The sequence below is a fragment of the Amblyomma mixtum genome, chromosome 3, assembly GCF_055824585.1.
Source record: "Amblyomma mixtum isolate Tamu chromosome 3, ASM5582458v1, whole genome shotgun sequence".
NCBI lineage: Eukaryota > Metazoa > Arthropoda > Arachnida > Ixodida > Ixodidae > Amblyomma > Amblyomma mixtum.
In genome coordinates, this window is record NC_143014.1 from 242,367,730 (window position 1) to 242,511,908 (window position 144,179).

Consider the following 144,179-nt stretch of genomic DNA (forward strand, 5'->3'; position numbering starts at 1 on the left):
ACTGTATCCGCCAGTTTCGCAAGTTAAAACTTGGCGCTGGAAATTGAAGGCTAGCAAACTGCATAGTTTCAGGATTTTAGTACCCGCCATTTCGCGGACGAAAGTTTCTGTGCGTCTGCTGAAATAGTGCATTCCGACGCGTACACTTCGGTATTTTCAAGATGTTCGCTGAGCTGAAATTGGCTGTCAGCTTAAATTTATTTATCTAAGCTCAATTGCATTAGATACAATCGTGTTTCGATGAAGGACTTAGCAGAAGCTTATTTATCTACAAATCTATGTTCAAGTATTATTTCAGTGTCCTAGCTTTTGCGTTTGTTTTCTTATTTCTTGCCCTTTGCGTTCACTCTCCTTTGAAACGCCTGCCCAGAGTTGATGGTAAGTAAAGAAATAAAAAGTGGTTACCAGTTGAAACAGTGCGCATATTGTTTTAGGAACTCGCGATCTGCTCTTTAATTCTTACGTTTAATTCTTACGACATGGAATCTGTACTCGCCCAGCAATTCCTGCCGCTCTCAAAGTATTCGACACAATGCCTCCGGCCCCTTTCCATCTCGCTCCACATTGCATCCCTATCATGACAACTAAGTCAAAGTGCACTTCTGCTCTCCCCAGTCGGCTCTTCTAAGCTGTAAATGACACTGTGTATTATTTATAATAAGAACAACCGCAGATTAGATGTGGGACACAGCAGAATGTGGCCTGCCTGGCACGCAAAAGAATAGAAACAGTAAAAAGAAGCATGCATATAGGTTGACTGCATTTGCAACGTTTGCTGCATTTCCGACTTCTCTTCCTCTCTCCTCACTGGATTAAATCGAATTTTTCTGGTGTCAACTGAAATACTAGGGCGGTCGTAACATTTCCCCGGGCACGCGAAAGTTTGAAAGTTTAAAGTTTGAGCAAGACTGCGAACAGAATTACCACTTCTTGGCAATGACGTGCGACACAAGTTCAATAACGAGATGCCTTTTTTCACCTGAGGCAAGAACTACTAAGTCTTTTTACCTTCAGCAATGGGTGTCGTTTAATAGTGAATAGGTTGGTTGGTTGCGGTTTATCGTCCCAAAGCGACTGAGGCTATGAGAGACGCCGTAGTGAAGGGCTCCGGAAATTTCGACCACCTGGGGTTCTTTAACGTGCACTTAATCGTGAATAGTTTGAATATGGTCACCAAGGAAAGGTCGGATACGAGTCGAGCTTCGCAGCTCGTTTTTGCTAGTTGAGTTCGCGTGTCCTTTGGTTGTCGAGTACCGATAATATCTCTTCTGGGTATACGGTTGATTATAAATCGTTATTATTGTGGAAGCCCATTTTTCTAAATGATTAAGTAAAGTTGAGAGTTGGGCGAGTTGGGCGAGTTGCTGATTCCTCATGATGTAAAAAATAGCGCGAAGAAAATACGACAAACGGACCAGACAAGCGCTAATGAAGCCTCATTGTTACAAGCATCTGGAAATATTTGTACGCTTAAACATCAACACGTTCGCCTGTTCCAGTGCTAAGACGGTGTAACTGCAATCAGTTCAAAGAAAGCTCGGAGCGTATATTGGAAAAGAACTACGAGGATATTTTAAGCTTTGGAGCCCACTGGCCGATTGCCGTTCACCCCTGGAAATGTGGAGGGGCTATTAACGAAAGCAGAGGGATGAATCAATTTCGGTCGACAACCAGAAGAACGAGACCTGAAAAAACTTAGGGGATGCTTAAGCTTCACCTTTAAGAGTAGAACGCAGTAACGTTATCGGGTCCCGCTCACGCCGGCTACTCGACACTTGCACTTGCAATTCCTAATCAGCATACACATAATCACGAATGTACGCATCAGTAAGTGTCTAAGTCACGTAAGACCACAGCGCAATCACTAGGTTCCCCTTTATTCAAGTTGAACCAACGAGCCTTCGATACCCATTAGTAGCATGCTCTTCTCGAAATCCGAAGGTCCTGGTTTCGATTCTCGCACAAACCCAAATTAAAGCAATTTTCATTAACCTTTCAGAGAATTTCAGCGTCAACGCGAACATTCTTTGACCTGTTCCTGAATTTTTATTAATTCTTTGCTTCCAGCGGCATTGCTCACTACCAACGGTCTTACTTCAAGGTGTCATTATATTGAAGGTGTCCTGGCATCAGCGAAGCACAGGCTAATTTTAGAGCCATAGCTGTACTCAGCGTGAAGCTCGAGTTTCAGTCCGTTGTGCGTATATGACATCGAAGTGACCTTCAGACTTAGCGATTTCATAGCAACAGCCTTAGGTCAGATGCCGGAGCATACTTTGACTATGGCCAATACGATAGTGTCTCCAAAAATATTGCCCTCCCCCCTCCCAAATTTCGCCCACCTCACATCCGAAATTTGTCCTCCATTGATTTTGACCGTAATCGATGTTCAGGCTAATTTGAATGGGCTCGATGCGATGGTGGTCTCCAAAGCTGACCCGGGCACTCCCAAATAGTCCACCCCCGAAATTTGACCATCATCGATTTGGACCCAAATCAACGTCCACGCTAATTAGAACATGCTCGTTACGATGGTACTCTCCAAATTTTACTTAACCCGAGTCAAAACACACACATAGCAGCCGCAAGCAATAAGTCGAGCCTAGAGGTAAAAACAGCCAAATCATTGGGGAAGCAAGAACAGCTATTCGGTCTAAGATAGTTAAACCACTGCTAGTTTTATTTTTTAAACTGTTCGCGCGTTGCAGGGGAATGCAAATGGGTACCGTCATAGCTGTTGAGAGATGGGCTAGGGAAGAAGCGCAAAACAGTCACAGGGCTTTTCTGCGTGCGCATAGCTCTGAAAAATTTTCCATTCATTTGCTAATGCCTGATCTAGCTTCCATGACGCTGCTACGCTTCCGTGATACCAAGGACACATATCTGGGGTGAGGCGAGAACAACTTTAGACTGCCATTATGGGTTCCAAGAACCGGCACTTAGGGAACAAGTTTCAGCCGTGGGTCATTGTTACCCGGTTCGATAACGACGACGTATCACGTAGGAGACCGCACAACTCTCAGCAATCTCTTACTGCCTCTGTGGTGGAAACCCGGTAGTTCGCCATTTCACACTATTCGAGAGAATGTTTACTCTAAACCGAACCTCAAAGCGCTTAAGAAGTTGCGTAATAAGTGAACAAAACATTCTGAAATCACACTGCTCTGACTCAGGACCTCACCAAATTACAAAGCGGTACTGCGCGTACATTCTAAAACATATCAGCGTCACAAACCTGTGCCAACTTACACGCCTCCTGAGAAAGAATATCCTGTACGGTCTACTGCACTGATATCACACAGCCATGTCCCTCTTGCATATTACGCAACTCGTACATAACGCGTCCTTGCCAGGAGTGTTCAGAAATAAGCATAGCTTCGTGTTTTACCTCACTGATGTCACTATAAATGAATTTGACTACAACCAGAAGTTCTGTAGCATTCAATAGAGGCAACACTGGTGCTATGACAACATTTTCAGTGGTCTCACACCTGGACCGCCTTACTCGGGCTCATTTTAAGTGAAACCCACGTTTAAGTACAAATGTGTCACACATCTTGTGTCCAGCCGAAGTGGTTGGACATAGGAGGCAAGCAAATTGTGATGGTGCCACCAGTGCGTTTGAGCACCTGTTCAACACCAGCCCACTCGCCTTTGCGTGTTTGGTCTGCGGAACACTCTAATCAATACTTTTAATTTAAGTGGCATCTCTATGCTCAATCGCAAAGAACGTTAGTAACATCGCGGCGAGGCAGGGTTAGGGACCAGCTAGCCCTGAAATTTCATTTAATTTCATTTTAATACCTTAAAGACCCGCGGGGGGTATTACATAAGGGGTGGGTACAAACAGTCAAATGAACAAGTGCTATGTTGAAAAATGGTTGGTAACAGCTTCGGCGAATGTGGATGGGCATGAGATGGTAGCGATGTCATTGGAGAGGTCGTTCCAGTCTACAGAAACACGGTGAAAAAAAGAAGCGGCACAGGTAACAGTACGGGCACGGGGGCGAACCACTTGGAAAGGATGACGAATGTGGTGGGATATGCCGGCTGGTGGGCCAATGTAGGGAGCGCAGCGCAGCGAACTACGGAAAAATTTATGGTATAGGCAGAGGCTAGAAATACGACGACGAAGTGAAAGGGGCGCTAAACTGGATTCTGCTTTTAAAGATGTCACACTTATGTCATACGAATAGGAGGAATGAATGAATCTGGCTGCTCTGTTTTGAAGTGACTCGAGCGCATTGATAAGGTAAACTTGATGAGGGTTCCAAACTGGCGATGCGTAATCTAACTTTGACCTGACAAGAGATTTATATGCTAGTACTTATACCTCTTGTGGGGCGTGGCGAAGATGACGTCGTGGCGAAGATGACTTAGATATGCGAACAAAAATATTGGCGTGTTTGTCGCAAGCTGGCTGCCATTTCTCTTATGTTATCAAACGAGCTTCATGCCCTCACTGGCACAGTTAAGTAGCAAGTCATCCACATCTGCCAGGATATATCTTGGTCCAGACGTATTTTAATAGCTGCGCTAAGCGCACCTTTGGCTACACTTCTGCTGTAGTCAAGCCTTACAACCGCTTTCTCTATAGCGACTAGCATAGATAACACTTGTTATGCCCCAACTGGACTATGCTAGTTCTATTGTTATTCCTCACCAAGCAGACAATTTTTTTTCTAAACCATTGTAATGTCCTGGTTCTAGGTCCGTCTGTACAGCTACTCTTATCACACCTGTGTGCCCGAAATAAAGCTGCTGCTCGATTATTCCACTCTCATCCATTGTCGGACGCCGGGGTGGCTCAGTGGTTATGGCGCTCGGCTGCTGACCCGAAAGACGCGGGCCCGATCCCGGCCGCGGGGGTCGAATTTTATGGAGGCGAAATTCTAGAGACCCGTGTACTGTGCGATGTCAGTGCAGGTTAATGAACCTCAGGTGGTCGAAATTTCCAGAGCCCTTCACTACAGCGACACTCATAGCCTGAGTCGCTTTGGGAGGCTAAACCCTCCGAAACTAAATCATCCATTGCCGTGAACTACAATGTTTCAGGCAACCAGAGACTTCTTTTTAATACCGTGCCACCAGACAACTTCATCTGAACAGACAGTCACTTGTTCAGCAGCAGCCACGGTAAAGGGATTTACCCCAGTGTGCCTGGACGACAATATTTTCAAAGCCATTTTTTTTTACGTACAATCAAAGACTCAAATGACTTTACTGCAGAAATCACCATATTAGGGGATGGAAATGACTGAACAGCGTTAACAGAAGGGACGGGAGAAAAGAACACCGACACATGCGCTGTTGTTCTCTCCAACTAGCCCGACTAAGCTCTCTTCTTGAATATTAGGGCAGCCCCATTAATTCAAGTCCACCATTGAATAGAATTTTGAGCCGCTAAACGCCGTTCTAGTTCACCTCCTCCCCTTCTCGTAATGCCCCGTAGCAACTAAGCATTTCAGTTACCGCGACCAAAAGAACAACGATATAGCGATTGCGGTGTTCAAGGGAAGGTGCAGCAGCTGACACTCGGTCTGTGCTCATGCGTGTACCTTCAGCTTTCTTCGCTTGCAAAGTCAGCCATGAGGTGATGACGTGCCGATTTGTCGACGACCCACATGATTTGGGACGAATCAAAAACTGGGCGAGTTGGTGAACGTTGAACATTATGTACAGCGCGAAAAACGAAGACAGGGGAAGAAACACGCAAACAAACAAGCGCTGACTATCAATTGAAATTTTATTAGGAAATACTCGTGCTTATAAAGGCATCAACCCAGCACGCGCAGGCGCACAAAAGCATGAAACACGACAAAAACAACATAAACAGCAAACCAAACCACACGTGCGCATTAGCCTTATTACACTGCAGCAGTACTCTCAAGATAGTTCAGTTCAACCTGGTGTAACGCCACCGAAGGTTTTGCAACGCACGGGATGCGCGATGTGGCGATCAGATACGCCTCTACTATTTCCCGGCCCTTCTCATTCCTGCGCCTGAAGACAACGTCAGCACGCCCCTAATCAGGAACATACACGCTATCATTTTCTTTACTGTAGTCACGGCCATGTAGAACGAGATTTGATGAAGCGACAGATGTCCCCAGCGACCTCTCGTGCTCTCTCAGGCGGACGTTGAGGCACCTTCCAGTCTGCCCATAATAAATTTTCTCACACGATACGGGTATTTTGTACACAACGCCCGTGATGCACGGCACGTATCTGTCGGCGTGTCTGACAGCTCACGCGCTTGAAATGGGCCTCGACTCGTCCATTCTTTTCTTGACAGCGGCTCAAATCTTGCCAACCTTATTCTCAGCAGTAAAAACCTCGTCGTTGTTCTCAGTTATGCACTCTTTCACTGCCCTCAACAGGCTGTCATGTGGAAGCGAGTAGAAGAGGTCCTCTACGTCAATACTCAGCGCAGAGGAGGTCCCTAGATTCTGCTGCGTAAGGAACTCAATAATGCTAGTGGAACCTGGGATTAAGAACGGGTCCACAATTTTTAGAGACCTCACTTGCTTCTGTAAAAATCCCGACGCCTCATACTGCCACGTTGACTTTTCGTGACATGACATGAGAGTGACATGAGAACCTCAGTAGGCCTGTGGAAATTTTTTAAGGAAAAGGGAAGGCTTGAAATTTACCTTTGAGTTGCCAGATAGTCGGCATATCCAGTTCCTGGATATTAATCTGTTCTTTACCGAAGATCACGTGCGTTGGAAATATGCACCACGATCGCAGAAACCCTTTCTCAGCCACGAGTCTGGTCACTCGAGGCTTGTTAAAGATGGCATAGCAATGTCATGCCTCGGGTCATCATTGAATAAGTCCTGCCCACACTTGTTAGGGGACAGCCCCGCCGCGGTTGCTCAGTGGTTACTGCGTTCGGCTGCTGGCCCGAAAGACGCGAGCTCAGCCCCGGCCGCGGCGGCCGAATTTCGATGGAGGCGAAATTCTAGAGGCCCGTGTACTGTGCGATGTCAGTGCACGTTAAAGAACCCCAGGGGGTCGAAATTTCCGGAGCACTTCACTATGGCGTCCCTCATAGCCTGAGTCGCTTCGGGACGTTAAACCCCAATAAACCAAACCAAATTTGTTAGAGGGCAGCTTCTACGCACAGGTTTCAAGGCTCAAAGAGGCTGGATTTCCGGTAGAGAGCTTCGCGCGTCTGCCTGAGAGGCTTTTGGTGAAAATGAAAGAGGGTTACCAAAAAGCCCAGGAAAGTGCTGGTAACAACAAGATAGCTCCCATTCCATATCTACATGGTGCCTCCCATCTTCTCAAAAAAGGTGCAGGCATGTTCGGCATAGAGGTGGTTTTTTTTTTTTTTTTTTGCTGAGAATGAGGTTGGCAAGATATGTGCCGCGGTCAGGAAAAGAATGGACGAGTCGAGGCCCATTTCAGGAGCGTGCGCTGTCAGACACACCAGCAGATACGTGCCGTGCAACACGGGCGTTGTGTACAAAATACCCGTATCGTGTGGGAAAATTTATTATGGGCAGACTGGAAGGTGCCTCAATGTCCGCTTGAGAGAGCACGAGAGGTCGCTGGGGACATCTGCCGCTTCATAAAATCTTGTTCTACATGGCTGTGACTGCAGTAAAGAAAATGATAGCGTGTATGTTTCTGATTTAGGACGTGCCGACGTTGTCTGCAGGTACAGGAACGAGAAGTGCCGGGAAATAGTAGAGGCGTATCTGATCGCCACATCGCGCATCCCGTGCGTTGCAAAACCTTCGGTGGCGTTACACTAGATAGAACTGAACTATTTTGAGAGTACTGCTGCAGTGTAATGAGGCTAATGCGCACGTGTAGTTTGCTTTGCAGTTCCTGTTTTTGTTGTGTTTCATGCTTTGTGCGCCTGCGCGTGCTAGATTGAAGCCTTTGTAAGCACAAGTATTTCCTAATAAAATTTCAGTTGATAATCAGCGCTTGTTTGTTTGCGTGTTTCTTCCCCTGTCTTCGTTTTTCGCGCTGTACAATATTAAATATTTGGGATTCACCACCGAACCCAGCTTCGAATGCACAGGACTTATGTTTCGCATAAAGGTCGCTTCTCTACCATGCCGCAGGCATCCAGAGATCCCGCCCAATCCTAGCTAAAGCATTGGCGGGCTCATATAGTCACAGCGCAAATATCGTATGCAGGAACGCAGCAATATTATCCCACAAGACGGTTCGTGGCCGTAGTCGTAGATAACTGGGAAGGCCAAACAATAGTGACATACAACTGTGGTGGAAAACAATAGTGGAAACATACAACTGTTCGGAGGCGAAGATATGTGCGTTAGGGCTGGCAGTCAAGCAGGGGGGGGGGGGGGGGGGGTCTGGGTAGTCACGTAGCAGCATTACCCAAGAATTAATCTTCCCAGCAACCTTGTCCATCAAACACGAGAGGACCCCATCTCTGAAGTATGAGTAGCCTGGATGCCTTAACACGCGTCTCTCCCTGGTAATTACCGCGTTCATACGGCAACCCGAGGACTCAACAAACGGGCACCAGTGGAAGCGTGTCCCTACCAACTTGCGCCCGCATCCTAGAGCAGTACCGATTATAGACACTAACAGCTCCCCACCTGCACAGGCAGTCGAGCACACACGATTACATGAAAATTTCGCCAGCGCACGCTTTTTGTCAAGCATCCCTTTTGCCTCACCTGATAACTCCCCTATTACATCTCATGTAGCGCCCGACCCTATGTGTATCACTCCACATTGGACTGTCCTAACCCTTCCGACCTAGCACATCATCCAAGAACAGAAATCTTCACTGTGAGAAACCGCTCTCTCCAGCAGCGGCCCGGATGCACAAAGATGGGTAGTCGACCGGACGTGCGTCCTACCTGCGGTCACTCTAGCCTTGGGCTAGGGGCCCCAGCCAGATATTTTTTTTTGGTTTTGTGGGGATTTAATGTCCCAAATCGACTCAGGCTTTGAGGGTCGCCGTAGTGAAGGGCTCCGAAAATTTCGACTATCTGGGGTTCGTTAACGTGCACTGACCTCACGCAGTACACGGGCCTCTAGAATTTCGCCTCTATAAAAATTCGAACACCGCGGTCGCCCAACCAGAGAGGTCACCAACAAAATCTAGGAGGGTCTCCAGCCACGAGGGCCTTGAGGGCAATGTCAAGGCGGACACCTTAGATCGAGAATATACTCACCGAGCGGTGCCATCCCCTCCTGCCCTATACCCCTGTCCTCCATCTTCGCCCCTAGGCTCGAAACCCAGTGCCTTAATAGACGCCTCTACCCTCTTCCTCATCCTTCCCTCTCCTCTGAAGACTCCTGCCTCCTACGGCGCCTTCAAACGAACACCTGTCCCAAACTACGCTTTTTACGCAGCACTTTACGCAGACAAATGTCCATGGTGCGGCGACACCCCAATCCTAACACATGGACATGCTCCCAAAAACTCACGATCTGAAGCCGCGTAATGCGGCCCTGGAACTGTGGGAGGTGAAGCTGACCAGCGCACGTCTCGATGATCCGGCAGCGCTCCTTATCATCGCCAGAAGGTCGGCAGAATCTTCCGGAGCCTTGGACTGAGAGCCCACCCACGGGCGCTCCAGCCACCCTCTTCAATAAACGCTCGCTCACTCACTCACTCACTCACTCACTCACTCACTCACTCACTCACTCACTCACTCACTCACTCACTCACTCACTCACTCACTCACTCACTCACTCACTCACTCACTCACTCACTCACTCACTCACTCACTCACTCACTCACTCACTCACTCACTCACTCACTCACTCACTCACTCACTCACTCACTCACTCATTCACGATCCAGGAAATAGAAAATTTACTTCTGTAAATATTTCTTGGGATTCTTTGCACTTCCATTCTTTGGTTCTTGAAGCCACGCAATTTTGTCTGATATCTTTCTCAAAATACCGCATTTTATTCCACTTTAGACATCCGTGCTATCTTTTTTTTTTTTTGTGAATGCGCGGTGTCCAAAGGCTTCATCTGGACATTTCTATGGTGTTTCACTGCAGTTTTATCACTGGAACGGCCGCTGTCTGACTCGGAGCCATTAAAATAAGAAGTCCCATTAATGCACACCGACGTAGGCAGTGTTATGTATTACGTACGTACGTAATGAATTTCAGTAATGAGTCAACCGCTTTCCACATCTTTCCAACGCCTCGACGGGGTGGCTTTCTTTGTTATCAAATCAGGGCAGTACACACACTCGCAGTTTGTTTATATCACCGATCATCACTTTCTCGGTACTGCTAGTCACCAAAAGTGAAAGATCAAACAGCCGTCGAAGGTTCTTCTGAGGCCACGTGGCATGCTGCATTTTCCAGGAAAGACGACGTCTGTTGGCACATCTGCAAGCATTCCGGAAACGCAACACCGAATGAGAACAAGGGCATCGCTTCCAACAATCTGCAAAAGCGTTAATGACTGTTTTTTTTTGTTCTATTAGCAGGATAAGTATATGTAGCACGCTTTTCAATTGAAAAGGTATTCTGGAAACATTTCCTGCAATTGTGCAAGACAGTTGATTTGAAATTTTTTCCACCCTTGTAGCAGCTGGTTTGCACGATTGACATCCGGCGCCAGCTTCCACTTTCCGTGAAGCCCAGTGTTCGGGAAGAACTTGACGCGCCACCTGTCGCTAACATGGGAAGTCATCCGACAGCCCATGTTCTTTCTGTACATCCCGGAAACTGTGTCGCTGTGATTCATGCCGCGGATTTCGCGTGCGAACTAAATAAAATTAAGTACCCGGCACATGTATGCTTGGAAATCTGCATGAAATACTAGAATACGCTTTACCTGATTTATCTAGAATTATCTTTTAACCGACACAGGGCATGCGCTAAGCTAGAGGCACTTAGGCTGCTCCGAGAATGCCGCCACTAACGGACACGTTGTACGCAAGTGACGCGAAGACTGATTTTTTTCAACACGATGCATGCAGGCGTCGTTTCTTGGACAATCTAGTACATTTACACCTGTAATCTAAACCTGCCTCTACTAGACCACAGTTTTCATTATATTTACAGCGCGAAGCTTTCAGTCATGTGACTTTCTAGCTCAGAGTGCTTAGAATGCTCCCAGACACAATGGCATTTGTTTGGTATTCGAAAACGTATAAACTCTGTCACTAGTAAACGAGAGCGTTGCCGTGAGACCAGTAACTAAACTGATCTTATCTACTCAGTAGTCACCTAAAATTGGGAAATTAGAGATTTCTCGAGACTGCCAGTTTTTTATTCTCACAAGCAGTTCATATCTGAGGCGTTTTATTTTGCTATAAATCACTATAGAGCTGAAAACAAGTGTTAAACGTCACTTTACATTTTCGTTCTTTTTAGGCCCGCAAGAAGGCTGGAGTTGGGCCAAAAATATACACTGGCATCCCTGGTGAGGTACAGACGTGAAACTTCTGCTGTTCGCCAGGGGAATTGCAGGCCTTTTATATTATGAACCCGCGATAAAGCGACCCTCATATGGAAAAGCCTCTAGTGTGCTTTGACAGCACTGTTCGAAATGACGAGACCCTGAGGCGTACGGAAGAACGTAGTTCAATACTTCAAACCTAAAAACAAACTCATGCACTGTGCAAGCGTGAGACTGACGGTTACTTTTGAAGCGTATTTTATGCTGGTAAGAGGAATTACATCTTACGTTTTCAAACCTAGGTCAGGTGAGTTAAATGACTATCACAGAAGCTACAGCCGCTCGCTGGTACTCCAGCAGAATTTGACGCTCTAAACATCAACGGAAAGTAAACACCCAAGGGCGCGAAGGCGAACATGTGACGGAAAACACAGGAGCAACAACAAAAAGATAAGCAAGCAAATAAAACACTGCAGATTACGAATACGACGCTCACATGCATGAATTTTATAACTCGGACGCGGGTCAAGTGAACGGCAGATATTTTGTTTTGGCATTATTACGTGTTCAAACCCCTCTCTGAAATCTGCCGCGGCTGAGGAATAAACCCTACGAGCAACGGACGACCTTCCACAGCCATCACCTTGTCGCACACGTTTCGCTTCCGCTGTGTTTAAAGGCAATCAAAAGCACACGACCGACGTTCTCGTCTGGCTTGTGACGCATGCTGAATTGAGAGCTCCCACCAGTGATTTTTAAATATAAAACCTTGGGGGCCTTCTTAACCAAATTCTTAAAAAATAAAATGCGATAGGCTTAGGTTGCCTGCCATGGTGTCTACAGTGAACGTCTAATGTTGTTCTTGCGATTTTCCCAGCAAAACTTTGGTTAGGTTTCATTTCGCTAATATGGTGTGAATGAGTTGCCACCTTCTAGAATGTTCGAGTACCTTCATTGGATTATCACACAGGATTATACTAATCCTACATACTAATACACCTTAATGCACCTACTAATCCAGCTTAATTCATTTTCTGGGGTGGACCTACTTCCACAATTTCAGGGGTGCACTTGCAACTTGCCATAGTCGGCAGGTTGCTCACAATCAGGCGGCCAGATTGCCACCTGTCACGATGTTCAGGTTGTGATAATGTCACGCGGTCATGTGACCTCTGTCGACCAATCAGGATTACCCTTCAGGGCAGGTTACAATGACGTCACATGGTCACATGATCGCTCCATGAATCAGAGAGTTTCGTTACAACAAAACCTGAAAATGCACGATAATCTCAATGCAATTGCATCATGAAAGTTGTCTATGTGGCGCACCTCTCTGAAGGAGGTAACGCCGCCGCGATGGCTCAGCGGTTATGGTGCTCGGCTGCTGACCCGAAAGACGCGGGTTCGATCCCGGCCGCGGCGGTTGAATTTCTATGAAGGTGAAATTCTAGAGGCCCGTTGTACTGTACGATGTCAGTACACGTTAAAGAACCCCAGGTGGTCGAAATTTCCGGAGCCCTTAACTACGGCGTCCCTCATAGCCTGAGTTGCTTTGGGACGTTAAACCCCATAAACTAAACCAATCTTTGAAGGAGGCGAATGACAGTTATTAGACATCATCGTAGGCGACCAATTAGCTGCTTTCCGACATTTCGTTTGAACTGCCTCCCACGGAAGATTACAAAAATATTGATCTTGGATCAGTATCTATCGCGTCATAGGCAATTGAAATATTTTCTAATGATATGATCATTTTTACCTCCTTTACGGTCTGAAAAAGAAAAATTGCGAAACGCCCGCAGGGCACTTTTGACCGCAGTGCAGGAAATATAACTTTCACGCTCAGTTAATTTGTTCGCACAAGCTACACGCGCCGGCTACAGCATATGCAGACTGGCCTGCTCGCATATCGTTATGATAGCGCTTGACAAAAAAAAAAAAAACGTCTACCTCCATGCAGTAATCAAAAACCTAACAAGAAAAAAAGAAGTGGTTATAATGTCATTCTTAAGACAGGTTGCTTGCTTGGGAAAAACTCCAGAAGCATTGGGATCAGAGCAGGCGCAGAGGAAGAGAAGCCGCTTGTGTATGACGACAAAAATATTTCACGCACAGTGGAGAATACAAAGTTCGAACAGCAGCGCTGTTCCTGTTGATATCAGTTGATACATTTGGCCTGACTTTGTTATGATGGCACCATCAGATAGGTAACGTCGATTAGCCCTAAGCTGCAAGTGAATTGTTGTCAATGTAATACTTACAGAATCGCTCTTCAGGAGCCCAAGCTTACTCCACAGAGAAATAAAAAAGCTCGACGTCAAAGGTAAATTCTGTTTATAACGCTTGCAGCCACCTGAAACGAAGCAACAAGCAATCGGTTTATGATTGGTAGCTCATTAATATATATTTCTATTGAGACGTTTAATTACAGAGTGGGTAGAGTGGACGCAAATTTGTGTGCGCCTCTTTGTTCTGCAAAATCAGGTCCTCCAATAAAATGTCCAGGGCGTTTGTAGGTCTCAACGAAAATGCATTAAAAATCGTTTTCAGCACGTACACGTCAAATGAATGAATGAATGAATGAATGAATGAATGAATGAATGAATGAATGAATGAATGAATGAATGAATGAATGAATGAATGAATGAATGAATGAATGAATGAATGAATGAATGAGCCGCCGCGGTGGCTCAGTGGTTATGGTGCTCGGCTGCTGACCCGAAAGACGCGGGTTCGATCCCGGCCGCGGCGGTTGAATTTCTTTGGGGGAGAAATTCTAGAGGCCCGTGTACTGTGCGATGTCAGTGCACGTTAAAGAACCCCAGGTGGTAGAAATTTCCGGAGCCCTCCACTACGGCGTCTCTCATAGCCTTAGTCGCTTTGGGACGTTAAACCCCATAAACCAACCAATGAATGAATGGCTATAAAGCCGAAATTTTACGCTGTTATACTGCAGGACAAATCACTGAAGTTTCTTGAACACAACACTCTAAGGTAGTACAGCGCACTCTTAGGTTCTTGAGATCGCCCTTTTGTATCAAGTAGACTTATGGGATGGCTTATAACCAGCGTGATGAGCTCAAAGCGAAACATGAACGCATGCAAGAAATTGAAGATCTCAAACAATACTACTCAAAACGGATCAGCGTAATCTGTACTCGCTGATACGAAACAATTTATACGTTATCTCCAGGGGTCCTGGCGAGGTAGCCGTGACTGCATTTATTAGCCAGACATCGCGACAGACACCCGTGCCACGAACTAATCAACAATCGAACCCTGATGACTACGACATCGACCAGTGACGCCCTTTATAAAGCTTTCATTTCTTTTCCCCACAACAGGAGAGACCTCTGCACGTCATCGAGCATCTCGCGTCAAGGATGCACATTTTCGCGTGCCAAGATAGTGTCCAGCGCCTACTCACACTAGGCAGTGATAGGGCCCATTCCGAGGTCTCGATAGTGTGGGAAAGACGCACGCTCGACATCAACGGCAGGCGCGACGGACGTCGTAGCAGCGGTATGCGTCAAGACAATCTACGGCGCCGCAGTGGTTACCTATCCTACAATACCCTTTTACTCAGATATTCGGCTCCAGTCTCCTCGCTACCAACAGCCTTAGCCTCACGACAGGGCTTCACTCAACAGGGGGGGGGGGGGGGGGGGGGGGGGGGGGTTGAGGGGTCAAGAACTCTCTCGCAAGAAGGCAAGAAGTGTGCCCTAACGAAACTCTGCCGTCGACTCAAGGAGCAAATAGAAGAAGGAAAAAAAGATTCTGACTGGCTTGAAAGCGCGAACGCCTCCAGGAATACATCCACTTTTATTCCAGATGCTCTCAGGCCTAGCCTCTCCCGACACGAGTTTCTCGACCTCCTCTGAGTCCGCGAGCACTCGACACCTTCTGTGCCAACGTTAGGTGACGTAACTGACACTATTTTGTAGCAACGTGGTGCCTATCATTGCAGCAACCGACTGTGCGAACGTGCGTTTGCGTTGGCCGTTCATCGCACATTAAATACCGAGTTTACGTCAGAAAAATAGCGCGTTTACTAGTTACATGTTGTACTGGAAAACGTGAGAATTTCACAGAAACTGAAAAGTTGATTAGCTCAACAATGCCCTACTTACCTGTTAATAAGCTGATTGCCAGGCCAAGGCATATTGTAAAGGAGGCGCTGAGAAAGCCACTCCAGTATGACGAGAATTTATACAAAGGAAAGAGATCGTCAAAGTTCCTGCAACACAGACAAGATGAACTCGTCAAAAGCAAAATCCAACCTCAGAAACATCATCACGTGGATATGGCGCAGGATATACCTGCACCACAAGTCAGCTAAAATCTTTGTCATGTGGACATGACTCGGGTAAATGTGCCGCATTCCATCAGATAAATCAGACCGTCATAAAACAACTGAAATGCAGCTAACTCAACATGCAACATTGCTTGTGAAATAATAAATAAGTGGATTGATCAGACACGAATCATTCCCATTAGTTGAGCCTCTCGAGTAACATCACGAGTGTCGTAGCTCCACAAGACGAAAAAGAACAATTTGATTCCCGCTGAAAGAGCGTGGTAATGTGAGCACGTTTCATGATAGTGCGGCGCTACTGGACAACGCGCATTTTTCGTTTTTCCATGTGTTAGGGTATTTTTATGTGCTTATTTCTTATGACACTGCATCAGCTGTAGCTGGGACGTCGTCAGGGTTAACACTTAGTCAGATATGTGGATCCCCGGCTTCAGTATCAAAAACGAAATGACCCAACACTGAAGGGTTGCATCCAATAAGCGCCTATAATAGTGCCATTTTGGTGGTGAACGTACACACTGCTCTCTTCACTGGTGTACGCACTGGTCAGCGTCATGTTGAGTGGGCAGCGCTCCGTCGTGACAGGCATCTTGGGAAAGCGCACCCCGCTGAAGGTCTTCCCAACTGCCTGCCATATCACCAGGCAGCTGGACAAGGTTGTAGCAATTGAGGCGCCCTGTAAATATTCAGTTCGTATTGATAGCAGGAAATTTTGCTGACGGCATGACGTGGTCATAGGGATGTACACTCTTGATTGCATCAAACAGTACCGATATACACGCAGCCGCTCCGGGTTGGTTGAAAGGTGACTTAAACATCGATTGACGAGACCTGCATCCACTTTTAGTTTTTTTACCTTTGCTGGGGTCCATTCGGCAGCAGAAGACGCACTTATCCGCGAAATAAAACGCTTTCCTGACTCACCGTTATATGAGAAAATGGCGCGCACACCGATTCAGACAGCGTATTTAGACCGTTCGGTGCAGATGAGACGAGAAAAATCTGTCTGCCCTTTACAGGGAAGAAAACAGAAGTGCGCCAATAGCCTATGCTGCTTTCAAATCGGAACATGGAGTGACATGGATAAGGACGCAGAGAAGAGGGAGGCCTGGAAAAAAACTGTAGTGGGATGAAAGGGGCAGATTTGCTACACTTGTAGTGGGATGAACGCTCACATGCGGGAGTGGACGGGTTTATTCGACGTCACACGACACGAATAGCTCTGGGATGACTGCATTAGAGCGCTGATAGGGCTGGCTTGTAAAAACTGCGTAAGCTTACTCAGCCACTGTGATGAGTGCAGACACTCTGAACAATACTGTAGATCATGTGTGGATAAGGTGACTTAGTAATGCTAAAGTTTGACGAGGCGATTGAACTTCTTTGGTAGGAGCACGAAAAAAATATGTGGACGAGAACAGAAAAAGGGCCACGTGAAGCATTGCTTTGAACTCGAACGTCAATATACGGCAGTGTGGACATGACTGGCCTGCATTATTCTTTTCCAGATAACACGTGGAAGGAATGTGTAAAATCAGGCGCATCGGACGTTAATGATCAACCGCATTTCATGAACACCGACAGCGGAATATCAGCGGATAGTTTCTTGGGAAACTGTCCCTGTACTTGCTTTTTCCCCTGTAGGTTGGGATGGCGGCGTACATAGGCGAAAAAATCTAGCAAGGACAAGGGCAAGTGTTCACCGCCGAGGTTCCACACGGTGCACAGACGCAGTTTCTAAATACCATCAAAACATGAAGCCTGAGCATGCTTGTTGGGTGCGCGTTTTGTGCTCAGCCTTGCCTCTGCTGAATTTCATGTCTAGCCATATCAAGCTCGTCAAGAGGTTAATGTTCTATTGTCTATCCTCAGGTCTACGGTCGCGAAGTTCTTTGAGCATCGAGTCCGCCCTAGCTTGCAGACTCAAGTCGTCACAGTAACAGACGCTGGCCATTCGGTTATTACTGTTGGCAGGCTGCATGAGAGGCTAGCCAAAAAGAAGGCTGATCAGAGCAAGGTGCCCCAATAGGATATCCGCCCTGAACTTGACGCGTACGTTCCCTTTCGCACTGTTTCAAAGTGAGATTCAAGTAAAATCTTAATGATGCGTTTTCGGCTGAGGGGAAGCTGGGAAGTATTGGTGCCCCTGCGCAGGTTATCCTAGATGAAGCAGGTGCATGACATACGTGTCGAGAAGTGTGTAAAACGCGGCGCGTGAACAGAATGGCTGAATGGCGCGAAGACGCTGTATACTCCCTTTTCCTGCCGACGCGCGTGCGCGGAGCAGACAAGCTTTTTTAGAAGGACTGTCTTAGAGAATTGAATTAGTTATGCAAGGTGCCTCCATCAAACCTCTATTTGCACTGCTCGTAACTCTCGATGCGCATCGTTCAATGAGTGGTCACTGTTATGAAGCCGCAAAGATCAAATGATTGCAGATTGAATCGAGGGCGTATCATATCGAAGAGAGTTGCGCTGCGTTAATGGGCAAGCAGTCGAATGATATACTGGAATGCGATGTGGCTTTTTGTATGGGCTTTTCAATTCCTTGCGGTAGACGTCAATTCTTTGCGGTAGTCCTCGCTATGGGCGAGGACTGTAAATTGTGCATAATATTCATTTCTTGAATGAATCTCATGCAGAAACTAAACCCTCGTGGCACCCGTTTTTCTCTCCTTGCCGACATTTAAAAAAAAATTGTTAGCAATCTAGAGGGTGCAGTTCGGCTCAGCATCTTTGTCGCCTTGCAATTAAGGTCACTGCTTCACGCTCTTAATGGCCAATTTCGTGCGGAGCTTCTCAGACACTCATATTTCTTCGGACACTGCAATAAACGAGTGTCAGCTGTTAGACATACTTATTTATGTGCACATATTCACGCATACATACACTGTAAATACCACAGCGGTGTTCAAGTGGCGTTAGTGGCGTTGCTGCCGATTATAAGCTCCCGTGGTCCCCCATGGTAGCCTGGCCGGTCAGGAATCTTCAGTCGATTAAGCCAGGATGACTGTTTTCCCTCAACTGGATTTTCTATCATTTAGAATTGCGCTAAGTACAGATGTCTGCTATACCGGAACATTTCAAAAAGCCAGGATGTGCTGGATAACCTTTTTGTTGAGTGCCTCTACAGTCTCTCACTGAAGATTTGAGATGTGGAATAAATTGTAGCCGCAGGTTACTTTTTAGCAGCCTGTTTTAGCATAAGCTAGTTGTTGCCTTGGTGGCATGGCACATACCCACGACGGGGGATATTTATTTATTTATTTATTTATTTATATACCCTAAAGGCCCAAGTGGGCATTAGAGGGGGCGGGGGGGGGGCATGAAAACAACACAATACAGAATACTTGCACACAGTAGTTAACAAATACAAAAATAAATATACATACAAATTATACGTACACAGCATTGCAGTCGCTGAAGGATACATACGTTGAGCCTATAAGACAATAAATATTTCGACAATGCTGAAAATATCACGGTGAGGTTTGTAGACCAAGGTGCGCTCAAAGTTTTCTTTGGAAACGTGATAACTCAGTTTCAGCAACTATGTCAGCCGGTAGCGAGTTCCACTCTGCCATAGATAATAGTAAGGGTGGTGTTTGATACTTCAGTGTTGGTGCGAAGATGGGTTGCACTTTGTGGGAATGATCAGACCGGGATGAAATATGGTGGGCAGGGGCGATGCGATCAGCTGTGAACGGGCAGTCATCGTAGTACAAAGAATGAAAGAACGATAAACGAGATAACTTTCGTCGAGTGATAAGGTCGGGAATATTGATACTTTGCTTCAGTAATGACACGCTTTGATACGGTGAATATGAAGAAAGGATGAACCTCACAGCTTTATTTTGCACAGACTCAAGACGGTTAATTAATGAAACGCTGCTTGGACTGAATATTAAAGACGTATTCTAAAGCTGACCTTATGAGAGTAGTGTATGCGCGAAGCTTTGTCTCGGAGTTGGCAAGATATAGACGACGTTTGATGAGTCCCAGCTTCTGAAATGCTTTGTTTGTGATGTGATTTATGTGGGCGTCCCAGCTTGAATCAGCACTGATATAAACACCAAGGTACTTAAAACAATCCGTTCTTTCAACTATATTCTCACTAATTGCGTAGACATTACGAGGTGTATTAGTGCGCGTGGAAAAGGTCATCAACTTTGTTTTTTTAATATTAATTTCCATCTGCCATAGCTGGCACCATTCATTTAGGCGCACTAAGTTGCTCTGTAGAATAACTGCATCAAGGGGGGCGACTATTCTTCTATAGATTACACAATCGTCAGCGAATAGTCGTACGTTCGATGATATATTAGATGCTATGTCATTAATGTAAATTAAAAATAGTAATGACCCTAAGACGGATCCCTGAGGGACTCCCGATATCACTCGTGAACTGTTAGATGAATACTTTTTGACTTTGACACTTTGTGAGCGATTGCTTATGAATTCTTCGATCCAACGGGGGATGCCGAGGTGCAGCGGAAGGTTGTTAACTTTCTTCATTAGTTTGATATGGGGGACGCGATCGAAAGCTTTTGAAAAATCTATAAATATGGCGTCAGTATATATTAATTCGTGTACCGATTCATGAAGATCTGTTAAGAGCTCAAATAGCTGTGTCTGACAGGATTTCTTTTGCCTAAAGCCATGCTGGTTAGCAATAAGCAAGTTATTGGCGTTCAGGTGGGTCATTATGTGCGAGTAAAGGATATGTTCAAGCAGCTTGCAACAAATCGATGTTAGTGATATGGGGCGATATTTTGCGGTGACGTGCTATCACCGGATTTAAAAACTGGGCTGACGTTTGCTGTTTTCCAGTCATCGGGAATGCATCCTGTATCTAAAGACTGTTGAAATATTGAAGTTAGTAAGGCAACCGACACGTGTGCGGTAAGTTTTAAAAGTTTGGTATTGATACCGTCTGGACCAGGGCTACAATTAAGGGGAAGTCGCTCAAAAGCTCGTGCAGCACCAGCTGCGCTAATGATGATCGGTTCTGATGTATGAAGGACTAATGGTTCTAGAGGTTCACGGTAATTAAAAGGCACTGATTCGATTGTAAATGTGTCTGTGAAATGCTTGTTGAATAGGACAGGCATTGGCTCTGGAGGTGCCACACGTCCGCTCACATTTTCGATACTGGTATCTCATGGCTGCCCTTAGGGTTTATCACTAGCCAGAATTTTACAGGGTTGGTTCTTAACAAGTAAGGGTAAAGTGTGATTAAAAAAATTGTTTTTAGACTCCTTTATGGCGATTTCGGTCGTAGCATATACGTCTTTAGACTGTTGCCAGGCGCTGTAAGAGTTAACTTCCTTAGCTTTGCGGTACACTCTTTTCTTTTTGTTAAGACACTGTTTAACATCTTTTGTGAACCATGGGGCATCATTTCTTGTTTTGACGTGTAATTTTGGGATGCAGGCATGTTCGATTTCCTTCAACCTATCGCGAAATAACAACCAATTTTCGTTTGTCGTGCGAGTCTCAAAGGTGGTTTTAAAAATATGCGCAAAGTCTCTTAGCATGCGGTTCATTTTTTAATGGTCGCATTTCGGGTAGTTTAGGATGTATTTGGTTGTAATCTGCTTGACAGGACCGTACATGGGTACTAAACTGTGGACGAATCTGTGATCGCTTATCTCTTTGAGTACGTATGTGCGGGAATGAGTAGGAAGGTTAGTAAATAACAGATCTAGAACGTGATCACCTCGGGTGGGCTCCTGTACCAGCTGAGTTAAATGAAACGCCGCCATTGTATCAAGCAGGCGGGAACATTCGTGGCGATTCGATCCGGAAGTGACATATGACGTTTTCCCGTTAATAGCAGAAAAAATTGAAGTCGCCGCCTAATAGTACAATGCTTTGGGGGTACGTAGCGAAAATGTGTTCTAGTGCATCCTGGAAATGATCGATAAAATCGGGACGACTGTTTGGAGGACGATAGCATGCACCTATGATATATGTGACACCTTTGAGCCGAACCATGACTCATAACAGCTCAAGACACGTGTCAAAGGCGGCGAGACATGGCTGATAATCGCTCCGTATGGCGACCATTACGCCTCCTCCCCTTCCCTCTTTCCTGTCTTTACGAAAAACAGTTAGGTCATCAGGAAGTGATAGTTCGCGGTTGGAAACGTTGGGCGTTAACCATGTCTCGGTGCCAAGAATGATGTCTGGAGAGCAGGTAAAAATTATGCCTTCCACGGTGTCAAGTTTGGGAACTATACTGCGGAAGTTTGCAAGAAGCACGGAAATTTCTCGAAGCTTGCGGGATGACAACCTGCTTTGAGTTTTCGGTCATTTAGGACTGCGCCCATTTTGTTCGAATACCTTCACAACTTGTTCCAAAACGGGGTCATATTTGTAAGTTGCACCGCGGAACTGCAGCTTATTAAACCGAAGAGTGAATCCCTTCTTTTCCTCCCGAATGCTTTTTACATAATCCCTCAATTTTTTTCGTTGTAGTTGGATTTTAGATGAAAAGTCTCCTTCCAACCACACTTTGGGCTCGACGTCTTTTAGGTTGAATGCATTCCGTAGTACTTCCTTTACCTTGAAATTAAGGAACTTGATAATTATTGGACGCTTGTAATCATCGCGACGCCGGCCGATGCGGTGGGCTCGTTCAATGTCGTTTACATCTAGTTTAACTTTTAGGTGGGTGAAAATGAATTCCAGCATTTTGCTTTCAGTATTTTCATACTCTTCGCCTTCTGTCTCAGGCATGCCCTTTATCAACAGGTTGTTTCGCCTCATTCTATTGTTAAGATCATCAACTACGTTTCCAAGGTCATTGCTTGTGCTTGCAACCACAGATTTGACTTCAGTAATCGCCCCATGAACAGAACATACATTTGCCTTAATGCCGGACGCTCCACTCATATTCTGTTCAATGACATCAATCCGCGATTTAATGTCAAAAACATTGCGCTTTATTTCTTCCAACGTGGCTGTCGTGGCCTTGAAATTTTGGTCGTTTTCAGCAATGAAGTCTTTCAGCAAGGTCAGAACGCCCTCTACCTTTCCAGGTCCAGGATTGGCCTCAATGTCACCAGCAGAGAGGAGAAGCAGCGCTAAGCATACAGATGCTAGTACATAAGAAGGTCGTGGTAAAAGAGTGCGAAGTAGAGCGGAAACGGCATTTGCTTGAACAGTTAATGCACTGCAGCGATGTGAAGATGGTTGAAAGGTGCCAATACGAGCACGGTACGTGTTCACATCAATGCCCCTTTTGCAAGGTGCGCTTACATGTTGCAAACAGCCAACATACCAAAACGGGATCAGCGGTCACAAAGTACTAACAAATATAGCTACAAAGGAAAAAAACAGAACCATACCTACAACAAAGCATGAACAACTTAGTCAAATGTTTTAGGGGAATCCCCCAAGGTGGAGTAGATTTTGTAATAAGGGAGTAATTACTCATTGGCATCCACCCGAACGCAGTCATACGGCTACAAAGGAAAGCTATACAGCCTTATTACAAAAGCTATACTCCCTTATTACAAAATCTACTCCACCTTGGGGGATTCCCCTAAAACATTTGACCAACACAGTTCCGACTTTGAGTTATTGATCAATTCGCTCTCGTCCTACCATAAGCTTGCCGTCCTGGTTAGCTCAATTGGTAGAGCGACTGCTCCGGTGTAGCGGTGGTCCTGGGTTCGAACCCCGGACCAGGACGAATTTTTCTTTAACTACGAAGTTTCTGAGAAAGCTGTATAGCTTTCCTTTGTAGCCGTATGGCTGCGTTCTGGTGGATGCCAATGAGTAATTACTCCCTTATTACAAAATCTACTCCACCTTGGGGGATTCCCCTAAAACATTTGACCAACACAGTTCCGACTTCGAGTAATTGATCAATTCGCTCTCGTCCTACCATAAGCTTGCCGTCCTGGTTAGCTCAATTGGTAGAGCGACTGCTCCGGTGTAGCGGTGGTCCTGGGTTCGAACCCCGGACCAGGACGAATTTTTCTTTAACTACGAAGTTTCTGAGAAAGCTGTATAGCTTTCCTTTGTAGCCGTATGGCTGCGTTCGGGTGGATGCCAATGAGTAATTACTCCCTTATTACAAAATCTACTCCACCTTGGGGGATTCCCCTAAAACATTTGACCAACACAGTTCCGACTTCGAGTTATTGATCAATTCGCTCTCGTCCTACCATAAGCTTGCCGTCCTGGTTAGCTCAATTGGTAGAGCGACTGCTCCGGTGTAGCGGTGGTCCTGGGTTCGAACCCCGGACCAGGACGAATTTTTCTTTAACTACGAAGTTTCTGAGAAAGCTGTATAGCTTTGCTTTGTAGCCGTATGGCTGCGTTCGGGTGGATGCCAATGAGTAATTACTCCCTTATTACATGAACAACTTAACACGTGTCACCAGTGGCGGCAAATCCCAAGGGTTCGGCGGCTGTCCGTTCCTTTTATATGTCTATGTGGCGCGGCAAGCAGCGTTGACGTCACGAAGACGATGGCAGCGGCGCTGTCACCACCAAGGGCTTGCTTGCAGGTCGATAAGGTGCAGATACCAGAACTGATGTGCTGCTGACTGGCAGCGACAAAGGTGACGACGTTCTCGGCAGGAGCTGGATACCTACAACAAAGCAGGAACAACTTAACACGTGTCACCAGTGGCCGCAAATCCCAAAGGTCCGGCGGCTGTCCGTTCCTTTTGTATGTCCAGGTGGCGCAGCAAGCAGCGATGACGTCACGAAGACGATGGCAGCGCCACTGTCACCACCAAGGGCTTGCTTGCAGGTCGATAAGGTGCAGATAGCAGAAATGATGTGCTGCTGACTGGCAGCGACAAAGGCGACGACGTACTTGGCAGGAGCTGGATACCTACAACAAAGCAGGAACAACTTAACACGTGTCACCAGTGGCCGCAAATCCCAGGAACAACTTAAGACGTGTCACCAGTGGCCGCAAATGCCAGGGTTCAGTGAGGAGATCCAAAAGAAGGTAAAGTGGGGTCAAGGTAATGAATTAACTTTGATTGCCATGGTAATGATTTAACTTTGGGTAAAAATTCAGGGGAATTGAAGGTGTAATTATAAATAAAAATAAAAATAAAATGAATTGGAAAAAATAAACGGGCGGAAAGATTAGAGCACTGAATACAAGAAAAAATTGCTGAGAGAATTAGCAATGTGGAAATATTGGATACCATTAGCAAGGAAATCTGCCGGTAGCAATTATGTAATTGTGGAGGTAATCGCGAACTTGATGCAATGCGAAACCTCTGGCGCTAGCATGGAAGGAGAAAAGAAGCGGAATCGACAAAGTGAGTCCCATTCGACTAATTGGAATTTCTAGATACGTCCTTCTCTAATGTGCAAACCTCCGGCAATAGAGTAGGAAATACTCCAATGTTTCCACGTCTCCACAAGTCGCGCAAATGTTTGAGGGCCTGAACCCGCATCTGCATAAGTAAAAATATAAGCGGGGGACTCTGCACCGCATGAGAGTCATCGCTACTTCACACTGCCGGGATTTACATGCACGAACCTTCCATGGGTACAGGAGATGTTGATAGTCAACGGTAGAGAGCAAGGGATCGTTGCAGCGGGCGGTAATATACTGAAAGCGCTGAAAGCGAGACATTCTGGAAAGGATGACATTAGGGACGCTACAGGCGACCGGTGCATTGAGAGCTGATTTTGCTAAGACGTCTGCTGCATCGTTTTGAAAAATACCGCAGTGACCGGGGATCCAACGAAGCGCACCTTTTTCACCCATCCAGGAATGAAAGACTTTAGTGAGCGGCTCAAGAGATCGCCCCGTTTGGACTCCAGCGCCAACAAAGCAGAGAGGCTACCTGAGAGGAATATAACCTGGGAGACATTGGGGGGAATCTTTAAAGCAGCCAGGGCAAGAGCCATATTGCGTTAGTTACGCGGTAGCTACGTGGGAAGACGAAGTTTTTCTACGTCAGAACGCTGTTCTTTCGCCTCATCAGTTTTTTCTAGTTTACACCATTATCGTGAAGGCGCTGTTCCTTTTGAGATGATGATGGAAGTGGACTCTTCTGGGCCTCTTGTGGAGCCCAGTGGGTCAGCTGCTGCCGCCCAGGGGAAATGTCTCAGCCACCAGAGCGACTCAAGTATCCAGGCTACCACGCTGTACTCGGCCGGTAGCGATGATTCCTCGGTTGACGACGGCTTCATCAGGGTCCTGAGCAAGAAGGCGAAGCGAAGACTGCGCAGAGATGAGGACTAACCGTCGTCGAGCACGTCCACGATCACCACGGAGCGAGCAGCACCGGTACTTAATGTCATGTTTGTGCCAGAGTCTCCTATGGGTAAGCTCAACCACATCAACTGGCAAGCCACGTCTGTGTCTCTTCAGGTTCGCGACCCAGGAGCGATCAGAGATGTGAGGGTGAATCGTTATGGGAGCGTCGTCGCTATTGATGTCGCGGACCGGAACGCGCTTGAAATTTTGAGCAACATCAAAACGCTCGGCGGCATGAGCGTTCGTTCCCATGCCGTTCAAAGCAGCTGCACTACGGCAGGCGTTATTTACGACGTCGATGTGTCCGTCTGCGACTCTGACCTGTCCATTCTGATCCGACCATTTACCGACGGCGTAGCCGTACTGCAAGCTCAGCGCCTTGGGAGGACAAAGTGCATCAAGCTTATTTTCTAAGGGGACTGTATTCCAACGTACAGCCCCCGTCAAATGTATACAACCCAAGGGTTTTGCTGCTAAGCTGTTTAGCGGTGATCCCTAGCACAATCAGCAGTCCAAAGCTTGGCAGGGCTGAGGACGCGAAGCCATTCCTCTTTCGATAGATTACTGCACGAGGTATGCTAAAGGCCTCACAAGCAAACCTCTTGGGCCATATATTTTCGACGAGGGTTGTGCGTGAATGTTGGGCACTTCAGACACATAGTTAGTAGTTTCGTCCGAAGTCTCTCCAGTGCCAGAAATGCATGAAGAGTGGGCACGTGAGCAGCATGTGCAATTTCTCTATCGTGTGCCCATGGTGCTCTGTGCCACAAAGCGGCGATGAAGGCCGGGCAACATTCTTGAAGTGCGCCAACTGCCGTGGTCCTAACGACACTGCCTCAGAAGGCGGTCCTCGCCTGAAAAAGGAACAGGCGATACTAGACAGCTTTGGCTGTGCGTCCGGAAATGCATTGCGTACGCAACGGGCGCACCTTACGCCGTGCTGTCGCTCATGCTGGCAACGACAGATTTAGTTGAGTGTGGCTAGCCCAGCGCCCGAGAAGCGCAACATTCTGTTACGCCATCTGGTGACAGCAAGTCAAAGCTTCTGAACTGCGTGCCGAAGAAACTTTTTTTTTTTTCATTTTATTGATGACAGTGAGAGGAGCACTTTGCCAGGGGTCGCTGCCATGACGACGGTGCCCTCCATACGTAGCTAGGCTCAACAGCCACAAATCTGTCAGTTTATCTAGAAATGATGAGTATTTCTCACATATATCATTACGGACGGGGGAGAATGAGTAAAATGAAAGCGAATGCAACCATTCAGAGCGAGCTATCGCGTCGAAAATTGCAGCGGCGATGCAGTATTAGGTTAGAAACGGGCGGCAGGACGCCGCCATGTTGTCGACGTTAACCTCGCAAGCAACGCGAACATCACAACGCAGAGTCCGCTGGCTTGCGTACGTACGCAAGACGCAGGGCTTGCGCTTGCGTTTTGCGCATGCGCACTACCATCCCTGCAAGCTTCTTGTGTGCGCTAAGCCTTTGCGCACACACAACTAAAACTGCGTGGAATTCTGTCTTATTTGTTTTAGCAGACAGTTTTAGTTGTGTGTGCGCAAAGGCTTAGCGCACACACAACTAAAACTGTCTGCTAAAACAAATAAGACAGAATTCCACGCACATAGAGGCCGCCGCAAAGGAGCGAAGACGTCGTCACCCTTGTCGAAAATGTTCAAAGAACGCAGTGGCTGTTTGGAAAGATGGTCTAGATAATTCTCCCACTTATCTTTCCCCTCCACATGCCGCTCTAAAGGACGGGAGCCATATGACTGACGAAGCAAGGATGGTTGTTGCAGACGTGCGTTGGCCATCCCTACCAGAACTACACGCACCCGCAGTGTCCAAACAGGTACTGCGCAGCCAAGCTTGTCCCTAGCCTATAGCTAATGAAGCACCACCAGGCCAAACTCCATCCAAAGGCCGCGACCCTCAAGTACTTCGCCATCGGTACCGAAGCACTGTATTGTGCTGACCCTACTGATTGTCGGGCACTAAACCAGGAATCGCACCTCGTCGAATACGAGCAAGTTATTGCCATCATGAACACGCTCATCAACACCATGTGTGTGCTGATTTCTAACCTGCACACGCCAGCTGTACGAGAGGCACTGCACGTGCTGAACGCGATCATATTGTCCCTTGGAGCGATTCAGTAGCGGATAAAATGGCTCCCCCAGCCTCATCGTTCCGAGAAGTCAGGATGGCTCACTTTACAATCGACTTTATCAACCCCAACAGCCTTGCTTCATGGTGGAAAGTCTGTGTGCCATGCGACTGATCTGTGTTTGGCGGTGAAGGACGAACGCTGTGTTGTACTGAGGTCGCAGTGCTCGGCAGCCCTCAAGGTGTGCAGGCTTCTGCTGCGGTGGCCTGATTTTCAGCGCTCGTATCTAATGGTGTCTTCGGCTGACACGCACTGCCTCCGTGCCGGTGCGCAGGAAGTGATGTCAAATACTGCACGAGTGGCACGTCTCCTTGCACATCAGCTGAACGTGCGAAACACTCGCAGAGTGCCGTTGCTCTTCCTGCCGTCTGTTAACCGAGGCTTCCGAGACCCTCGATATTCTCAGAGGCTATTCCTACGAGCGGCCGACGCCAACGAGAGCAGTCAACAGTTTGTACAATTAGCAACAGCCTCTTCAGAACAATGCAGTACCGCGCTTTTGCGTTCATAGAATCGGCGGGAAACGCGGGACCCACGAGCCTGCTCGTGAGATACTGCGATTAACTATGGGGGCGTAACTTTGTAAGACACCACTCCAAGGCGTTATGCTTGCCGGTTTCAGCAGGTGATTCGCAATCCGCTAAGCGCCCCACATTGTCGTTTTATTAATATCCTTTAACCTGCGCATACGTTGGCAAAAAGCTCCATGTTATAAAGTGCAGGCATGCTGGATGAACAACATATGCCGTTCGCTGCAAGAGCCAAGGCAGAACTTGCAAGACAAACCTTTAATTTCCTCATAACTGAAGGCACATGCTTGCCGGCCGGTGGCTGCGTGATTGCAGCGCGAATAAATGCATTGCAGCTGCTGTAATATTCAACATTTTTTTTAAAATGTGCCCACTTGTAATGATTCGTCCGTTTTTCCTCTTCGTCGATGCTGCGTCAACCAACGAGCGTGAACAGCGTCGTCTGCTAGCGCGCGCTGCACGACGGGATTGCACCGCGCTCCACCGTCGGTCTCCACGGTGGCGCGGTGGCACGCACGCGTGTCGTGCTCGTCCCACCCGAATGTATGGCACTGCACCAGTGGCATCCAGCCGAACGTGGGGCACCGCACGAGTGCGTAGAAAACTCCACGAGTGCCGTCAGCCGAAGACACCATAAGCTTGGTGTGCTTCATGCAGACAGCATTTCTCTTTTCGCTTTTCCTTTTACGCTGCTCTTCCCCCCCCCCCCCCTCTTCCGGTGCAGGGTAGCCAATTGAATACCCTTCCGGTAGCCCCCTTGCTTTTTGCTATCTATGTTCTCGCTCTCGTTCTCTCTGCGCGGCTATCTTTTCACCAGTGCTTCACCTGTTGTTTGCAACTTTCTTTATGAATAAGAAAGTGACGGGATCTCTCTCTTTATAATTATTATCTCACTTGTTTCGTGTAATTTCTGGCTTTCATTTATTATCAGTGCCTTTAAGTTTGTGTTGCTTAGGTATTTTGTTTCTCAGTCCACCTTGAGAAAGAACAGTCCGCGAGCATGCACTGTTGTATTTTTAAATATAACGCGTCTACTGGAACTCAATCTTTATGGAAGCTAAGGGTGATCTTTTCGGCCACTTGCCGATGACTACAGAGAATGGCACGATGTTGATGAACAGTTATTACTATTAGGGTGCTTTAAGTGATAATGACCATCATCGTAGTGTCACTGCGATGACCGAAAACTTCCTTCGACTTGCGCCGTGTGCGAGGCAACATGCATTAGCGATTTCGAACTCACGTTGGAACCGATGACTAATGGTGTCTTCGCCTGATACGCACTGCCTCCGTGCCGGTGCGCAGGAAGTGACGTCAAATACTACACGAGTGGCACGTCTCCTTGCACATCAGCCGAACGTGCGAAACACTCGCAGAGTGCCGTTGCTCTTTCTGCCGTCTGTTAACCGAGGCCTCCGAGATCCTCGATGATCTCAGAAACTATTCCTACGAGCGGCCGACGCCAACGAGCATAGTCAACAATTTGTATAATTAGCAACAGCCTCTTCAGAACAATGCTCAGTACAGCGCTTGTAACAGAATTTGATAGAATCGGCGGGAAACGCGGGACCCACGAGTCTGTTCGTGAGATACTGCGATTAATTATGGGAGCGCAGGTTTGTACGAATCCACACCAAGGCGTTATGCTTGCCGGTTTCGATGCATACGCCTTTAGAGCTTCATCTAGAGTAAGTTCCGAATATATCAGCAGGTGATTCTCAATCCGCTAAGCGCCCCACGTTGTCGCTTTATTGATTTAATTTAACCTGTGCATACATTGGCTAAAAGTACGATGGTATAAAGTGCAGGCATGCCGGATGAACAGCATATGCCGTTCGCTGGAAGAGCTAAGGCAGAACATGCAAGACTAAAAATATTGACAAACCTTTAATTTCCTTATAATGGAAGGCACATGACTCGCCGGCCGGTGGCTGCGTGATTGCAGCGCGAATAAGTGCATTACAGCTGCTACAATATTCAACATTCCTTTAAAATGTGCCCACTTGTAATGCGTCGTCCGTTTTTCCTCTTCGTCGATGCTGTGTTAACCGACGAGCGTGAACAGCGTCGTCTGCTAGCGCGCGCTGCACGACGGGATTGCACTGCGCTCCACCGTCGGTCTCCACGGTGGCGCGGTGGCGCGCTCGCGTGTCGTGCTCTTCCCACCCGAATGTACGGCACTGCACGAGTGGCATCCAGCCGAACGTGGGGCACCGCACGAGTGCGTAGAAAACTGCACGAGTGCTGTCAGCCGAAGACACCATAAGACAGTATCTAAGCCCAGAGCAGAGAAATAGCCGCACTGTCTTGTACCGTGAAAAGCAAGAGATCGCAGTTGCCAAAAAGAACAAGGACCAGCATAACGAACCTTTTCTTCAATTGTTTCAGTTATACTACCCTCCCCGCCTACTGGCTGATTCCGCTTATGACATCGCTTTAGCCAAAGATAAAGAGCGAAAAAAATCAATACGAAACGGAACTGGAATGGAGTCTTTATATTATCCGGCCCAGTTCTGAATACGAACCGCTCTTGGCAGAACCTGCTTGACTGCGATTGCTTTTACGGGCGTAGTTCGCCGCTCCAGCTGAGACAGAGTATTGTTCAAGGACTCTGCCAGGTGCTCGAAAACCCATCTGCGCGAGGGATAGCGGAATCTCCGTCATTGGAACGGCGAAGACAATAGCAACCATCGCCTGATGAAAAGAGATGCTGTACGGTGTTCTTGTGCTCCTCATATGACGAATACTTCCTGCGTATAACACTCGGCCTGAGCGGCGAGGAATTCAGGCGGCGCGAAGGAGCACTCTTCCTTTGTACATCTGCCTCTCTGGTTGAGTTGCGCCGACCGTATTGTCTGGTCCCCACTGCACGAACTTGTTGAGAAAGAGCGAAGTCGGAAGAATTACAAATTTACCATTGAACAGAAATTTTATCCCGAGCCAGGTTGGGACCGAGTGCTTAAGGAAGTGTCCATGTGCCTGGAACCTTGCCGCAATTATCAGCAACGTTAAACAACTAAAGAGGCACTTGGCACAAATTTGCGAAGTAGACAACGCGCAGTGGGCGGAAAGCGCAAAAAAGTTGCTTGATAGAGGGTGATTCGCGCCACAACAAATACCGAGCCTCGGCGGACACAAATCACAGATCTGCACACTTCCCTGCGGTTCTTAGTGGTCGCCTGTTCAATTGTTGTCAAAGTAGAATGCATAGCAAGCAAATTTTAATTGATATCGAATTTCATCTAGCCGATGACTTCGCGCGTGAAATTCTTCTTTTAGTCGCATTTGTTTGCTAGGCTATCTGTTTTTACGTGAAGAGTGCATAGCAGCAACACATTTACCACGAAGATTAAAACTTGCTCAAAAAATGGCCTTCACTTACAATTCCATTTGCCCAGGGAAATACTAGCGCCATAAAGAAGAGTCCCAGAAACGGTCCTGTTGCGCTGTTGTAGAAAACCATAATTATCTGCAAAATACGACAAAAAAAAACACGAGTTGAAGAAAGCAAACGGTCACAATTTCTTCCTAGATGTTCTGCCACGCTCGCTCGCTTAAAGCGGATGGGAGCAGAAAATATGGAAAGTAAAGGAATAAAAATTCAGGTCACTGTCGCCGCACAGTAGGTATGCATGCAGCGGTTCCTCTCCAAGACGCCCCCGTACGCGGTATGGTTGTTGCTATCACTGGTTTGACAACAAATCGACGCTTGGCGGGACCGAAACCGGTCGCACACAATGCGTACTATCAAATAACAAGCCAAAGGGACAACCAAAATGCGAACCGCAAAATAAAATATGCATTAGGAAGGCCTGTGTGGCATTACCGAGTGCCGATGAGGGCGCTTCGAATATGATAACAAATGCCGGTTGTGTTCTGCCTCCGTTCGTCGTTATTATTTTGGCGTGAGCGTTCGAATACTTTCGCCCGCACAATATTTGCCATTGATTGTACGTGAGTGAACTGCTCATCCAGAAAGTGGCTTGTTCAGGTTTCGGTCCCCCGTCACAGTTCTTCGTATCATTTGTCCACACGCCTTGAAAGCTAGTGCTAAGGTTGGGAATATTTTTCAGAAAAACATCCGTATCTAAGTGACTCATCATTAAGCATTAATTTCACCAAATTCATCAATAAACAAAACGAGCGCTATTAACCTTTACAACATGATTGGGTAAAAATCACAGACTGGCACAGTTTTTCAGTGGGTTGCCGAACAGCTATTATTTATGTGTTTCGCCTGTTGTCATGAGAATAAGTTCACAAGAGGTGGCCAGGCGGAATGTGCGGACTCTTTCGAATCCCACAAGATTTCTTTTGCTCTCGCCGAATTCACTAGTATTTCACTGGACGCCGTTGAATTTTGGCAGTTTCTATAGCTTCCATGGCAGTATATTTGGTTGTTTTGAATCGAGTTAAACATTTTTGGACGTGTAGAAAATTATACTTCAAAATTGTCTGATGCTTTTGCAGCTGAAGTACTCTTTAAACAGTGTTCAGAACCGTGGCTGCAAGCTTGTAACGACTGCACCCGAAATGGTTCATAGTAACAAGAAGTTTGTTGGGCAGTGCCTGAGCGACCTAGGGAAGTTAGGTCAGGATTGCTGTCGTCTTTGTAGCAATTCATTTTTATTTTCAGTGTTCAGGCTGAGTCACTGTGGTATAGGCGTGCGTTTAAGAGCAAAGCTCACTTCCCTCGCTGCAAACTGACGCACTCTCATCCACGTAAAAAGCTCACCTTTGCTGCTGAACCCAAATGAGGCGCTGCGATGGCATACGCTGTCATGGCCCCACCAACAACTAGAGCTGTAAACATGAAACAAATATTTAACGACAAGTATAGTGTTCATTGGCGCTGGATGCGATGCAAAACATCAGGCTATCGGACGTCTGGGCCGATGGCGTCGTAAAAATTGTATTTCATTTCGTTCATTCATTGTTTCCTAGGGGCCGAAGGCGATATAAGTGGGGTATATTTTTGTTGCTTTAAATGTGGAAGGAAAAGTACGAACCGGAATAAAAATAATACAAAACGCAGATGACTCAATTCATTTTTGATAACTAATAAGTTGTCCAATGCGAGAAAACGATATAAACATCGTAAAGAAGATAATTCCTTGCAGGCGCAATTTTCTATGCACATCAGGTACAAATTTTTTTCGTCTAATAGTATCGTCAGGTCCCAAGAAAAATAATATGCAAGTTTTTCAGCGCAGAATGTCAGGGGTTAGTTTTTACCCGGGGCGTGCAAAGTTTTGTACAAGGTGTCATAATTGATGGAAACAGCAGCCTCGAAATGCTACAGCCTGTCATGTAAACACTCCCGGGAGCGTAGAATCAATTTCTGTCTCAAAGGTGGACATCACGGTTTAAATTTCGAGAGAAAGAGTGATGTTGCTATTGCTGACAAAGTTTGTATGCATAAAAACCGTGGGCGACGTGCTACCCCCTTACTGTTTCACGAAATATTTACAGCGTTCTCTATATGGCATAAAAATACATATTTCCGGCATTAAGGATGGTAAATTCACACGTGACAAGGAAATAATTGCTAGGTGCACCATACTTTGAGAATAAAGTTACGAGTTCGATTTGTACACAGTCGTGCATAAAGCGGCATACAGGATTAAAAATATGCTGGGCAAAAATACGATGAGAGTTCTTTGTAGGGTGATTATCTTTTAGGTGAAGTGACTTGTTGGCTCCTGGTGTAAGATTTTCTAGATCTTAGGACGTGGCTATATTTTAAGGTAGAGAATTTGATATGGCTAATGCGTGAGGAATTATGGAACTACTCACGACTGGAGCGCACGTGGGAATGCGTGCAAAGGGCTGGACTCGTGACCTGAACTTTTATTTTTTTATAGCACTTTGCACCTATGCGGTGGGTTTTAACAAAACTATGAAACAGGCACAGGTGAGATCTGGGGCGACGTGATGCGGAAGTTCATAACTAATCCTCAACAGCCGCTCCCTTTCTCCTAGGGCAGCATGCGCAGGCACCGCTAGCGGAAGTGCATTGCCACAGATAGGCGCTACATCGAGAAACATGGTTAACTTTTATTTCAGTGTGATGTCGATCACCTCCATAAATTAACCCTAAGTAACTGCTGGGCGGTTAAGTTACGACATGCCGTTCTCGAAACCATAAACAGTCAACCACACAGTTAACCCTATGGCGTCCAGTATGTGATACCCCCCCATGCATTACATACCGAACAATGTAGCCCGGTTGAGGATCTTACCTATTCCTTTTGTTACTGCCGCAGAATGCTTTTCGTCCACGTTGAAAAATCTCGCTACGACATCGACGTAAATGACAGCCGCTTGAGAGTTGATCAGCGAAGATATGGTGCTGCAAAGATATATTGTACAAGATTGTGGGAGTACAGCCACGTAACGAAGGACCATAGGATTAGTTATCTCTATACTGAAACTTAACGTTCTTCAGATTACTGATTACAATTGTCATTGCCAATACTTTTGATGAATGTACTTTCATTTTATTACATGATGGCAACAAATGGCGGAACAATGTGCTACACATATCAGGACCACGTAATGAAGTTATAATTAAACCGGCTCTCTGCTTGGTCCCACAGACAGTGGGACCAAGCAACCCGCGTCACCACACAGACAGACAGTTGCCACCCGCGTCGCCAGACAGACAATGGCGAAATCTTTGGCTGGGGGTCGTAATGCTAGCCCAACAGTAGTGCAAGTGATATGCTGAAGGTAATATTCCTGCTGCTGTTGTTGTTTTCTTCCTCAAGGAGTTAATAGTGCGTACCCATTGCAAGGGATTGGCCAAGGCACAGGCGGCGACTGACAGATACTCAGAAATCAATATTCCTCTGTGCACGAAATCACCAGCCTTCTTTTTTTTTCTTTCTCACTCCTAGCATGGCGATCTGTCATTAGCAAATGAATGAACACTATAAGTATACCAACGACGCCTTTTATCCGAACAACGACCAATTTCGCATGGAAGACTTTCCTCGATAAAAGTGCTGGCCAATTGCTAATAGTTGGTCCATGTTCTTTGCAAGCTGAAATCGTAATGTAAAATTTTACCAACAAATCCTAAGTTTTGCTTGTCAACTGTTTTTTTGCACCCGGCGGAGAAACGTAAAAGACTTATTTGGTTTACATGTCAGCCTGAGCGTTTAACATTCTGAAACAATAATTCATCGACACGTCCTTTCATCGTGACCCGGCAGAGTGATGTCTGCGGCACTACGGAGAATCGAGGCCCACGCAGTTTTTTTTTTTTTTTACAGCCCAGGTGCTCAGGACCCGTTCCCCGGGATTTAGCTGTTGTCGTGGTTGTCACCTGCGAGTGGATAAGAAGGAAAGATAGAAGAGGAGGGCGGGTGAGGAGGAAAGAGCTCCGAAGAAGGTGGCGGGGGAAGAGGCAAGCGAGAAGAGTTTCCTGGAGCGCAACGGGTGTGTCCAAGCTCATTCCCAGCTCGTAGATCACGTGACTGTTCGGCACATCTGATTGGTCGAACTACGAGCTCCTAAGCTGTCTGCATTGGGGAAGAAGAGGACAGAATATGCGAGGTGCAACACACCCAGGATGGCGCAACACATTCAAATGCGGAGCTGTTGCAACACATTAATCAGGAAGCATAATCGCATATAATTCTTAATGCGATAGCATTATAACCCCCTGTAGGAAAAATCTGTCTCGCGCTCTCATTCCCCCGTGTACCTACCCCTTTCCCCCCGCTATCACGGGTAGAGGAGTTCTCTCTGAGGCAGCTGCGGGTCGGAGTGGCCCTTAAGCCTGCAGTTCACCACCAGTGGCGAAGTGAGAAGACTCTTTCACCAGAAAAATGCCCCCACTGCGAAGCACCCGCTTTTGACACCACTGTGCGCCACCTACTGTCGAACATGATCAAAAACTTCGCTAGTCAGCATTCGTGTCCTTCGAGAGGCAGGCATGTCTTCCAATAATGACTCGAAATCCACTTGTGGCTGAAGAAAAGCATTTAAGCTCTTAGTTTATGTGCCTTTTATACAGAAGCATGCTGCATGCTTTTTTGTAACGTTTCATAGCGCTCTTTAGTAACAACACGTTTTATGCCGTGTGGAAAAATTAGCATCACAATTAATAAAAATCTGTCCGTCCGTCTGTTCGCCTGCAAGTGGCAAAGTGGAGAGAAAGGAAATGGCCCTTTTCAGTTTGAGGGGAGATGAGTGAGATGGAAAACGAAGAAGGAACACGGAGAGGTTGGGAGGCGACTTGTGACGGGTGAGGGATAGTGGAAAGCGGGTGCTGCTTGCCACACGGTGATTGACGTACTGGATTACTTCAACAGCACGCATGGTCTGAACCCGTCGGTGCCAGCGGCTGCTCCATCCGGTAGGAGCACTAGAGACTTTTTGCAGAGCGCGTTAGCGGCCAGCGGAGCGAAGCGGACGAGAGGGGACGCCAGTGCGCATGCGCAGAATCCTCAAGGTGCCAGCAGATTTACAGCGCTGCGCGCTCGTCCGCTCGTCTGGTCATCCCAGCGGCGAGTGCCCAGCGAGCGAGCGAGCGAGCGGGGCTTCAGCTTATCTTGACCATCACAGTGTCAAACGTTTTTTTTGTCCAACACGACATACTTGATATTAGATTATAAGAATCACTAATGCTAAAGAAGATACTATAAACACAAATAATGTCTTTCATTAGCAATTTTAGTACAATAAACGCAAGCGTGATTCACATTCATTTCAGCGTAACTCCGCTTTTCACGAAAAAAATCCGAGGATACTTTGGCAACTAAAGTGTTGAGAGGCGAAAGCCGAGGACACTATGCCGTGACGACTTCCGGTGGATGTGACGTCACATGGCCATATCGATACCCAAATTATACATCTTTCGGGTATCTGAATCGTTAATTACGCTTAATTACACATTTTTCCATCTAATTGGACACAAATCCCACGCTTTTCCGGCCATTCTGTGACAATTTTCACTATGCCGTGACGACTTCGGGTGGATGTGACGTCATACCGTTCCCGTGGCTATATCGACGTCCGCGCTTTTTCGACGCAGTTTCGACATTTCTGCCTATAATTAATTAACTAATTAATCTACAGTCATCAAACATGGCTTCTAGGTTCATTTTTTCCTCCTCTATCTCAAGTAACCATTGGTTTTCTTTCCGAGACAAACGCGTGTGACCTGCTTTGTTAGCTGACGACAGTATGAGCCGTTAAAGGCTTTCGCTTTAATAGGTGGGGTAGCACAGCGCTCCGCTCTGCTAAGCTCATTCGGGCGTTTCAGACGCTGCGCTAAAACTCTTTACATGCGCTACGCTACGCTAGCACTCCGCTGGGGCGCTCCCAGCGGAGCGGAACGTAAATCCGCTCAGCTAAAAATCTCTACTAATGCGAACACATACTCTGCCGCACCTATCGGATTGATCGTGTATAATGTTTTACCTTTGTCACTCTGCGAAATTTCGTCATCTTCAAAGCAGATATTGTGGTCCTGGTGACTACCTCAAATTCCATTGAATAAGCGTTTCTTCAACCAGAAACATTTAGATGCCCAGTTATGTGAGCCTCTGCTATATAGACCTATTCGACCAGTGCTTTGCTGCTATTCACGACAGAACGAAAGTAATGAGACAGCTGTGAACATTGACACAGAATTTATGCAAGCAGAGAATAAATTGCTCCAGAAGCCGGGCTATCTGTCATCTTTCCAGCGCACTACAGAATTTCAGCGCTGCCAATACATATTTGGCCCTTTGCGTGGCATTTATACCCCATACACACAGTGGCCACAATTAGGAAATGTTTTCGTCTTCTCAAGAGAAATTTCTAGATTATTATCCTTCCTGGATTTGTAGCTTAGGGCTTTCTGAAGTTCCGCACACCTAAGCGCACTTTCCTTTATATATATTTTTTAAATCAAGCTTGTTAGTATGTAGCAGTACCTGCAACAGTTAACTAATCCAGCCGCTTTCCGCAGTATAATCGGGTTTAGGCCAATCTCTCTCGTGGAAGAACACAGAGGGGCTGAGGCTGTGACTTAATTGGTAATAAGCATAAGAAGCTAAAAAACGTTTGTGACGCTTCCAGAACACAATATACACGAGAACGCACCTTTGGCATCGATGTTATCTCCCTCTGTAAACCGTATGTGTTGTTTTGTTGGGTAAGTATTTTATCACTTAGCAGCTACTTACGAGCGCAGCCAGATTCATGCTAGCGCCTTAGTATGCAGGACCACCCTGGACCCCGATTTGTTTAATGCGTTCATTTTGCTTTCTCGTCGATACACATTCGACGAATGCTCATTTTCATGGCGCCTGCAAGCAAATATTTCCAAACACCCCGAGTCAACTTTCTACAATAGTCGTGTTGGTACTATTTGCACCTTTTGAACGCATATACTTCAAAGATGTGACGAATAGAAGGCAACAACAAACGCAATTCACTCCCGTTCATCCCGTCTTCGCGCTCTTTCGATACAATATGTCCAATCGACCATCCCGCACCGTATCCGTACCAAGTTCTTCATATATGTGTACCTTGTCGCAGCACTGACGACTCCCGCAAGAAACAATCCTGAGAAACAAGGGAATTCTTTAAGGTTCCTCTTGACGTAATAAGGAACAATCTGCAAAATACAGAGGTGAACGCCAAAGGTAATTGCTTTGATTTCTGAGAAATCACAGAACTGGATGAAGTCTCGCTTCACCTGATCGTATGATTTTATTGCGCCCGTCAATAATGGATCGCAGTCGCGGAACCAGTAGATCAGTGCCACACCAAGGCTGGATGCGATCCCATAGTATATTAGCACAAGCATCGTTCCAACTTTTGCAGTCCTGCATAGGGTAGAAATCAAGGATTTATAACATCTTGTAGCAGCCTGCATAGTTTGCAAACCACATGCAGAGCATTACATGAAATTAATATTTCCTTTACCCTAAGCTAATTTGCTATCTGTGGTCGGCTTACCTTTGACCACTCTTACCAATGGCGAGCTGATTGGTGAATGCTACTCCAAGAGAATCACTTTAAGAAGACATAAGTAGCGCGACCAAGACACGGGCAGATAGCACACACACACAGCGCGGTGTTTGTGTGTCCTATCTGTCCATGTGTTTGTCGCGCTACTAATTTCTTCATATAATGCATCAACAAGTCCACGTTTCTACCTTAAGAGCTTCTAGGGGTTTTGCTACCCCTATTGAAAATAATCTATACTAAATTTTTTTTCTTTCCGGTACACTGGAATGCAGCTTTTACATTCTTGACCTGCGTACCGAAATCTGCTGCTTCCCAGCTATTTACTTGAAAAGATCCAAAAATAGCACTAAAATAAGGATATAAAAAACCGACAAACATGGAAAGAATATCTGAATGAGTCTGTGTGGCATACCTTTGTGCTTCTTTCAGATTCCTTGAAGCAAGAAATCTCTGAACAATCATTTGATCAGCACCTCCTCTGTAGACATACATAGTGGACAAACCAATGAGGCATGCCCAGACATTTTCATCCTTCGTAAAATCTAAGCTGTTTCTGCAAGGGAGGAATACGCGTTTTGGCAATTATGAATCACATAGCGATACGTGCCAGCTTTGTGATTTCTGCATCAAGAAGCAGAATATGTCATACTCCCACATGAAGGTCTTGACAGGGAAATCGCTGAAGGGACGCAGGTTCAAGTCCTTCACATGGGCATCGTAAGCGATCTTCACCATAATGGTCGCCGGAGCCAACAGCACTATGCCAGCCTGCGCGCAGTCCGTCCATACAACGCCCCTCAGACCGCCCTAGAATATGAAGGGCTGAAATAAATGCGTATCCTTCTCATCTTTAGGTGCAAACCCTTTCCCTGTATTATGGCAGCGTGTCATATCTGGCCGAGGTTACAGTGATGCTATGCGCATCACGTTAGAGTTTCTTGCCGTGCTATCCTTTCTTGCTGTCTTGTCAGTGTGAGGTTTAGGGCTTTTTTCATCAAACTAAACAGACTGTCAACGGGCAACCGTCATTGGAGTAATAGTTACCGCCATCAGCTCGTTCAGTTCGTGCTGATATCAAAACCGATGACCGGACCCATGGTCATGAAGAAAACTAATCCCGATTGAATCCACGACGCTTTCTTGCTATATGTTATGATTATTTACAAATAGCATTTTTCGTATATGTTGCAGATGAGAAAGAAAAATTTGCAGAAGTTGTGAATTACCAGCTGCTGAATTAAAAATAAGTTTTCCAGAAAATTCGTAAAATGCAAGGATACGTCGAAATTAAGGCCTTAAATCAATCTGCACTCGTTTAAATGCTACGCTAAAGATTAGAAACATCAACTTAATAAGCGCATTTAAACGATGCACTTAACAACTGATTTGTGAATTATAAATTGTGGGACATAAAGACTATGAAGGGCGATTTAGAGGAGGACTCAGCCTGAATCTAGTGCACTTCGTGTTTTTTAACACATGTCTCTTCTGCATTTCGCCGCCACTGAAATTCGCCCGCCGCGCTCGAGATTCGATCCCGCGGCCTTCGGATCAGCAGCAGAACACCAAAGCCACTGAGCCACAGCGGCGAGTGGCTTTGATTGGCGAGTGATTTGATATGGAAGCGCTTAAATAACCTGCTTCGGAGCAAAGATGAAACAACTTGCAAGCTCGAATTGGGGTAACAACGACGGTACAGTTAAACAAATTTATATTATGCGAAATAATAATTTTTTAGCGCTTGGGCCGGAAACAGACTGGGAGTAATGAATTCTCGTCCACTTCCTACAGCGTATTAACTATGTTGTGTTTTTTTCCTACAGCTGTGGCCGATGCCATTTCGGAATTCCAGGTAACAAAAAATTATAAACCGCAAGACGTGAATTACATGGAGGTTATTCCAAATAAATACGTCCTGGACCAGATTGTACCTCTCCTGACTAAACTGCACAACCTAGCTATAGCCCACAGTTGTTTTCCAAAGAAAATGCAGGTCACAAAAGTAGTTTCCCAATATAAAAGAGGTGACAAAGACAACATAAATAACTTTCGCCCAATCTCCATTCGGTCTCTATTTTATAAAGGTATGAAAAAAATAAAGCCCACATAGCTTCACATTTTTTTAACGAAAACGCCCTTATCTCAGTGCAATAATATAGATTTATAAAAGATAAATGCATGAAATCAGCTTTATTAACCGAATAAAAGTTTACCGTTGACGATTTTGAACAGAGGGAGCTTGTTTATTAGAGAGTTTTGAATAGGGTGACCCCATCGTTTTGGAGGGATAGGGGAATAGCGGAGTGCCAGTTCGCATACGCAGAGCGCTAACACCTCTGGGGTCCCTTGGTTAGTGGACGACGATGACCCAAAACCGGTGAAACAGCTCGCCTTGCCCCCAATTTGTCTCTGCCGCTTCACTGTGTCTCGCATTCTCGGCTAATGAATGTTGTACGAAGATCGTTATTTGTCTCAAGACGCCCGCACCACAGAATTCTATGAAACGCCGGAAATTTTAAGACTGCTTCTGGATTCGGATAGCTACTAGACTTAGCGAGTAGACTTTACCTGGTCGCCATGGAGAGACGTCGTCAGAACGCGCGGGATGTTAGGCAAATTGGTGTTGCTTGCTTAAAAAAAATAAATTACTAACCATTGAATTTTGCGTAATACGCTGCTTTTATTACTGATTCCTGCTTTTTGCTCGGGGTGGCATAAATAATGGCCTAAATAAAATTAAATTTACGAGATTTACTACATAACGTTTCAAATTTCAGTAGAAACAGCACCACAATCGTCTAACGTAAACCGGATTGTGCCCGGCTGCAGCCGAATCCGTATTCGAAAACTCTCGCGAGTACATACTGAACGGCCGCCGAGCGTAGCGCCAATGAAGGGCTCCTAAACTTGGTTCCCCTATTTTAAAACTCTCTACTGATTTTGCGAAATCGTTTCTATGTGTGCAGCCTAAAAGTTTTCTGTGTAAGCTGGAGCATGACATTACGGAGTGCTTGGTCTGGTAGATAATCTCCTTTTTCATATCTCGAAAACAGGTAGCAATATGTCAGTCACAACAATCACAATAACAACATTTAAAGTGTCACTTTAGGCGTACCTCAAGGAAGTATTCTTAGGTCTCTGTTATTGACAGTTCATATTTATTATATTTTCCTCGTTCATGCAATCATTTGATTGACTGGTTATGTTGAAGGTTACTGTTATGTTTTTTAGGGTAGCAAACACTGATGATTTAATCTGTTCAGCAAATCACGCAGTGTTATTTCTTTGAAACTGGTCACATGGGAATTATCTACGGCTAAATACTCTTTTGCACTGATAATACCCATGCCAACTATTCAATAAACTCTTTTTAGATGACGAGGCAGTATGCATTGTTGATGAAGTTGAGACGCTTTTTTTGTTGCATTTTCAGAAACCCTGACGTGAACCAAATTTGTTGAACAACCCGCCGCGGTGCCTCAGTGGCTTTGGCGTTCGGTTGCTGATCCCAAGGTCATGGTTTCGGTCCCAGTAGCGTCAGCCGTATTTGGATGAAAGGCAAATACAAAAATGCCCGTTTGCTGAGCGATGTCAGCGCACGTTATAAAAAAAAAAGCACCAGATGACCAAAATTAATTCCGAGTCCACCACTAGAGCGTCCTGACTATGCCATGTGCCGCTTGGTACATGAAGCCCAGCAAATCACAATTAAACACGTTGAACGACTCCGCAGCAAACTTAATAAGGTCCACAGGATGATGTACAGACACCAGCATTTCCTCCCGACAGGAGTGAGACGCTTAATCTATAACACTTTGTTTTTATCTACATCTAACTACTTGATTTATAGCAGGTCAACTCCAGGCAAAGAAGATATGCTGAAACAAAAAACTGTCGGAAGCCTTATGTCACAATATCCATGCCGTGCGCATACATGTGATTATTTCTTTTAGTACAAGTGCTTTGCATGGAATCGTTTTACCGTTTTCCTCGCTTGTGTGCATATCGCTCGTATGTTTTAACGTGTAAACACGACCTACTTACATTGAGAAACCTCCGACGACAAACATATATATACCATGACACTCAGAATGACGCATGGATGGCGTCTCACTGTCGTACCGAGTACAGTCACCAGTCAGAATCTTATCATACTGCTGTTCTACTGATTACTCCTGCGATTTCCCCGGAAAATATGTTTAAAGCGGCAATTCGCGCGCATTTCCTTCTTGCTGTCACTCCATGATTCCATGCCTATTTTGTATGTTCTTTCTTTAACTCTTCTTGATGCATCTCTCATTTCTGTTGCTTCTGTACTTACTGTGATGCTGTGCCCTGATTTGTAAAAAACGTTTTTGATACGTCTAAGTAAATGGCTCAAATTCAAGCCTTTTTCAACCAGTTCGTTTCCTTGATTTTATGCTGTGCTGCCTAGGTAGCCCTTATGTAGAGCGCCCGAGCGAAGCCGCGGTGCAGCTGCTGTGCTGTAGAGGGAAAGCCTGTCCGGAAGTACGTAGAACCCCATTGATCTAGGTGCCGGGTGAGCGCATGCACTGCAGCCGAAAGCCATAAGAAATAGTCTAATTTGAGTTTTTATTCTCTGGTGCGCACTGCTCGTGCGCTCTACATAACGATGACACGAAATATAGTTTTGTGTTCCAAATACTGCGCTACAGTCTTATCTTTCGGACGTGTACCTGCCTGCTGTCGAAGTGTGCGCGGGCCCAGGCTCGTCAAGCTGCGCTCGGGCGGCTTTTACCCGTCACCCCCTTTCTCCTCCAGAGATGAAATAAAGTTTGCTCTGTTCTGTTTTGAATTCTTGTATCGAGAGAACAATTTCAACTGGAATCTACGCTGCTTGTCGCGCATGGATGAGCATGAGAGCATGTAGAACGCTCCGAACACTACCGAGCTTTGGATATGTTTCGAAACAAGAGCGGATACACTCACTGCAAGGAGCGGAGGGAATCCACTTGTAGAGCGCGTCGCGTGTTTGGGAGAGCTGCGCTGCGTGGCTTACCAGAAAGGAAACTAGCTCGCATGTTTTAAAAACCACTCGACTTTTTATTACAGTCAGACGTCGATGATCTGCCTGCGATTGGCAAATTAAATGAGCAGGCGCAGATAATGCGAGCAGTCTTTAAATCATCCGAATAAATTCCTTTTTTTTTTCTTTTTCGAATAAAAGAGAGTTTAAGGAGGATGTGAGAAATTTTGAAGCGTATGGCCCTCACATAGGTGTAGTCCATATTAACAAATATTTATCATGGGTTATGCAAAAATGCTTACTAAGCGGGGTGTATTTCCTTTCAAAATATGTCTGAATGGGCTGCTAAACATGGAAAAATTAGCGAAGTAGTTTCAGGCTAGAAACGAAATGGAAGCTTCCACTGCAGAGATTATTGTTTTTCTGGGAAGAGCAGATTATTTTCGCAAAAGTTTGTTCATTATGAAAAGGGGGTCACTTTTAGTCATAATTACGATCTAGTTTCTGGTACGATGCGCGTCGCCTCTGGATGAAGTCGGAAGCATTTTTCTGGAAAGGCTCGCCTAATGCTATTCGCGTGATGTTGACAGCGATGCTGCGATTTTTTCTGGAATCTTTATTCACAGCGATCCCTGTGCTAAAATACCGCCTCGCTACCACCACGGTCGCAGGCGCTTTGTACTGATAATATTCGCCATCATGGTACGTGCATGTATTAGGCAGGCCTAAACGTAGGACAAGGTGTCGTGATGTGGTCCATGGGTCTATTCTGTATAGCCATGGAGGGTTCTTGGATGCGAACTCTCCTGAACGTGAGGCGTAAGAAAAAGGTCCTCTTCAGAATTCGCATTTCAGTACTTCCCTGTGTTCTCACTGCAGCCGATGCTAAAAAGGCGTTCTGCGCAAAAAGCTGGGGGATAAGCAGCGCCCTATCTCAGAAAACGCTGTTGAAAAGTGCGCAATTTACTAACTGTTATTTGGACAACTCTGATTCCTTTCACCCAGCAAAGCATCTTTAAGTCGCGTACCTCGAAAAGGCTAGGGCACGCAACATCGTGGCTAGGCTTTTCCTAGGTGGGGTTAGGTTGCTCATCCTCTTGGGAGGATCCCAGTCAGTGTGCGTTGCAATACGCTGCGATGTGTGGCCGAACAGTTTCCACGCAGGCTGTTGCATTCGCCACCCCAGCAAGCATGAATTGGCTAGTGTGCTAATTTTCAAGCATTATTATTATTTGTTAAGTCACAACGGAAGCCAACTGAAAGAAGATATTGTCAAAAGAAACTCGTACCTGAGCGGTAGTAGAGGCCGGTCAGTACATGCACATACTTGTTTCGCGACTGTACATGCCAAGCGAAGAAACACGCAAAAAGCCGTGTACATATAGTCATTAGTGCCAGCATGCGTTTCCTCCCGCACTGCGGTGGCCTGGCTTTGTTTGGAACCTACTCGCCACGCTGGCTTAGCTTTATGATGTTCGGCTGCCGAGTCCGAAGACGTGGCATCGAATCCCGGCCGCGGCGGCCACATTTTCATGTAGGCGAAATGCAAAAATGTCCGTGTGGTCAGTGCACATTAAGAAAGTCACGGGATGGTTACCGCCGTGTAATGCAAGATTCAGAGACATCTGTTAAGGTATTCGTATTTTACGACGTCTCGAGGAAGAGAATATGAGAGCGAGGTCATATCTGTATAGTTCTAGAGCGCTCTTTTTAGTTTTCCACCCGCACTCGTTTTTCGACTAGCCCTCCACTCCAGTACGCCCCTCTAGGCGCGCGGCGCCTCCGATAACCCTCTCAGGCAACGCGTTTCGCAGCAGCCGCCGCAGGTGGACCATGCTACATTCCCCCTGCGCTCTCGCCATACTCTTCCTCCACCTCCTTCAACGGTAACCACCCTGTGGTTGCGCATTCCTACGCTCTCGCCATACCATCCTCCTTCCAAACTAACCACCCACCAGACGGTTCTCGTAGTAAGCGCAATCCGGTTACACCTTCTCCCGCGCTCCCCGTACCCTCCTTATCCATCGTAACCCTCCTCAGGATGCTTCCGGTGGTAAGCACCAACCGGTTACGCCTTTCTCTGCTTCGTCATACCCTCCTCCTTCTATGGTAACCAACCTCCGAGTGGTCCCCATGGCAACGCACCCACCAGTTGCACCGACTGCTACTACCATTGCGACGTAAAACCTAGGAACGGGCGCTTAATACCTGTCGCTGTAAAACCCCAGGTACTTTAAATTAATTCAGAGCCGTCCACCGCGTCGTTCCTCGTAGGGCATGTGCACAATTGGGAGATTAAACCCCACATATTACACGATACTATACAGTACCATAGAATGCCATACCATAGCACACCACCAATGATTGGAATCATGCTTTAGTTCATGAAACTGGAGAGTCGGGATTTTTCTGCCTGCCTGCCTTTCATTTCGCATACCTGTGGCCTGCTGTGTGCCCCAAATACATGAATACAGCATTCAACCAGGAACTCTTATTGGTTTAGTTTGGTTTATGGGGGTTTAACGTCTCAAGGTGACTCAGGTTATGAGGGACGTCGTATTGAAGAGCTCCGGAAATTTCGACCACCTGGGGTTCTTTAATGTGCCCTGACATTGCACAGTACACGGGCCTCTAGAATTTCGCCTCCATCGAAATTCGACCGCCGCGGCCGGGATCGAACCCGTGTCTTTCGGGTCAGCAGCCGAGTGCCATAACCCCTGATCCACCGCGCAGGCTGCATTCGTAATGGGTTTTAACATAATTTTACGTGCCTTTTAAGCACTCTGGACGTGGGATGTGAAGGGCTCCGGATTCTTTAAAGGGCAACTGACTACCCTCTGGTCGAAAGGGTAGTTACAGCCATCGCAATCAAACTACTTCGCCATGCTCCTCTGCTTCCGTTCCCTCCTCGAGATTTTTCTCTCGCGCGCGTCGTCGAGTAGGCTCCGCAAGGAAAAAGCACCCTTCCCCCTCCGATGTTAATAGGAGGCATGGTGTCTGGTGGAGTGCGTCACATCTCTACGTCATGGCCCCGCCTTGAAAAGAATTCTTTTCTTGGTTTTTGCTTGCTACCCGGTCTAGTTGAGGGGGGCGGGGGGGGGGGGGGGGGGGTGAGCGGCAGGCCTCCCAAAGCCCTATTTTGCTCTTTGGGTCTCCTCGCGGTGTTTCGTCGCGTTTTTTTCTGTCCTTCCTCTCCCCAGTTGCTTGGTTCGTGGACGAAGATGGGGAGCGAAGTCCCCATCTGCACTCTCAGGGGAGATGAGGTAGAGGGAATAGGGATATAGGATGACACCTAAAGCCACGGTGGTTAAGAGGCAAAGTCGAGAGAGGGAAGGCCTCCTCTCCGCTAGCAGGGGAGAGAAAGGAGGTAGAGGAAAAGGAGAGAGGGTAGAGGGTGGGAGGATAAGAGGATTAGAGGGAAACCGTTGTCGCCAATCAAAGCAGAGATGAGGAGAGTGGAGAGGGGTGCGACGCACGGGAAGGTTGTGGAGGGTACTAATGCTAACGCAAACTCTGCCGCATGCATGAATCGCATTGATAATCTGCGAATGTTTTGACTTCGACTCAGCAGCCGAATGCCATAGCCTCTTAACTATAACGGCTGGTATAAAGTGAGCGAAAAAATTATGTACTCGTTACAGCCCGGAGTTTAGTCTTGTTTTATGACGCTTAATTCGTTTTTAGACATTCTCGTTCTCTCGAAAAACGAAAGTACAACTTAATAAAAAACAAGTCCCCGCTAGAAAAAAATTTAGGTTACTTCACTTAGGCCCACAAAGCATTTGCAAGGCTGCGAACTATTCGCGAAAGTACTTGCATCAACTTTACAAGAGCATTCAGGTAATGCTTAAGTACACCGGCTTTGTAGCGCGAGAGACGCTGGAAGCAGCACCAGTTCAACCCCCCGCACTTGCAGGGGGTTGAAAGGCTACCTGGTTCAGACTGAGATCACCCAATCGGAGGCGTCGTGTTAGATAGTCCTTAATAAATTTCTCAAGTTTCAGTCTTGTTTAATGTGCTACGCGTTGTCCGCACAATCAGTTATTGGAGGAGTTATTGAAGACAAGCAGTTGTGCTCCGCTCATTTGTCAGGACCTCGGCGCCCCAGTTATCTTCTGACCTCCATTTCTCGTCTCATAGACGTCTAGTTTATCTCCTGTTGTTTATACGTTCGGGAATGAAATTCGTAGCTACATTTTCTTCATGCACATAATACTGATGCCAGTTGACATGCTTGCCTCATGTGCTACTGAAAGAGACGCCTTGCACCACTTACACAAACGAAGCCACCTCATTACGAGCACTTAGACGTGCTGAAAAGCTTACTTTTGCTGTAAATGCGCAAAGAAAAGAAAAGAAAAGAAAAAAAGAAATCTGACTTACCAACGCGGTGTAGATGCAGCCGGCTAAACCAATAGTAAAACTACACCAGTTGGCCGACAGGCCAAAAACTGCAACAATAACGTCAGTAGTTTCAAAATATGTCATCACAAATAGAACGTATTATACATCCGTATTACATTCAACACTGCCGCAAAAGCATGGGCTAATTTCTGCACGAGCAATGAACTCATATTTAATTCACCAGACCCCCGAATTGAATGCATCGGTTGAAATTTGGCGCAAACAGCCGGTGTAAGAAGAATTTCCTTACTTCCCACCAACGCTTTCTTTCAAAAATCAGTTTCAAACAGGATAAAAAAAAAGTATATTACTTTGCGGTGCCATAGAAAGCTATGACATAAACCCTTTACGAAGATACATGAACGAATGAATGATTTCCGGCGCGTATCAACATTTCAGCAGCACTATATTTTGTTATGCTTCTAGACAGAAAGAAAATTAGTTTATATAATTACTTGCAAAAAAACATTTCCAAGGGCTGCTATAAAGCCTCTCCTGAAGCTACCTAAGATGGAATAAATGCACACGTCAGCAGTAGCTGCGTGTGTAGTTTTAGTTATTAAATATTCAACGATATTGTAAGAGTACTTGCTCGTTGCAACGGCCGCCGCTGCGGGAAATATCGCCACAGCTCCCATGGTTTGCTGTAAGATGCCGGTATAGAGTACAACGAATGAGCAAAATTTCATCCCAATGTTTACTATTCTACACGGTCTCAACAATACTTACACTTAAAAAAAAGTAGAGCACGCAGGATGTCAATCCAACTTTGTCCCCATAGCGCATCCTCAAGTACTGAAAGAAACAAATGTGCTGTTGTGTTCAACGAAACTAAGAAACTGGCGTAAAATCCTGTCTATAGTCGGATACAACTCGTCTGCATTGAAGCTCCGCCGTTGTTGAAATCCATTGTTTAAACTTTTCTTGCTACATAAACAAAAAATTAATCACAAGAAAAAAAGATGTTCTGAAATTCTGATACTTGAATTGTTTAGTAAGGTCAAGAATTAAAAACCTGAAGTCTTTTACAAAAAGTTCTGATTGGCTAGCGGAGTAATACAGGGCGTCGAGGACCATAGACCAGTGTTATCAAATGCTGTTTTTCTAAGTTGTATCCCATTATAGCAGGCACAACTGCATGCTTGCGATAGAGCATTCATTTTTCTTACAGCGAGAGCTGTTATGGTCTCAAACCCCGAGATGCTGGTCTCACGATGTCCGCATCATAAGCTCGTAGGCTGGTCAGCTGTCAGGACCGGCTACGCAGCGTTCCCTCTATCAGATCTGGTTGGAAAGCCGACATCTTGCTGCAGCGTAAGCATTCCTACATGCTCAAGACCAGGAAAGAAAGCAGCGAGCCCGTCAATGCCCACAATTCGTGCTTTAGGCTGACAGGCGTCGGCGTGAAGACCCCGTATAGCGCGTGCCACAGAAGCCGTAGTAAAGGTAGTGAGGAGAATCGAAGGTTTCACGAAGGACTTTTAGAGGCAATTTCGGGACAATCCGTTCGGTTACACTTTCTCCGTATACGGGATCGCTGCGTTTCCGCATTGGCGCCGTATTGGCTCCGTTTCTGGATTAGCGTCGGCTGTCCAGTCTATCCTGCAAGAGGTGGTTCCGACTGCCTACATCACTACATACCATTTGAGCACCCTCTGTCGCTGAATTTCACGTTACATCACCGTAACCGTGCAGTAAATTTGTTTCTGAAGTTTTCGTGCAGCAAACCTATGCAAACCTGCAAGGTATTGGTTGACTGACTCCAGTGGCAAGGAGTGCGACAAACATGGAATATTTCTGAAGAATCATGTCTCTCGCGCGGTGTGTAAAGCGTAATACATGAGTTGATACGAACAAGCCCATATCACACATGCCTAAAGCGATCAACATCACCGCAGCACAGCTATAAGTGATGTGCATCGTGGCAGGTTTTCCATTACTAGAACGCCAGGAAATTTCGAACAACTCAGGGATGCGAACAAAAAAAATCGCCTGTTGTGAGCCAGAAAACCTGAGGGTGACCATAGCATTCCACTAACTGCCATTTCAAAAATCTAACAGAGGCTCCACTGCTTTCGAGCAGTGTGAACAAGTGGGGACTGACAACGCCACCTCAAAAATTCGCTTTCCCTTTCGTCCCGTCTCGTGTAGGGTTTCTCCTGCAGAGCATGGCAGCACGCAGGTCTGCCAGCCCCACTGCGGCTCATGGCGATATTGAGAGCTCTGAGTGCACTACGTCTCATAGAAGTGCACGAAAATCGAGGGTAGATGCAAGCATCAAATTCATAGCCGGTAATGGGTGTAGCGCGTTCTAGAGCTGCTCAAAGATAGTAGAAGCCATGTATCGGCCACGTTTATTGGCTGGTGAGTTTGTCCCATCTTTTAACGCACCTTTCCTTTTTGGGCAGCTCACATATGCTTTTCCTGGCTGCTTTCGCAGCTTGAGCGGGCTTCGCGATCAGCTGCTTATCTTATCTGAGCAGGTGCTTTGCCTTCCTTTCCCGCTTTTGGCGCTTTGCGGGCCGCCGCGCTCACCTCATTCTGTTTCTTGTGCTGGGCTCGGTGCTCAGTCTACGTCACTGCCTTCTCTCTTTAACGCGCTGTAGCGCTCGCCCGTTGTACATCGGCCTTACAGACGCGTTGGGCCGCCTTTTCACCTTGTTGTGCGGCTACGTAAAAACAGATACGCGAGCCTTCCTGCCTCTATACTCAGACGGCTAAATTCCACTGCCATAGCGGCAGTTTAAAAAACTAGCACTTGGTACCAAAGAACGAACGGATGAAAGGGGTGGAAGGTGACGATTTTCAACCCGCAGCTCGAGCAGCTACCAGTTTGAGCCAGTTGTTGGAGATGCTACGGGTAAGCTCATCTTCAGTTCTGTGTTTCTGCATGTGGATCGCCGGACGTCCCTGCTGTGCTCAGGACTTTCGAGACACTCTGCGTTCTGTCGTCAACTTGAGTGATATTAGTTCCATCGGACAGTTTAAGATGTTTCATGCTTGGAAGGTTACCTGCAAGTAAGTGTTAGCGAAGGCAAACTGGCTAATACCGGAGAACCACAAGTAAAAAACAGTCGGTGCATCGTAACTGACCATGAGCGGAAGGTAGTCAAGATGAAACTCCTCTGGCTTCCAGAACATATGAAGGATGTGTATATTCGAGGCGTTCCACGTTCTTGCGGCAGAGTGGCATCAGTTGCCATTCGGAACTTAAGGGTCACGGAAATGGAGCAGATGCGAGCATTGACAGAAATGTTTTAGCGCACAACAGGAAGAGGACGGCGAAGGAAGACAGGAACACGCGAGCGCTAACTTTTTTTATTTATTTATTACAGATACCTGCAGCGCCCAAGGGCGGGAAACCTGCAGGGGGGAAAACACAATAACGTCTGCTCATTTGGCCGAAAGATACACGTAATAACAGAAATATAATCACACAACTAATAGATGAGAAAAAACATGCACTGAAGGAAGACAACCACGCTCCAGAAATAAAATAACACTAATGAAATGGAAAAGACACGCGCAAGACAACTGCGTGCCACGTCACACATCAGATAAAAATGCGCGGAATTGACCTTCCGTGCAGCACTCAGTGACGCCGGCTGGTAGCCTGTTCCACTCATTGATCGTCCGTGGAAAGAACGAGGTTTTATAAACATCTGTGCGACACTTAATCTCTCGGATCTTCCACTGATGATCAACTCGAAAAAAAAAAAAATGAGGTTGAAGCAGATACCGGTCTTTTGTAATCTCAAATGTTTCCTACGGTTAGCTAAAGATCCCCAGCCAAGGTGGTTTTTAAGAGACGTGACACTAGTTGAGAAGCTGTAATTATTGGACACAAATCTCGCAGCATTATTTTGGACGCGCTCGAGCATATCACATAAGTAAGCAAACTGGGGGTCCCATACAGGACAGGCGTATTCAAGAATTGGTCGGATGTAAGTGAAATACAGGAGTTGTTTGACATTAGACGGTGCTTTATTGAAATTTCTTTTTAAGAAATTAAGCATTCTGCAGGCTTTGGATGTAGTGTACTCAACTTGCCTCGTCCATGTTAGGTTAGATGAAAAATAAACGCCGAGGTACTTGTATTCAAGTACTTTTTGCAAGGGAACATTATGTAGTGAGTAATTTGTTTGTAATGGGGAACGCTTTCGAGTGAAAGAGACAAATTGGCATTTTGTGGCATTCAAAGACATTTGCCATTTTAAGCACCAGGACTGGATGGAATCCAAGTTTCGCTGTAGTTTTAACGCATCAGAGGAATTTTCCACAACAGTGTAAACGACACAATCGTCAGCATAGAGCCGAAATTTGCAGGTAAGATCCAAGACAATATCATTGATATAAATCAGAAAAAGAAGGGGTCCAAGAACAGACCCCTGCGGTACACCTGAGGAAACGTTTACATAATCTGAGTGCGAACCATTAATCAAAACACGCTGCATGCGGCCCTGAAGATACGAATGAAGCCAATCGATGACACTGGGGTGCAGACCAAGACAACGTAACTTATGTAACAATAGTAAATGAGGTACAGAGTCGAAGGCTTTCTTAAAATCTAGAAATACGCAATCTATTTGAGAGCCACGGTCAAAGGAAGAAACCAGATCATTACTAAACTCAAGCAACTGAGTAGTACAGGAAAAACCTGACCTAAAGCCATGCTGAACTTCTGTAAAATACCCATGAGAGTCAAGGTGTTTTATGACTGCACTATATATTATGTGCTCCAACGTTTTACAACACACACTCGTTAAAGAAATCGGTCGGTAATTAACAACAGAGCTTTTTGAACCACTCTTATGCACTGGTACCACATTAGCATTTTTCCAGTCATTTGGCAGAGACGCCGACTTAAGTGATGATCGGAACAAGATGACTAAGTAGTAAGATATTTCATTCGCACAAGACTTTAAAACAAAGTTAGGAACACCATCAGGACCACCGGCAGAAGATGAATTCACATCACTAAGCAATTTTGACACACCTTGGTGAGTAAAAACCAATTCAGACATGGTTTCAGTGACAGATTCACGAGTTAACGGAAGTTCTCCGATGTAGCACAATGGCGCAAAAGAAGACTGAAAAAAAGCATTAAAGGGCAACTGAAGCGGTTTTAGAATTCTCTGAGTTTAAGGTGGCCGAATGTGCGAAATGTGCTGGTAAAGCCTGCGAAATCGTTTTGCTCTAGCATTTGAAATGGTGGCGTAATGACCGAATAAAGTCGTTGTCGGTGTTCAGGCTTCTCTGAAGTGCACAGCGACGGGCACAGGCCCCGATAATGACGTCACGTATGACGGCACTACGTTTACAGCGAAGAAAGGGTTATTTCATGGAAGAAAACCGACGCCATCGAAGGTGAAGCTCACAATGCATTGTTTGGCGCCATCTGACGACGCACAGCAGCATGCAGGCGCAAGCAGCGGACATCTGAAGTTTCGGCGATAATGACGTCACTGCCGAGTTTCCTTGCACTCCTCCAGCGTAGTGAGGAGAAGCCTGAACATCGTCGCGGTTTTAATCGACGATTATGTCACCATTTTAAATGCTGGTGGAAAAATACTTTGCATGGTTCATCTAGAAGCTTGATAGATTCGAATTCTTGAATAACCTCGAATTATCAAAAAACCGTTTCAGCTTCCCTTTAAAGCAGCATGCCTTATCACCATCATTAGTAATAACTTCACCATCATGGTCTAAATTCGGTATTCCGACTTGTTCACGTCCATTGTGTTTCAAAAACGTCCACAATTCCTTAGGATTATTACGCAGTTTTGATCCCAAGTCATTTAAAAAGCTATCTTTAAGAGCTTTAATTTCAGTTTTTAGTGTACTGCCAAGAGCCCGAATCGATTGCAATACTGCAGGGCATCGATTTTTTTTGTATGATTCTAGAAGGCGATGTTTTTTCCTGATAAGCTGTCTGGTTTGCCGTGTGATCCACGGTTTGTCGCGGCGGCGCTTTCCGGAAAGGCTTTTAGATGGGATATATTGATCAATTAGGCATTCCAGCTTATTCTTGAATACTTCCCAAAGGGAACTACAATCTAAATTGTGGTTAAGATCAATAAATTCAGGAAGGAAAGACGCAAGTTTGTTCCTCATTGACGTATAGTCTCCCTTATTAAAAAAGAAAACCTTTCGTGATCGACCTTTTGAAATTAAATAAGGAAAATGCCGAACATTAGCGACAACACAACTGTGGTCGCTTATTCCCGGTATGACCACCGTGTCACGCACTACTGAAGGCCGGTTGCAGAAAAGTAAATCTAACACTGAAGATGAGTGCTCAGTTTCTCGTGTAGGTTCAGTGACGTACTGATATAGGTCATTAGTAGTAATTAATTCATAAAAAGATGAAGATAATGAAGAATGATTCGCACGAAGAGGTTTGTAGTCTACCCATTTGAAATCAGGCATGTTAAAGTCCCCACCAAAAAGAAAGTCATTTTTTAAGCTGAGTAGAAATTCAGACAACGAACTGAAAGCGTCAGGGTTGGTAGCGGAAGGAGGACGGTAGACAGAGCCAATAGCCAAATTCTTTCCATTGTTTAGGCGAAGATTACACCATACTGACTCGCAACCATCTAGAGGCGCTGTTATTAATGAAGAGCTAAAACATTGGTCAATAAGTAAGAACATCCCCCCACCATGCAAGTGTCGATCACTACGGTACGCGTCATAACCGGTGGGAAATACTTCAGAGCTGAGAACGGAATTATTCAGCCATGATTCAGTGCCAATTATAACAATGAGGTTTTACAGAGGAAACAAGAGTAGCAAATTCTTCAGTTTTGTTTTTGATACTCCTGCAATTCACGACGAGAGTTATCAATTCAAAATTTGATGACGCCAAGGGCAATTTATTATGAACCGCACAGCAGAAAATGTAGGCATGTCGTGGTCTGACATCCCGCATGTGCCACGAGCAAAATAATCAGTTACAGGCAAAATATTGCAATTCCTTCGAAAACAGCGCGATAGACTGCTTGGAACCACAGATATCCCCCAAACGGTCAGTCAACTCTGCCTCGATTGTGTCGCGCGATAGTTGGCAGCTTCTATTTGTGATGATGGTGCAATCTTGATAGACTGGTGAACAGTTAGATGTCGCACAGGGGTCTTCTCTTGGGCCAGAACTGGGTATTGCACTAAGAACTTCACTTGATTGACGTTTCCTACAGTGCAGATCGAGGAACCCCTCGTACCCGTCCATGAAATTTATCCAGTGTTCACGGAGGCGATCATTCACACACCTCGCACTCTGACGTACATAGGTCTTACAACAAGAAGTGAGTACACTATAGGCGACTGATTCCGCACATTTGATGAAGTTGTCCGCATGTGTCTTCTTGCACCCAAGTCTGTGAGAGGCGCCTGGATTGGTCAGTCTACACAGTTTTTGGGCCGCCGCGGTGGCTCAGCGGCTATGGTGCTCGGCTGCTGACCCAAAAGACGCGGGTTCGATCCCGGCCGCGGCGGCTAGAATTTCTTTGGAGGAGAAATTCTAGAGGCCCGTGTATTGTGCGATGTCAGTGCACGTTAAAGAACCCCAGGTGGTCGAAATTTCCGGAGCCCTTCACTACGGCGTCTCTCATAGCCTTAGTCGCTTTGGGACGTTAAACCCCATAAACCAAACCAAACCAAACAGTTTTTGGAGCTTTTCTGAAGCGAAAAAAAAACAACAACTTCAGCATTGCTTTTTCCCAATCTTTTCTAGTCGATGTGACAAGCCATGAATGTACAGAATAAACGCGATTTTCTGCCTTCTAAGAGAAGCTTGGAAGGCGTCAGGCTGTTTTAATGACTTACTTCGTAGAATGCCCTCACAGACGCTAACCCAGGCATGAGCAGGGTACAAAGAAACAGTCAGCCGGAGGATCTGTTCGTTAAAGCTGGCAGTCATGAATGAATGCGAATCTTTTCTAGTCGATGTGAGAAGCCATGAATGTACGGAATAAACGCGATTTTCTGCCGTCTAAGAGAAGCCTGGAAGGCGTCAGGCTGTTTTAATGACTTACTTCGTAGAATTCCCTCACAGACGCTAACCTAGACATGAGCAGGGTACAAAGAAACAGTCAGCCGGAGGATCTGTTCGGTAAAGCTGGCAGTCATGAATGAATGCGAATCTTTTCTAGTCGATGTGAGAAGCCATGAATGTACGGAATAAACACGATTTTCTGCCTTCTAAGAGAAGCCTGGATCCAAGGCGTCAGGCTGTTTTAATGACTTACTTCGTAGAATGCCCTCACAGACGCTAACCCAGACATGAGCAGGGTTCAAAGAAACAGTCAGCCGGAGGATCTGTTCGTTAAAGCTGGCAGTCATGAATGAATGCGAATACTCTGCAACGACATGCATGGGTTCTTCAGAGCGTGCCAGCTACAATGTTCTCGGAACACAGATGCTGCGATTATTTTCACAAAACTGCCGTATGAATGCGAAGTGTCCACTTTATTTTCGAGATCCTTTATGATTTTCGTATGCCATATAAGAAAATGATCAGCTATATTCAAAATGTCGGGTGTGCATGGTTACCGTGTGGTCTGCCACTGGAGACCGGGCGCATTTAGTTCAGCCGGTCTGTGAGCGAGAAAATTTTTGAAAAGAGCACTAAAGGTTCACAAACTTTTTACGGCGAGAGCCATTACTGGGAGCCCACCCTGCGCCACCGTATAACTGAAGTCCGTTGTTACAAGCGGCCAATAGAGAACACGAAAAGAAAGAAGAGAAAGAAGAAAGGGTGAAAAATTAGAGACGAAGAAGGGAAAAAAATGCAAGGGCGCCGTCGCGGAGGCACAAAGGAGGAGAAGGAAAAAAATATCGGTAGAACTAGACTACGGCTTGGTCTAAACATGACGGCTGTCGCCAAATGTGTTAACTACGCAGTACCCTAGTTTAGCTAATTGTTTTTGATGCAGTGTTGCAGTGTGCAGTGTAAACAGTATTCTTACAATTGTCTGCAATAACGGTGTTAAATATGCTGAAAGCGTTCAGAAGCGTTATTATTTTCAACTGTTTCATGATTTTCTTAAAGACTAGGGCCTTCTGCGTCCACTGCGTCTGTGCTGCACTAGACTCCATTTTCGCTTGATTGCTGAAAAATAAGTTATATTTAGTTTTTTCCATCAGAGAGAGAGAGCTCTTTAATGAAAAACAGAGATTTTAGCCGGCGTGAATATTCACTGACATGCTACTCTGCGTAGGGGAGGGAATAGGGGAGCAAAGATGGAAGAAGGGTGGTAGAAAAGAGTGCGGTCATTGAAGAGGCTTGCAACGCAATAGCTCACTGCATGATGTCTTCTTTGGAAGAGACCGAAATCAAGTTCTGTGCATGTACAGCGGGGTGATCAAGTGTTCGGCAATTTAGAGTTTGTCTGAAACACCAATAGCGTCTAAATAGGCAAATAAGAATATTACTGCACGTCGCTGCTGTCTCTAGCAACCTAAAGGACCTAATATAGAGTCCACTGTGAGTTGCACTTGGGTTATGGACTGCATGCATTGTTTATAGTGCGCAAGTTCGTTGGCGTACTCTGGACATGCGAAAAGATAATGAAGTACAGTCTCAATTGAGCCGCAGTTTTCACAATACGGACTGTGTGCTTGCTTGAAACGGTATCGTAGACTGTTCGTAAATGCCACATGAAGACGAAGGCGATGATAAATTGTTTCTAGATGATACGGAAGTCCGAGTGGTAGTCTTGATTTGAGCTGTGGGACGATGAAATACAGAAAGGGGTAATGATAACTTGGCGAGTTCCAGAGGCGGTTCTTTTCATCCTGGGTATATGGTTTGGTGAGTTGGGTCGCATCTGATTGTGTGAAGAAGATGCTCTTGTAGTTACTGTGCTGTAGGCCTTTGCGGGTTGTTTCGGCTGCTCTATCGTTGGCCAGGATGCCGCACTGAGCTGGAATTGATTCGAAAATTTTACAGCGGCCTTCAGCAACAGCCAAATGGTGCCGGTATCCAATGTCATGGGAAATTAGCTGTTGATTTGTTCTTTTCAGTAGGTTGGACAAGGTTTGTAGCGCTCCTTGTGAGTCCGTGAAGATTACCCAGCGTCCTGGGTTTTGGCGCAGGATATAGGACACAGCTTCTTTTCTTCCGTATAGCTCTTCTGTGATGGAGGATGTCCTACGCTTTAGTTGCCATGAAAGCATTTGGCCTGAAGAGGGCACAAAAAGGCCGCATGTTGAGGAGTCGTGAGAAGTTGAGCCATCAGTGAAGATGTGTGTGTCTTGCGAATACTTCTCAGCTAAGTAGCTCAGAGCAGCTTGTAACAGCGCAGCCTGCAGCATGCCGTTCTTCGCAGTAACACCCGGTATGAAATGTTTGATTACAAGAGCTGAAAGAGTCCAAGGAGGAAAAGCTGGAGCTAGTATGTTTATGTGGCTGTGTGATGGCAGGAAGACACAATAGCTGCACAGCTTCACCAAAGCAGGAATTGCTGTGGGTTATATGGACTCGGTGCAGGAAATGTTTTTCACCCTGGAGTACATGACGTAAATGGGTTAGAATCGTTACCTGAGCGGCGATGACTTTGAGCGGTGAACATCCTGCTTGCGCAACTGTTCCCAAGGTGGAGGAGCTGTTCGGTAGGCCAAGGCAGATCCGCAGGCAGGTGTTTCGCGCTGCCTATAGCGTCCTCATATTTGTTGGAGACATTTTCTGCGAAATCGGTAAACTATGTCGCAAAAGGGCTGCAACATAGGCCTTATGAAGGAGAACCATAGAGCGACAATTGCAGCCCCAATGTATTCCTGCCATCACCTTGAAGATTTGGGATCCTGCTGCTAATGGGCAAGTACAGGGTGGAGCAGTGTGGTGTCTCAGAAAGTCAACTTCTTCTCCAGAGTTGCAGTTTTTTGTATTGATGACAACAGTCAATACGAGTCCATACGAGCAAAGAATTCCGCCAGTGTGGTTAAGGATCTGCATTGAAGCTACCGTCGATTTGTGCATCCAAGGCTCTGGTTACTTCGTCGATGAGTATTTGTGATGCAGCCCATAGGAGAAGGAACATTCTGGGATACTCAAATAGGCTATCACAGAATTTTTAAAAAATGTAGACATTTGAGCTGGTGTTAGCACTGGTGCAATTGACATCGACTTCATTCATCAGTATCGGGTGTACTGGATGTTCAAGCCACATGGCGAGAAACCATTGTTGCCATTTTATTCAGCTCACTCAAAACTTGTGAAAACATCTGTTGCACGTCTTGCCTTCCTTAATGTCGTCAAGAAGTCTGTTCCTCACCTCATGCAGGGGAGTTTTTTTTTACAGCAGTGCAAACGCTTGCAAGAAGTTGGTTGCCCTCCCCGTGTTCTTGAATTTGTGAGAGAAGGTGTTTTGAAGAAGTTGTGCCTGCGGAAAACGGGTGTCTATCAGGAGGTTCAGCTTAAGAAAGAAACAGTTGCCATTATTTCCAACTTTCGTAAGCTGAAAAAAAAAAATAGCGCAACGGGCAGAGGCTAGAGTGGTCTTTTCGGCACCGAGCAAACTGAATGCTTTGTGCATTAAAAAGGCGATGGGAGTTAAATAAGTGACAAGTTGTACAAAGAAACAAGGCTTAAAATTCCTTGACTTCTAAAACAAGGTATAAGAGATACCTCTTTCATATGGAATGCAATATGTAGGCCAAACAGGCAGATGTCTGAATGATAGGCTTCGAGAACATGGTCGTGACATAGAGAAAATGTACGGTGAAGGTTTCTCAGCCCACTGCCGCGAGTGCCAAGGTATGCCGCTCCTAAACAAATGTGTTGATTTAAAATTTACAAAAACCGACTCACATGTTCAATTATTGAGGCCAAATGGATCGCAGTTTTGGGAAATCAAAATGCTAGCAACTCCTGTGTGGCACAGCTATCAAAGAAACTGGCATATCTGGGTGACAACTGTAACTAGCTTGTCTTGTTCTGCGCTGATGTTCAGACTGTGATTCAATGGCATAAAAACTACCTTTCCTTTGCGCAGTATGCCATTGTTGGAAGTTAGAGCTTTTTTGTGTGTGTCCTATGTGTTCGTGCCTTGGTCACGCTACACATATCTTTAGAGCCTTTTTGCAGCTGTTTTTGGAATGTCAGGTGTCCTATCTGTTCGTGCCTTGGTCACGCTACAGATACCTTTAGAGCCTTTTTTGCAGCTGTTTTTGGAACGTCAGCCGTCCCTTCCAATCGTTAGATCATTGTAAGGCTTACTAAAAGGAAGTTTTTTTTTTTCTCCCAAGAAATATATGTCATCATCATCATCAGTTTGCTTACGCCCTCTGCAAGGGAAAGGGCTTTCCCATAGCTCTCGATTAACTTCGTCCTCTGCCAGCTGCGGCCGCCTTATCCCTGCACACTTCTTTACCTCGTACACCCACCTCAATTTCTGCCGCCCACTTTTACGCTTGCCTTCTTTTGAAATCCAGACCGTTACTTTTAACAACCATCGGACTTCATCCTTTGTATTACATAAGCTCATTTCTTCATCTTGATTTCGACTAGGATGTAATTCACCTACGTTTCTTACCTGGCCCACGTTTGCCTGTTCCTGTCTCTTAATGGGGCATTGACAGCCTATTTTCAGTGATACGCTCTTTATTGCATTTAATTCCCCCACGTCAAACTACAATTCTCCGATGTTTCCGTTGATTCGGCGCGATCGTTATTTTTAAAACGAGTTTTTTTTTCATTTCTTTTTACAAACAGCTAGCTGATCTGGCGACCTCTGCTCGACGACGTCACAAGGGCATAGCCGCCCGCTTCGTCTGCTGTGCGCTGTTCGCTGTGTTAAGGTGCTTGCATGCATGCACATTTTTTTTTAGCTTAGCGAAATAAAACGCATTTCCAGTGTTTTCCTTTCGGAAGCCTACAGCACAGTACGCGAGCTTAGCTATCATTGGGAAAGCCACTTTTTTTTGTGGCGCCCGTCTTCTTATTGATGAGCAAACAGGAATCGATGCATGGGCCTCTGCTGTTTTATTTACACATAGAAGTATGCTATTTGTATATTATGTGTGTGGCCTCTCTTTAGCAGCCAAGTGCTACCGTGTGTGAAAAGCGGAACGTCCCGTGCATGCCTTTGCCGATGTGCGCCGTGAAGAACGGGGCAGTGGCGTTCCGTCGCCGCCTTAACTGAGTGCTTGCAGCACGAAAGGAGCAAACGGAAAGTGGCGAATGCGACGGCTTCCCCGCTGCATGGATGCTTCAGTAGCTGTGTGCGTGTGTTTGCCGAAATTACATTTTTTTCAGCTGGTAGAACTCTTTTGCAAAACTAAGCTGCTGGGAATACACAACGCGACTCTAATACTTCACGGCCCGCACCGACGGATAGCAGCCGCTGTCTTCATTTCACCCCGGCGTCGCGCGACTGCTCCGACTCCCGAGGCTGTACAGGACTGCTCGCTGTTTTTTGTAGAAAAAAAGCTACACTACTATAGTTGGGACGCATTTCGCCGTGAGCCACCGAATTACCTTGAAACGACCTTGAGAGAAGTCATGGCTAGTGTTGCTATGTACATATACCTAACCATGTGGGGTCCACTTAGTGGTCCACCTTTGACCTTGAACTTTAACATTCAACTTTGATCTTCACCATTGACCTTGCCCTCTGACCTTGACATTTGACCTTGACTTTTGACCTTTGATTTTTACCTTTGACCTTTGGTCTTGAACTTTGACATGGAAGTTTGACCTTGCAAGTTGTCGGCAGAGGCAGTAAGAAAGACACGTGGTAATCACGTTGTGTCGCGTGATTTAATTCACAGTTGTGACGTCAGGTATGGGGTATGTATAAGCAGAGCTGTGCGCTTGACTTAGACGCTATGGAGGAAGGAGAGCGCGCTGAGGAGCGCACGTATAGTCAACTACATCTTCGAACATTGCGGCAAGCAACTTCTGACCATCCGGCACACATCGCTCGCCGGGAGCGGGCTCGTCAGGGGAAAAATGAGACTGGCAAAGCTAAACGAGCGGTGGAAACACCAGAAGAACGAGAAGAGTGACTTGCCAAGAGACGGCGTAAAGAAGCGGAGAAGCGACGAAGGCAATTAAGCCACCGGCGACACGTCGGTCTCAACTACTTCTGCCACCGACAGCTTTCGCTACGTGAAACTTCGTTCGGCAGAGTTGAACCGCTGTCTAGCTTTTTTCTGCTGCTTGCAATCGTTAGGCAAAAAAGTTGTGTATCAGCGAAATGAGTGCTTGAAGATAATAGTAAATCCATTTAGCACTTACTGTGCTTGCGCAAAGTTCTCCCAGGAATGCGATGATTCCGACGACTGCAGTCCCACGCGGAGGTTGCTTACGTATATCTGTGCAAAAACTGAACTGCTCGTTTGCATGGCATGAAACGCAAGGTGGGCTCTCCTTATCTTAAACATTATCGACTCTTGATCAAAAATTGTAGTATTACTCGTTTACACACTACAATAGGCGCCGAGCTTTCAATCTGCCAAAGAGGGGGGGGGGGGGGGAATTAGCACCCTCTCTCTTTTTCTCTCGCCCTCCCCCCTGCTCCGGGCATACTCCTCGGCAAGACATATTTATTTTACTCTCAGGATACAGAGTACATTACAGAGAGGAGCGGCAATTCACCGCAATATAGAAGATAAAACAAGGCAAGGGGGCCAAGTACTGATCCTTGAGAAGCTTCAGAACCAAATGGTACAGTAGAGGAATCAGCGTCATTAATGCTGACAAATTCAACACGAGAAGAAGGAAATCCACGGATCCAGTTAAGAACTGCAGGGTCAATGTTCAGCAAAATTAGTTTATGTAATACCAACGAGTTATTAACTTTATCGAATGGTTTAGAAAAGTCAAGAAATATTCAGTCAGATGAAAAAGCGGACTACAAATAGAAGGGCAAGTCGTAAGTTAAGGAAAGTAGTTGAATGTCACAAGAGAAAAACTTTCGGAAGTCATGCTCTGTTAGAGAGAAGAAATTGTTACCTTCGAGAAAATTAACAAGATGTGTAAATAAATGTACCTTTATTTTGCATGCTATTGTTCTCAAAGATATGGGTCAATGGTTAGTTGGATTCTGTTTATCTGCGGCTCTATGTACCCGTATGACCACAACAGTCTTCCAGTCATCAGTAGTACTCCTTGACTAATAATAAATGATCTAATAATGATCTAATAAAAAAAGTCTTTGTGTGGCAGTGATTCACGTGAACTTTGTGTTGGTGATCGACAAGTGACGAACAATACGTTGGCGCTGATATAAAGTGGCTGACGGGACGAGTTTGTTTTTGCTGCGCGCTTTTTTTTTCGCTCCACTATACTTCGCCGTACCTGTCGGGAAGCGTGCGGCTGGAAACAGCGACATCGCTCTCGGCGACTCTCTGCCCGTGTGAATGTGCCAATCCGTAACAGAAGATATGCTGCCCCGTGACCCCATCGCTCAGTCTTCTGCAGCAATGTTGTCTCAGTCTTCGCTCAGTCTTCTGCAGACACTGCAGCAATGTTACCTATGTTGTTCTTTGTTGCACAATGTTCAACAGCTTGTTACAATGCTTACGCAGCGTTTCAAAATGTTGCACAACAATAGCACACTTACAGCAATGTTGTTTAAACATTATTGAAGGGATGTTGCTGTAATATTAGACAACAACATCGCTACAACGTTACACACGCAACTCAGCCCATATGTCATACTGCCATATGTTTGTGTAACGTTGAAAAATGTTGTTTTATGTTTACCCATAGTCTGTTTGAGCGAGCTTTTTAAAAGCTGAGCGATCTCTGTAGTTTTGGAAAGCGTACTAAGCAGCTAAAACTGCTGATTAACTTTTAATTAGCTCAATATTGGTGTCTTGAAAGAATAGCGCTTTCGTAACCGCGGTGAAGACGATAGATAAAAAACTAAAAAATATATTCTGTCCAGCTGGATGATATTATAAAATAAAACAGCGCAAGAGATGCGCAGTGGTGCCTGTGTATAGCGAAGCACGAACATCCGGTTGGCACCCGAGAAAGAACAAAGAATATGGCGCTTGCGGCGGGATGCTATTGTGGTGGTTGGTGTTAATCAGTGTCAGTCTGTTCGCCAGAATGACGCAGTCGGGCCTAATCAAACATTACAATGGTGTCAAAGTGCTCTTTAACTTGTGTAAGTGGAAAGCGAGCGAATAATGCATCGTATCAATCCTCGCCGGCAACGAGCGGAAGCAACGAAGCGTGCGCGTGGCGGTCTGCGAGCAACTGACCTCAACTCTATCGGTCACGACTGCTCCAAGTTGGCTGAGGGACTCGAGATCATTTTTGTAGGATGCAACACTACGGCGGATGAATGCCAGAAAGCGCGCCATCATAACATCGGCGAAAAACGCAGTAAGTTCTTTTACGCGTTTTACGCATGGCTCATACAGCTGCCTCGGCACTCTTATTTTGGAAACGCGGACCTTGAGATAAAGAACCAGATAATCCTTGCCTCAATGTCGTCTCGTATCCGGAAGTGCAGCATGCTACAAAGGCGAATGTCTGAGTACATTTAATGCTGTGTGCCCGAAATCTACAAGAGCGCCGACCGCGACTCTAGTACGCCTGCTGCGCACAAGCGTGGTCAGCACCGTAGCCGACAACACAATTGAAACGTCCGACAGATGCCCCGGAAAGACCCGAGGTGAAAGATGTTTAATCTAAACCCCGTAGTATTAGATTGTGGTTGAAGTATTCTGGCGGACAGTTCATTTTCGCCGCTAACGTGTGATGTACCGGATTGACATGCCTCTCGCCAATTGAAAGATCCAGATTAAGAGTACTCCCCAATTTTTTCACAACCCTTCTCCACTGCTCAGAACTTCGGGGAGTAAAGGTTAAAATTTCAGTGTGGCTTGCAGAGCTGAAAGCGGAAGCAGTTACTAATAAATTGCTCTTATGCGACAAAATGTTCTCTAAAGCGCCGTTGTGGTCTTCTTGTCGCGCGCGGGCTCAGGTCTCGAGCTCGCGAACTGAACCTGCTAATAATGTGTTTTGCTTCCCGTATTCGTTTGTTCTTTTTGGGTTTTATTATTTTTGTCATTCCACGCCATGGTTGCTGGTTATTGGTACACATGGACTGTCTCACAAAGACCCCTTAAATTCCTATGTCTCTGCTCCCTATTCGCAGCACTTGCAACCCAATGAGCAGCCAAGTACCTGGTGATGAAAATTGCTAATTGCGGTACCTCATCGAATGTAGATCTGGAGTGGTACAGCATGGAATATACATCTAGAGCGTTCTCTCTTAAAAGACGGCCGTGAGAATATCAAAATCAGTTTTGGTAAACAGTCACATGGTTTTATGTAGCCAATCAGAAGCGAGTGCTTTGAAATTTTTAGGACAAAAATTCTCCTGGGCACTGGGAAAATAGACACTGTGAAGTATTTTTTCCTCGAGAAGACGAAGTGATGGGCCCTGCCACTTGGCATAACAGCAGTAACTTAGTACAGTTATTGAAATACTTAAGTGAGACCACACATATCTGTCGGATGTGGATCACAACAACCTTGTGTTAACAGTATCAGAGGTAGTTCTGATGTAGCCATGTCACTTCCAGAGCATCACAAGTAGGTGAGAGCCTCGGTTTGCCTTTTTTGAAAGCGACTGCTGGGCTAAATTTTTCTTTGCACATCAATAGGTCCTAGAGACTTAAATTCAAGACTCAGATTAAGTTTCGTGAACTAGCAACAGTCGGATTTTCCATATGCAGGCTAATACGGTGCACAAATTGGAATAAAATGATCCAATAATTTATAGAAAAGAACATGTATAATGCCCTTGGACCCTTTACATTCCAGTAGTTAGTAACTTAATTTCTTGCCCTTTATTTAACTTTCTACTCACGCCTTCAAAATTTGTCATGGCTCACAATTCTCACAAGATTGGATAATAGGTTTTGTATATCATTCGCTGCAATGGCTGATCACACATCCTTCTGCATTCTTGGTTTTGAACTTTTCATTGTCAGGGAAAAAAAAGTTTGCTGGAGTCACAGATAAGAAGGTGCAGTCATATGCAGCTGATTGACAATGGTAGGCCCCAATGGTATTGCCCCAAGGATTAAGCAAAGGTGAGAAACTTTCTGAATAAGCCATTCACCTCAGTTCCTTGTCAGATATATGGAGAGATGTAGCTGCTGCAAGTACAAGATGCCTTTTAGGTGCATTGTGCTTGACGAGCACAACTAGCAGCACATACTCTGACATATTCAACTTGGCCGACAGCAGGCCTTAGTCTGGACAGTACCTGTGAAGCAGTTAAGACAGTGGCTGCATGGTGGTATTGCAAACTAGTAAATCTATAGAATACCTCTCCCTGCTCATGTTTTTCTCTTTTTATGCATAGTATTATTTACAGATGTGCTCCTGGGAACAACAAAAATTTCAAAAACAAGGTGAATGAGGTGTTCATATCAATGATGTGCAACGCCGACTCTCAACGATACCGTGCTTTGGTTGCGGACACGAATTTATTCTAGCATGACCTCTCCGCTGTCGTAGCAATGTACTGAAAAGATCATAAATTTCATCTAAGCTCAATGTTTCGCACTCTTGATGGCATGTTTCTGTCAAAACATGTCTATGGTATCAGGGATTGCATGCAAAAGCTAGTTGAACGTTTTTGTTCTGGCAGATATTCTCCATCAGATTTCCTAGTTTCAAGTGTAACTTTTTTTTTTACTTTGTACCACTTGGGCTACACTCTGCTGGGACTCGTGCAGGATGCAGCATTGCCGAGTACAGGCCCGAAATGTCTCCATTAGTTCCGGGGTCAAGCTTCGAAGAGCAAAAAAAAGTGTTTCTAGTCACTCTGCAGATTTTTTTGACTGTTTAAGCACTGCCTTTCTTACAAGTTGTTGGCTGGTCAAGCTATGAAAGGCAGGAGCAAAATCTTCAAGGTGTGCATGCAGCACGCATGCATATATTGTATGTTACTGGACGGTTGTTTTAAATTTCCTAAAACGTTATATAACATTGCTTAAACGTTTCAGCAATGATGCAGCAACATTGCTGAAACATGGCAGTAATATTGTTGTGATGTTGCATGCTAACGTTAGCTGAATGGGATTTCAAGAGGACATTATCCACGTTGTAGCAACATTACAGTGAGAGTAGTAGTAGTAGTAGTAGTAAAAGACTTTTATTCGACCATAATTTATAGGCCGAGCATGTCGACCACCTGGGCGACCAGAAGCCGCTGTTCTTCTTCCCCGTCAGCGCCAAGCCAGTCGAGCCAGGTGGTGATGGATAGTGAGGGTGGAGGAAGGAACCCAACTGCTGAGCAGCCGGGCAATAGAAGAGGCAATGGGCCAGGTCCGCATAGATACAGGGGCAGTTGGGACAGGAAGGGTCCGATCGATAGCGATAGAGGAAGAGGCGGGACGGGGTGATAACTGCATTCATCTGAATGTGCTGAAGAAGGCGAGACTGCGGCACCGTGAGTGATGCATTGCTGCAATGTTCCTGCAACATCTTTTTCTACCAGGGTAGTTGTATGTGCTTCCTCCGATGTCACCAATACTTGATTTTAAATCGCTTCATCTAGAAATACGTTTGGAGGCCATTGTAATGGATTAAAACAGGCAAATTTGTTGTCCAGAGTCGACGCAGACGACTGCTGCCAGCTGCCTCCTGAATCTGCTCTAGAGACCGGGTCACTTTGGCACTTCTCCCTTATTGTATGCGCGTCCTGCGATGCAAGCAATCATCGATTTGAGGTGACTGTAGCCAAAACTACGCTCGACAACCATTTGTATGCGCTAAAACGTATGAATTGCAATCGCCGAAATCACCGAAATCACTGCAATCGCCGAAATTACACAAACGAATCCTGCGGACTCGCTAGGCCTCGTCACAAAAGTGCCTGCGGGCTGCCGTCGACCAAAATTTAATTATCTGGCAAAAGTGCGCCGCTGATTACAGTTGAAGTGTGAAGATATGAAATGTAGCCGCTCGTTTAGTTTTTTTTTTTCTGCACGGATAAGGTAGACACAAGCGCAGTTTTTCACGCTGTGCCTCACCGAGCGTGTAGCTTTCGCTCGGCCACACAAGCCCAAGCTACGAGCGGCACCGTGGCGCGGTGTTTTACCCGTATGGCTTGCCTTGCCGCTCGGTTCTATGCGCAGGCACCAAATGAAAGCACATCTTCGCTGCTGCATGTCCGTCGCGTATGTCCCCTTGACTAGAATGATGTTTCCCACTAATGTTTAAGTTTATAGAACGCCGTACCCCCCACCGCACTCTTCTGGTTCCCACTTTCCTCACTCTTTACACTGCTAAGATACGCGGTCGTTGGTTGTGCTGGCATCGTCGTTGGTGTGGTGTGACAGACCGGTGTGTCAGCGACGGCATCTGCATACCGACCAGCCCATCGGCCGTCGATCGGCGTCGCACCTGCCTAGTGTGATCGGACCCTAACCATGCAGACGGAAACCTACATTACTGTTATCGCTGTTGCGGCAACAGTCACTCATATATAAGGGACGACTGCTACTTCTATCGCCCACGAAAGTACAGGGAACGAGACATATAGTTGAGCGCATTTCAGCAACGATAGCAGATGATGCTACTTCATGTACGCCCTTGTGACGTCACGCGCGCATTAAGTACGGCAGCAGCTGCCGGTGGGAGCAGTTCCCCGGTTCCGATTTCGATCGCGTTTTTTGTAATATGCAACACGTCCAGGGCACTAAAAATTTGGAAATTGAATCATAGGCTCTTGGATTATTTACTGAAGTACAAAACTGCAGTATGAACAACCATGCCATGGCCTCATTACACCTATATCATTTCTCTTTCCGCCGCCGCGGTGGCTCAGTAGCTATGGTGCTCGGCTGCTAGCCCGAAAGACGCGGGTTCGATCCCGGCCGCGGCGGCTGAATTTCTTTGGAGGAGAAATTCGAGGCCCGTGTACTGTGCGATGTCAGTGCACGTTAAAGAACCCCAGGTGGTCGAAATTTCTGGAGCCCTCCACTACGGCGTCTCTCATAGCCTTAGTCGCTTTGGGACGTTAAACCCCATAAACCAAACCAACCATTTCTCTTTCCAAAGCTTGCTGCGCTGTGGTCAATCTAAACTAAGCCTTTTTTTTCAGCCTCCACGTTTCTTCCCCGTAGGTGAGTACCGGTAAGATAAAGCCGTTATATGCCTTTCTCTTGAAGGATTCATGATCTGAGAGAACCTGCCGAATGCGCTCCACTCCATTCTTCTTCTTGTTATTAAAGAAATGAAGATTCGGAAAAGCGGAGCAAACGTGGGTTTGTGGCGTTTGTAAAGATTGGGCAATAAATTTTTAAATCCGGTGGCATCGTTGCGCAGGTTCTTCACTTCTCATATTCTGGGACAGCGTGCGTCGCTGTGCTCTCGCAGGTTAGTGTCTGGCTTCCTGTTTCGCCCACGCTGCACTGTAGATGCAGTGCAGGTGCGTAACAGCTGCTCGTGTCATGAGCAAGAAATACACGTGGATGCCATTCAAACTAAGATTTTAATGCCTGGTTATTAGCGAGAAGCGCTATGTATAGCATCCCTTGGGATAAAAAACTGACTCTTTGGGAAACTTGGTTTGGTTTTATGATATTTAATGTCCCAAAGCGACTCAGGCTATGGATGCCACGCCAAAGCGACTCAGGTTGTGGATACAGCTGTGGAGGGCAGCGGATAATTTCTCACACCTGTAGTTCTTTTACGTGCACTGGCATCGCATAGCACACGTGCGTATAGCATTTCGCATCCACCAAGATACGACCGCCGCGGCCGGGATCTAACCCGGGTCTCTCGGGACAGCAGCTGAACATAAAAACCATTGGATGCCGCGGCGGCAATATTACGCAAACTAGGAAGCCTCTGACCAGAGATGCAACGAGTCCAATGGTATAAGCCGATGAAGGATACCGGTTGGCTTATAATTAGGGGTGTGCGAATATTCGAAATTTTCGAATATAATTCGAATATTATATTTTTAGTATTCGTATTCGATTCGAAATCCAAGTATTCGTGTTGTTTCGAATACTCGACACGACGCGAATATTCGGATCTAACCGAATATTCTATTGCGAGCACCGGCGTTCATTTCGGTCCACAAGTCCTATCGACAGAGACATAACAACATGGCGGCGCCCAGAGCAATGCGTAACGTTGGGCCATGCAGTAGCTGACTGCGCTGGTGAGCTTCTTTGTGGCTATACCTGCGAAGCTGGTATAGTCAGAGCTGTGCACGAAATACCTCGCATTACGTGCCAGTTCAGTGCAAATTGAGAGGGCATTTTCTTTGGCTGGAGAAGTCGTTTCAGCTAGAAGAGAACTACTTCTGCCTGACCATATGGAGCAGCCGGTTTTCCTTCACGACAACATTTTATGTCCATCCCAGCAACGCGCTTTTGTGCTTATGGCAAGCTAGCCTTGATCAATGCTGTGTACTAGCCATCTTCTCTGATATTTCCACTCTTCTAAGAACAATGTTCGAGACTTTGATACTTTTTGTGTAACCACACACACCTTTTGTGCTCATTTCATTACTGATAGTTGAACTGTGATGTTTTTGGGTGCTCAAATAAATGTTTTGTAGTGGTTAAATGCGTCTGTCCTTGATTATTCGATATTCGATTCGATATTCGGAACCAAGTATTCGTATTCGCTTCGTATTCGAAAAATCTGATATTCGCACACCCCTACTTATAATAGATTACCTTGTGGGATATTCTGCGTACCAAGTGAACGGTTGCCGTGTGCTCTCATTCGGGCACTCCTGATGCGATCTTTAACAAGTGACTCTGATATGGCATGCATGGCACTTGATTTGGCGCGAGGATTGGTATCAAGAGGGAAGAATACTGTAACATGACGTTGCTCGTGTAAGAATATCATCAACGGCACAAATCACGGGTTACGTTTCGGGAATTTTGTGCAAAGCAGCCTAGTAAATTATTAAAAGACAGCATGAAGCGATAAGGAAGCACGAAGTGGACCGTTTTCGGGCAGGTAGCCAGATGAGACAGCATAAACCCGCTAACGCCGATATAGGCGCGGCGACAGCCAATAAATTTTTTTGCGATGACGCTACACCAGGATTATATAAAGCCATGCATCTAAGCAGTGTGTGCTAAAGATGCCGCGAAGAGTGTCGAGGGAAGAGCGCCTCGCTGTTGATGAAACCCCGCCCTCCAGGATGTGTGAAGCACTAACGGTCGCTGCGCTGACCCGCGAACAACTCCAGAAAACGAGACGCGCACGCTGGCGCCAACTGACCTCAGCTACGCTTCCTGCAGATGTCAGGGACTTCGGCTGGCTGCGAGGCTGGCGGGTCCTGCCCACAAGAGACCGCCTTGCGGCGTGGGGCGTGGCGCCCTCCGCCCGATGCCCGCAGTGCGGTCTGCTTGAAACTTTGCAGCACGCAATGTTTGAGTGTGTAGTTGCGCGCACCTTTTGGACATTAGTGTCACGCATGTTTTTAACCCGCCTGGAAGCGCGCACTAGTTCTCCCGAAGTGTTTCAAAATATGCTCTTGTGTGTCGGCATGTTCGTTTTGTGGCGGCAGCGTGGAGTGGCATCCTTAAATGGGCGTCCGCAAAGAACAATGTTCCCAATGTTGCAGCGCCTGCGCACGCGCCTCTTTGAACAAGCATGCATGGACGCTCTGTCAATGAGCGAGGCTGAGTTCTTGCGCAAATGGTCGACATACTTTATCGTCCTGCGCGGCGGTCGAGTATCGGCATTTTTACTGCATTACTGACGTGCTCAGTGCTGCGTCACTGAGCATGTGCTTGACTGATCAGAGCATTAAGTTCATCTGTTTTGGTTTGTATTTTCTTTGTTAAAACAGAAAAAATAAACTTCTCTTTCTACGCCTCGCTATAGTTTACACGGCCCGCACAATGTCGCAGCGAGAAATAGCTGCTACAGTTGGGCGCCCAGTTGCCACGGTGAACCGAATTGTCCGGGCATTCACAGGCGAAGAACGGATAGATGATGCTGCACGCGCCATTCCGGAGCGGGCAACAACCCCAAAAGATGATCTTCACATTGTAGCCGCTTCAGTCGACGATCCCTTCCTGACAGCGCGCCAAATACGCCATGAGCTTGGGCTACAAGTTAGCACAGACACTGTGCGCAGGAGACTGCGTGAAGCGGGCATCCAAAGCCGGGTCGCAGCAAGGAAGCCAGTGTTGGAAGCGTCGCATCGCCACCAGCGACTTCAGTTCGCTCAAGAACACGAAGACTGGACGCCGAGCGACTGGGAATACGTCGTATTTGCAGACGAAGCAACGTTTTGTACGCGGTGGGACCAACGCCAAAGATTTTGGCGTCCTGAACATTACCGGTAAGTACTTGGTGCATTTTACAGCCATCCAGTGATGGCAAGTCATATTTTTTTCAGTTGCGATGACCGGTACGTCTGGGACGTGCGCACACGCGGACGCACAGCCATGAAGGATGGGGTGCGGTGAGCTAACAAAGCCTGGGACCCATCCACAGAATTCCAGGCTGTATGACAGCGGACTCCTACGTGGACACATTGGAGCATGCTCATGCCCTACGTGCTGGATGGGCCGTTCCTGGAGGGATTCTTCTGGTTTCAGCACGACCGCACCCCCATCCACACTGCACGAGTTGCACAGGAGTTCCTAGATCGCCAAGCGATCATGCAGCTTGAGTGGCCCATCCGTAGCCCCGATGTGAACATTACTGAAAATATTTGGGCCATGAAGAAATCGAATTTTTTGAGGCGCTTGGGCTCGAGTTACACAACTGCGGTCCAGCTCTGGATCTCCCTATAAGAACAGGAGCTGTTGCGGGCGAGCAGAGAGGTGGTTAACGCGCTCTACAATTCGCTACCTGAGCGAATAGACGCAGTGAAAAGCGCACATGGCGGGAGCAGGCGCTACTAGGTTGTCAATTAGGCAGAACTTCATTTGTACCATGTTTTATTTCCTTTATTTTTTTCCTCTTTTTGCTGCCAACAAGTTCTCCAGTCTTTATTACTCGTTGAAACTAGGACTGGTTTGTTCCTATTCTGTGCTTGTGCCCGAACTCGACTCGCTTCAGTTTTGTTGACGCTTCTCGCTAATAACCAAATTTTAGTTTGAATTGCATCGACGTGTCTTTCTTGTTCATGACACGAGCAGCTCTTACGCACCTGCACTGCATCTACAGTGCAGCGTGGGCGAAACAGGAAGCCAGACACTAACCTGCGAGAGCACAGCGACGCACGCTGTCCCAGAATATGAGAAGTGAAGAACCTGCGCAACGATGCCACCGGATTAAAAAAATTATTGCCCAGTCTTTACAAACGCCACAAACTGACGTTTGCTCTGCTTTCCCGAATCTTCATTTCTTTCGATCAACGGCTTTGAGCCCGAGCTGCAAAAGCGCTCCAGTGGTCTGAAGCAGCGCCACTTTAAAGCTTTTTGGAAATAAGCAAATCGCAACGTGTTTTCTGCGCCTGCGTGAGCCGCGGCCAGTAGAGAAAAGTCGCGAATCAGTGAAGTGAGCGCACTCACCCCGCCGGCCAGATACAAGCGAAAGAACAAGGTGAGTAGTCAAATCGAGCTGCGCTCTAGCTATCGTCAGCCGCCGCAAACATACCGAGATATTATCTGGGCAACAGCGCACAACACTTCGCGGCGCTGGCGTCAGTCCAAGCCGCTCCCGGCCGCTCCCGGCCATGCTTTCCGTCACGTGCTGACGATTGTACTTACCCGTAACAGTATACATTTAATATTTGTTATAATTTTGGAGTGTAATACATCTTCGCGAAAGTATTTATATTATCACCTGCAAGTCCCACTGTTCGGGCATGCTAAACCATAAGGACGGACCGACTGTAAAAGAAAGATTATAATAGCCTTAACAATCACTTATGCTTCCAGCATCAAGAGATGGAAACCTTGGGCACAGTGCATACAGCATATATTGTGAATGTTTTTTTTTTTTTGAAGAGTATGTGCAAACTACGCTTGTAATAGTGTTCTTCGTGAGAGTGGTTGTTCCGAATGGAATAAAGCCATCGGCCTTTTTTTCCCCTTAGACGGCGTCTCCGGCGCTCCCCATGTGGCTGCTATGCACAGCGTCGAACCGCTCTCACAACACACCTGGGGCCCATCTCGTCAAAAAAAAAAAAGGATTACAACGTCGATCTTTTGCCTAATGCGCCGCTGTTCCAAAATTCTATGCAATAACGCACTTTCATTTATGTTCAAAATGAGAATTTTACACCCTGTCAGAAAAACATGAGTGAAGAAAAATACGGTTTAAAATGACTTCTACTGTCATCCCACCGGCGGCATGTGGTTGTTTTTTCTTCTGCTTTTCTAATCAATTAGCATTAAGCGATAACATATTCAGTAATATCCTAAATTGATCAACACCACAAATTAAATAAATAAATTTAAAAAAAATCCCCTGTGCCCCTTGGTTTCTGTGGCTGTTGGCTTCTGTCATATTTATAACGAGCCCCTCATTCCCCTTTCCTTGTTTGCTTAATTTCTAAGCGAGGGCCTCGGTTCTGGCAGCCTTGACGCCATAGGAAGCATAAGAGGGTTCTCACGCAGCTTCCACCCTCTGCGTTCGTTGACGTTCCACGTCACACCTGCGGTAACTAAGGACGTTCCACGTCCGCCGCTTATGAACGTGGGTGGCGCTGATGAACACTCTCAAGGTTAGGTTACTTGTAAACATAAATACCCCCTAAAGCAGAAGATTTGACAGCCGTCGCCGTAGCTCAGAGGTAGAGCACCGGACGCGTAATTCGGAGGTCGTGGGTTCGGATCCCACCGGCGGCATGTGGTTGTTTTTTCTTCTGCTTTTCTAATCAATTAGCATTAAGCGATAACATATTCAGTAATATCCTAAATTGATCAACACCACAAATTAAATAAATAAATAAAAAAAATCCCCTGTGCCCCTTGGTTTCTGTGGCTGTTGGCTTCTGTCATTCTACTCCAATAGTTTTCAACGCTTTAAATACCCCGTGTCGCAGAAAAACCGGTTTCAGCGTTGACCGGCGGCGTGGTCGAAAAACGCCTAAACGACAGAATCCAGATGTCAAACGACATGACCTCGCGCAATTCAAACGTGCCAGCGCGATCACACTCTTGCTTCACGTGTACACTCTTAGAAAAAAGGTAGTAGTACTTACTAACTTTGGGGTAGAAACTGGTTGTCACATACGTTACTACCCTCTTAGTAACTGCAGTTAATAACGGGAAGGTTAGTAACAGTTACAACCCCAGTGAGTTAGTAAGCGCTGCCACCCGCAGTTAGAAACGGAAAGCTAGCAGTATTTACTAAGAAAATGAATAGAAACTCGCATATGTCACTAGATTCTTCGTACGGCGTGCTGGCGTGGCTTGTGAAATTTATGCATACTGGAAAAATAAAAAAGCTTCATAGTCAGTTTGACTAATTCCCGAAAGCAGACAGAGCTATCAGAGCGTGTTGGCCGTAAATCACACCCAACCTTGCATCAACAACCGAGAAAAGCACAAAAGAGCAAGAGTCCCACTCGCGCACGGCGCGTGCACAGATAAATCTTTTTCAGTGTTATACACTCCGGAAATCTGACACTCATTTACGGGCTAGTGTCTCTTAACGGTTGAGCTAAGATCCCAGCGTTAATTATGAAGTTGAGATTGTAGAAACAGCGTAGTCTACCTAACCATACGCCCCTGCAGCCATGTTTAATTAGAAAACCAATTTATTGGCACGACAATCTGTGTCAGTTATAATCCTTGACTTTGTTTTAGGGTAGAAGGAACGGTACTAACTAGGTAGTAACTAGCTACCACAGTTAGTAAAAGGGTAGCAAGGGCTACTTTTACTAATTATACATTCAAGCGGGTAGTAAATAGCTGATAAAAAGTAGTAAAATGAAGTCAGAGTTAGTAACTGCTGCACTTACTACCTTTTTACTGCCTTTTACCAACTTTTTTTTTAAGTGTATATACATATACGTATGCTGCTCCGTCGACGCGCGGAACCGGCACGGTGAAAGACAAACTGGCGCTAGCGCGCTCGGATTGGTCGGAAACGACTTAAGGACGTTTATGTATGCAAAGTAAACTAATTGTGTGGCCGCCGCGGTGGCTCAGTGGCTATGGTGCTCGGCTGCTGGCCCGGAAGACGCGGGTTCGATCCCGGCCGCGGCGGCTGAATTTCTTTGGAGGAGAAATTCGAGGCTCGTGTACTGTGCGATGTCAGTGCACGTCGGCTTCATGAATGGTCTGATATTAATCTACTAAAAATTAATCCTGCAAAAACAAAAGTTATGTTATTTTGTGCAAGAAACATAAATTTTCGTCTAGAAAAAAAGATCACTTGTGGTGGTGAAGAAATTGAAATTGTTCACGAACACACCATACTAGGTGTAACTTTTTCTTCACACCTTACATGGGATTCGCATGTTGAGAAGATAATAAAAAACCTCTCGTTGGTAACAGGTGCAATTGCTCGTTGCCGCGCGTTCCTTCCTGGTAAAATAAAGCTACAAATATATAATGCATTATTTGTCTCGCAAATAAGCTATTGCTCATTAGTCTGGTTGACAACAACTAAGGCCAACATAGAAAAAATTTACCTTCTGCAAAAGAAAGCTATACGTCACATTGCCAATCTTGATTACCTAAGCCACACACGGCAAGCTTTTGAAACATTCAGTGTGTTAAAAATTCAAAGTATGTATGAATTCCGAATATTGCTTTCATTTCATCTGTCGTCATCCTTTAGGTCTATGATTGAAGGCACTGCGCTATTGAAACAGAACGATCACACAGTTAATACTCGCAACACAGACACTTGGTTTGTTCCCCATTTTCGCACTGACTATAAGTTCCAAGTATTACAGCACAATCTTCCAGTAATTTTAAATAGATATAAAGACATAAATAACCCTACTAAGAAAGCATTGCGTGAATTATTTCTTCAAAAATAATCCCTTACGTATAATTCGCGCCTAAGTACAGCTGCTCCCTTGTATCTTATGCAAATATGTTTTCTGTATTTCCCTATTGTAATTTGTTGATGATTTTGTGCTTTCTGGATGTCCTGTTTTGTGAAAACTGTAACCTGACTATGTGTTCGTTTTTATTTTTTTGTGTGTATGTCAATGTTCTCAACAAAGTCTGCTCCTATGCCTTGTAACGGCTGCCTGGGCCTCGTCAAGCTGTATACCTACAGCTTTTAGTCCAGGCAGCCGCCAGAATTTTCTGGAAAATAAATGAAATTGAAATTGAAAGAACCCCAGGTGGTCGAAATTTCCGGAGCCCTCCACTACGGCGTCTCTCATAGCCTTAGTCGCTTTGGGACGTTAAACCCCATAAACCATAAACCATAAACTAATTGTGACGAAAATTAATTTGGGGTGAATTATATGGGATTCAAACCCGCACCCCTCAGCTTGAGAGACGGGCACAATACCCGTGGGCCACAAACGCTCGTTGGTTTAAGCTTCATACAGGCGAACCTGGTGAATGAATTGTGGTCTCTGACTTCGAGTGCTGTCTTAAGAGCATGTACTGATGAGTGCATAGGTAATTATGACTATGCTAATGAGTGATTAGGTAATTCAACCAGATTAATTAGATTTCTGAGATGGTTCATTGTACTTGAATGGCTTGATGCGTGTGCATGTACGATGCATCGATGTGTAAGATGTGCTTCGGGCACCATTGATCGGGGAAGGACAGTTATAAACCCACCACCGAGTGTACTGCCACGTGATGATGCGATACTACATAGATCTCGTACATTAGCTAAATTAGGACATGAGGTCTCGTTTGTCCGGCAGAAATTTTCCATCCGTCGCGGAGTCCGCCAGAGGCTGCTGCGATCCCGTTCGTGTACGGAGAAAGCGGAGCACCGCTTCCCCCCTCCCCCCTTTCCTGCCGTGCGGCTGCAGATACAGCTGCCGATTCGAAGCGACAGTCCGGTAGCGGCATTGCGTTCTACTCGTAAAGGAGAAGCTTAAACGCCCTCCATGTTTTTTGGTCTCGCGTTATTATTTTTGCAGTGACAGAATTTGTAAGACATTAACTGCGCAGCTGACAGAGCGAAGGAGAGGTGGAAACATAATCAGCGCCCTGTGTATATCTTCATTTTGTCTCTCCCTCGTAATTGACATTTAAATGCGTTGCGCCAAGGAGCCCAAATGTGAGAAAATTTAACCTCGCGATTTTTCACGTTGCTGCATCCACGCAAGACCAATTCAAAACTACCTATAATAAGGAAGACATTACTTATTGGCGTCCACGCAAAATGAAGCTACATGGCTAAAAAGGAAAGCTGTATAGCTTCCACACAAGCTTCGCAGTTAAAGAAAAATTATACCCTGCCCGGGTTTTTATTCAACCGTGAAGCTTCTGTGGGCAATTGCTTCTGTATTGCAATTTTACTCCACCTAAGTGGTATTCCATTAAAACACATTGGACTAAGACTACGCAACAGTAATCATGGGCATGAAGAACTTACAGACACGAGGCAACTGAAACTCTAGGCTTGTGCGAATAGTGGTTTTTTGGCCGAAGTGAACTCGAAGCTAACAGTAATTTATTTTCGAATAATTTTATAGAGAATTTTTCGAATGCTTCTGGAACACAAAAAGCGCTAAATGGCTAAACAGGCATTTTCAAAATCATGTACTTTTACCCCACAAGGCAAATACATGAAAAAGAGAATTCATTGAAGCTGTGTCGTACTCAGTGAGCTGTGTCGACTTTTTTCAAAATTTCGATGAAATTCCACTTGCGATGTCTAGATTTGACAAAGTGCACTTATAGGGAGTGAAACTCTCCGTAAGCGCACGTAACTTTCCTGCTTGACAAGGCTATTAACTGCGCCTGTTTCGTTGCACAGCTGTTGCTTTTAAGCGGTGACTCCATGACACCTGCTAGGCGTACGCACCACGCGCCCAGCGACACCTTGCCTCCGGCGTCGGAAAGGGGCGCCCATTTCCGTGTCTCTCATGCTAGCTCCACTTCGAGATCGGCCGTCGCGCTTATTTAGCGTATTTCACGAGAAGAAGAGCGGCTGCGACAGCTGCAGTCACGCCACACTCGTTCGCGGGAGTGAAAGGAGCCGCGGGTCCTCCGAAGAGTGATCTAGGATAACGCGATCTGCTCCCGTGTGGAGCCCACTGCGCATGAGCAGATCGCACAAAGGACGCCACCAGGCGTCGGGGGCCGGCCAGCTGTTTGCGCGTCTTCCCGGTCGGGACCAATCAGCGCGTGCGCACTGGCGGAGCGCGCAAGCTGGTGGCGTTAGGCTGAATCTCTGCATTGGCGCCCGCCGCCGTTATTGCGGGTAGCGCGACCGCAGGCAACTGGCAGGTACAGATCTGGGCGCCGCGTTTGCGTCTGTTCGCGTCTGTTGCCGCGACCATGCGCAGACCGGCTCGAGCATACACGCCGGAGCGCAGCAGGAGGCACGGATTGAGGCCATCCTGGATTAGGTACGCTGAACCAAAACCACTCGCAGCAAGAGTTCAAGAAAAATTATTCGCTAGAGACGAATACATCGAAATTTCGAATAGCAAACATTCGGATAGAATAGAATACTTTACTATTCGATGGAATATTCGCACGTGCATATGGAACTTTCTTCTTTTATTTTATTAATGGCATATGTCATATATTATGACGTGGGCCATGATGACCGCAAATGCAGTTCAAATGCAAATTAAAAATGCAAATGGAAATGCAAAGGACGTTTTATCTCAGCTGAGCCTGTCGGCGGCGCAAATGAGGTGAGTTGAAAGTTAAGCTCCTTTCGGCTTTTCAAGTCTTCAGATAGGCAGGCTCCTATTCACACCTAACCGCTCGCTAAAGCGCTCATGGCAGACACACATTGTAGCACCTAGAGAGAGGAACAACCAGTTCGCCATCTCACATAATGTACGCTGACTATGGGAGATTATAATGCCGTATAATTCCTCTTTAACGCATTATCATGGCGTCTATATTTAATATTTGAGATAGCTCGTTAGGTGGAACTTCCTGCCTTTCCCTTTTCAAAAGAACCGCCTTTCTGAAACTTCTCAAATAAATACAGCTAACGACATGGGTATGAGCGATTTTCGTGCCGCATGAACTGAGAAGAGGATTTTGTTAGTTTTGAAACAAATTACACAGGTAGGACCAGGATACACGCAAAGGCCACAGTTCGAAAAGGGGATACAGAGGTCCCCCATGGGCTGCATGTTCTTCGTGCCTCCAGCGAGTAAGGTGCCTCCTTCCAGGAGCGCGGTGTGTGTTCAGTACCTTTTTTTGTGTCGCAGTCCTGTAGACCTTTGCTCCTTTCCTAGTGTTCAATCAAGTCTCCCAGCTAACTGTGTTCGAAATCTTTGGACACGCTTCAGCCCTTTAACGGCCTCTCGGCTCACCTCAAACACGGATGTTACTCTGAGCCGGTAGAGCACCGGCACCACGATGTGCGCCACGATGAGTGCATTGAGGGGCGCCAGCACCTGGTTCCAGAACATGTGCGTGCCATAGGCGTAGACGTGCGCCGACACTCCGACGATTCCGATGGAGGACATGATGGATGCGAGCGCTGACACTGCTAGCGGCACGGCATGAAGCGACCGGCTGCCCAAGAATACTTCGTCAGCCGTCGACTTCCGGTTCCGCCGGTAGAACGAGAAGTAGAGGCCCAGGCCGAAGTTGGCTCCCATGAGCACCGTGAACACGGTGTACTCGGCCCAAGCTGCGTCCATGCTCTACAGTCGCCGCTGCCACCGTGCTCTCCTGACCACGAGGGGCTGTTCCGGAGGGATCCGTCGACCACGACTGCGGTGACGGTTCTGAGTGGCACGGTGCACTGGTGGTCCTGCAAGGAGATGCGGCGCAGAGCGAATGACGCGCTCCGTAGGGAAGGAGAGACGATTCCAGGAAGGTACCAATATAGCCTACAGCCTGCGGTTTATACCAGCTTACGCCAACAGGCAGACAGCAGCTGCGCGCCTTCTGCACAAAATCTTTCAGCGTCTGAGTACAACAGCCACAATCAACTACCGCTATCTTGCTATTCATATTTATGTACAGAACGCTGCTGCACCAAGCACCGCTTATCATTGGCAGAATGCGATTTCGACTGCAGCGACAGCTGGCATACTTTTGAAGTGTTTCAGACAAAGCCGTTGCGTCGAATAGCGTTGAACCTGCGGTTTAATGAGAAGGCATCGAATATCAGGCATATCATCATCAGGCAAAGAACAGAAAGTCGGTTCGGAACAGAGGTATTTTATATGCAGTCGGTCTTGGGCGGTTTTCTAGATGACCTATAATAGAATACTCTCGCCCAGAGAGGCACAAAAAGGCTTTTCCGAACGCTTTATGGTTTAGTTTATGGTTTATGAGGTTTAAGGGGAGACGCGGGTCTTGATCAAAAAATGCGTAAATTTATATTTTGCAAAAGGGCATATTCGAGATCAATACACTCTAACGTTCCTGCCCTAGAAGGTTGGAGGCCTAAATATAACCTCCAACTACTAAGATATATACATATTCCGCGCCTACAAAGCCCGCAAATGCCGATTTAGGAGCGAAATGCGGCATGACCTCACGCCCGTTGCTTCCCTTTAACACGTCCCCAATGGCCACCATCTTAGTTTTGTTTGAAAGTTGGACCCCTTCCCCACTACCTGGTATTACTCACTACTGCGAAATAGTTTTGGCACGTCGCATTCCGCTGTTTCTTAAGGCCTCTACAACGACTTTGAAATCGCTGGCGCGCGCACTTCCAAAGCGATTTTCTCAGCTTCGTGTTTCTAGCCAAAATTACTTGACTTACTGAAGTTTTTATTACGTTTTTATGGTGCAATTTTAACTATTTTTATACCATTGAATTCTGAAAGAGCTAACTGTGGAGCTATGCTGCTTTTCTTTAGCTGAGTTAAACATTTCAAGTTTTGTGAACCATAATGTCACCTGACAATGCTTGATAATTATGGCGCTTGGGCAAAATTTATCATTCCTATAAGGCGACATACTTCAACAACAATATAATTAGCATAGCTTTGGATGGCAGGTCTTTCCCTACGGTCCTATTTCAATCAAAACCAAAAAAATGTTGAAAGAATGTGTGAACGAAAAACTAGGGCTTCAGTTATTTTACTTTAATATGGGTACTAACTGAGATATATTGAAACTAATTACATTTTTGAAAACAGGTAAAAGAACCACACATACGCATCCAATTTCTTTACGATATCTTCAATAATAAAAATGCTCATTTCAAGACCCACGTCTCTCCTTAACTTCCGAAAGCGACTCACGCTATGATGGGTGCCGTAGTGGAGGGCTCCGGAGATTTCGACCACCTGGGGTTCTTTGGCGTGCACTGACACCGCGCGGCTACTAACATTTCACCTCCATCGTAACGCGACCGCCGCGGCCGGGGTCGCACCCGCGTCTTTCGTGTCCGCAGCCGAGCGCCATAAGCGCTGAGCCACCACGGCTTGTGCGAACAGTTTATGTTTAAGATATTGTCAGTGCGGCTGCAATTTTGCACCTCCCTGACTCAGTTTAAGTAACCAGTAAAGCTGAATGATGTAACGACGACTCCTATTGCATCTAAAGGCTGCTCAAACAATCAAACACAGGTGCACAATTTTGCCTTGATAATAAGACACTGAATCTGACAATGAAGCATGAAACATTGCGACGAAACCGATATTATTAAAAAGTGTGCTTAATTGACCTAACTTTGATGCATTGAATAAAATTTTAAGCCTCGTAGTTATTAGTGCGAAAAATTAAACGAAACCACTAAATACGGCCATTTCTCCCGTAGTAGGGAAAGAGTTAACACATCCCTTTACGTATTGAATGTGTGGTGTAGTCACAGATATGACTTCCCAAAAAACCGTTTTGCCAGAAATCAAAAAGAAAGATATAACCCTATGTGTTTGTCTCCACATTTAACCCAGGAGATCTTAACAAAATCACCAAACGGATATTGAGCCATCGAGCTCATTCAGATCATATCGCACTCGTTTGCATTCTTTCAGGCCTCAGATAATACGCGCTTATAACTAGCATTACAGAAACAACAATACATAAATCTCTCATAGGATTTTGCACATAAGCATACTTGTCCCAAAACTTCCTCAAAGTTCCTAATGATGATTAGCAAGAACAACGCGGTTTCGATGATAGATTAGAAGAGAAATATAAAAATATTACATACTACAAAGAAGTTTACAACTAGAAACAGCCAGTGCTTACCAATTATGTCATGGATGGAACCTGCCTGTCGGTCACAAGAGAATACAAATATTCGGGGGTTGTATTCTCTACCAATTTCTTATGAAATGCTCATATACGTAACATAACTCTGAAGGCTAGTCGAATAATAAATTTCCTCAGACGAAACTTTAATCAGGCACCAACTAAGCTAAAGGAAACATTATTTCTGTCAAATGTACGTCCCAGTCTTGAGTACGCTTGCAGTACTTGGGATCCGTGAACCCAGCGCAACCTTGCGAAACTTGAACGCGTACAGGCACGTGCTGCTCGCTTTGTCTCAGGTCATTATGACTTTTCGAACAGATATCGCGGTATTTCCAAAAACCTGGGGTGGCAGCTGCTTGAAACGAGAAGAAAATACCTGAGCTTGTCGCAATTTTATAATATCCTTTACTCCCTCAGGCTCTAGCAACCTGAGGTTTTCCCCTCCCTTGTTCATTTTGTGATCGCCAAGGACCATCTACCGCACCCTCTCTCTACCATTACTCTAGAACAGGCATCTATAAAGATGGATATCTAAAGAAACCAACATAGGCATCTGCACGAACGGACCATTCCCGAAAAGTGCGTGAATATGCTTGCCGGATAAACTTATTTAAGAACAGCTTCTTCCCTAAGACAATACATGAGTGGAATGGTTTGCCTGGAAAAATTGTTTCCAGGACCTCTTCGTCTTTTATCCAGGATCTGAAAAATATTCTTTTTTAGTGGGTTTCAGCATTGCTTATAACTTCTCATGCCTGTTTTTCCACTTACCATGATACAGTGTGATTAAGTGATGCAAATATCAAGACAACTACGTGTATACGTGTTGTTTTATTTTTCAATACTTATTTCATGCCTTTCAATTTGCTGCTGAATTTGTAATATATCATCTGTGCATTCATACTGTTTTTTATTCTTTCCCCCATACACTAATGCCCGCAAGGGAGCTGTAGGTATGTAAATAAATAAATAAAGTGCAGCGGCCTTTATTGGCAAGAGATGACTGGTTGTTAAGGCCGGTTAGAGCGGGCAAGGGCAGGTCCGGTCCCAGAACAGTTGATGCTTTTGCCGCGCGTCGGTTCCGCTGCTTCAGCTGCCGATCGTCTTCTTCTCGCCTCGCGCCGCGCATCGGTTCTGTTGCTCCGACTGCTAAAGAATAAACTGCTAAAGAAATAAAGAAGCCATAAATTCTATTAAAAAAATTGAGGCAGAAGCTGAATCCTTCATTAAGATTCAAAAGCCTTGCCCTGCAAAAACCAAGCTGTTAAATGTATTGACTTATCATTGTGAGACTTAAAGAAAAGTTTGGTTCGTCGTCGTTATTAAAATATATACTGAAGATTGGACCTTCCTACGAATGTACACAAAAAGGTGTGCAGCCGCGGGTAAACAATTTTTTCTCTATGTATTTTCCCCATGGCCTCTGCTGCAGGCCTTTGTTCCATTAGAAGCATGCAACAAGGTCGTATGATGTACTTTAGTTAAACATCTACTCGACTGAATTTGTATTAAGCGTGAATTAAAAATAGCTTGCTAGTGTGGCCAACGTTTATCACTGGCGTCACAAGGGCATACCGATCCCGTGTCGTCCACTACACGTTGTTCGCTGCGTTGAGGTGTTTGCACGCACGCCGTGGATGGCGGCCGCTCGAAATAGTTTTCAGGAAAATAAAACTAACTCTCCTTTTTTCCTTTCTGGAAACCTTCAGCAGAGTACGCGACCTTAATGATCCTTAGAAAAGTCTCATTGTTCGTGGTGCCCACGTTGAGGACTCCTAGGAAACAAATGCATGGGTTCATGCTGTATAATTAAAGCCCGCACTTCGAGACATATCATTCATATATTTAGAAGTGGTTCGCTTTTAGCAGCCAAGTGCTTGCGCATGTGAAATGGGGCACGTCCCGTGTCTCCCTCGGGCAATGTCCGATGCGCGAAGGGCGTAGCGGTGCCATTGCGTTTCTGGTTAGCAAATTCTTGCCCACAGCACCTTCCGCTCATTCAATAACAACTCAAATTAATATGAGGCAGCAGTAAAGTCTCCCATGAGGCACGAAAGAAAACTGTAGAATGCGACGTACGGCTTCCTTGCTGCACGCTTGAGTAGAGACTGTCCTTTCGGCTGGTAGAACCCTTTTTCAGGACATATGCCGATTTGGAGGCTTCAGGGCCCGCACCTACCAGTAGCAGCCGCAGTCTTCATTTTATTTATTTATTTATTTATTTATTTATTTATTTATTTATTTATTTATTTATTTATTTATTTATTTATTTATTTATTAACTCTAAGATTTATTATTATCTGACTACATAACGCATTACATTTCCGCCAGCGCACAGCCGCGCCTCCCGACTGCTTCGGTTCACAAGGCTCACTTTGTGCTTCTCGCTTTTTTTCTGCTGCTTGTTAATTAAATAACTCGCGCATTCGCTAAATGATTATTTCAAGATAATAGTGCGCCATTTAGAATTTACTGTGTAAGCGTGAAATTCCCCCAGGAATGCGCCGATTACGACGACTCCGCCTCAGCACTACTGTTGATAGCATGGCTATGTACGGGGATGGTCAAAAGTTCCCAGGCCGCTCCGACCGAGTCAGGAGCGCTTGCTCTCCGCTGTCGCGGTGCTGCCATCGCTGGCGCGCCTCGGCAAGCGCCGGCTTCGAGGGTGCGCGCTGAGAAGGCGTCAGATTCTCTCTCCTTCCTGCTCTCCTTAAGGCTAGGAAAGAGCTCTTTGAATTCTGCTGTTGTAGAGAGCGTGGCCGCCGGCATGGTGCGTTACTTTACAGAGAACTGCATACAGTGTTTCGGAAAGTAACGCACTATGCTGGCGGCCATATTTGCTTCTCAGTACTTTTCGGCTTCCCGGCGTACGATACCGTGCGTTTACGTACACACGAGCTCTGTAGTGGCTCTTTGAGCCATCTGCGTGTTTTCCGAAGTGCTCTTTTCTTGAATTTTCGTTTTATTCCCTTGAAATTGGCAACGTATAAACTTTGTCAGAGTCCGGCGTGTTTGCTTTTGTTGTGGAAGAAATCTTGTTCGCTGCGGTGTTGCAGTGCTCTGTCCTAAGCTTTGTTTTAGTGAGTGAATTCGAAGCCTCCACGCATATAATGCTGGCGAAGTAGCTGTTGGGCTGGAACAGCCAGCATGTGTTGTTGGCGCTTTCGCTACGTATTTTGTGTGCTCCTATGCAGGACGTTTGGTCTATTACAGTTATGCTTTCGGCGTTTACGCGAGCCCCTCTGTGCTCAGGAGATAGAGAACTCATGCGCTATAATGTCAGAAAATAAGCGCCCAAACGGTATCAGATTTACAACCCGCCATCATATGGCCAATTAAGGCGTTGAGGCTATCCGTGATGTCCTTGCAGCTGTTCTCTGGACTTCTCTTTGCGCGCTTCTCTTGTGATGTCCATGTCGATTATTCATCGGAGCGGGAGAAATAGTTGGTGGGCTGTGACTCTATGCCTGGGCCCGGCCTTGTTTACGGTTGGTGTTGCGCTCGCGCTGTCAAACTCTTGGCGTTCAAAAATGTAACGCTTCGTTCATGACATGGAGCGAACCATTCCGCCCCTCTGCTGCCAATCTGACGCATCCATTGTATATGGACAACAGGCTCTAAACACAAACACGGCGTCGTCACCCTTGTATTGCACAGCAAAGAACACGAGACATAGACATGGCGGCGCAGGCATCAGACTTCTTTTGCTATCGTAAATGTAGCGTCTACATCTCAAAGCCCCGACAGAAAGTGAATGACTGGTGGTGCGACGCTCGAAATTAATCTCATTCGTTGCTCCTAATGAAGAAAAGTAAATACCGCCATCACGCTCCAAATGAAGGCACTTCGAAATCAGGGCTTTAGATCTTCAGCGCGGTGACCGAGAACTGCCGTAACGCTGCCCGGAACAGCCAGGACAGACGAGTGTAGGTAGGATTGGTGGATGAAGTATCTTCCATATATAGAGAAGCTATCTTTGAGATAACAAAAAAAAATCCGTGGCCTCCGTTATCGTCAGCTCATTGCTGTGCAACATGTGGATGACGACGCAGAAGTGAAAGCAGTTTTCTTGCAGTGATGTAGCGCATTATTACCGCCCATTGCCCATGCTCTAGAGATCGGCAAAATTGGTTGCAGGAGAGCCAAATCCTTCGCTCTTTCTCTTGAGTGGAGCGTCATATGCTTGAGCGCCGACAGTTCGGCAGCGCGAGTGCGACACCAAAAGCAAACACATCAGGGCAGAGAGAGGCAGGTACTCACAGCACAGCCACTATTTCTCTCCTCTTCAGTGACGTGTCAGTGTGGACATCACACGACAATCGCGCAAAGAGAAAGGGAGAGAGCAGTTGCAAGAACATCCCGCGTAGCGTCAGCACCTAAACTGGCCATATGACTCGCGTCGTGAACCTCTTACACGCTGAGCACCTATTTTCTGACATGTTGAATGTGTCCTTCTCCGCGTCTCGAGAGTACAGGGAACAGAATGATAGTCTAAAAGTAGAATTGATTGATCGATCGTACTGCACAGGAGCGCAAGAAAGACTTAGCAAAAGCGCCCTCAGCACACGGTGACTTCAGCAGCGTTGTTTACACGGAGTATCTAATTAAACTCGCTCATTAACACGCGGCTGGAAACTTTGCAGCAAGCATCAACTCTTCGGCACATGTGTAAACATTCCGGACTCCAGGCTCCCGCCACCAACGTTACTTTCTTCTAGTAACGTTGAGCACTACATCCGTATGTAGCGAATTTCCAGGAAATGAAATAAATGTGCAGCAAGATTATGGCGTGCGAGAAGTCAAGCAGATGGCTCAGAGCTGCGAAGCAGCTCATGTGAACGCAAACGCATGATATCGTGTGCCAGGAAGCAGGAAGGTACAGAGAAGAGCACGAGGTCTAATGAAATATGCCCGCCAGCGTTCTGCGTCACTTTCGGGGAAACGGTCGTCTACTCAGCCGCGCGCTCAATCACATCGAAATGTAAAGGCGCACGCCGTACTAGCTTTTATGCGGCTTTGTTGTCAAGGGCAGCAAAAATGAGAGCGGGACTGACGCCCTGTCAGCGTTCACCCTCGAAGCTTGCGCACGCCCTGGAGCGCTTGCGATGGCAGCGCTGCGGCAGCGGAGAGCAACGCTCCTAGCTTGGTCGGAGTGACCTGGGAACTTTTGACCACCCCTATACATACGTTCACTTTTGGAATAGAATCTCAGGCTCATTTATTGCTTAAGTAAAGAACTGCCGTACATCGAACACCATATCATGGCTCATTTAATACAGGGGCCCTCATTACGTGCACCTAGTCATTGGCGGCGTTTCTTTTCCTAATACAAGCCACCATGAATATTAACTGCGCCGTAACTGTCAGTGTATGCGGTTACCTCCGTACAATCATCGCCGAAGTTCAGTATGAAATCTATCGGTCCTCGTCTTTTGGAAATTTTTGTTTTTGTTTTCGGCCTTTTGCTTCCCCTTCTGTGTACTCTTTAAAACCCTTCTTTGCTTAGTTTTTTTTTTGGCTTGCACATATTAAGCGTGCACAACGCATGAGGTAAATGTAAAAGGACGTTTATTGCATCGTATTGGCACGTTGCAGTGACAACAATCCAGCAGTCAGGAAGACAGCAACAAAACTTGCAAACGAAGCTCTTTATTTGGGCTGACTTGCGCCCGCAAAAGAACTGAGTCACTCGGCGGCGGCGTAAGTAACAAACGTGCTCGTCAGTCGTCGAACTACGAATGCCCGCCGCTCGCGGAATCGCTCAATTTAAAGCCGGCAAGGAAACTTCGGGATAACAGGTCAAGATCATCTACAGTAATCTGGAACATCGTAGATGCAGCTGTTCATGACTGTGATCAATCGATATCAGTCCGGTCGCTGCTCGCGCCACGAACAAAAATGATAACACCCCTTTCCTGCGACCCTGAGTGCGAACGAAGGGACACTACAATGATACGTGGCATTACCCCCCTTCCAAAGAAGCATCGTCACGGTGCTTTAAAATGAAAATAAACACGGAGAATGCTAACTTCGAGTCCTTCAGCGTTCATAATAGGGTTTAAGGCGTACGACATGTACGACTTTCGGGCCTGTGCGTCGTCGCTCAGATACTGTCGTGCCGTCCGGGATGACTTCATCGTCTAGGTCACCGATGTGGCGGAGAACCCTATACGGGCCAAAGTAGCGTCGCAGGAACTTTTCACTCAAACCACGGCGGCGAAATGCGTCCATATCCAAACACGATCACCTGGCTTGTAATACGTGTCTCGACGGCGGAGATTGTAGCGTCGGGCGTCGGCGTACTGCTGGTCCTTAATGCGAAGCCGCGCAAGTCTTCGGGCTTCCTCGTTGTGATGAAGGTAGGCGGCGACGTCGAGGTTGTCTTCGTCGAAAACGTGCTGGAGCATTGCGTCGAGTATTGTCGTGGGCTTCCTGCCGTATACCAGCTGGAATGGGGTAAACCTGGTTGTCTCCTGGACGGCAGTGTTATAGGCGAAGAACACGTAAGGTACAATGGTGTCCCACGTCTTGTGTTCGGCGTCGATGTATACATGGAGAGCATGTCTTCGATGGTTTTGTTCAGACGCTCTGTGAGTCCGTTGGTTTGCGGATGATAGGCAGTTGTCCTCCGATGACTTGTCTGGCTGTAGTTTAAAATGGCTTGCGTCAGCTCCGCTGTGAATGCCGTTCCTCTGTCTGTGATGAGCACTTCGGGGGCGCCGTGTCGCAGGAGAATTTGTTCGACAAAAATTTTGCGACTTCTGTTGCGGTACCACTAGGCAACGCTTTTGCTTCGGCGTAGCGGGTCACGTAGTCGGTGGCCACGATGATCCACTTGTTACCTGATGATGAAGTCGGAAAGGGGCCGAGGAGGTCCATCCCTATTTGCTGAAAGGGCTTAGTTGGCGGTGGTATGGGATTCAGGAGTCCGGCTGGTCTAGTCGGAGGCGTTTTGCGTCGCTGACACTCACGGCACGTTTTCACGTAATGGGAAACTTCGGCAGCTAGCCGCGGCCAATAGTACTTCTCCAGGATGCGGTGCATCGTGCGAGCAATCCCGAGATGTCCTGCAGTCGGCTCGTCATGACATGCCTGCATAATTTCTTGCCCGAGATTTTTGGGCATGACAAGAAGGTGCACTGTCCTGTTGGGCGCAAAGTTCTTCAGGAGGACATTATTGTGAAGGACGAAGGACGACAGTTGCCGCTTGAACCCTCGGGGAGGCGATGCGGTCTTGCCTCTCAGATAATCAACTAGGCTTTGCAACTCAGGATCCAAGCGCTGCTGGTGCGCGAAACAGCTGGCGCTTACCGGTCCTAAGAAAGCGTCGCCGTCTTCCTCTTCCGGTGCTGCGTCGACGGGGGCTCGCGACAAGCAGTCTGCGTCGGAATGCTTGCGGCCAGATTTGTAGACTACAGTTATGTCAAATTCTTGAAGACGCAGGCTCCAATGAGCAAGGCGGCCGGAGGGATCCTTCAAATTGGCAAGCCACCACAGAGCATGGTGGTCGCTCACAACCTTGAATGGTCGTCCGTACAGGTAGGGTCGAAATTTGGACGGGGCCCAAACAATGGCGAGACATTCTTTCTCGGTCGTTGAATAGTTGGCTTCGGCTTTCGACAGTGAACGACTTGCGTAAGCGATAACTTTCTCCTGTTCACCATTTTTCTGAACGAGGACTGCTCCTAAGCCCACACTGCTTGCATCTGTATGAATTTCGGTTTCGGCGTTTTCATCGAAGTGTTCGAGCACAGGAGGAGACTGTAAGCGGCGCTTCAGTTCTTCGAAAGCTTCCACTTGCGACGTTTCCCTTTTAAAAGGCACGTCAGCGTTTGTAAGTTGGGTCAAAGGTTAAGCGATGCGCGAAAAGTTCTTGACGAATCGCCGGTAATAAGCGCACAGTCCAAGGATCTGCGTATAGCTTTCTTGTCATTAGGCTGTGGAAACTCTGCGATCGCAGCCGTCTTCTGGGGTTCTGGTCGAACGCCATCCTTGCTTACAACGTGACCAAGGAACAGCAGCTCCTCGTAGGCGAAGTGACACTTCTCTGGTTTCAGTGTTAGGCCTGAAGACTTGACTGTGTCCAGCACTATCCGAAGCCTTCAGAGGTGGTCGTCAAAGCTTGAGCAGAAGACAACAATGTCATCTAAGAAGACTAGACAAATTTGCCACTTCTAGCCTGCGAGCACCGTATTCATTACTCGCTGAAACGTCGCTGGGGCAGAGCAGAGGCGAATGGCATCACCTTGAACTCGAAGAGTCCGTCTGGTGTGATGAACGCAGTCTTTTCGCGATCTCTTTCGTAGACTTCAATTTGCCAGTAGCCGCTCTTCAGGTCCATCGATGAGAAGTACTTAGCGTTGCACAGCCGATCCAATGCGTCATCGATGCGGGGGAGGGGGTAGACATCCTTCTTTGTAGTGCTATTAATGCGGCGGTAATCGACGCAGAAGCGAAGGGTGCCGTCTTTCTTTTTCACTAGGACGACTGGTGCTGCCCAGGGGCTCCTAGATGGCTGGATGACGTCGTCACGTAGCATTTCCTCAACTTGCTTGCGGATAGCTTGGCGTTCTAGCGGCGATACGCGGTAGGTCGGGCGTGTTCGTCTGTGAGAATGCGGTGCTTGGCAAGCCCGGTTCGTCGCACATTCGATGCTGATGAGAAGCAGTCGCTGTAACTTCGAATAAGACTGCGTATTTGGACTTGTCTGCTCCGGGTTAATGCTGGGTTGATATCAAACGTGGATTGATGGCCTTGGTCAGATGATTCTACGGGTTGGTCGGGTAGGGCAAATATGTCTTAATGTCTGCCAGCTCGTCGAGAAAAGCAATCGTCGTACCTTTGTTTAGATGCCGGTATTCTTCGGTGAAGTTGGTTAGCAGCACCTGGGCTTGGCCATTTCGAATTTGGGCGACTCCCCTTGCGACGCCCAGTCCTCGATCGAGAAGTAACTGGGTGTTCCCCTCGACTACGCCTTCGGCACTTTAGATGTCTCCAGTACCTATGCGGGCGAGGACACTTGATCGGGGCGGCACGCTCAATGCTTCGTCGAGGACGTTTAAGGCAACGTGATGAATCGCGCTCGTCGCAACAGGTATGGCTTTGTCCGTGGAAAGCTTGATCGACTTGGATCGAAGGTCGATGATCGCCCGATGGTCATTCAGGAAGTCCATTCCCAAAATCACGTCTCGCGAGCATTGCTGTGGGATCAGGAACGTTGTAGCATAGGTTCTCCCATTTACGGTAACTCTCGCGGTGCAGCGTCCTGACGGCGTAATCAGGTTTACCACCTGCGGTGCGAATCAGTGGGCCATCCCAGGTTGTTGTTACTTTCCTGAGTCGGACCGCGTGTGGCCCGCTCACGACGGAGTAATCAGCTCCCGTGCGTACCAAGGCAGTATCCGCGTGACCGTCGACCGTAACCTCAAGGTCACTTGTTCGCGTTCTCGTATTGCACGTTGTCTTCGGTGTACGATCTCGGCTTCGTCGAGCAGCGAGGCTGCGGTGGGCGTACTCCGACGTTTCCTCTCTGGGCAGCGGTAAAAGTTCTAAGTCTGGCCGCGTCGTCATCGTCGGTGTTGTCGTCGTAGTTGAGGCATGGTCTTGCGTTTCCCTCGATGGAGGATCTTTGTTCTTGCACTCTGAAGCAACCTCACCTCCAGAGGCTGCTTTATTCAGTTTAACCTTCGGGGGCTGGGGGAGCGTCCACGCACGGCGTAGCCTCGGCTAGGAGATACAAAGCGCGGTGACGATGGCGACGGGGAACGTGATAGGCGGCTCGGCGATGAGCATTCTTCACGACGCAAAAACTCCTCGATTTCGGCTGGCCGCTGGCCGGGTCGGCGTCGTGGGGCGTTGTGGGCGAGAACCCTCGGATGCCCATTCTCCTGTATAGGCAGTACCGGAGAATGTGACCGGCTTCGCCGCAGTGGAAGCATAGTGGGCGGCGCTGGTCGGGTGTTCTCCACTCGTCGCATTTCCTCGGCCGTGTGCGACTCTCGTAGGACGGGCGGTTTGGGGCGAGAGGGCGGCGGTCCAGCGCAGCTGGCTGAGGGTGATAGGGGCTTGGGTCCTGTCGTCGAGGTGCAGGACGGCGCACTGCTGCGGCGTAAGTCATGGCTAGGGGCTCCATAGGTTGCGTGGTGGTCGGCGTCACACCCAAGGCCTGTTGAACTTCGTCCCGGATTACGTCAGTGAGTGATGTAAGCTGCTGCTGCGTTCCCGTTGGCAGCAATCGTCGGAGCTCTTCTCGCACAACTTGACGTATAACCTCCCGCAGGTTATCGTTGTTAGCGGTGTCCAGGCAGCTTGTTGAGAAAACGCGCTGCTGGCGGTCATACTGGAGGGCTCGGGAATCAAGTTTTTTTTTCCATCGTGGATGCCTCTTCTACAAATTCCGCGACGGTTTTCGATGGGTTGCGGACGAGGCCGGCAAAGAGTTCCTCTTTAACTCCTCGCATAAGCAACATCACCTTCTCTTCTTCCTTCATGTTCGTGTTGACACGCGTCCCCTTGCAGACGTCGGCTTGTGGGGTGGACTGCAGTCAGGTCCTCCGGTGAATGACTCGAAGGGCTGGCGTCGCGACTTGCTGGGGGTGTCCGGTACATGGAAGGCTACCCAGCACCTCCACCAGATGTCACGTTGTAGTGACGGCAATCCAGCAGTCAGGAAGACAGCAACGAACATTGCAAACGAAGCTCTTTATTTGGGCTGACTTGTGCCCGCAAAAGAACTGAATCACTCGGCGGCGGCGTAAGCAACAAACGTGCTCATCAGTCGTCGAACTACGAATGCCCGCCGCTCCCGGCATCGCTCAATTTGAAGCCGGCAAGGAAACTTCGAGATAACAGGTCAACATCATCTACAGTAATCTGGAACATCGTAGATGCAGCTGTTCATGACTGTGATCAATCGAGATCAGTCCGGTCGCTGCTCGCGCCACGAACAAAAATGATAACACCCCTTTCCTGCGACCGTGAGTGCGAACGAAGGGACACTACAAGGATACGTGGCAGTATGGCTGCATCGTTGGGTCTAGCATCGAAGCTGTATAATGGTGTTCTTTCCTTACACGTGTTTTTTCTTGCTCTTTATGCCTGGCAATGTGTGTTATTTTTTTCATTTTTATTTCTGTGCATACACTCGCGCTAATCTTACCTTCATGCTTGTGAACAGCCCATCTGTTCTCTTATGAACGGAAAATGATAGCACTGAGAAAAATAAATCAAGCAGTTGCATAGCCTCCAGCCACCAACGAAACTTCGCAAGAACTTACGTGTCCGGGCGGCATATACAAGCTAAATCTGAATCACGTGGCTAAAACCGCATCAGTCAAGCTTAGAGTGACCGGGTTGCTTTAAGAGCCTTTGCTCGTGTCACCCACATGACACATTTGGACTTAGCAACCGCCCACAACACGTGCGACAAATAGACGCTTGAGACACGGAGTCTATGTTTCTGTAGAGGAAGCGCTCAGTGTCGTCTACAGGTGGTGGATTAGTCTGACTTGCATCCGCTGCTTTATGCAGCTGTGAGGAATGCGTAATGCTGATTTTATTGCGCGTACGCTTGGTGCGGTGCTGTATAGCATTCTGCCCGCCACCTCAGAAGCATTTAAATGGACGACGGAAACTGCACACAGGCACTCCGCTGATGTACAGGTGTTTAATGAAAAGTCATCTAAATATCGTGTGGGGTCAAAACCACACGAGCCCTCTCACATGGTACCGCTGGCTCATCCAAGCACATTTCCCGTCTGTGCTGAACGTTTGTCCAGCCTTTAAGAAAATAAATCTTCAAAGTCGCGCCACTCTTCAACAGTAGCCACGACGGCATCGTTCAGCTTCCTTTCAGGTATTTCACCGGAGCAGGAAGCTAGTTAAAGTTCTGAGGGCGCGAGGTCAGGAGAATGAGTCACGTTGAGGGGAAGCGGTGATTGCTTTCAGGGAAGGGCGCCTTGCTCGAAGAAGAAAATTGCGGCACGCGCCAGCCCTCCACCACATTTTCTCCCGAGGCTGGCTTCGAACTAAACAATCATTTCAGTAACACTCGTCATTGTGTGCCTGGCTTTTCTGGGCGCAATCATCTATTAGAATTTCACCAAAACCCAGGAGACGGAGGTCATGACCTCTACGGAAGAAGCTGAGAGCAGGAAAGTTTCAACTGTTCTGTTACTTCGTTTTCTGGTCCAATTGGTGCAACCGCGTTTCATCCTGGTAACCGACCAATCCAAGGAAGCCTCCGAGTATATGCAGAGACGCTTCAAATCAACAGCCCCATTCAGACTTTCCTTATTCTTGTTCCGTTGTCATATTTCTCGCCATTAATACTGCAGAAGTCTAAAGCACCCTCTATGGCAGCATTCGTGTGCTACTCAGAGCGGACGGGGCCATGGACGTTCATGTGGCATCCCCCCATATTTTACCATCCATCCGATCATCACAAGACAATCCTGCACGGTGAGGTCGCCAGACACAGGTCATATTTTCTTCCTTCGTTGAATTTCTCGGATGGTCGGAGCAGTGCTCATCTACGATGGATTTCAGTATTCTTTTTAATGCAGCCAGCCGGCTCTTCACCGTTGCGCAATAAGACGCACAGACGCACAGCCTTGCCATGTTTCTTGCTTGTCTCCGTGGGTCCCGCCCACCGTTAAACCCTTCAAAATCAAGTAACCTATCATAGCGGCATTCGCGAAGCGATCGCCACTGCTCGAGCAAGCATTTTATTTGTTTTGGCGCCTTCTTCGGCTGTAGTCGCCTGCACACGGCCTTATCACTTTTTGAACGCTATGCGATGATGAAATAACTTTATTTGCACCCGTCAAGGAATCAGAGGGCTATGAAGACTTGAGTCTTGACCGCCGTCATCTTCCTCCCCTTTCAGCAGGCTACGCTACGCGAGACACGACCAGAGCCCTCTCGAAGTGTCATGATCACGGGCGGCAGTTTCCGCCACGTTCGAGATTTATTGCCGCGTCTGCTGCCGCTACTACTTCTCGCATGTGTGTTGCTCAGGTGTTTTGATCCGTTCTAGAAATATGTTCTCTGATGTGGGAAATTGTCAACAATGCAACCAATACCTCGAACTAATTTTATCGGCGAGCGAGGTCATCTTAAACGTGGAGTTCTCCGTGTTTTCATTATCAATTTGTGAAAACATTCTAGTTGCAAGAGCTGCGATCTTTTTATTTCTTTTAATGCGAGAGCATTAGGTGAGGCATGGCGGCAAAAACAGTCTGATGTGGGCTACTCTGTGACGCCTTCTTCTGCTAACCGTGGTAGGTGGCAGGTGGCGTTGAGGGCGCTCCCACTCTCCCCTGCCACTTGTTAGCCGACAGCTAGAGCGAAACACAGGCTATAATAAAACACTTTAATGAAACACCTTTTACAATAAAACATCGGCTCTAACAAAACACCGCCGATAGCAACTTGGTAAGGACACTTGAGTGACAGGTGATAGTGATTAGGTTCTATTGATGATAGTGGATTAGTGAGGTTACACAAGTAGAGTTCGTGCTCCAAGCTGCTGAACGACAGCCCAAAGGAAGAGAAGGTAGAGAGGAATGCTCTCGCGTTTACACCGCATCAATCCGAATTATCCCCCTCAATTTGTTTTCGCATCAGATGTAGAGTCGTCCAGACACCTGTCTACGGTGCTCAAACGACACGTTGTATTGCATTTATTACAAGCGCCGCTGTATGTCGGGTGCCCGATAGAGCTTCTAAAGACATAAGGAGTTAAAACACTATCCATCGGAATGCACATGTATGAAGAGGTCAGGTTTCGAGCCATAGGCCACGCGTAAATGACGCAAGTGTACTCCCCTGTGCGCCGTTCCTGCGCTTCAGAAAGGTCTGTGGACGACTGTACTATAAAATTGTGCTTACATCTTTTTTTTTTATTGTTGAATGGCTGAACGTGCGAATACAGCGCACTCATTGTATGTCGGGCCTCCTTTTTTTTTTCCTTGCCTTCCCAAACTATGCCTCTTGTTTCGCACATCACCCACTGATGAAGGCAACACAAAAAGGTACACAATTCTTAGCGCAAAGAGAAAAACATATCGTCGTGGAATCTGCCGCTGTTCAGCACGTGAGGTGAATGCTTTGCCAGATGCATAATGCTGACATCTACACATTGCTTTCGCTTGAGTTGAAGGACTCGTCTCGTTTGAATTCGTGACAAAGAATGTTCTTCACATCCTCTTCCTCGCCCGTTTCGGCTGGAAGCTTCACCTAGAACAAAGTATACAAAAACAGACACAGGCTTCTTGTTTTTGTTTGTGCATCAATTTGTCCACTTCGGCGAAATTCTTGGTTGTGAAACTTTACGCAGGAGAGGAAATATGAAGGAAATACTTTCATACGTCCCTTCTTATATCCTGACCTGCGTAAGTGAGTACAAGGATAAGAATTTTGTGGAGGTGTCACTCAACTTCTACCAAACACACCTCTAAATAACTGTTCGTTTCGTGTCTATATTTTAACGCGTGGCAACCATACACACACAAAAAAATGGGACCTTGTACGATAAAAGGCTACTTGAATCCTACTTTGTACGTTCTGCTTTTTGCAACGAATTCTGCAAATACAAATATGCGTGATGCACAGTGCTTCGAAAAGTACTGCACAAGGTTCGGAACTTACCTCTGGCCTGGGCAGAAGGTTCAGTTTCCTCCATAACTTTAATGCAAGCTTGCTGGTGAGGTGAAAGTTCTCAGCACATGTCTTTGTCTCACCTGCATGCAACGTACAAACAGTGCAGCCGCTCTGAGATTGCAACATGTGACAGGACTGGGCTACTGTCGCCTCAAACTAATGAACGCTGCGAGACATCTGATCTCCGCCCGCGCATTGCCGTTCCGTGAACTAGCGAGAATGCACCGCTTTTTCTAATGTTTTTCGGTTCCTAGGCAGCACAATCATTAGCATTTTACTTCTACTTGTTTGATCTAGTCATTAAGTAGACATTGTTGTTTTGTTTGATGGCGCGAGAACTGAGTAAACTGAACAGTTCCTAAATAGGCTTAGATACTCTGTTTTGACTAATTTCCGCCTGAGACTAATTGCTGGTAACGATGCATCGTAGGTGAGAATGAGAACTACATATGATATGCAACAGATCTGTGCATAGAACGGAGCCGCCTTTGTTAGAGCCATGTGTCCTGAAAACTGAAAAAAGAAGAAAATATAAAAAAATAGGGCAGGAAGCGAGATCACAGCGAACGATAATAAAATTACACCATCGAGAAGAAATGGTATAGATGAAAAAATTGGCTGGTGGTTTAGCATTGCCAAGCACGAAATATTGCGAAAAAGCAATTTTTTTATTCGGACACTACAGCCACGTTCTTGAAAGCGCGATTGAGGTGTCCACTGACCCAGGGAGCCAGTTATGCGCGTCTTCAACTTTTCTATCCTCAATGCCAATTTACCCAATGTGCGCCGGTGGCCTATGCTCCAGTGCTGCGTTTCTGCATCAATGTTTTCAGCGCCAACGCGTACTGCTCTAGTCCCGTGTTTCTGCTACAACGCTGTTCACGCCAACGCATGCAGCGCACATCTCGCTGTCACTACAACCCCATAGCTCCTAGAGCGAATATTCGTTTCATAGTAGTATTATTTGATGAAGAAGACGATGCGCAATGCGCACTGCTAGAGTGTGTTGCAGTTTAATACGACGCGTGTTCGGCTGCGGCGATAGCCTAGACTATCATGCGTGTTTTCCAGAGGCTGCGAAGTCCACTCAGAAAGAACACTTCTAAAGGTTCATCAACAAATGGCAGTGCAGTGCGGTGTCAAATTAACTCTTTTCTTCAGTGTCCATTGCAAGATATCCCCAAAGTATATTGCATCTTTACAATCGATGAAACATCCATAAATCGTTTCTGGACCATCAAAGTTGGCTATTTTCTGTGACACTAAAATTCCCTTCTTTTACAACCATGTTTTAACGGGGAATGTCTCGATGAGTATCTTATAGAAAAATGCCTTGGTACACTGTGGGCGGGCATTTTACGTACTCTTTTGAGTGTGTCATGTCCCGGTAAACCAAAATACGTAAAACGGTACATGGGTAGAGAGTAGAACATACAGATTAAATCCTTGTTCAACCGTTTCCTCGACATGAAAACAGGAACTCAGGGGAGAAACGAACAAGCAGGAAGCCAACAGCGAATGCATGAAGCCCCACAAACGCGGTCGATCAGAAGCATTAGAAGTCACAATGGTAAAGCATGAACTAAACTGACTTGCAATAATGCACGCATACTATGTGTGTAGTGTCACGGAAAAGCATGAAACGCGAAACTGTCTGCCGTACACATAGGTAGACTTAACCAAGGCCGCCAGCACTTACATACCAGAAAATGTTATCACGCCTCAGATTCAAAAGACGAATCCCACACAAAAGTGGCGAAAACCTTATGAAAATTCTGGATATATAGTCTTGTGCATAGAATAATTTGGAGTGCGTAAAAAACTTTAGTGGCGAGAAACAGATTACATGCGGTCGCTCTGCCAAAAATCGAGAGACTATAGGGTACAAAAGCGTGAGCATAGTGCTGAAGAGCTTCCACGCGGTCTTTCCAGTAACGGGCACTATGCTTATAATCATTCAAAGGGACGCCAAGGTGCTTGGGTGGCCTACGTGTCCATTGCATGCCAGCATATTCAGCCGGCGTCATTCCCCACATCTCAAACCAGAGACCGCAACTCTTAGAACGAACTGAGCTCCCGCCACTGAAACAAAGTCCTCCTTTGAACGAATAACCTCATCGATGCTTGGCTTATCAACGCAGAAAAACGTAATGTCATCTGTATAAGCTAATACCTTCAGTTCGTGACCCATAATACGGAAACCACTGACGGCTCTACAGCTTATAACACTTATGCAAAGCGGCTCCAAGTGTAGTGTGAACAGGACCGGGGACAGTGGGCAACCTTGTTTCACAAAAGACTGAATGCAGATTGGTTGCGAGAGATAGCCATTTACAATCAAGTGCGTGGAACAGTTTTTGTAACAAAGGCGTGTCCGAGAAGAAAGAATTGAATCAATATTGACGTGATTTAAAAGAGAAAAAAGAAAATGGTACACTCGATTAAAAGCCTTTCAATCTGCCGCAGTGCTAGTTGTTCATGAGTGTCATTGCAATAGTGCATCACCGTGCGGGCAACATGTAGATTAGACTGTATTGACCATCCCCTCAAGCCGCATGTTTGGTGAAGTCCAATCAACGTAGACATTGCAAGCTGTAGCCGATTTCACAATACTTTATCAAAAATATTATAATCATCATTAGAAAGCGTGATAGGTCTGTAGCCATCTACAAATCGTAGTGTTTCCTTATCAGTCTTTGGTATTAAGACAATATGGCTTTTGGTAAATGACGGGGGCAAAAATCCCACATTAATACTGGTCTCCAAAATTTGGAGTAGGACAGGGATACGAGGGATTTAAATATCTTGGAAAATTTGAAAGTGGCAATCTCAAAAGTGGTCAGACGAAAGCCAGACGAAAGCAAGTCAGACGAAAGCAGTGCAATGTAGCCTGAAATCTTCCACAAGGAAAAGTGAAACCATGGAAGGGATTGCCCTGCTACGCGCGTACTACCAAGTGTTGTCTTCCTTGGGGAATGATGAAGTCAGTTAATAAAGAACATGAGAAAAAAATGAAACATTAGCAGCGCAGCGTATTTTCGTGCCGAGTCACTATAGAAAGAAAAATTTGTCTCTCAGACAGCAGGGAAGTTTAGTGTCATGAATATCGCTGCCCGTGAAGAAAGATGGGCAGCTTATCGATTTCTGCGTGGCATCTATTGTTTCAGTTTCAGTTTCAGTTCAGTTTCAGTTTATTTCCAGAAAAAAAATTCTGGTGGGACACCTGGGCTAAAAGCTGCTTTTGTCAGCTTGACGAGGCCCAGGGCCCAGCATACAAGGCAGGGCAAGTCATACAGACATTGAAAAACAGCAAAATAAAGGAACATAAAAATATCAATACTTAAACACACAGCACCGATAGACATGTAAAATGCGGTAACAAGTAGAAACGTGCGTACAGTTTTGAAGTAATGTAAAAACTGGAAAAAAAACATATGGATGATTTAAACACATTCAAAATCAAAATAAATAACATCAGTCCAATACGAGAGAGAGAAAAACAGTGCACAAGAAAATAACAAACAGTTTATATAATGTGGTTACAATGGTTGTGTGATGTGAAAAAAAAAATAAAGAAAATATAAAGAAAAATATTTGGGACAATCGAAAACAGTTATTCACCAGAACATCTATACGGATACAAAGTAATGTCGCAACTGGTTAAGGCTGGGTTTGGTAAATTGCGAGTGTTTATTTAAAATTAACGGGAGGTTGTGCTTAAGGGACTGTAGTTTGTAATTGGTGCGGAAACGGGGAATTTGCCACAAATCAGTGCTACGTGTAAATGCATTATTGCTGTTATGTTGAAGGGATGCGGTTAAAGAAATAAATAGTCTGAAAAGGCGTGATGAAACATAAAATGAGCGCAACATGCGAAATTCATACATATTTTGTATGGGGATGATATTGTACTGACGAAAATACTGTTCAGTAGAAGAAAAGTAGTCAATGCTAGCTATGTTGCGCACAATATTTTTTTGTAACATATGGATCTTTTTAATGTTCCCTTTAGTAGTTGTTAGCCATACTAAATTGCAATAATTAATATATGACGAGAACAAGGCGTGGTATATTTGAAGTTTAATATGAACTGGGAGAAAAGAACGGCATCGCGATAAGGCGCCGCTGTTCTGCAAAGTTTTGTGCATATGTTGTCAATGTGTGAATCCCCCGTTAAGGTTTCTGAAAAGGTGACTCCTAGAATTTTATGTTCCTTAACAATAGCAATTTCTTCCCCTTCGCACTGAACAATATGTTGTAGATTCACCATTTTGTTTCGTGGCCGAAAAATAATTACTTTTGTTTTTTTCGGATTAATCTTTAGTCCATTACACTGTGACCAGAAAACCAATTTTTCGAGCAGGTCATTACACCATATTACAAGTTTATTTTCATCAGGGCCAGATAACAGTATGTTACTGTCATCGGCATAAATAATAAATTGAGCCTTTGAATCAATGGTTACAATGTCATTAATGTATACATTAAAGAGAAAGGGTCCTAAAATACTGCCCTGTGGCACTCCAGCTTTAATGGGTAGAAAAGAGGACTGCTTATTACTAACATGCACAGATTGGCTTCTGTCGCGTAAATAAGATCGGAACAATTATAAACTTTCAAAATAGTTCACTTGATCAGTTTACTCATGAAAGCTCTCTTAAAAGCGTACATTTAAAATGTTACGACACATGTGCGAGTCCGTAATCACTCTGCCTAGGTACGAAACCTGTCGAAGTACCTTACATGCATAAGGTAGAGCACAACCTGAAAAAGTGGCCAGCAGGTGCAGAGTACCTACGGTGTTCTCGGCACCTGAGAAGCAAGGCCACCTCTGTGCTCTCACTGTTCAGGAGAGAACCAGGCAGAGTGATTGCGCCAAAAAAGCAAGGCAAGCCCTATGTCAAATGCGCAAAAGGAGTGGTGTATGAAATTCCACTAACATGTGGAGAGGCCTATATTGGCCAAACGGGACGCTGCATAAATTATGGTACAAGGAAGCATGAGCTCACTCTAGGAGATAGTGATAAAAACACGAATTTGACTGAGCATTGCAGAACATGCTAATGCAGGCCCCGACTTGACGAGATTCAGATTCTTGGCAGGGCAGCAATGCTGAGACGCACGAATTAATGAAAGCCTTTCTGGTAACGACTTCGCATAACTGCGTCAGTGACACGTCTGTGGCCTTGTACTATAGCGAGTAAGCTTTATTGACATCTTTATTATACGCTGTGGGGATCCACGTTTACCACTCATACCGTGGGAGTACCTGATACGCATGCGACGAAGGTTGCTTATATTTGTAGGTGAAAAACACTGAATAAACACGTTGGCAGTTTGCACTCGTACTGCTTGTGTGCCGTCTTTTTGCGCAAAAAAACTTGTGGCGAATGAAGAACCTTACATCGGCTCCGCAAGCGAAAAGCCAAAGTATGCTTACGGTACTCACCTGTCAGTAAGCTGACAGTGACGCCGATAATGATTGTGAGTGCTGTGGTAAAAATCAGGCTCCAGTAGGCTGAAAATCGATAGAAGCCGAGCAGACTGTTTTCTTCAAAGCCCGAAACACTGCAATAAATGAAAATGAAAACGTTATCAGTGCTGAATTGCACGAAGCCGTTTTCAGCAGCTAACATATATTTCACTCGGCTCCTACATGCTCGTTAATTTTTAGTGTTTGTGAAATCACAGTACAAGTCTCGGGTAAGGAGGCAAGACACAAAGGGGGCGAAAAGCAGCTGCTGTTTACGCTCACGCACCAACAACGGGTATCCGGCTTATAATTATACTCCTGTATAATCACGGCCTTCCTTATCACATTTTGCTGTACAGCGTTTTTTCTCGTATGTTTTTATGATGTAACTTTTTGGCTGTGGTAGAAATAAAGAAACTCAAGCTCAAAGTAAGAAGCACCGGCATATCTAGCAAGGAACCAGACAGCCTCAGGATGCGGTAAAAGGCCTAGAGGCGGCCCATCATGTTATGTCCGAAACTGTGTTCATGTAAAAGTAAGTACAACAAGCCAACACAGAGCCAGCTCGGTTTCATGTTACGAATGGGAGGAGGGTTTGGGCGAATAAACCTGAGTTGGAAGTTGACGCCTTTTCCGTTGTTTTCATGTGCCTTCCTCGTCTCTGTCTCTTTTGCGCCGTCCTCGGAAACAACTTTATCATCGAATGGCTTTTCCCACAAATTTTGCTGTTCTTCCGTGCACTCATTCTTTCACGCAAACGCTCGCTTTTGCGTTTGCGTATGCGTGTGCGCGTGCGCCTGTGCGTGTGCTAGTGCGTGCACTAGTGCGCGTGTGCGTGCGCTAGTGCGCGTGTGCGTGCGCTAGTGCGCGTGTGTGTATCAGGTTGAGAAGGGGTGTAAATGTTCTCAGTCTAAACTGATTCATAGCAATCAAGTATTTTAGGTGCGTGATTGTGCCCTTGGTCAGCACAACGCTTCTTGGTGTGCATTTATAATGGACTGGCTTCGTGCAGAACAAAGCTGCCAAAGTATACCCCCCCCCCCCCCCCCCCCCTCATTTCTACACGTATCTGCAGAGACGTGCACAAAAATTAGGTCTTTCAACGGACACCAGCGAGGACAAGCCTTTACTTCGTCGTTGCTTGCTTGTTCGTCCATTCGCCATTGCGATAAAAGTTTTTTTTTTTTTTTAGCGAGCAGTGCCTACTTATTAGTTGTTGTTCTCCCAAATCCCCAATCTGTTCTGGCCGTTTAAGCACCAACTGTAGTGAGCTTAAACACTTCCGCACGGCCAATCCTCACCTTTCCATTGATGAGGCTTCGTCGAATACGGAGGCCGAGCTGTTAGCGACCAGAGCGCTGACGTTGGCTGGGCAGTAGTCGAGAGTAACGGCCATCCTTGGAGAGTGAATATCGAGGGCTATTTTCCCGAACATCAACCATAACTGCAGGCCTCCCGCGACCAGGGTGCCAACAGCAGCGCCCTGCAAACCAGAAGCGGTAAGCCTGCAGCGCTTCATTTTTTTTTTCTGATGCGACACTCTACTGCAATTAGATTTTCAGTTAACTTGAAGTCGTAGTACTGGCATTGTAAGAGCATTCATATGCAGCTTAAAAGCAGTAAAAAAGTATCTTGGCAGCCTGAAACGCCAAAAAACGGGGAGTGAGGAAACATGGCACCCATACGTTTGTGTGTTATTTTTCTTCGGTCCTCGTTTGTTCGCTGTTCAGGCTACTAATTAAAGCGTTCCATCTCGCCAAGTTCAACTTCCTGCTGTTTCATGGAAGAGTGGCGAAAAAACTGCGCAACTGCTAGAAACACATGCACAATGGTTTATTTGTCTTAGGAGCTTGTATATCTCAAGTCAACGTGAACAACCAGTTCGAAGTACCAGGTGAATAGAAAGTAGTCACGCGTTGTTTGCAATAACGTGGTAAAGAAGTTTGCGCCCTACTTAATACTTCACAGGACAGCATAAACTTGAGGGCGAAGCGCACACAACGATGCGCAACTAGATGCGCAACTAGCAACTGTCAGTTCCACTCCGCTGTCGGTGACAGAAAGATGAAAGACGTGAAAAATAGAGAATAGTAATCAAAACCTTAGGCAAAATGTCCACCGAAATCGACTCAAATATTTTTATTTGGTGACGTTCTTTTTGGGAGGCTCTGTATTTTCAGCTTCTATGCTGATTTTTTCGTTGACGACGGGCGTATCAGCCGAGGATTTCAGTCAACTTAATTGTAACAACAATTGACGGCACCATGTTCTCTGGATTTCTTGGGATGCGCTTCTAATGCCTCCCGCATCAGCCCTTCTTTCGAGTGTGCAAGAATGACTCTCTCTTGAAACTTTGAAAAACACTCCTTGTATCTTTACACAATGATGCTCTGGCTGTTATTATCATATTAGCTTTTCGGGACTAGAATTTCAGCTCCATCTCTCTACATTGGCCTGTCATCGCAAAATCACTCGGCATTCTTTGTATCACAAATTTTATCGCACTTTCAACCACGAAGCTCCCCATATTACACACGCCCATCGCATTTCTCGTAATAGCCACACTAATGCAGTCTACCTTGAAAAAGCACGCACAGAAACAAGTCAACCTTTTTGTCAGAACAGCCTTGCGAAGTGGCGACCATCATCAATCCCGTTACTTGAAATCTGCCATCAGAGGGCATCTGTTATCACGCTAATACTCTTTTTTTAGTCAGCCTATACCTCATGTAATGTACCGTGTGGACCTTTGAGGAAAAAATTAGCCGACGCTGAGACAGCGATCGAATATCAAGCGTTAACGCACATAACATAGGTCGTCGGTTCGAATCCCTGCCGCAAGCTAGACTTTAAAGTAAGTAGTAAGTTTATGCTGTACAAAACGCTGAATCGTATGACACCATCCGGAACATTCTGCGGCAAACGGTTGACCCATAAATTTTAGACGAATGTCGGGACTAATTGGCCAGACTTTGATGCCTGCTTGACCGAGATATACGGATTGACATATTTCAGTTTTGAGTTCTGGTGCTCAGGCATCACGCTGTGCCTGTTATTTTATTCCATTATGTAACCACCTCAGTGAACATGGCAAACACTGGATTAGGATTTGCGTTATTGAGCATAACGCTGAGACCCAAAATTCGAGCTGTCGATCTTAACGATGTAAAATAAATAAAACAAATAAATCGATCTTGCTAGTAACTCGGAACTTCAACATTTCGGCAGAGAGCTGCGTGATTGGAGGGCGAATTAGAGAGAAAAGATTGACACTCGGCCAAAGTCTCATGAGAGAACCGAGGCTTCGATGACTCGGTACCTTTGACACGGTTGACTGCATTGGAGCAAGATATGCGCTTTTAACCTTTTCGCCCACGGCCAGTTTTCCTCGGCAGGGTGCCGCCGCCATGCGAGTCACATGAGCTGGGAGGGCGGGGGGGGGGGTGAACAATGCCTGTTCTTGTGGCGGTGAGAGGCGCACTTTGCGGGGTCGCGAGGACCATATAGCACATACGCTCATAGAAAAGAGCCTTGAGGCCAGTTTACTTCTGCAGGAGTCTTTCGTATGTGCCAGGATCTCAAAAGCTATCACTTGAATGGGCTGAGTTTGGGGTCGACCATAGTTTATTTATTTATTTATTTATTTATTTATTTATTTATTTATTTCTTCATTTCTTCATTTCTTCATTTCTTCATTTATTCATTTATTCATTTATTCATTTATTCATTTATTCATTTATTAATTAATTAATTAACTAATTAATTAATTAATAATTAATTTACAGGAAACTGCTGGCTTTATTGCAAAGCCTCAAGCAGGAGTGGGTGCAAAATACACTTTGGCAAAAAGAAAACCTCCTTGTCGTACACGTAACTCAGTACACAATACCGAAGAAGTGAACGAGGAAAGGAAACAACATTATACAATATTAGACAACACCTCGCGTCAAAATGAGCACTGGTGGAAAGAAAGAAAAAAAAAAGGAAATGTTGAATGCTGCGAAATTATGAATTCCTAAGCGACACCGTAAACGACTCCACAGTAGAAGCCTCTACAATATTTGCTTTGAGGGCATTCCATTCCCGCACAGTACGGGGGAAGAAAGAATTCTTATATGTTTCAGTGCGGCATGAGTACTCCTCCACTTTTAAAGAATGGTAGGATCGTGTCGAACGACCCGGGACGAGCTCAATGTACTTGCTGCTGTTAATTCCTAATTTGTTGTGAACAATCATGAACATGTATTTAAGCCTCCCGCGGTATCTCCTGAGCTGCAAAGACTCCAAATTTCCTTTCTCAAGTAGTATGGTAGGGGACGTCTGCCAGCTGTATGAATTATAAATAAATCGCACTGACTTTCTTTGAATATTTCCGAGTGTTTTAATGTTTTCTTTAGTATAAGAGTTCCACACAACAGAGGCGTATTCTAAAACAGGTCGGATAAAGGTTTTGTAAGCTAGTAACCTAATTTCCTGCGTGGAGTACCAGAGAGATCTTCTTAAAAAGCCAAGTTTTTTCATACCTTTATTTTTAATATTAGAAATGTGTTTGTTCCACCGTAGATCAGAGCTAATCGTTAATCCCAAGTACTTGTAGCTGTCCACGGTAGACAGAGGATGGCTATTAATAGAATAGGCAGAACTTAATGGCTGCTTCTTCTGCGTGATAGACATTGAAACTGTTTATTTAGTATTAATACTCATCTGCTATCGGAAAACTATCGGGAAAACTATCGGAAAACTGACTATCGATAGTATAGATAGTTTTTTTGAAACTATCGATAGTGTAAAAAAACTATCGATAGTGCTACTACAGATAGACTATCGATAGTATTATCAATAGAGTCGAGTTTTCTCTTGAAGTGGAGACGTGAGGAAACATTTGATGATGATGAAATCGAATTTCTTGAAGGATTGGTGGTTCGGACTCGCAAACAATCACATTACTCGACGGCGGGACAAAAAGGTTAACTATTTATCAACACATAAATAAACAAGATCAAACAAGCAAGGAGAAAAGTATTTACAACATGACTGAACGTTGATTACACGAGATCAGCCCCCACTTAACAGAGAGCGTTCCGTTTTAAGCCTTCTGTCTCCGCCCTTGGCGGGGACAGCAACCGATAATAAAACAGGCGACACTTCTCACCAATCGATGCTTAGGGAAAGGACAATAATGTTTCCGTCAGCCAATCAAAGACTGGGGAAAGGATGTTAGCTAATCAAATACTTGGGAAAGAAGAGGTTCCGAGCACGCATACAAACAGCACTGAACTCGCTGCGTTCCGAACCTCCCCCTTCCTTTTCGTTTCCCCTCTCCGCGCACGTGCATACGGGACGCACGTATGCCACGGGAACAATCACTGATGGTTGCTTACAAAAAAAAAAAGGAAAGCTGTCGCTGAGGGATCCAGCGTCCAGTGGCAACTACAGCTTAACTATGGGCCTCTTCTGAGCATCCGACGCTCATAGACCCATCGGCGCCGCATCGCGTTCGGATCGTCCACCGTGCACCTGCGTCCTCACAATAATCCGCAGGGAGCGAGAAGGTTAAAAAAAAAAAACATCCACTGGCCACAGACACGACGACTGCAGGCATTCAAACACTGCACCGTAGAAAGCTGCGCACTAGAAAGTATCTGTGGTGGGGAGGCAAGACGGAGACAAAACGAGCGTTCTGGCGACGGTGCCGCCAGCAACCATAGAGCAGCGACCGAGTCTCCATCGTGCGTCCGTGATTCCATGAATTCGGTAACTCTTCGATCAGAGACAGGTGCACATGTCAAAGTCTCGCTCCGTGCACTGTGCTGGAGGCCGGATGACACATCGGACAGTTCAGCGAACTTCAGAGATAGTCTACTATCGGTAGTACTACTATCGATAGTAATAATATCGATAGTAGAATCGATAGTATTCATCATCATCATTTATTATCCCTTAAGGGCCCTGGTTTGTTGGGCATTACATAAGGGGTGGGGGACAAGAAAGTATGGCCATGGTCATATTTATAAAGACAAAAAAAAACACAACGAGGCATGGTGATCTACGTGCATTTCTATGATCCGTGCATTTTTAAATACAGGGAAAACAAACGGACGAGAATTACACAGACAGTTATGGTCCGCATACTTTTAACAAACAACAAAACAGTATATTCACACACAAAAAGGAAAAGCAATCGGGTACTGAACAAAAAAATGCAGTGTATTAGAGAAAAGTAAAGCAAAAGAAAAATGAAATCCTATTGTTGCTCATCAGTTTATTTAGAAAAATGAGCGGATGTTAACTGCCTGAATTTTGAGTTGTCACGCTCATGGACAATAGTTTCGGAAAGTGAATTCCATTCATCAATAGCCAAGGGTAAGAATGATTTATTAAATGCATTTGTGGAACCAGTAATACGCTGCACGCTCAGGGAATTGAAGAGCCGACGGGACGTTCGTACAGGTGGTACGAACTATCGATAATGTTGCTATCGATAGTATTACTCATGATAGTACCGCTATCGATAGTCTTGCTATCGATAGCGGTACTATCGCTAGTAACACTATCGATAGTAACAATATTGATATTATGCATTTGTTGGCCAGTGATACAACCAAAACATTTGAGATATCTGATTGATTTCACAGTCTCATGAGAATTAACATTCCTAAGAGTCTCAAGCTATGAGGGATGCCGTAGTGAAGGTCTCCGGGTAAATTTCGACCAGCTGTGGTTCTTTAACATGCACAGGGAGAGTTCAGAAAAATGCCTGGAACTGCATCCGGTGAAAGAACAAACAGCACAAGTTACATGTGCTGGCTTACTAGACACCATCGTGCACAGCAGACGTCGTCTTGCTGACGTAACCCCCGCAGAAATGCTTTTCGCCCACATGCTTCGCAACTAGGACATTCGCACGCTAACATTTTATCCGGCAACTTTACGTAGGAACGTCTGCACAGCTCGGTGACGCGTAGGCCGCGAAAACCGGCGAGGCCTGTCAGATACGCATACCCACACACTCGGGCAACAAAGTTTAGGATGCAGTGGGTACGCGTGGTTGATTTTATAGAATCGATAGAACTATATATAACAAGTAGCATCGATACGGCTATCGACTGTATTATCAATACAACTATCGAAAGTACTATCGATAGTACTATCGAAAGTACTAACTATCGATAGTACTATCGATAGTTTTGCATCACTAGGACTCGACAACCCTGGTATGCTCAAATTCGAAGCGATGATGCAAGTTCTGTGAATGCTTCACGATAGCACTGTGCTCTCGGTTGAAGTTTCTGACATCGTTCCTGTGCTTGCGAAGCCCTTGTGGTAAATTCTTCGTTTCGTCGACGTAGCTTGTGGAACAGTCAGAACAGGGGATGTTGTAAACGATGCCGACGGCTCGTTCTTTTGGTGCGTGGCGTCTTTCGGCCTAGGTATAAAGCGCCCAATGTTGATGGCTTGTGACACACTTCCATTTCCTGCTTACGAAATAGACAGGCCAGCGTTTCATTTCTGCCTTTAACATACGAGATGATGATTCGGGCTGTTTTGCGGGCCTAGGTAGTTTCCTGTCGTTTCGGCTCCCTGTGCAGCCGTCGGACCACCCGTCGGATGAATTTGTTTGTGTATCCGTTGCAGCGGAGGTCAGTTATGACGCCTTCCTCCTCCAGCTTGCGATCGATGTATGAGGAACAGATTGCCTTGGCTCTCTAAAGAACAGTGGAGACCACGGTTGCATTTTTTGTGCTGTAGGGGGATCTGAAGTGCAATTTAAGCAGCGTCTAGCGTGAATGGGTTTTCTGTTGACGGAGAATGCCAGCTGAGGTCCTGTTCGCTTCACTAGCACGTCGACAAACGAGAGGAGGCCGTTGCTTGCCTAGTATTTCAGGGCGACCTCGATGGCCACGCTCAATACAGTTCAGGTGCGCCAGAAATTCTACCACGGCGGGTTTTTTCATCCATCCACGTACCGTAGGTATACCTTGGGTTCACTTGTGAACGACTGGAGCGCTCGTAGCTCTCTGACCTTCATCACCAGGTCTGCAGCCGTCACCGAGATTGACGCTCCCATTGCCATGCCGCTGGTTTGCTTGAATAGTTTTCCGGCAAAGGAGAAGTACTTTCCACCCAAGCAAAAATCCAGGAGTTGGCACATCTCGTCTACGCTGAGGCACGTCCTTTCAGCAAGTCGGTCGTCCGCGCCAAGCGCCTTCCTGGCTGCGCTGAATACCAGAGGAATTCGAACGCCCGTGAAACGGGCGACAACGACAAACGAGGCCAACTCCTCATCCAAGCTCTATGTCTCGCAAGAGCAGTCCAACCATTTTTTTTAGATCCATACGTGGGTGGACGTTCTGTCAGTCAAAACACGATAGAGTTCGAAAAAGCTCTGAGAGGGGAAGATGAGAAATCCACGATCTCTCGTAGGGATGCACCGGCCTTGTGTACTTTGGCGAGGCAGTAAAAGCAAAGTGCCGAGCCATTCATGCAAGCAAGCCTCAAGTAGAAGGGCGTAGAGTTTGGGCAGGGTTTGAGAACCTGTGAGAAGTTTGCTCATCTTTGAGCCTGAGACTGGACAGAATGAAACAACCTTAATGAAGAAGCAAGTTGCTGGTGGCGCCCCCTTTCAGGGATCTGACAACCTCTTCAGAATTGCGCTCTGCAAAAGGATCACTCACGTCAACCACGTTAACGGGTTATAGACATGTTCTGCAACGTGCCCCATCGGGACGCTGTCTAGGCAGGGAAGAACGCCATCGACACCTTTGGCAGCCATAGGTTTCAAAACCCGTGTGGAAGAAGCACCACCAGCTTTCCTCAGCTGTTGAGCACTCCCTTGAACTCCTTTTACGTCACGTTCGGAGGCGATGTCTACGCTCAAAATGACGGAATTTGCATCAGTTCCTGCACTGCGCCAACCTTGTGAGACCTTTTCCTAGCAAAAGGAGACTACAGGCTGCTCAGAATATTCCAAGAAGTCGAAGTTTAGCGCACATTCAGATACGTCGGCGATTTCATCTGCTTCTCTGCACATGATTTCAGTGAAGAGAATACAGTGAAGGTTTGCAGTTTGTTCAAAACGTCGTATGGAAGGTTGCAGTTGAGGTATGAATTGTCAAAAGCAAGCAGCGTTCAGTACCTTGACCTGTGCACAACCTTCAACGCAAGCAGCGCCTGCTAGGCATTCATGACCAGGGAAGAGAATGGGACACCGCCACATGCCCCAGGACATACGATGCTTGTCAAATGAAACATCACCATCAACTCTCTATGAAATCGGTCTATTGAGCTACGAACTTCAGTACGGACAGCATTGCGGGTTAGTCCTTTGCACTGGAAACTGCGCAGTTATATTTTATCTGTTTCGTTCGTTTCACAACTATTCAGCCAGACTTAGTTTGCGTCCATCTGGCTGTAGTCCAAAGAGAAATCTTGTTTTTCCTGAACGGATTTTAATTTTGTGAAACCGGATGTGCTATATCATACGCGTCGCTTTCAGCGAAAAAGATAAAATGCTCATTTGCATAAATAGATCACCTCCAGAGATCGTGGACAAAGTGTGTTTTTTAGTACGAAAACACATAGGAGGGCAAACTTATATCTCAGCAGTTTCGAGCCAAAATAAAGAGCGACAAAAGAAAATTGAAGTGTGTTTCGTCAGCTCTTATCAACCAAAATGAATACCGGACGCATAAAGGTCCGACCACCATACCTTAGCATTGGCCCACGGAAAGGCCAGGCCCAGAATGAAGAGTCCGACGAAGGGTGCAGTTCCGCCACTGTGCAGCACTAGAATCAGCTTAAACATAATAAAAAAGAGAACAATAATGAGGTTAGGGCAGGTCTTTTGTTTCCTTAGTAACTACATGTTTTGCGATAAGTGTTCGGGCGTATCCTCTAGGGCAGACATGAAGGAGAAGAGAAATACATGTTAATGAAAAATGCGTATCGTGTAGATATGTCAACATAAAAACACAAATATAAATGGGGCGGCACTGTTTTGTACATACCTACATGTATACCGTTCTGAATTGGTGAGAATTATGATGCAAAACACGCGTCTAATACACAAAAGAAGGTACCTTACTGTTCTGGCAAATGATGGTTACAATGTCACGTTTCGGAAGGTCATACTGTGCCTCTTGCATTATCGACATTACCAGTCATTATCAAGCAGTGTAAGTTCCCCGAGGGTATGAAGCAGCTGCAGTGGCCTTTGATTACCCCTGATGTGGTGGTCACCATATATAATTCAATATATTTTTACAGAAGTATTTGAAGCGCACATAGTTTAGGTGACCTGATCTATTATAGTATTTGCACTGGTTCACAGAATTACTTCTTTTAAACAATGAAACGCTTAGTTACATCGAACGGCATTATTAAAAGCTACAAGAAAAAAAAACGCCGTTGATCAGACCCTTTTCTAACTGTGCCTTTCGCATATTAGAGTAATTTTCACTGCTCAAATATGTTACATTTGTAAAAGGATAAAAATCTCATTCATTTATATCGCGTGTACTATTCACCATTTCTAAAATACAACCGTTACAAGAGCTTCTGAAAAATCAATGACTGTTTCTCTGCTGGCCAGAACTTAGTCACAAGTACAATTTTATGGAATAAATGTAAAACGTAAGGTACGAGGCGCGTTTTTATGTTCCACTGCTAATACTGCCAGGTCTCTAGGAAAAAGAACACCTTTTTAGTTTTCAAAACTGCCCTCCGAAAGTAAATGTATTGCACACATCGGTTTTCATATCTTCTGATTTTTAAGCAGAAAGAACTTTCGTCGCACACATGGAAATAATATGCAATGGCCTGTTTCAGCTCATCCTCATCTAGGAATCAGTGTCCTCAAATCTCTTTTTCCAAAGTTTGAAACACTAAGAAAATAACAGGGGAAAGATCCTAATAATAGGCTGGGTGACTGGCCATTCGAGCCCTAAATACCATGCAGCACCTTGTGGAATGCGGCGCTTTTGGGCACTGCAATGAAGCAGCATTTTTTTTGCTGAGTTTTTCTCAGCGCGTTTTCTTTGATAAGCTTGCAGAATTCAACCAGCACATAGCATATTAGGCCACTGCCTTCTCTGTTTTGGTCAGTAGTTTACAATGAGAACGTCACCCTCAACGCAAAAAAAAAATCTCTTTCTCGTAGAGGCGTGCAGCACTGCAACTCCACTTCGTTGCTCCAGGGTGGGAGGGGCAGAAAATATCACGTGGAACTGCGCCACAGAATGTCGCGGTTGGATGGACGTTGCTCTGTGCCCCACGCACGAGCTCAGCTTTCGGATGGCTCGAGAAATGGCTCAACTTTCTCGAGCCACAGGGCCGAAGGTACTCGCGTTTTCGAAATTTTAGAAAATTATATGGCTACTATCATCGGCCGGCTACAGATCTCTAATTGCACTCAGGTGCCTATCGATAATGGTTAAAAAATGAGCTCTTAGAATTTAGTTATTCCCTTTATTAGTTAAAATTAATCATCTGTTTTGTACGCCCACCAACACTGGTATTAGAATGACACAAAAGCTTCTCTTTACCTCAAAAACCTTATTTTTTCAAAATTAGTGGCAAGCTTTCTTGAAACACCTGGTATATGTGAGCGCATCCTGAGTTCTGATGATGTTTTTTTTTAGGATACATAGGAGCCATGGTTTTTTCAGGAGGCATGGTTGACTGTGATTCCATTCCTGCCACCATACGCTACTGCAATTACATGTCACTAGTATGGGTGATGCAGCACTTATTACATCAAAACTCACCAGGTGACGCTAAAACTGTAGCGCTCCCTCCACCTGTTTTTCTCCGCACATGCGGCACCTGGAAGAATGGCCTTTGAATATCAGACTCTATATGTCATCGCTCGCGAAGCCATCTGGCATGCTGCAAAAGATGCTCAGGGCACATGACAGCGACGTCGTAAATAAATAATATACGCGTTTTTTCCTGTACCCTCTCTGCTGCGTACTAGAGCGCGTAGAATTAAAATGCAGGAAGCTCTTGCATACCCTAACGGCCGATCCCAGGTAAGGAACTGCGACAGCGCAAGCAGTAAGGACGCACCCAAAAAACAGGGCTGCAGGAGAAAAGAGAACAGAAAACGAGTTACCACGCCTGAAGCAACACCGAGTAAACACTGCGTCACGTTAAAAGCTTTGTTGGACCTTGCTGGTGGTCCTACGCTACAGCTACTGAATTCTATTTCCGTAGTGTTGATGCAAGCAAGTGAACGTCATTCCACCTGGGCAGCTGTGGAACTTCACGTACTGTAATCACAATCCGTTAAGGGCAAAAAGGTTCTGTCGATAACGTGTGTATTCCTTCTTGGCAAATGCTTATCTGTGAAAGTGAACTACCGCTTCCTTAAAAACAACGCCATATGTAATTGTTGGCCCCAAAATTGTTGTTTTAATGAATTTTCTTGAAATCTAAGCAACCTCAACTTGAAACCTAGTACACATGAGTTATTCGAATTTTATTTCATTCGTCTCAAACTGTATATTTTGCTGGAAGCCAATAATAGAGGTATTTCACAATGAAACTGAAACGTGAGATAAAAAAAAAAAACAGATGCTTTAGCACATTTGTGATAAAACATGCGGCCTGTTTGAATCATTTGGGCTAATACAATTGAAAAATGAGTGGAATGGCTGGCATGGCGTGAGAAAATAGGACGCAGAAAGGGCTAGCGACCGTCTTGGCGCACGTAAATGTTGCCGCGAAACATTCGAAAACAGCCGTCTGTGCGCATAAACAGCCGTCTGTGCGCATAAACAGCCCCGGAAGCCAGTTCCAGCTTGAGGCATTTAGCTATTATAGCTGCGGAAGAAAATGGGAGTGAATGAATGGTTTTTGCGACCTAGTATAATGAGTTCCAACCTCTCTACAATATTATTTGGTCTTAAAAGCGTTCCGTTTCGTTTACGGCGATTTAACTTCCCAAAGCGACTCAGGCTATGAAGGAAGTAGTAGTGAAGGCCTCCATAAACTTCGACCGTCTGTGGTTCTTTTAACTTTCACTGACATCGCACAGTACACGGGCCTCAAGCTTTTCGCCTCTATTGGAATGCGACCGCCGCGGCCGGGATCGAACCCGGGTCTTTCGGGTCAGCAGCCGAGCGCCGTAACCATTGTTCCACCGCGGCGGCTACTTGATCTTGAAATGAAAATTGAAAAAAAAAAAACTTCGTCGAAGTTCAAGGAAATCAATAACGGCAAACTGGTTTTGGTTTTGTGGTTTTATGGGGATTAACGTCCCAAAGCGATTTAAGCTACGAGGGACGCCGTAGTGAAGAGCTCCAGAAATTTCGACCACGTGGAGTTCTTTAACGTTCACTGATATCGCACACTACACGGGCCTCTAGAATTTCGATGGAGGCGAAATTCTGAAAAATTATTAAGATGCAGTTTTCCAGTATTTTTCTTGAAATAGGTTTTTAAGCATATAGACGATTTTTATACAGTGCCGAAATCAGTCGAGTGAGTATTGATCTCATTCGTCGACCCGTGGAAGTTTTTCATTCTGGTGCACTACGCCTTCTGAGGACAACAGCTGAACATATTGTGCTCAAGTTTCTTCTTTACTTGCCATGAAAGCATTTAAAAAGCAAAATATAACTAGCCGAAAGGTTCAAACTTTCAGGACTATCTCATTCGCATAAAAGCGATATTGTTAGTGCACGCGTACATATAAGCGCACCTGTGCAGATGGCCAGCTGGCTCGATCTCTGTCCAGAAATCTAACGGTTGTTTTTTATGCAGGACGAGCAGCTGTTTTGGTTGCAAGTTTCTCTGGCAGTGTACAGTTCTGGCCATATTGAAGGTACAGGTTTTATGCAGAAACGTTTATTTGGCAAAAGCCTTGAGTCTCTTCTTTTTTGTGAATTCGAATCTTTTTTTCGACTGAAGGGGACGAAAAAAGCTCCAATATTAGTTTATCAAGGCATGCCGTTGTCTGCGTACGCATATAAAAAAATTGAAACAGTACTCACCACTCTTCTTCGTAAAGGATGCGGCTTGCTTTGTCGTGAATTTCATGTACTGAGAGATGACGTCCACATAAAATACAGCAGCTTGGGAGTTGATGATAGAGGATACAGTGCTGAAGAAATGAAGTGAACAGATCAGTGTGAACTTCTTGCATTGCTCAAGAGCGGTATTGAATTTTGCGCATGCATATATGCTGTTCGCTGCTCAGATCCCTGTTCATAGACAGTGCATAATTTCAAAGGCGTTTTGTACGAAAGCAATCAAACATCGTGAAGAGAAGTTCTAGCTCATAAAAAGACAGAGTAAGGCAGCTCTTCTGCCTATACTAGAATGTAGGTGTTCTGATTGGTTGCTTGATTACAAGCAACAAAATTTTTGCCAGAATTTCAGTAAAAAATGAGGCATATTTCTCGCTCTCATGTTCACAGCGTGGTTGCGAACCCGTAGCTAAGTTTGCTTGAAATAAATTGCAACTGAAGCCTGCAGCCTAACACAGATTGCTTCTTGAAAAATCTGCACGTTTGCAAAAAACTGACTACCTTCATACCTGGTTGCAGCACTGACGACTCCTGTCAGGAAGAGGCCTGAGAAACCTGGGAAGTCGCTTAAGTTCTCCTTCACGTAGTACGGTAGCATCTGGTGAAATATTATTAAAGTACGCACATGCTTGAGGATTTTTGTCGCACAAAGTAACCATTTATGCACTAACATTAAAAATTCGATTCGTTTACATTTCCAGGCATCCGTCAAATATCATTGCCTTAACTATTGTAAGTGGCTTGAGCGAGCAAAACTGTTCATTACCTGCTGGGAATGCTGCCTTTTTTATGGTTTTCAAGCTAAAAAAGAAGCCTCAATTGCAGTGGTAATGTTATCATCTTATGCGAGAAAAGAATGAGATCTGTCAACTAGTGTCAAAAAAGGGGTCATTTTCTGTAAAAGTAGAAACCCATATCTACGGTTCCTGTGAGCAATTTAACGGCAATATTTGTAAGAATACATTTGCGCAGGGGGCCCAAATATGCGACACAGATTAGCAGTTTCCGTACTACATTACGCCAATCATGAACTTGGCCATCGCAAGGTGATTGACATGCGTTAATTTAAGGTTTGTCCGAAGTCAAAGTCAGCAGCCATGGTTAAGTGAATACGGAACGGCAAAATACTGAGGACCTCTAATACAAAAAACAGTTTCACATAGCTGCAACAGGCTTCTAGATAGGCTGTACCGAAAAGAAATATGCAAAGCAAAATACAGAAGCTAGTTTCACAAAAAAAAATTCTTTTTGGAGATAAGTTTCGGTCGCCTCCTTGGGATTCCAAGTGTTGATGCAATATAACGCTGAAGACATGCATTTACCTGATCAAGTTTGGTGATGGCGCCAGAGAGAAGTGGGTCGCAGTCTCGGTACCAGTAGACTAACGCCACCGCCATGCCGGCCATGATAAAGTTGTACATAGAGTTCAACGTGATCCCGATGTAGGTTATGCTGTTTCAGAGTTAAAAATAATAAAAACACACACCACATACTGAATGCAGTTTGCAACAGTGTAGAAACCGCGATCCCCTAAGCAAGCATGGTCAATAGGCAGCTGTCATGCGCGCATTGCAGAGCAGGTGAAAGCATGAAATGCTTCGACTATACTTCAATACGCTTCAATACGTAAAGGAACAGTCACTTTGCATACGAACAATTCAAACTGTTATTTATGGACTCAAATTGAAAAACGCTCTTGGATGTTAATAATCCCGATTGAAACAATTCAGAAAAAAAGCGGTCCGGTACTCAAAAGAGGTTGCGATTTGAGGCCACATTTACCTAAGCGCACACGACCGATCTCTACCTACATTTTACTGAGAGCTTCCATTCACTTTTCTTTCATGTGCCGACGCATGGGTCACTTGCGACGCGTGCAGCTTCAAGGCCGCGTCAGAGATCAGTGGTGTAGTGAGATAATCGAGGCGTTTGTGTTGAGCCACTATTTCCTCATAACCTCTGCGTCCGAAGCACAGCGAAGCTGTGGGCTGCTGGTTCGAATAAAAAAAAAAAACACGTTTCCAAAGAAAAAGAAACTACGCTTTTGTGGGCGGATGCGGCCACACGGGAAAGGTATTTACGTTATTTAGTAACAGCACATCAAAAAGATATTTGCCCCGCAGGACTTTGCTGACTTTGCATTCTAGCAGCGGTTGCCACAAGCGCATATGCTGACCGGTGTTTATTGCATCTGAGAGGTAGTGTAGGCCGCCCTTTGCGTGGCTCGTCATTGACCAACTCGCGCTGGTGGCACCATCTCAGACACGTACCACACCGCGCCGCTCCCCTCTAATAAAGGAATATAAATCAACAAAGTAAACCACCAAATTTCAAAGTTACAAATTTTAATCTTGAAGTACAAAGAATACCCGGTACTGTACAATAGTTCCTTCAGAAATACTTACAGTTATCAGTATTAGTGCCAAAGAACTCATACGCTCCCCAAAGCCAACCAAAAATCTTGTCACCGTTCGTACGTACGTAAGTACAATCTTGCCCCGTTGCCTAGCAACCCGAGTTACTCGGGTAAGCTCGGAGCAGCGTCGCGCAAGCTACGCGAGAGGCTGCTCGGGAAGAGAAATCTGGGTCGCACAATCCCCATCGGTCGTTGTGATAGAAACAGCCACCTCCCATTGCACTGGCGCATTTTTAACCGCTGAGCCACTGCTTTGGTAGAGGTATGAGGACTCGCCGCCATCTGTGAACGTTAAGTAGAAAATGACCAATTCTGCATATATGGGCATTAATCCACTAAAGATATCGCGTGATACCCTTAAAACAGAGCTTAAGTTCCCCACTCCAATTGAAGAATGAACACCTGCTTTCCCGCGTTTACCCGATTTAACTACGTTGAACCCTAGCATTTTTTTTTTTTGTGTCTTGCTCTAATCCCGTAGTTTCTAGCATTAGTCTTCCTAAGGCTGAAATAATAGGCCCGCGTTTGTTTTTAATCAACATGAGTGGCCTGTCTAATCGCTTTCGTTCATCGCAATGCGCACTTTATGCCGAAATGTCAGTTCTAACAAAAGCTTGAAATCAAGAATTTTCATAGTAATTTTAATCTGACTTGCATACAAAAGTGGTGTCACGTTAATCACTTTCACAATAATTGAATAAAAAAGTTTTCTTTTCACGGCACACCAAAGACTGCTTTCAAACTATCAGGTAACCTGTTTTTAAAATTATTTGAGCCTTAAAAGACCAACCTATATATAGTTCGGTGTTTTGCTTCCTCCTAACCCCAATTTCGACAAATGCGTAGTCAACACAAAACACAAAATGGTCTGCCGAATAAGAGCACTTGCAAAAGCGCGTACTATATTGGCATCACGAAGTTCTTAATTCTCATCTAGGCAGTACTATGTATTTAACCACTCACACATGATGATATATTGCACTATAAGGTGAAGCAACTTCTGTACGACTCATATTCATTACAGGCATTTAAAACTAAGCTCTTGTAATAATGCATACATGCATACATACACGCGTAGATGCATACAAGCATACATGCATACATACATCCCTTGCCAAAAGTAACCAGAGTGCATGGTTTGATTCTCATTCGTTTAGTACGCCCTTACGGCTTCCCTAAAGATCAAATTGTTTTTGGAAGGTGATGACAAGGGTTCTCCTTACCATACAGAGGTTTAGAGCTTGAGGGCTTGCATAATAGCTTCAATATACGACTAAGAAGCAAACCATCTAGCCTGGTTACTTTTGGCAGACTGTACATGCATACATGCATGCATGCATGCATATATGCATGTACCAGGCTGGATGGTTTGCTTCTTAGTCGTATATTGAAGCAATTAAGCAAGCCCTCAAGCTCTAAACCTCTGTATGGTAAGGAGAACCCTTTTCATCACCTTCCAAAAAAATTACCGACGATTACGTTACTTCCTAATGCGAAGTTTGAGCGCAGCAAATAAGCTGTTTCACCTTTTCGATAGATTGAGGCAAAGAAATCGAGCAACACATGTATGCGCTATCACGGAATTAAGTTCGAGCCGGCGCTTTGACAACCGGAGACTCGCAGGAATAGGGGGGAGGGGGGCGGCGTGTACACCCAGCGGCAAACGACGGGGGCAGAAGCGCGCGCAGCAAGCGGACAACACGATAAAGGGAGGAGGGAAGAGATAGCAGCGACTGACTGATGCCGCTGACGCCGATAGTGAGTCAACCCCAGCTGCGGAGTTGGTTTCAGGGACAACGCCGCCGATGCCGACACAAACAATACGATACCCTCGCTTCCGCAGCGCTAAGAACCAGGTCTAGCCGTGGGAAGGTGGTCACGTATTCGTCGACGTGCCGGCAAGGTGGATGTAGAATGGTGGCGAAGGCTGGGCCCAAAAACGGTCTAGCGCGACTGCAGCACAGCCACTTTGGGCGGCCGAAACACTTAATAAACAGATTCACAACAGCGCTACGGAACAAGGACAGAAGGAACACGAAAAACACAGGACGGGCGCTGTAAGAGGATTCTGGTGTGGGCTAGTTGGTTCATGCTTAATAAACAGATTCACAACAGCGCTACGGAACAAGGACAGAAGGAACACGAAAAACAGCGCCCGTCCTGTGTTTTTCGTGTTCCTTCTGTCCTTGTTCCGTAGCGCTGTTGTGAATCTGTTTATTAAGCATGAACCAACTAGCCCACACCAGAATCCTCTCGAAACACTTATATAATGAAATTCAAAAGCACAAATAAAAATGCTATAAAACAACAAAAACAAATGAATATTTTAATGCCACGTTTTATAAAATAGATAAACTATTTCAGCAAAACATATTAAGCCGAATTTTGTAATTTTTGCAACGCTCTTGTTGCGCCCTCTGTGCATTTCCAGCGCGATTTTGCAGGCCTTGTTTCGGTACCCGGCCCCCCTTGACCACAGTGGCTGCGGGAGCTTACGAAGCGATTTCTTATCTCCAGCTGCCTGCTATGGCGCGCCTTGGAAAGCGTGCAAATTAAGCTCGCCGGTCTCGAAATGGCACCTTTAAGAAGTTTTTGTCGTCCTTGCCCGTCGCTTCTCTGTCACCGTTTGGCAAGATCTGCACCCCGCTGCACCGCTGCAGCGTTTCCTTCGGTGTACGGCCAGTGCGAAACCTTTTCCCGAGGCTTCGCGCTCATCGTTTCAAGCGCTTAGCTCTGCATTTTAAGATGAGGTTGCGGCATGTGAAGAAACCTTGCTCCGTGCCACATTGTGACAGCGTGGGTTGTACCGTGGGTGTCTTACCAAGCCTGCACCGCTTCCCTCTGGACTTTCGCAGGTGAGCTATTGCCGTTTTCGTCTGCTCTAGATATGCTTTTGTCGGGCTTTCCGCGCCCATTCGTAGCTGTAACCGTTTCATACGCACTTGGCTTCATGTTATCGGGATGTTTTAGTAAATTGACTTGCCGCATGTTCAATTTAAAACCAACTGCGTTGCCTAACAGCTCTGAGCATGACATTAATGGGTTTTGCAGCACCGTGAAGCCAATTTGAGGATCCCCTCGCAACTGACAGTATCGAAACTCAACCATGTGTATGTGCGCCGCATTGACTGTGCCTTAACTGAATTCGCCCAGCAGTAGTTATTGCCGTTCTACGTATACATGACCGTCAATGTAGTTTTAGACTCATTTTGCTGCATCGCTCTCGTCATTCTTTGACCATAGAAAAGTAGCTAGCCGCGTGGTATCAGGCGAGCTTAACCGCACTCTGAGGCGCGGAGGCTTGGCGCGAGCATTTTCTGCCATAGTTATAACGTACTGCATTTAGGTGAAAGGAATCTTGGCGTATTGACGTTTGGAGTATATGGTATTCATTTGGGTGCAGTTGTATAACGTGTATGCTGCTTCATGTCCAGGTGCAAAACGTGGGTGGAGTTCTGCCGCAACCTCAGCCTGGAGAAGACGCCGTGCCAGCTGCGAGACCTGAGGGTTTCTTCCAAGCACTTCGAACTGTTTGTGTATCTGCGGCCAGAATGGCTGCGTCTCGATGTTGTACCTACTCGAGGAAGGAGTGGCTGTATTGAATATCCCTTCACTTCACTTTAAACTGCACTTCATGTATATTTTGGTTTGATTAGAATTGCTTCAAATTACTTCGGTTAGCGACAAGAAGGAGCTGTTGAGGTTGTGCGCAGGCCCTATGTATGGTGTAATGCTCTAGCGTTGAGCAGATTTGTTGATGCTAAAACTTGTTAATACTGTCATGCAGGTGTGAACATAGCTGCTGTATTCTTTCAGTTGAAGAAATGAAATGTGAGGAGTAATCCCTGTGTGCTGCATGGTCTATGTGTTGATGCGCGTACTATGTCATGTCACGTTTGCCTCAATGGAAGCTGTCGTAGCATTGTTTTCTATACTTTTCAATTTCCTACCTGGCAACGTTCGTGGAACTTAAGGGCTTTTTCCTAACCGCACTCTGACCATTGAGATGAATAGCCAGCTTAAAAAAACTACTGCTTGAGCTGCCTGTGACGCGCATTTTTTGTTGGTGTGCTTTATCGCTGTATTTGTTTGGTTGCTGTAATAAACCATGAATATGAAAACCATACTTGCCGTGCACTGTATTGCAAACTGTGCACTTGAGCCTGTGCTTTGTGCATCATACCTTGATATACTCAAAAGTACTAGCACCAGCATTTCCACCAAGGTTTCCACTACGAATCATGCATTCTTACCCAGCGTCTGCAAGTATTGCTGCCTTTCTGTGCTGCCTTCTTTGCCAGTCACTTTCATTGGGTTCCCAATTGCACATTAACAAGGCCATAACTAGCAGGAACTCGAGCACATTTGACTGGCAAAGGTTGGTGCGCACTGAAAGGCAACCTTAAAGCGATACCGGCTCGAAAATGCGGGTTCTATAAAAAGACCACTTCATAATTCGCGCCAAAATCGTAGGTAGGCGTGACGTCATTCAACGTCACTCATACGTAGTTTGCCCCCCAGATTAGTGGCGCTGGGGTGCCCCCATGAGCCGCCATGTTTTAGACCAATGGGCGTCTATGGAGCCTTCGCTACCATGGTATGTCTACCTTGGTGCCGGGGCCTACGTGAAATAACCGGCGCGTCGGCAACTGAAGAGCACCCTATCCGCAACACAAGAACCGGACTGCTGTCCACGTTGCGTTCAAAGATGTTGCGTTCGGCTTCGGAAAAAGAGCGAATCATTTCGCGTCTGGGCACTTGTGCGCATCTCTACTATATACGCGCGGTGTCCCTGTCAGGCAACTTTTTTTGCTTCTGCGTCCTCACTGTTTCATTCAGTAGCGCAGAAATGGTAGGAATTTAATATGTTTAGCCGAAGATCATATACGAAAACACGCTGTTTCTTTGACAAACTTCCAGTTTTTTATTCTTCAACGGCGGACTCCCGCTGTATCTGTCGTGGAGCTCGTACTATAAGCCGACTGTCTCCGCCGTTGACGTCAGTATCTAGCCTTGCGTGCCCAGCTGTAGTGGAACTAAATTGCTCATGAAATCTGTGTAGCTATACTCCATCCGCAGCCATCGTCCAGCGAGTCAACCACAAACACATCCGAGTACAAGCAGATAATCACAGATGCCGACTTTACGCCTATCCAGAGTTGACGAGTATATTGGCGCGTCTAAGAGCAGCGCGGTGCCTGAAATCGAAGGAACGGTGCAAGAATATCTGGCTGAATCTCAAACAATTTTGATTGCCCATATATGACGGCATGTCGTGAAACCCACGCGTTGGGCGCTTATATTCTGACATTGTGACAAAATACTCATTATCGCTACGAATTCGCGAGCGCCGAGGGAGGAGTGCAAGTGCCGGAAACGTAAACCTCTTAGCTGGAGCATACTGCATAGCAATGCATGAAATACTCGCCAAAGCTTCAGCAACACGTGCTGACTCCCCAACACACGACCGACTCTACCTGCTTTACCTGCGCGAAAGCATTAAACCTACTCATCAATACAAGACTCGAGATGGCGACATGGCAATAACGGAGCAATAAAAACCCTTGAGAATTTCAGGCAGAGAATGCGTCCTGAAATCGTATTCGAGTGTACTAAATTTCCAGAAAATTGAACAAGAATGCTATAAATATAGCACGTCAACACTCAGAGTGAGTGTTCAGAGAGCCGCAACAGAGCTTAGGTGAAGGTAAATGCATTATATCGTATGCCAGGAAGCCGAGAAGTTGGGAGAAGCAGACGAAATCCATTTAAATACGGCCGCCAGAGCGCGTCACTTACCGCAAATGGTCGTCTGCTCCGCGACGCGCTGCACCGCAGCCGAGTGCTGAAATCTCGAACAGCGAAGGCGTGAAGGCACGCGCCTCACCGTCTTTTTCACTGCTTTGCTATCACGGAGAGCGAGAGAGAGAGGGAGCGTCACCTCCTCTCAGCGCATACCCTCGCAACCCGAGCGCGGCGAGACACGCGTGCGATAACAGCGCCCCGATAGCGGAGAGCAGCCGCTCCGGGGCTGTTCGGAGCGGCCTGGGATTTTTTGACTACCCCTGTACATGCATAAATACATACATAACTACATAAGTAAGCAAATACGTACCGTCTTTGTCAAAAGTAACCAGGCTGCATGATTTGCTTCTAGCCTGTATAGTGGAGCCCTTGTGGCTTTCCTAAAGATCAAAAGGTGTTGGAAGGTAAGAATACCCCCAGTCCTTACCTTTAACGACCATTTCAGCTTCAGGGAAGCTGTAACGGCTCCACTGTACGAGCTAGGAGCAAACCATGCAGCCTGGTTACTTTTGACAAAGACTGTACTTACGTACATCCACGCATACATACATACATAACTACATACGTATGTACATACATGCGCGCACACGCACGCGCACACACACACACACACACACGCACGCACGCACGCGCACACACACACACACACACACACGCACGCACGCAAGCACGCACGCAAGCACGCACGCAAGCACGCACGCACGCACACACACGCGCACGCACGCGCACGCACACGCACGCACGCACGCACACGCACACGCACGCGCACGCGCGCGCACACGCACACGCACACGCACACGCACGCACGCACGCACGCATGCATGCATGCATACGTACATGCATGCATGCATACATGCACGCATACATGCATGCATACATGCATACGTGCATACGTGCATACGTGCATACATGAAGGTTTTCTTCCAGAAAACGTAAAGGTCTCCTAGGCTAAAAGCAGAAAGCTTGATGAGACCTAGGAGACCCAATACATGGCAGCAGTGCAGGGCAAAAACTGGAGGTGGAGGTTAGCCCACAATGTATAAAACACAATTTACATGAATAACGCTTAATACGATTCACTGCATGGATGAGATATACAACATAAAAACATTTCACTTTAGTCAAGAGAATAGCCGGGAAACTTCCCAGCGCAGTTAAACACCAAATGTTGCTCTGGAAACAACATAAATAAATTTTAAAACAAAGATAGTGTCTTAAAGACCACGTATTGTTAAAATATGAGCACAATTGTCGAAGACTGAAGGCATCAGTGAAATACTATTTATTGAGCGCAACAGAAATGTTATAGGTCATGGACTGATATCTGTGGAAAGTGTGAAAACGCGGAATCACCCATTTACCTGTATTTCTTGTACATTTGGAATGAGCAATTCCAAGGTCGCAAGTGATGCTATAAGGTTTGCTGTGTGTGGAGAAGAGTAGAATGCTGCATGTAACAAAGGATATTCGTATAGATAAGCTACGCGTGTAATGTTTCTCAAAGGAAATGATTCTTTGCAGGAAGACATGGGTTCAATATCTGCGATGCAATGGACGATCTGCTCAATAACTGCGTTTGTTTTTTTAAGTTAGATTTAGTGTTTATGCCCCAAACTAAACAGCCATACACATATTTGAAGCTTTAATGCTATTGAAAGCAACCTGTGACAGCGTGATATTCGGCCTTCAATTAAAAGTTTCGTGCTAAAGTAATTTACGTTTCAGCTTAAATTTGAAGAGAAATGGACTCTGAGAATTTTATGGCGGTTGACAAGATTAATTTTTTGACCTTCCAAATGAATGGCCTCACTTGTTTAAACTGGTTTATTTCTATAATAAAACTGTAGCTTGTGTTTTAGATGCTTTGATTCTAATTCAAATGAGCTTCGACCAAACAGACAGCTTCTCAAGCATCCCGTTGCATTTTGTAATGATGCGCTGAATATCGGAACCAGAGACGAGTATGGTGTTGTCGTCGGCATGTATAATAAACTGCACTCTAGTATCTGTGCTCCCAATATCTACATATATAGTAAATAATAAGGGACCTAAAACACTCCCTTGCAGAACCCCACGTGTTATAGGCAAGGACGAAGACATAACCTTCTTTTCTTAATACAGGAATGCGAGATGAATTTTGCAAGCCAGTTTTATTGTTTCTCTTAATAAAAGAACTTCTTAAATATTATTTTGGCGTCTTTTCATTCAAGCAAATAACTGCATTCCATACCAAATGATTCCCGTATCCTCTATAACCCTGAGTGGGAACCCCATCTTGTCATTAATAAGGTGGATTGGTGAGCTAGTTGGTTCATGATCGTATAATTGAGCAGCAGAAAGGAAACAAGGATGTCGAAAAAACATACAGACGAGGACGATGCTGTACTGACAACTGAAGTAGTTAATTAAAAACCGCATATCAATCGTGAAGAACAGACATTGCTTCGAAAGATAATCTATCGTCGTCTACTTACATCGCCGCGCAGGTACTTGGCTCCCTTATTGAATCTTGTCATTTCCAGATGTTGCATTTATTTATTTCCACACTTGAAGCAAGATTACTCAATTGTAGTTTCTTGCAAAGGCTCTCCCATTCTTCTTTCAGCTTTCGGAGGTAGTTACTGGGAAGTTTTATTTTCGAAAAACTTGCAGTAACTTTGCAGAAACCCGGCGGTCTCTGCGATCAGAGCAGCCTTGAACACTACAGCTCGTGAATACTTCCATTGTTGTCTATGCTAGAAAAACCTTTCAGGGCGCAGCAACGCTGCTTGCGCGCATGGCTTCTGATTTCGGCGTTCTTTGCCAGCGTACTATCTTCGAGCTGTTTCAGATGAACGGCCCATTATAGTTGATAACCGCAACTGGAATGAATAAAAAGCTAAAGTATGTACACGCACCCTCTGCAGTACAACCTCCATTAGCTCCTGAGTCAAAATGCTTGGATGAATTAAGCTACAAAGATTATCATAGGCAGAAAGGCAGAAAAGTGCTTTACAATCTCAATTGAGTTAAGGGCGCACCGCTTATCTCTATCTTTTTTTTTTCCTTCTGACATCGTTGTTCTATCAGTTTAAGCTTAAGCACAGCAGCTGTTGGCGCAGAGAGTCTTGTGAGGTAGCCGTAGGACGCGAAGATTTCAGACGGGATTTCGTTGTCATGTGCACATTGTCTTTACTCAAGCATTTCTGTCATAAGACCAATTCGAAAACATACGTTGGACTCGTGCCGATGAAGCTGTTGTTTCTTCTAGCCTTTGTAGCGCCAGTGTACTTTATAATACAGCCGACGTGCCCTTCACCTCTTACCTCGAGCCGTTCCCTATGACAAAAGGGAGGGACGCTGTCACGGACGTATACATTGCTAGCGTGCTGGCTAGCCCTAATTACCATGTATTGCGATATTGTGCTTATTTGCTCGTGACATAGACAGGCGTACATTTTCGCAAATGCACGTTGCGTGAGGCAGATCTGGCGGGCTAATAACAATCTGCTTACCCATGCCAGCAACGCCAGAACTGAGACTCCCGGGGCGTGTAGGCGCCATATTTCGTACTGCCTTCTGCTTCAAAGGTGCGTGTGACAACGCCCGAATTTCAAGGCAGACATGTTCCAGGAAGTGCCATTAGCCGCCGCCATCAAACGTTTTAAGCCACCACGTTTTTGCCTGCCGCTGAAGCTCTCTTATTGACACGCTTTCCGTCGTTGCTGCCGTTTCGAAACAAACTTGCTCAGCAGTAGGAAGTTTACAAGCTGACAAGAGCAGGGAGTTTGGCAAGCTTCCACTACTATCTTTCAACCCTGTCATCCTTGCATCGATGATGAGCGGTAAAGTTTTCCACGCAATCGAATGACAGAAACCGCGGTTCTCCTTGTGGCCATAAACAGGCATGGAGGCAGAGTTACATAGTGCGGCAGTACACTCTCGTTTTCACGCATTTCGCAAGACGCCATAACCTGCTACTCAATTTGAAAGTCAATGTGCAGTGCGCATCCACTTAGGCATGTTCATGTTTTAGTTCCATCATCACATTTCGTGAGACCAAAACATCACGTAAGCTTTGTGTGTAGCGTTAAGAGAGCACAAAAGAAACGGAATAATTTACAGCAGTATTCTTAACTTCGCCAAATTTTTCGATGCTGTAGACACAAAGTACGGGCTCATGCAAACATAACAGGCTACTTTGCTTCGAGCAAGTGCAATTCTGCATTATATAAGATATGGTTGATGGAACTCTAATAAGTCGAAATATGGTGAAATCAAACTTTTTCCCCAAAATACATGTGCAGCATTTCCAATTCCCTATGCTTGCTGTGAATGTTTTATTTAGGCAATGAAAATAACGTCCAGCTTTATTTCGGCTACACAGCACTGAATAGTGCAACAAAAGTTCAAATAAAACAGATTGCGTTTGAAGCCTATCTATACATTCTAGCTCAGTTAACTCCATTAGCCCCTCTGTATACAGGTTAGTAAGAGTGCGTTTATTCTGCGCAAATAATTTTTTTGTAGACAGGAAAATCGACGAGCTTTCTGAATAAGAGCCAATTTCAGTTCTACTGTACTCAGCAATCTCGCTGTATTTAAGACTGATAAAAATAATTTTTTCCCCAAGACGAATTTGAACTTTATAATTCTTGTTATTTCCTTTCGAAACAGCGCCGCTCAGCCACATACTAACAAGTTTTAATAGTGCAGGTGCCTACTTACTCCTGTGGCATTATACTGGGTGTTTCGCCTACGATGCTTTGCGATTTTTCAAAATGCGCTTTTTCAGTTAGAAGAGCTCTTTTACTGGCACAGCCCTGCCAGCGGAGCCAAGCATCAGAATATAGCTAAACCGCGCTAACTTGTTGGCTAGTTAACTATTATTGAATAACTTTTTATCTATAACTCTTGGTCTCCTGATTTATTAAGACGCGTGTAGCGCTCCTTATTTAATATCCACATCAGTTTTCAGAAATTCGAAATCTCAGTTTCGCTCGGCTCTGTGACCCAACAAATTTTGCCTACATTGCGCCAGAATACATGCACTTTCAAAAGTTTGCAGGCAAAGCAACCCCTCCAATGCACGTAACTCGTGGAAATAGCCAAAAGTTTGTTGGGCCACAGCACCGAGGACAACTGTGTTTTCGAAATTCTAAAAACTGATATTGATATTACTTATGGCGGGTTACACGCCTCTGAATTACTAAGGAGACTAACAGTAAGAGTTAAAAAGTTCACTATTCATTATCAATTAACCAGCCTCCTAGTTGGAAGGTCTAGCTGTATTCTGATGAGCTACACCGCTGACAATGCGATGCTCAAAAAACGCACCCTACTAACCCAAAAATCCAATTTTTAGAAATTGCAAGTCTTCGGTGAAACACCCGGTGTATACAACTGGAACATTTAGCTAGTCTGGTGTGAGAAATGTCACAGCTGGTGAAGCAATATCTTGCTGTACCACGTAATATGAGGGAGAAAAGGCATTAATTAATCGGCGAATGACCTTGCTGAACATCACAGCCGCCATCAGATTGTGCGGAGCGGTGTACGGCCAGAAGGCCATTTTGCAACCAATGAACGTCCTGATAAGGACAACGAGGGCATCCTTTTTCGGTAGCGATTTTTTCAGAGCGAGCCATATTTTTTCTGGTATGTGGGCCGGTCACACATATAAAGCAGCGCGGCGTATCACACAAGTGTTCCGCGACGAACGCCGCTGGAGTTCCTGAGCAGCGAGGCAGCAATTGGTCTTCACGCTCATTGAATGTCCGAAGAACGAAGCAGGGGATCTGGTCTTTGGAGACGGCCGATGTGAATGCCACTAAACGATCAGCGACGATGGCGACGAATGGGACGGTCGACACGGAAGTGCACCACACGTTTTAAGTCCACCCATATTTTTTTTTAGTAAGCTCGGTCAGTTCGTATTTCCTCCTTTTTGCGTCCACAGCCAAGGTTGTCATGATAGCTGTCAGTGATCCCTTGACCATTTATTGACACACGAAAAGACTATGCAGACTCATTAAATCTTTTTTTTTTTTTTAAAGAGAAGATAAACCGCCAGTATTTTAAGCTAGATGTGTGCCGTACTTGTTTCACACTGCTGTAATGTGTATTCAACCAGACTGCGGCAAGGCCAAGAACTAACTTCGCAGAAAAGGCCATTCTTGTGAGTCGCCTAAAATTCTGACATCGACTAAAATTTTCCCTACCACAGTATGGAAACAGTAGTAACTAGCACAGTATGTTACTGCCGTAGACGTTGATATGCTGTCTGAGTAGGGCTACAGCACAACTCTATATTTTGCAATGGCGCACTTCATATTTTTTTACGTTACTTCGTTACTATTACTTCGCATGAGCAAGCTAATCTCGCTCTGGTACCTGAGTGGCTACGGTGTTATACTGCTTAACATGCCGTCACAGGTTCGATGTCGGCTATGGTGGCCAGATTTTCCAGGACAGAAAATGCAAAAACGTTACTGTAATAAAGTATGTTAAGGAGCCCCCTGAGGTCGAAGTTATTCTGCAGCCTTCAACTATGGCGCGCTTCAAAGCCTATAGTAGTAGCTCTGCCATATACTTTTTTTGTACATAGTATTTGTAAGCTTAGCTACTCCTAAAATTGAAAAACCTCATTCCTATACTGCTGCATGGTTTTATCACTGTGCAGAGTACCAGGTTGTAGCTTTCAGAAAATTGTGGAATAAGGCACAAGCAGCAACACCTTTATGCAACAGTGTCAAAGAGGCAGTATTCCGAAGAAAAGGGAATTATCAGTGCCATGCAACAAGCATTTCACCCTGAACGACATCCGAATATACGTCCATAATTGGGCAAGAATAATACAAATATCTCGGCACCTGCAGCAACCTGCTTGCTAACAGATGTATTTTAAATGGCCTGAATTGTACGGTGTCCCTGCCTTTTTTAACGTGCTTATCCAGATCTATTTCATTCTTACAACTGAACAGTGCTCTTTTTGATTACTTTTCTGTGGTGCATTAACATATGCAAACTCGCAAAAAGTTTGACACAATCTTTAACTGTACTTTCTTTTCATGGCATGCATATAAAAAAAAAACAAAGTTTAGCACTCCGTTAGTCCAAATCGTTCGCATAGCTCTCTCGCGGCAATGTGTTAGCAGCGTTCTGGGTGGGGCTCTTGGCAATCCCCCAAGCAGCAAAATTTTTTCTTTCATTTCCAAGTAGTCTCCAATAAAGGGACAAATTACGCATGCAGGAAGCATTTGTATGGCTATAAGTGGTTTCGGCCAACGCCCGATGTCTATACCACGAAACTGAATTGCTCTCCAGTCATTAGTTGCTGGGTGTTTTAGAGAACCTAACTCCTTCCTATTCCATTAGAGACCATAATCTTTTTGACTTTGACGTCTACAGCGCCTAAGCGTAAACCACATTTAGTTATAAGGTCTATTTTATGAGTAAAAAAACAAACTAGTGCAGTCGAGGTGACCCAGCGAGCATGAAGTATAGATATCAACTCTGCTATTTGTAGAATAGGCAGAAAACTAGGTAAAGATTAAACACCCGAAAAATTCAACACGAATGTAAGGCGTGTCCCCCATGCACTAACATGTTTGAAGAGACCAACTGGTTTTTCAAGGAGCGAATAAAGAGAAAGGAATAAAACCTAAGAACAACAAAAATGCTTGACGTTAACAGCAGAAAAAATTGCGTGTGGGCGCCAAGTTTTGCGCCGGCAGAAACGCAGTCTTGAGGCCGCTTCAACACAGACAACTTTCTGGGTATTGAGGTTCATAAAAGGAGAATATTAGAATACATCTTAACGTAGGTGGATTTATGCTGTGTTCTTGACTGTCGCTCGTCTACACAAAACGCTGTACAAATTTATCATACAGCAGTTAAACAAGGCAGTTACACTTTCTCAGTTGCACACTTGCACACACCATCTAATTCGTAAAAACAATTCCTGCCGGCGCCCAAAGTTTCCATTGTCTCGAAACCCTTCCGGAAACTAAACTTCCACAGCATGTGCATTGACTGTTTTTGCCCTGCATTTTACTATTTGTTGCCTTCACAACCACACTTAAGCTCCAGGTTTGGTCACAAGCGCAACTGCAGTCACTTGGAGACAGCAATACGGCAAAAAGGCTCTTCACCTACGTAATGAGTTTCTTTGATGAAAGTAATCTACAGCGCAAAAAAACAAGGACAGCAGAGAAGACACAAACAGGACTGGCGCTGAACTGACTGGCTTGTGTCTTCTCTGCTGTCCCTGTTTTTTTTTTATTGCGAAAGCAATACTACTCGCACTTTCAAGCCTTCGCGTGACCCGGCCGCAGTTACGTTTCACCTTTAGCGGAGTGAATATGGGCAACCAATTCGCTCCTTCAGATAGCCCGGCTGCAGTTACGCCGCGCCGCGCATTTGTGGCGCTACTGCCGCGGTGACGTCATACCAGCTGTAGATTATGGGCGACCAACTCGCTCCTTCAGAGACCCCGACTGCAGTTACGGTGTGTGTTTGCCGCGCTGCGCACCTGTGGCGCTACTGCCACTGTGACGTCATACAAGCTGTAGATTATGATTTCTTTCTCTCAGTCGCAACAACATCAAAAACAAAATATAAAAAAAATCACCGAAGACGCTTTCAGTCGTTGCGCAGCGGCGGCCGGTAGCCACGCGTGACCTGTAGACGCAGCGCACTGCGCTCCAAGACGCTTTCAGTCGTTGCGCAGCGGCGGCCTGTAGCCACGCGTGACCTGTAGACGCGGCGCACTGCGTTCCTTCAGTTGGAGGCGCTGCGCATTTGCTTTCGCAACCTACCAGGCTTAACCAAAGCTAAGCTCCCGCCAACTTTTTTGCGCTGTATATTACTTTCCTTAAGATGAGCCACCGACTGGACCATACCAAACTTTTAATCTATCCTTTGATGAGCTTATCAAATGATTAGGAGCTCAAGCGTTACTGTGAATACACAGGAATTCTTGATCACAGACAGAGCTAAATGTGCGCATATCGCACCTTTGAGCTTCCTTCAGCTTTCTGGCAGCAAGGTATCTCTGGACGACGACTTGATCCATGCCGGAGCGAAACAGGCTATGGATGAACAGACCGATCAAACAGGCCCATACGTTCTCGTCTTTGGTGAAGTCCAGGCTGGCGCTAGGAAGGAAAAAACAGAAGGGAGAGTTCAGCTTCGCTGGCTGTCCATTATGAACCTCATGGCCAAGCACAATGTTATCTAAAAAGCTCACTCAAAAATGTAGTCTTTCATGTTGAAGTCACTAGCTGGTCGCAGCGAGACGTCTCGATGATGCGAGTCGTAGATAACCTTGGTAACAACGGTGACTGGAGCCATCAGAATGAGCAGCGACTGAACGCAATCGGTCCATACGACTCCTCGCATTCCTCCCTATGAAATATTCATCGCATTAGTTACATTTGCAACGTAATGAGCACAAGGCAGAAATTATATCTTGACACTGTTTTTTGGGCACATTAGCAAATCAATTAGAAGCGTTAGCGTGCCGAGAAGTGCTCACAAGGCTTCAGCTATTCCCGGCGCTGCGCACCAAAAAGATTTGTAGTATCTATACAGATGTTCGATGCCCCGAACTATTTTTCGGAAGACTTAGTTTTGTGTTCGCAAGAGGGCGATGGCCTTATCTCCCGCCGCGAGCATCAGCGCACTTGTGTTAGCACGCAAGCTCTCTCTTGCGCAAATCATGTATTCCTTAGCAAGTGTCCGCACCCTTCGCTCCTTAAATATTACAGATCAATGAAAAAAAAATGTGCAAGATGCACTTCCCGCTTCTTGCCGAAAGATTTTTCCGTGCTTGCAACACAGGCATACATTCCTCTAGCAAGGTATAGCCGATGTAACAAACGTAGCTTTGCCGTAAAATGGCAGTGAAGTAGACCCGCAAAGAATGAAGTACTCAGGGGCCCTTTTTCACCGTTCTTCCGGTCACTGCACTGTCTGGTGCTAAACGTCCCAGCCATCCCATTGTCGAAATCTGCTGTCGCCATGGTTTTAACTATCCAAGCCGCGGTGTCGAAGCGATTAGGATATAACTCCTTAGGAACTTTGTAACTTAACAAGTTGAGTTACATAGCCAAGTATACAGTACCCTGGACGTGTCATGGGGGTATAGCGTATTAAAAAAAAATTCGTTAATTAGAAGATCTGGGCGTTACTTACCAACGAGGTATAGACTGTGCTCGCGCTGCCGATGCCCACAGTGCTCCAAAATAGCGAGACGTCGAAAACTGTGGATACGAATTTCAAGGCAAATGTAAGTGGCCGCTGGCAGAAACTGGTTGGTACAATCACAAAAATGTGCTGCAGACTCACTTGTTGAAACCGCAACGGAGGCCGTAAACAGGGCGACAGCTCCTATAGTTACCTAAGGCAAAGAAGCAAATTTAGTCATACCAATTTTCTCTCTGGCCACTTCGCCACACACCAGTTTCCCCATACAACACCCCTAGGAAGTGTTTGGTTGATGAAGGTTTAGCGTCCCAAAGCAACTCAGGTTATGAGGGACGCCCACTGAAGAGCTCCGGAAGGGCTTCGGAAGGAGAGTATAGCACCATAGGAAACAAGAAGTCGGTATGAGCATACCCAGTGATAAATGAATAACTGATCACTGAGTTAAGAGTGTGCCAAAATTTATCTTGTAAACAGTTCCTCTTTACCGGCCGTACAACGAGCTCTGTTAGTACCTCGGAGCGGCTCATCTTTCTTTTTACGTCAAGCATAGCTCCAGCACCCGAAGTCTTGACCATTAACGACATCACTGAAAACAGCTTGAACTGTTGCTCTTACTTGATAACTTCATTTCATCCAGCGATTTCACTTCAAAAACTTTTTTCCCCGATCTGTCTGTGTTAAAAGCCCTTCCAACATTTTTTCGCCACATTTATTGGTGAAAGGTTACTTAATTTAATGACGCTCAGTGGTTGTACGTAAACCGTCTGAAATATTTATTAGCCTACAAGAAAACACTACCTAGCTGAATCCCGTATTCAGCATCTCGCACATCAGGCAAGAGGTATTAATGCTCTCCACGTTGCCCTTCGTTGCCGTGAGTCTGCTGAAATGTTAACGCAAGTAAAGAACAGCCGTTCACAAAAGTTTTGAAGGAACTATAAACTTAAGTCCTGAATTTCATCGCTTTGGTGCATTCGAGCAGTTGCCGCCGAATTAATCCTTCCCGAACTGTGTACGCACGTGGCAGATAATTTGTGAATCAAGAACTACTTCGCGAATTTTCTTTCATCGCTTAAAAAAAGCGGCGCCTGGACACAAATTATATTGCTCTATTATAATCTGAGTGTCGTTTCATACAAGCATTTCACCAGCTGCAGGCATTCAGCTGCCTTGTCGCAAATTCTACATCGCTTGTAGCGCAGGAATATGTGTCGTTAATCGTTACTGGTTCTTGACGATTACCTCATATTCTTTCTTAGAAACGGTGCTTTTTTTAAGGCCTGCTTGTATATGCTCAAGCTTTATCAAAAGTAGTCTTTAGGTGAACTGAAAGTTAATGCTACAGTTTAGATCAGTAAAACGGCAGCGCAAAAAATAGTCAAATTCTTTCTTGAACGAAAGCACAGGTTTGTAAAATTATAATACAAGCGCAGGTGCGCGTGGCTAACACTGGTTGCAACACCGTTTCGCAACATGCGTTAACGCTGTCTACAAGGCTGCGCTTATGCATAGCGCGAGCGGGGCGGTGGCAAAGAGCCACATACGCATCCATCTTCTCATGGTCAATTCGCGCAAACTGCACACATATAGGATGGCGGCAGCACACTTCCCATCGCTCTATGCGCTGACTGATAAGTTATAAGATGCGCACTACACGGGGAACTTTTTCGGCGAGTGATGGGACGCGCCTCCTTTGAGAACGAATAAAATGGCGACGGGCGTAATGTTGTCTTTCCTTCCACATAATCAGTGCCTACGTGTTTTTCTTGTAACGCCCAGCAGACCAAACTAACGAGCGTAACTAACGCTCCTTGTCCGTGAAAAGATGGACATGCATGTGGCTCATAGAGCTAGCTTGAAGCTGCCCACGGCTGTAATCTCTCCAATAATGCGGGTAGCATGACACACGTGATCTGCAGGTGTCACTTCGCACACCCCTTAGCGTTACAGTGAGCAGCTTAGGAGACCGTACATCTTCAAGTGTATCTAAAGAAATCAGATTCGAAGGACACAAAACCATACCTTCTTGATTAAGTACGGGGCCAATATCGAGTGCATCATTTCAGGATTAACCTATTCTGAATGAATTTCCTCACTGCACATCAATTTTTCAAGAAGGCGGACCAAAATATAGGAGAGTAACTGACCTTCTGGCTTCCCTTTCGGCTTTTATTAAATAGCAAGCGGTCATAAAAGTTAGCAAAATTTATTCGTTATGTTTGGACAAGGCGAAACCTACCTGTCTCCTTTATATTGATTCTGATAGTGCACCAGATTACCTTATCCGGCTCATAATCGTAACTTCTGTCTACTATACGCAACCACAAGTGCACTGTAACCGTCATCCTGGCCTGGCTGATATTTACGAAGGTCACATAAAAGAAGTAGAAATTGTGGATTGGCTTGTGCACGTTGTGCGCGTTATATTTAAGGACGTTATTTTTCCTGGAGAGTACGAACAGACATTAAATAGTTTGGATGTTTGCAAAAGGCACTAAAGCTTTAAATTTATTTATTTATTTATTCATTTATTCTACATACTGTCAATCCCATTCGGGCGTTTACAGGATGGCCATGTAATATGAACGCACAAATTGTAATAGAATCAGACTTCAATACTTTCTAGTAGAAAGCTGGTTATAAGTAGTTACATGAGTAAGGAAAGGAAATAAAAATAACACTAAATAAAACGTGAATGATGCAGAATATTTGGTAGAGAAGGGTGCACTTATACGTGGTAAATATTGTAGTTATACAGATGCTGTTTTATAAAGTGCTGTTAGTGGTGTGTTATATCTTGATAAACACAATAGCCACTAATTTCGGAAATGATGTGTTAGTAGTGATACAGAGGTACAATGTATACTGCTCCTTTATTTCATGCGAAAAAAAAAGAATATCTTAAACTGTCTAACTGGAATGCATATTATTTGAGAGTTAATGAATGCTTATGCCAGGATGGTCTGGATTTGTCTCAGGATATTTATGCAACGAGATATCGATCTTCAGTGTGCTGTGTGCTAATTGAACAGTAATTTTAGTCATGTTAAAAAGCTTCTAAAAATTAATCACAATTTTTCTTAAAATACTGAAAAACTGGTCACTCCAAGCCTTTCTATCGTTAGCAGCTCAGCTTACTAAATTGTGAGTTTCGTTTTACGGGATCGGCGTATAATACGAACGCACAAATTGTAATAGAAATAGACCTTCATACTTTCTACAATATTTACCATGTTTAAGCGAACCCTTTTCTGCACTAACACGCCATGGCTGAAATTTTCAGCTTTTGTAGAAGAACTGATACGCAATAATTAAGTAATGTTTACCCAGATATAACAGACCACTCAGATCGCTCCCCTCTTTCTTTTTCCCTCACTGCCATCTACCTATCCCTTTTATTTCCGCTTACTGCAGCTCATGTGCTTCAGGATACGATTGCAGATGCCGCGGCAAGCAAAATCTTTTCCTTCCTTTTGCATGTTATATTCAATGAACCACTGATAATTTCGTCCGTGTTATTGATTTACTTAGCTCACGATTGAAGTGGAGAAAGGCCAAATTAACTTTATTCAAGCTTTTCAGTTTTTCATTTTACACACTATGTCCCAGCAGTCGAAGGGTCACCATTCCGTTTATTCCGAATTAGCCTCTGCAACCACATTCACTTTCTCCGGGATTTTGTCCAATACTAAAATTATGCATGTGCACACCACAGTCTCCGCCTCGGTTTCAGGGTCGCCTTACCAAAATGTAGACCAGCCATCCAATCATGAATAAAGAAAAAGAAGCTTTGGCTTTCATTCTACTGCTGCATTGGGGTGAACATTGGCCTCCGAACTACCACACTGCGATAACCTTACATGTTCATAGCACCACCTGTTCACTCCACGTGACGACGGGACGAAATTAACGGAGCAACATCCCCTGGTTCTTCGTAATGTCGCACAACTCCACAGACTGAAAAAGACATTACTGATTATCTTTGGTAAATGAAAATTCATACTTTCAGGTTGTCTACCAAGGCGTTACCTTGCTGTTTTTCAATATACAGCAAGATATACAGCCTCCCAAAGAGCAATACACACTTTTCACCAGAGAACTTTAACTTGCTCACCTCTTTTCCACCTTGACAGTTACTCACGTACAACTGTACACTCTTCCATACTGATTAACAAAGGGTTATTTTTATTACATGTAGACAGCACTGTTCATTCTGATGTCATAATGGTTACTTTACAGATATACATTCACTTTATATAGACCGCCCTCATAAGAAAAAAACAAATGGAGTTGCCGTCATTATACTCATATATATAAATATGTTTCGTGTCGTTAAAGCTGATAATTTATGCTACTATTTGAGCATTCACGTCGATTGCTTTTTTTTTAAAATCAGCTGCACTACATTTTGTTTCGCCGTTATTGGTTCTGCAAACTTTAATTTCCAGCCGGGTGCTGCGGTCTGTTTATTGCGGAATGTGCGGTCTTCCGTGCAGTTTCGTCCACCGTATTATGCCTTGTTCAAAGACTGACGTACAGCCGGCCAAATCTTTGGCTGGCGTGCGCGACGGCCCCTTTTTCTGCGCTCCTGCGCTTTACGACGAAGCGAACTTGCGGAAAGCTCAATATTAAGCACGTGTTTTGTGAGCCTGTGCTTAGATTTCATATTTTCGCAAATTTTCTTCGTCATAAGCTGCAGGAGCACAGAAAACGTGGCCGTCATGCACGCCAACTAAAGATTTGGCCGGCTCTACTTGAACAAAGCCACCGGCTTTATTACTGCTGTTATTTGTCGGCATCGTCGCGTTCTACATAATCATTATTTGTTTCTTAACACCTAGTCTTGGAAAGTCCGTCGTTGGTTCAGTATTGCAAAGTCATCCTTGTAATGGATGGAGGAGGAGCGGGGGTAGGCGTTGATAACGCAGTCTGAGCACAGCTTCCCACTTTGAGGCAACATTTTGAATACATTACTCAACTTGCTACACTATTTCGAAGCTATAGCATAAAACCGGGTAAGAGAAATGCTATCGTAAAAATAAATTTACTTACACTTATGAAGAAGTATATGCTGCAAGCTGTTAGCCCAATCTTATTGCCGTACCGCATTCTGAGGTACTGAAAGTGAAAAAAGAAACATATGAAGGTGCAACATGTCGCACGCTCAATGCTGGTGAAATTGTTATATGTTATTTTATTTATTTTATTTTATTTTACCCTCAGGGCCTTGCAGGCATTGCAGAGGGGAGTGGACAGAAAATATAGACCAAAACAGTGGAGAAAAAGGAAACGGGTACATCAAAGATTAGTCCTGTGTATACAATGTTAGCTAGACAAAATACATTGGTGCAGAACAAAATCGTCAGAGTTTACACAACACCAGCCAAAGCTTTGCAAAAGTTATTTACGTCAGTAATAGATACAATTTCACCAGGAAGATCGTTCCATTCCTCAGAAGTACGCGGGAGAAATGAGTGTAAGAAAGAAACTGTTTTACATAATGGGATGGCAACTTTGTGGGGATGATCAATGCGGCTAGACAAGTAGTAAGGTCTATGAAATAAATTATTGTGTAGGCCGGAGTGATAACATAACTTGTGAAATAGGGTTAGCCGACAAATATTTCGTCGCGAAGCCAATGACTGAAGACTAAGGTTAGCTTACATTTCCGTTATGCTAGCTCCTCGGTTATAGTTAGAAAGAATGAAGCGAGCGGAGTTATAATACAATAGTGCGTGTCTTGTTAGCGCACATGGCGATAAATAATGATAATCTTTGATGCTACAATAGATTCTACAACGATCATAGGATGTAGCAGAATGCAACAAATAACTCTTTGGCAGGAAAGCATAGCAAGTTTTTTTTTTTTTTTTTGTCGTCCGTCGACTTGCTCTTAAAATTCCTGCCACGCGGTCGTCTGCGGAGAGCACGGCTCAGGAAAATCCAAGTGGTTCGCCAGCGAAATACACAAGCTGGCTTTCGCTTGAGCATATTTGGGGTTGTCAGTACATGTATGAATATATATCAATACAGGCGCACCTTGCCGGACGTGTAGATTAGGTGCATTTTACACAAGAGCGCGACATAAATTCGAAATTTTAAAGAAGCCTAAGACGAGGTGAGACTTATACACCGCTTCGACTCATTAAGTCGCACCTCCCTCGACCGATTTCATACTGTGCTGTCTATGATCAGTACATTTCACTGAATATTTCCTTGACACTTATCGGCGTTTTATTTTTCCCATTGTTCTTTTCTGCACCCTAGACTAGCACAGATCTTTCCGTGTGCTAGCACTGCTTATGATAAACTTAATCCGTTAAAGTTGTGCGGCGTGTCCTTTATAAAAAGTGCTTTTGTTTCGTGTGCGTGTGCCCCTGGCGAGTCGCGCCTCCTTCTCAGCCTCAACGTCACATCTTTATTCACGCTTTCCTTCTACACAAGTGAACTTTTATTGAAATTCTGCCAAGCACGAGCACATGTATGCGCTATCCTGTTTTTTCCCACTTGCTTTATCTTAGAAAACCGCAGTGCGTGTGAGATAATCATAAACAAATAAATACTGTGTGCATTTGATTGTGTGCCCGTTCGTCTGTTTTTTTTTTTTTCAGAGCTAAAGCATTAACCGAAGTGAAGAAACGCGGCAGTTTTCGCTTGCGCCGAAAGCCTTCTCGGATAAAGCGTTGTCCCGTGGCAAATATTCAATTTGCAGCTCAGTTAGCGCATAATAAGGCATTCCACAGCACAGTGTTCTCAGATCCTCGGCTTTGAGCAACACGCAGCGTAATGGCGACTGCGTCACGACAGATATCTGCCAGATGTCCCAATTACACTCTCTCGCCCGCCTTCCGTTGTTCTGTCAGAACAGTAGTCGACGATTCACCTGTTTCCTGGTGTCCGCCAGCATTGGTAATACGATGTAGCAGACGCCATATTTTTACCTAAAAACATTCGGTTGTAACTTTAGCAGGAGTAAAATGCGACACTGAAGAATGCGAATAAACAAAAACAGAACAGCTAATTGGCATGAGCAGAATGTTCATTACAACACTCTACTATTGTTGACAGCCTGGGAATGACGGCGATAAGAGAAACATTTATCAAGTTTAACGGGCACCATTTTTTAGTGCAGCAAGACGACTTTACTGATGTTGCCCGAGTTATTCCGTTCCCTGCACAATACATGGCTCGTCGGCAACGAAACACGGCGTCGGCGTTGACCAGCAACAGTTGTCCCAAAATCCCAATTGACGTCACAGTGGTATCAAAGAATAAAATTTCTTCTAAAGACACAGAGAAATGAACCCAGGGCTTTCAGGTTGCGAGATCAGTACGCCACCCATAGGCTACAAAACCGCTTGGCTTCTTGGCGAACAAACATAAACCTAATATACGCGTTGCCTTAAGA

General features: G+C 45.6%; 2 protein-coding genes across 5 annotated transcripts in view; both read right to left on the reverse strand.

The window, feature by feature from the left end:
- Positions 1–10,168: 10,168 nt before the first annotated feature.
- On the reverse strand, positions 10,169–81,818 carry LOC149354197 (sodium-coupled monocarboxylate transporter 2-like). The gene is made up of 15 exons (XM_089577469.1): positions 81,348–81,818; positions 49,723–49,788; positions 49,586–49,637; positions 48,973–49,040; positions 40,252–40,409; positions 40,015–40,155; positions 39,328–39,457; positions 39,158–39,246; positions 34,871–34,980; positions 33,364–33,431; positions 32,011–32,097; positions 16,201–16,361; positions 15,501–15,607; positions 13,632–13,723; positions 10,169–10,352 (listed from the first exon to the last, which is right to left on the reverse strand). The coding sequence occupies exons 1-15, from the start codon at positions 81,678–81,680 to the stop codon at positions 10,275–10,277; spliced, it is 1,740 nt and encodes a 579-aa protein (XP_089433595.1). The 5' UTR covers positions 81,681–81,818; the 3' UTR covers positions 10,169–10,274.
- A 15,738-nt stretch (positions 81,819–97,556) lies between these two features.
- Positions 97,557–144,179, reverse strand: part of LOC149354198 (sodium-coupled monocarboxylate transporter 2-like) — a 68,428-nt gene continuing 21,805 nt past the window's right edge. For all 4 annotated transcript variants that reach the window (XM_089583158.1, XM_089583157.1, XM_089583160.1 and 1 more), the window contains 14 exons: positions 141,824–141,889; positions 136,913–136,964; positions 136,760–136,827; positions 135,813–135,970; positions 135,580–135,720; positions 119,685–119,814; positions 118,872–118,960; positions 118,327–118,436; positions 116,344–116,411; positions 114,042–114,128; positions 105,634–105,815; positions 104,309–104,427; positions 98,848–98,939; positions 97,557–98,436 (listed from right to left, as the gene is read on the reverse strand). In XM_089583158.1, the coding sequence (XP_089439284.1) occupies positions 98,332–98,436; positions 98,848–98,939; positions 104,309–104,427; positions 105,634–105,815; positions 114,042–114,128; positions 116,344–116,411; positions 118,327–118,436; positions 118,872–118,960; positions 119,685–119,814; positions 135,580–135,720; positions 135,813–135,970; positions 136,760–136,827; positions 136,913–136,964; positions 141,824–141,889 (1,467 nt within the window). In that variant the 3' untranslated portion in view covers positions 97,557–98,331. The remainder of the gene's footprint in view (positions 98,437–98,847; positions 98,940–104,308; positions 104,428–105,633; positions 105,816–114,041; positions 114,129–116,343; positions 116,412–118,326; positions 118,437–118,871; positions 118,961–119,684; positions 119,815–135,579; positions 135,721–135,812; positions 135,971–136,759; positions 136,828–136,912; positions 136,965–141,823; positions 141,890–144,179) is intronic.

Coding starts and splice junctions, on each gene's coding strand:
- LOC149354197 (XM_089577469.1), bottom strand. CDS start 81,680: ATGGACGCAGCTTGGGCCGAGTACACCGTGTTCACGGTGCTCATGGGA. Junction 40,156..40,251: donor GTCAAGACCTTCATGTGGGA/GTATGACATATT, acceptor CCTCCCTTGCAG/AAACAGCTTAGATTTTACGA. Junction 10,353..13,631: donor GGCTCCTGAAGAGCGATTCT/GTAAGTATTACA, acceptor GAATGCTTGCAG/ATGTGCCAACAGACGTCGTC.